Source organism: Loxodonta africana, chromosome 21 (genome assembly GCF_030014295.1).
Source record: "Loxodonta africana isolate mLoxAfr1 chromosome 21, mLoxAfr1.hap2, whole genome shotgun sequence".
In the NCBI taxonomy this organism is placed as follows: Eukaryota; Metazoa; Chordata; class Mammalia; order Proboscidea; family Elephantidae; genus Loxodonta; species Loxodonta africana.
In genome coordinates, this window is record NC_087362.1 from 30183233 (window position 1) to 30323255 (window position 140023).

Genomic DNA, 140023 nt, shown 5'->3' on the forward strand with positions numbered 1-140023 from the left:
ATGGTCCATGAAATCACAGACCAGTTTACCTCCCAGAGCACATGGCCAACCACAGCTTTGTTTCCAGGCAACCATCCTACTTCCACATGTGGCCCAAGTGCTCATGTGCACTTCCTGTTTCACGAACTATTAAAAAAACATGGACTCAACAGTTGAGGCTTCATAAAATTAATAATTTTTACTGCTTCTACAAGGAAATTCTTAATTGAAATTAAGATCACATGTAGACTGGATGATGGTTTTAATGAAATTTGTCGTTGTTCTTATTTATTTGGCTTTTTGCTGCCAGGGCAGTGAGAGACATGTGGGCCACCAGTACCATTTGGGGCCACTGCCTCAATTTGTGCTGAACCGCCAATCTGTAAACCCACTGTGGCCTTTGTGCCGCTAAATATTAACTAAAAATTAATGGCTGTTTTTGCCAGGCAAGGAGCCCTGGTGAGTGCAGTGGTTAAGTGCTTGGCTGCTAAGCGAAAGGACAGTGGTTTGGATTCACCAGCGGCTCCGAGGGAGAAAAACGTGGTAATCCGCTTCTGTTAAGTTTCACAGCCTGGGAAACCCTATGGGGCAGTTCCACTCCATCCTATAGGGTCACTATGAGTCAGAATTGACTCAATGGCAACCAGTTTGGATTTTTTTGGTTCTGCCAGGTGCAAAAATCTTTGTGAGAACAAATAAACCAAAACGGCCAATTATGCCAGGTACAAACTTCTACAGGACTAACTAATAGGGAGTTTTGGTGTGTTCTAAGGGTAGGGACTTTCCTCAAAAGTCAACCTGACATTGAAGGGTATTTCTGACTCTCATAGGAGACGTACCCAGTCCCCACCAGACAAGTAGAATATAGAACCAATGACAGAAAGGCTCTGGCTTTGTAAGTCCCTCCTTCAGTTAAGACACACCTCCGACCCAATCTTTGAAACTTCTCTACTGGAAATCCCCTTGTTGTTGTGGGTGCCATCTAGTTGATTCTGACTCATGGCAACCCTATGTGACAGACTAGAACTGCCCCATAGGATTTTCTAGGCTGGAATCTTTAAACGGGAGCAGGTTGCCAGTTCTTTCTCCCTCGGAGCCAACTGGTGGGTTCAAATCGCTGACCTTTTGATTCTGGTCTTTAAAAACTGAACCCCGGGCCTGAGTGAGCCCTGCCACTTCTAGGTTGGATGCTCCCGGTTTGCAAACAAACCCTGTTGGCTCTAATTGACTTGTTGATCAAATTGTTCCTTTTAGCAGTGCCATTAGTGCAAATATGAACACGGTGTAAAAGACAAGAAGGGTCTTCTGATGATAATCCTGATGAGGAAGGGAATTCCGAGTGTTTTGAGCTTTGAGGTGTGGCTCGGTTAGAATTTGGAGTTGCCTCTGTTTTAAGCAGGGACCCACCCAGGCAGCTGGTCTTTGGCTTGTGCCTACATGATGAACCAAAGCCCGTGCCATCTGCCAGGCTGCGATGGGTGCCCTGGGGCACTGGGCATCTCTCCCTTCCTTGTTGGTCAGTGGTTAGCGCTTTCTCCTGGGTCCTCCTCATCCAGGGCCCAAGTCCCTGTCAATATGGATACTGTCCCAGGTTGATGCTGCAGGCTGCTTCTTCCATGTGCCCCTGCTGGAGCCTACCACCCTGCTGGGCTGGAGCAGCTCTGGTCCTCATCAGCCCCCTGGCTCATCTTCACCACCCCAGGTCGATGGGTGTGGTGGGGGGCACTGATAGAGGGCAGGCGGGCAGTGGTGGCGTGGTAGGCTGGCCTCTATCTGTCCTGCCCTTCCTGCTTCCCTGCATGGAGAGTGGGACACTCTGCGGGCCCTCCCTGCCTCCCAGCTACATGCCACTGTGCCCACTTGGCGGCTCAAATGGGTCGCTGCGCTGCTGCACCCTGGTGCCTGCAGGCATCACCTGTGTGATTCTGAGAGTCCAGCTTGCCCAGGCCTGGGGGCAGCACCTGGAGAGGTGCCTCAGAGTAGACCACGAGGCGGTCGAGGTCAGGGGGTCCTGGGATGGGCACTACACTGCCCAATAGCACCAACCACCAGCCCCTGGGGTTCCCTACCTTCACCCCAGCCTTCCCAGGAGGCCTGAGTTGTCTGCAGCCAGGGCTGGGCAGATGTCCAGACCATGGGTGCTGGGAGAAGTGGGCAGGTGGGCTCAGTGGCTGGTGACCCCAGACCACCTGGCCTATCTGAGCCTGGCTGTCTTCATCCGAGAAGTGGTACAATCAGAGCCTGGTTTCTGGGACAGCTGAGAGGGCTCGTGAAGGGCTGGCAGTGTGCCTGGCAGAGAGGATGTCCATAGCACAGAGACCCTGCATGAGGACCTGCTGCGGCCCACTCAGAGGGTGCCATCTCAGGGAGATGCAACTGGCAGTGCAGTATGGCAGGGCGTGTGGGGAGGGAACAAAGAGGAGACCCCAGGGGAAGATAAGTGAGGCTGGCTGGAGTTTCAAGGTCAGTGCAGCTGAATTTGGGGACCGATGGTAAACTGTGGGGGAGGGGGAAGCTTGGTTGTTCCTTGGTCCATTTGCTCATTACTTCAACAAATGCACCCTCCTCAATGCCCATGATGGGCCGGGGGCCCAGGAGGCAGCAATTGACAGAGAGGCCCTGCCCTCCCGGGGCTCACGGACACATGGGGTGGTGGGGGGGGAATGAGTGACTGGGACGGTGAAACCGGATAAGTCTAGAGAGCGGTCGTCCCTACGAGGGAGATGCCCAGGGTGACATGATGGAGGGTCAGGGACACTCCTGAAGAGGTGGCTTCAAGGCGGCAGTGTGCTGGGTGTGAGCGGCTGAGTGTGGAAGGGTGTTGGGAGAAGGAAGGAGAGAGGGGGTGGTGGCTCGAGGGGAGGTTAGGGGCACCAAGGGTGTCTCTGGAGTGTGGAGGAGACAGATATGGTTGGAGTTGAGTCCTGGGAGGAGGAATGACAGACTCAGGGCCTGAATGGGGGTCCACCCAGGCCAGGGGAGCTGATCGATGGAGCAGGGGTGGCAGGAGGCCCAGCCTAGCGTGGTGGTGATGGGGGGCATGTGACCAAGGACCCAGTGCTTCAGTGGCCCTCCCTCCTGGGGCCTTTGGGGGCCTGTGGGCTGCAGAGCTGGGGACCTCACCAGGGCATGGCTCAGTTGGGCCATCAGGTGGAGGTTCACAGGTTGGGTAGTCTCTGCCTCCTGAGCTGAACTCTCAGGAGCTGCACAGTTGAGTCCATCCCCTCCTTGTTCCTCATTTTACAGATGTGGAAACTGAGGCACATCTGGGAACACGGCAAGTGAGGCCCAGTAGGCCTGTTTTCCAGCCCTTTCCTCTGGGGTCAGCTCACACTCGTGTGTGCCTTACATTTTACACGTGTGACTATGAGTTGGAATCGACTCAATGGCAACGGGTTTGGTTTTCTTTGGTTTATGTATATGTGTGTGGTGGTGGTGGGGATGCCTCGCCGCCTACCTCGTCAAGCCTGAGTGGGATTTTCCCCCTTTCAACATCTGCTGATCACCTGAGACCATATCCCTGATGTTCTCAAGCACCATAAAAAAAATTTATTTTCAATTTACATACAGTAAGCTCATTCCGATTCAGGGTCAAGTTTTTGAAGTGTTTGGAAATCACAGCAATACCTGCAGTCCCTCAGGGGCCCAGATGGGGGCAGGCTTGGGAACCTTCCATGCAAATTCACACAGAACAATGCAAATGAGGGGCACACTGCAGCTGCTTGTTCCAACCCAGGAAGGGCTGAGTGCCCATCACAGGCCTGGACTGCCTCTCCACCCAGCTGGTCTACAGAGAGTGAATGTAAAGCATGGTAGCTGTACAGTTTTCCAGGCCCCTTGGAGGGTGCAGGAGCCCTGAATGCTGAGAACCCAGTCCGGACAAGCTCAGGCCGGGGGTGGAAGTCAGCTGGGCAAGAGCCTGTGGACGACGTGGGTGACTGTTACACATCTCAAGGCACGGGCTCATTAGCCATCACCCTGCATGGCTCCTACACTGCCCTGCCCCAGAAGGTGCCCAAACCCACTTGCTCTCCAAGGGGGGTGTGCACCAACAGATGCAAAACCTGGGTCAGGATTTGGCCCTCCTCCTCATTGTCAGGAAAGCTTTAGGAATCAAGCTCAAACGTGGCCCCTCCCGGTGCATGGGCTCTGCTTTGTCCTACTCTACCCCTGCCTCAGCAACCATGGGGCTCCATCCTCTCTATTCTCTCCAGCTCCTTCCCAGCAGCTCCCATCCCTGGTGGTCAAAGAGTGGACAGGTGCCACCCAGGTCCCTGGGACCAAGTGGATGGGAGGGCTGTGCGCAGCCAGGACTACGCCCTTAGTATGTGGTGACCAGGCCGGCCTTCTTGGTCGGGTCTTGCAGGGAGGTAGCCCCTAGTGGGTCTGGGCAGTGCTGGGAGTGGGCCCAGAACAGCCACACAGCATATCCTGTGGCCCCACACTGACCTGGGGCTCCAGCCATTGCTAGCTGTTCGACTCTGGCAAGAGCCCTGATCATTCCGGACCCACTGGCCCGTGAGCGCTAGGGGTGGTGCTGACCTCAGGCCACCAAAAACGCGGCAGCCGGAGGTGTTTGGGACAGTGCTTGGTGTCCAAGGAACTGGCCAGGAACTGCTATCAGGGCCCCCTTTACTTTCTGCTCAGAGAAGGAGACCTGTCCACCACTGTGCTCACCAAACTTAACGTCTTTATTAAGTGCCAATAGTCCAGCTGGGCGCTGCCACCAGCAGTCCCCGTCTGCCGAGGCCCGTGCTCCGCGCGTGTGGGTGGCGGGAGCAAGCGTCCCCAGAGCCTGGGGGCAGTCCCATCCTTACGGGCCAGCCCCGGCTCCTGGGGTGACAAGGAGCAGAGTGCGGCGGCCAGCTCACTTCACGTGCTCCGCAGCGTGGGAGGAGCAGTAATACTTCTTGTGGGCGATGAAGGTGGACAGGCTGCTGAACTTGATGTTGCACAAACGGCAGTACCTGTGGTTGCCGTTGGGCACCGGCGGCCCCTTGCCGGGGGTCTGCACACCCTTGTCCGAGTGGGCAGGGGTCGTCGGCGGGGGCGGCAACAGAGCGTCAGGCACTGGCGACAGGCTGCCGGCCGGCGTGGAGGCCGGGGACGCGGGCGGGCCGGGCCGGGGGCTGCCGGCGGCCGGCTCCTGACCGTTGAGGCTGTCCCGGGGAGCGCGCGGCGGCGGGGAGGCGGCGGGGGCAGGTGGCGTCCGGGCCTCGGGCGCCCCGGGGCCGGCTGGGGGCCTGCCCACCAGCAGCCCGTGAGCCCGGCGGAGGTGCTCTAGGAGGTCGCCGCGCACCAGGCCGTTCGGGGGGCAGTAGGGGCACACGACGGCGGCGGCGGCGGCGGCGGCGGCGGAGGGGGCGTCGTCGGGAGCGCGCAGGCCGCGGAGCTGCGCGGCGGGGCACGAGAACTTCTTATGCGCCAGATAGGCTTCGAGGCTGTGGAAGCTCACGCGGCACGCTGTGCACTCGTGGTAGTCGGCCAGAGGCAGCGGCCCGGGCGCTGCAGGAACGGGTGGCCCCTCGGTGCCCAGGCGCCGAGGCTTCTTGCTCAAGTCAATGGGGCCGTCGGCGGCATCAGCGCCCGGGGAGAGTGCGCGGCCACTTCCGCTTCCGGGGCGCGGCGACGCGGGCGGCTCGGCCGGCGAAGGATGGGCGTGGCCAGGTGCTGGCGGGGGCGGGGCGCCGGGCGCATGCAGCTCGTAGAGCTTCCGGCGTCTGCGCGTGCGCGCCGGCGGCGGGGCGCCTGCCGCAGGCGTGGAGGTGGTTGGCCGGCGGGGCGGCGGGTCGTGGCGGGAGGCGCAGTAGTAGCGCTTGTGCACCGTGTAGGTCTCGTGGCGGCTGAAGCGGATGTTGCAGGCCTCGCACAGCGTCCTGCTCGGATCGTCCTCCGCGTCGTCCACCGAGCTGCCGGGGCTCTGGCTGCCCTCGCTGCCCCGGCCGACCGCCTCGGCCTCGGGGGTCGCTGCCTGCGCCCCGGGTCCCGCGCCGGCCTCCTCCCGCGCCTCGGGGCTGGGCGGCGAGCGGCCCGCGTCGCACTCCGGGGCCGGGTGCGGAGGCGACCGCAGGTTCCCGGCGGGCGCGGACAGGGGTCCTTTGGGCCTGCGCACGCCGGGCGCGTCCTCGGCCAGGTGGCGGCCGGAACAGTAGAGGCGCTTGTGCACGTAGTAGTTGTTGATATTGTTGAAGGTGATCTCACACTCGAAGCAGGTGGCGCCCTTGGGGGCCGGCGCCCCCGCGAAGAGGCCCGGCGCCCCCTGGCCTTGTTTGAGCCGGCTGTGCACCAGCTCGGACATCTTGGCTAGGATCTCCGAGGCTTGCGGCACCGCGTCCGCGCCGAGCACGAACTGCGGCAAGAAGAGCGGCCCAGCCGGCGTGCCCAGCTCTCCGGGCGCGGGGCTGCAGGCGGGCGAGGGGCTGGAGCGCTCGGCCTTGACCTGCACCACCGGGGGGCTGCGCGGCGACGGCGTGCGTGAGGGGGCCCGGGGCGTGGGGCTCGAAGCCTTCGACACTTCTGGCTCCTCCTCTGCCTCCACCTTGATGTTCCGGGGGATGACGGGAGGTTCACCGCCATTCTGGGGGGCTGCCCAGGCTTCTCCGTTTGTGGCTTCGGCGTGGGGCTTCCTCTCCAGCCCTGGCGATAGGGTGGGCGCCAGGTCCGCGGTGGCCAGGGCGCCATGCAGGACTGCATGATGCGGGAAGTTGGCCAGGCTGTCTGCAAGAGACCCCAAAGCCCCACGTCAGGCCTGGGGGCTATGGTGAGGGGGAAAGCCAGAAGAGAGCTGGCTGGTTCCCAATGGGGATGGAGCTTAGAGCCAAGGCTGATAGTGGCCCTCTCTTCCCCACTCCTCCCCAGGAGGGGTTGCTCACCTGCGGGGGGTTTGGCAGCCGGGAATCCAGCGCCTGGTGAGTAGAGCTCACCCTTGGAGCCGGGCTGGCAGATCATGTGACTGGTCACCAGGTGGCTGTAGAGGATGTCCCTCGTGGTGGAGATGAAGCCGCAGCTGTGACATACACCTGCAAGCGGGTTGTGGGGGTCAGGGACCTGGGCAGTGGGCACGGCCCCACCCCTGGTCTCCCACCCCCTCCCCGCCCACCTACCGCTCAGGGTGTCCGTGTGGACCTTCAGGTGCCGCTCACAGTTGGCTTTAGTGGTAAAGGCTGACAGGCAAATCAGACACACGAAGGGGCGCTCTCCTGGAACACAGGGCATGTGAGAGGGGTTGGCCACGGTCACCGGGAAGGGAGGCTGGGTATGGAGAGCTCTTTCAGCTTCCCAGGACCACTGCAGACCTGCTTTACAGCCCCATGGGAGGACCACCGCCAGGGTACACCTGTGGCTTTGCTTTCATGGAAGTCCCACAGGTTCCTGAATTAGCTTTCTTGGGAGTGTACTGTTCTCCCCAAATCTTAGGTGTGGCGTTTGCCTGGTGGGCAGGCACGGCTGCGCAAAGATACACACGCTATTTTAAAGAGCAGCAGCGTCCGGAAGTGGGCGGGGAGTGTTGCCGTGGGGGGGTAGTGGGTGTGGGTGGTGGGCAGGGTGAAGATTGCCAGGCCTGGGTGGGGTGCTGGAGAACGTGGCATGGTGGTGGGGAGGGAGCGGGGTGCAGTGGGGGTTGCAGGAGGGCGTGTCAGTGGCTCACCGCTGTGGCTGCGCATGTGGATCTCTAGGGAGCTGGCGCTGGGGCAGCTTTTGCGGCACTGGGGGAAGGGGCAGACGCGCTCGTTGGGGTAGGCCTCCTTGGGCTTCTCCTCAGTGGCCGCCACGGCGGGAGAGCCAGCGCCCTGGCGGCTGGCGCAGTAGTAGAGCAGGTGGGCCTGCAGGTTGCGCTCGCTCCGGTACCAAATGCCACAGTCCTTGCAGGGGAAGATGTCTTCTGTGGGTAAGAGGACCGAGCAGCCTGAGGGTGCATCTGGCCTCAGAGGGGCAGCCCACGACCCAAGGCAAGGCCAGGCCGTGGGCCCCTGATAAGTGAGGGCTTTGCCCTGATTGGCCGCAACGGCCCTGTGACCTTGAAGAATATAGGGATGGGGGATTCCTGCGGCCCCTCCTCCTGCCCCCAGCTCTCCCTGAACCTTTCCCTTCCTGTAACTATGACCCCCTCTCTTTGTCCCTTAACCCCAGCCTCCTTTTCCACAGGTTTCTGGGATCCCTGAGTAATCCCAGGATGCACAGCCCACAGCCCACATGCCTGCCATCCAGAGATCTCGTCCAGCAACAAGCCCCATAGGAGCCATTCTGGTCTCAAGGGGTGCTGAGGGGAGGGGCATGTGGGAGTGAGATGCATGTTGGAGTGAGGCTGGACGCCCAGAAGAGGTGCTATTGGACATGTCTGTGGCCTGGGCGGCCACGTACAGGCGATGTGTGTGCACAGACTGAGGGCCTGCGTAGGCCTGGTGCTCACAGAAGAGATGGTGTGTGTGTGGTGTGCGCCTGTGTGTGAACAGGCATGTGAAAGTGAACTGGTGCATAGGGACCCCGTGAGTGTGAGTCACCAGGCCCAGGTGGAGAGTTGGTACACAACTCTGGGCACACTTCAGGGTGGGGTGAGCAGAGGCGCTGTGACCAAAGCAGGAGAAGGAAGAGGGCCCTCCTGTCCCCGACCTCACTGGCCACCTACAGGCCCCCGTGCCAACAACTGACCAGGTGATCCCCAAATGCACCAAACAGAATACATTGAACTTAAGTGTGTAGGCATTTTAGCAGCCTGGGGTTTTACCCACGTGTGAGGATTTCCCTGGTATGTGCTTGGTCAGGGCTCAGGTTTTTAGCTTGTTTTTGGAGCAAGTTTCTAAGGAAGGTTCCATCTGTCTCTGCCTCCATCCCTGCTGTTGTCTGCCCCAACCTCTTGTTTGGATCCCCACCAGGCCCTCAGTGGAGACAGGGAGGTGAAGCCTTTGCTCTGTCCTTGGCCTTGAACCAAGGGTTCTGGGGTTCTTTATCTGGCTTTGGGGTCTGCTGTACTCAGGGACTAGTATACTACCTGTTGCATCTCACCCTGGCATCCCTGGTGTTTACCCTGAGAATCCACAGTTGTCTCTCCTCCTCAGGAGGCTGCTTTGGGTCTCTCTTTTGGAATTTCTGTACCTACATGGGTGAGGTAGCCTCTTCGTCCCCTCATGCCTGGGTACGTGCCATTTTTCTTGTGACATTTCTGGGTTAAATCTCTTTGCTAATGTCTTTATTTCTACTGTTTTTATATTCTCTTATGTAGGGGCCTGCAGGCAGCTGTGTTCTTAACTGGGCAAGACCTTGGGCTGGGATCCTGGGTCTGAGAGGCCGTGGGGGGCAGGGAGAATATTTAGAATCTGCAAGGTCATTGCTGGGAACAGTGCTTCTGGCTGGGATGCAGGGAGGGGCCCCTTCGAGCAGGCTGCAGCCTCTAGACTTAGCGAGGGTGGTCGTGGGCCCTGAGGGCCAACCATGGGCTGGGCCCCGGCCATGGTGGCTCAGGTAGCCTGCGCAAAATATGCCTGCCCCTGGCCTCAGCCTGTATCGAGCTCGCCCTGCCCATAGGCTCCGGCCACTATGCCATCTCCCTGGCCTAGGTGGCACCCAGCTCCTCGCCCACTGCTCCTTTTTGGCACCCGGGACTTTGGAACAGCTATCTTTCCCGGGCGGCTTCCTGAGTGCCCCAAGTGAAGCAGCCTTGTCTTATCACCTCATCCTGTTTGATTTCCTCCATGGGGCGTGTCAACATCTGGGTCCTTCCTCCTCCTACTAGCTTAGAGCCACCATCTGCCTCTCCCTCGAGTGCTAGGTCCCTGCGCAGGCCACTGCCACCCTTGGTGACCCCAGGCCTGGGGCACTGCGTGGCTCACAGTGGATGCTAATAACTATTTGTGGACTAAGTGCATTCTATTAAGTTCTCATAACCTACTAAGGCTCTAAAAGTATCTTTGTGAGAAATGACAAACCCAGCCTATCTACTCCACGGCTCTCAGCTAGGGCCAGTTCTGCCCCCAGGAGACATTTGGTGACGTCTGGAGGCATTTCTGATTGTCACAACTGGGTGGAGGGGAGGTGCCACTGGCATCTAGTGGGTGCTAAACATCCTACAGTGCACAGGATGGCCCCAGTGTCAGTACTGCTGTGGTGGGAAAGCCCTGCTCTGCTCCAAAGCCAGGCGGATTCTGCCCTTGCTTCTGCTTGCCAGCTGGGGAGGCACAGGACCAGGTTTGAGCCTCAAGCTGATTGATGGCCTCTTTGCCGGTGTTTATCCCCTTGTTTGATGACTTCGGCTACACTGCTGACCCCCTGTCCTCTCTCTCTGCTGTAGCCCTGTGCCTGCTCAGGGGTCCCCCAGTGGTATACTCAGGGACCAGCCCCATTGACCCTCTTCCATGCCTCTCACGTGCCATCTGCAGTGGGGGCACTCTCTCCCATCCTTCCCTCATGGGGTTTTGCTTCCAGGCCCCTGTGTGGCTTGCTCCTGCCCTTGGTCAGCCCCTCCTTGGCATTCTCCGGCACCTGGCCCCTGACCCTGCAAGCGTTGGCTTGTGGCCCCTTCTTCCTTGGCTCAGATGAGGACCAGCCTGGCTGTCGCTGTGCTGTGGAGCTCTGACCAGGTGGGGTGGGAACAGGATGAGGTGTACTCACTGTTGATGACCGCTGTGGCCAGGATGGACGCCATGCCGGCCTGCTGGGGCAGAAGCTGAATGTCCGTGTGCACGGGAGCCTGGCCCTCGGCCTCCCCTGGCTCCCTCTTCCTGGGCGGGCTGGGGGCACTGTGGGACTCAGCCACGAGGCGCATGCTCAGCAGCCCGCCCGCTGGCACCGGCTTGGTGGTCCTGCACCAGAGCGCCTCGTCTGTGGGGAGAGGGGATCATGTGACAAGGGGACCCACAGTACCAGGCCAGCTATTGCTGGCTTGGTACAGACCCTGCCTGTGCCCCTCATCCTCAGAAGCTCCTCTGCTCCGTCCCGTTTTACAGATGAGTGCGTCAAAGCTAGGGGGAGAGAATTGAGTCCATGGGCAGTTTCTGGGTGTGGGGGTGCTAATGAACCCTCCAGCAGAGGGCACTCCCTGGCCCTGCACCCACCTCAGCGGCACAGTGGGAGGGTCCTGAGGTCAGCCTTCCCAGCTGCCCTATTTTTAGGAAAGACTATGGGCAGCTGCTTGAGCCCCTGGCAAAGTGGCCAGAGGGTGGCAGAAATGTGTGCTGCTGGAATGACCACCTGCTCAGGTGGTCCTGCCAGGTGCTGCTGTTCCCATGGTTGCCTGTAGGGGGCAGCCTTGGCCAACAGAACTCCAGAGCGGGCAGGCTGTGTTCTGGCTGGAGAGGCAAGACCAGCTTGGTGCCTCTTGTGTTCAGCAGCCACTGTTGGCTGTGCTGAGGGCCCCAAGTGGCACCCCTCTGTGAGCAGGATGGGCCTGGGAGAACCCTGGCCTCAGGTCACCCTGTGCCCAGGCCAGAGAGGAGAGCTTCTTTGGCAGGTGGGTGTCCCATCCAAGCTCAGAGGGCCTGATGGAGCATCAAGTCTAGCATCTGGTGGCTGCTGGGACAAGTGCATCCTCGTTAGCATCGGCACAGTCAGGACCCTGTCCTTCTGGGCATCACATGCGGCTGGAGCCCTGCTTACCAGGGGCAGGCCACTTGGAGCCCATACCAGCTGCTAGCTCCCAGCCTTTTGTTCCTGAGTTGCCTCTCCCCTGTGCTCTGGCATCCTACAGGTAGGGTGAAGTGCTGGTCCCACGGAAGCCCAGTGTGGTCCTAGATCCTGAGCCCATACCCACTGCACACCCTGCACACCCTTGGAGGCTCTGTAGGCAGGGCAGGGGCTCGAGGCAGGAGCTGCTTACAAGGGCTGGCCTCTCAGGAGCTGGGCTGGGTGTGCGCCAGACAGCAACTGGGCTTGCATTCACCCACCCCAGCTAGTGGCCTTGGACTCCGTTCGAAGTGAAGGCTGGGCCCCTGTGGGGTCACCCTAGGCCGTGGGGGTCCCCCCCATCAGCCTCTCAGAGGTCCCTGGTGGTGCCTGAGAGCACACATTGACCAGAGGGGAAGCAGGTGTCCTGGCTTCCTGAGATCCTATATCCCACAGAGAGAGCCTCCCTCCCCCATACCACTACCTTTATCAGCAGTTCAATTTGGTCTTTGTCTGAGGGGCCTGTCGGCCTTGATCACAGCCCCTGGGGGCTGGAATGGGACAGCTCCCTGGCCCACCACTGATGGGTGCCGTCAGGGTGTGGGATGCAGTGGGACAGCGGTGAGGGCCGGGCCCCCTTTGGGCAACAGGCTGCTTTCCCTTTAAGGGCCAGCCCAGGAGAGCAGAATGTCCCCAGCCTTCCAGAAGGCCAAGGGGCTGAGGGAAGTGCCACGTGATACCAACCCTTCCTGTAGATCAGTGAGTTGGCTTCAGCCTCCGACTCAGCCTGGGGCAGTGTCCTCAGCCAGCAGACTTCATCCTCCAGCTGCAGGGTCAGGGGAGGGCTCTGCGGGGGAGGGACACATTGGTCACCCTCCTGACTCTGACATGGTCAGCACAGGGAGAGCTCCCCTCCCCCCACCCCCCGCCATGGGCACTCTCATTTTCACTTCTTGGTGTGGATAATCACTGTACCCAGCTGCCAGTCAGCTGGTTCAAGCTAACTGGGGCCACAAGGAGGTGCCTGTGTTATACCACCCCACTGGGACTAGTGGGGACCTACCCTTTCTCTGGGTGAGCTCTGGGCTGTCTTGGACATGGAGGTCCAGAGAGGCTAAGTGGCCAGCCCAACGTCACATAGCCAATGAGCGGCTGAGTTAGGATTTGCACCCAGATCTGCGTTCTCTCCAACACCTCCCCTTCCTTGGGCTCCAAGAGTGCTGAAGGCGATGGCGCAGCCTTCGGGGTAATGCGTGGGGCTGGGCCCTTTGCCTTCTCCTGCAAGGCCCCCCAGACCTCTGAAATGAGCTCTGTGGGCTGAAGTCCACATCAACACAAAGGGGACAGAGAAGGACTTTAATGTGCCCCCAGGCCGCCTCCTCACTGCCTGCTCCCCAGCCTCTTTCGGTGGCTTCCCAGAGCCCAGTGCCCCCTGGACTGCTAGCGTAGCTGTGGGGGACTGATCACTTCCCCTCTCCCACTGGAGGGCACAGGCAGGGATTGCTTTTGTCCCATTGGATCCCGGGCCAGCACCTGGCAGACATCCCCAAGCACCACAAACCATCTGAGGTCCCAGGGCAGTAGGATATCTTCGCCCTGAGGCCATAGAGTGCAGCAACTTTGTGTGGGGCAGCCAGTGAGGTGGTGGTAGTGGTGGGGCGGTGAGGAAATGAAGGCTGGTGGGCACGGCTGGCCCTGTGTACACTGGAGTGGTGACCACCCTGCCCCTCTTGGGCCTCAGTCTCCCTCCTGCACAGCACGGGGGGTGCAGGGTGGGGGGGTGAGGAGGAAGGGCCATCTCGAGTGTCTGGGCTCCCAGAGCCCCCACCCCAGTTCTGCGCTTGTTCTTCTGTGGGGAGTGGGGTGAGGTGGGGGGTCTCCGACCCCACCAAGTGATACCATCTTGAAAGGTGTTGTGCATGCCTTGTGTTGGAGTATTTTTCTTGAAGTCAACTTGATTTTTGTCTTATGCATATAAATGTATTTTCATAAGCGACTTTCTGCATCACCCCCTTTAATTGTCACTGGGGGTGGCCAGGAGCATGTGGTCACCAGGACAGGGCAGTTCTGAGCCCTGGGCACCTGCCACCTTCACTGAGCCCTGGCTCCTCATCTGCAGGTGGGTGATCCATCTGCTCCCCTCTGGGGAGATGCCAGGAGGATGATGGGGCTGTCCAAGCCATGTGCTTGCTCTGGGCCCTCCTCATCACGGGGGACTGCCTGGAGCCCAGCGCGGGTCCTGCCAGCTGGTTGCTGGGAGCCATGGGCAGGTCACCATCTCCCTGTGACTCAGTTCCCCCTGGATGTTAGGGTGTAGTTGATCCGTGCACAGTGCTGGCATGCACCCACACACACATCAGTCCCTGCCCTGGCTTCCATTCCCTGTGGCCCTCAGGTCACCCTGCTCAGTGGACACACCTGGCTGGCTGGGCTTTTGGGACCCAGGAGACATGTCCACCAGCAGGCGCTGGTCCAGCTCCACAGATGCCAAATGCCAACCCCGTTGTGAAAAGCCTGCTGGGACAGGCTAGTGTCTGGTGGACCCCCTACAGGGATCTGAGTGCTGCAGGGCAGGGCTGGATGCCATACAGGGTCCCTGTGGCTTGGAGGTTTCTGCTGAGGTACTGTCATGGGGTCAGTCGGGGATGGGTCAGGACCAATCTCTTCCCTGGCCACCATGGTTGGTACCATGGCCCCCGAGAGTGGGCCCAGCGACAGTGCCGAGGACCCCACAGCTCCCAGCGCAGCAGCGGGGCCTGGCCTTCCCGCCTCTGCCTCCGTGAGGTCTAATGAATAATAATGAATGGAGGAGGGTGAAAAAATTAATCTGCCTGATCCCTGGATGGCTGCTGTGGTGACGATATGAAATCTAATTATTCGTCCCAATATTTCTAAACCCTCAAACTGAGACTGACAGCCTGCCGGTCGGTTTAACGCTTATCACTCTGGGGAGCAGAGTGTTCACAGCATGATAAAAACACGCGCGCAACTCTGCTGACGCTGCAGAACGCCCAGTATCAGTGGGAGGAGGCGCTGCCCGCTACGTTCCCAGCCCTCTGCAGCCTGGCTCTGGCCACAGGCCAGGAGGAGTCCCCCACTGTCCCCCAACAAGTAGGGGGTGTTTGTGTGGTGCCAACCAGGGAGGGAGTGGGCACACATTCTGCTGTCTGTGTCGGGCAGTGGGAAGTGAGGGAGGAGACCACGGGAGGAGCAAGCCTGACTCCCAGGAGGGAAATAGGCCAAGACACCCACGTGGGCCTCCTATCCATACTCTCCTGGGCTAAAGTTCTCTGAGAAGGAGCCTACATATACCCCCACTTATAGAGGAGGGGCAGGCTGGAGAGGGGTGGAGAACCTTCCTCTTGGGCCACCCTGCAGGCCCTTGGCCTTTGGGTGTGGGACTACCACCCTCACTTCTGGGAGAAACCAGCACGGCTCTGCCTAGGCTCTCCCTGCTGCCTTGAGATGGCGGGGTCCACCAGCCAGCCCTGGGCCAGCTCCTTGCCCTACACCAGGCAGCATACCCCAGAAGTCCACCTGAGGAGCCTGCTTCGGCCCACCCATCTAGGTTCCTGCCCGGGGACACCGCTGTGGCACTGGGCAGGAAGCCGCTACAGCCTCTGCCATCCCTGTGGACACTGCATCACTCAGGACCCGCTAACTTTCTTTACCCCATTTCAGAACCACCTGTAGTAGAAGCCCTTTTCTATGGTGGCAAAGGCACCTTGGCCATGCAGGGTGCAGGGGCTGGCAAAGGGGAGCTATTTTTAACTTCCCAGCCCAGCCCTTCTGCCAGGATAGAGAGGGTGCGCTGCCTGTCTCTGTACCGGGAGTCCTGGTTCACCCCCACCTCCAGCATTCCAAAGTTCAGGGCCCTTTGGGGCCCAGCTCACCCAGCCACCCTACAGCGCCCTCACCATGACTGCTCCCTACCACCAGGGTAACGGCGGCCACTTTAAATTCTCCGTGGGTCTGAGAACCCTCCTTGTTTCCCCAACAAAGAGGTCAGTGTCTGTGTCTGCGCTGGGCACGATAACCATCAGAAACCCTATCTCCACCGCATCCGCTGTTACAACTTTATCGGGGGAGGCTGTTCTCAAACGTGCATCCCTTCGAGGGGAGGGGGCTGGTGGGTGGGCTCCCTGTCCTGCGTGAGGTGGCTGTCCTGGCAGTCCAACTGCCCTTCGAGAGCTCAGGAGGGCAGTGTGGGGTTACTTTGGGGACCTGAGAGGCCACAGCAGTTTCGTGGGAGAGTCGGGGCAGAGGCCGAGGTAGGTGCTGATGGTGGTCCCCACTCGCCTCTGCCCTCAACTGTACCGAGAAGTACCCGCCCATGTCTGGTAGCAAAGGACCTTCTGACCTGGACTCCTTCATCCACCTCAGACTCTGTAAGGTCTCCCGTCCCACGGCCAGGAGACAGGCCCACAGAGGTGGAAGTGGCTGCACAGGACCAGAGCCCAGGCCTGCATGATCCTCCACATCTTCCGTCCATCCATCAGTCCATCCACCTACCCACTCATTCATCCACCCATCCTTCTGTCCATCCGTCCATCCATCCACCCACCTACTCACCCATGTGTCCTTCTGTCTGTCCACTCATCCACCTACCCATCTACCTGTCCATCCACCCATCCACCCATCCATCCCTCTGCCTATCCATCCATCCACCCATCCCTTTGTCCATCTGTCCACCCATCCACCTACCCTTCTACTCATCCATCTGCCTATCCATCCCTGTTTGTGGATCCATCCATCCACTCGCTTATCCATTCACCCACCCATTCATCCATCATACACACCTATCCACCCATCCATCCCTCTGTGGCCATCTGTCCATCCATCCATCCACCCACCCACACATTCATCATCCATCCATCCATCATCCATCATGAGTGTCTCTTCCGTATCATATTTGTGTACTAGACCATCTACTCCAGCCCTTGGTTCTGCAGAGGTGGAAGCTGCAACCTGGGTCAGGGTGGTGACCTACCCAAGGTCACACAGCAGACAAGTGAGTGCTAGAACATTCTTGACTTCTGGCCAGGGCTTTGTGCACTCAGTGTCCTTCCAGGGGTGCTCACCCCAACATCCGGTGTGGGGGGCTGTATCAGGAGCCATCCTGCCCGCCCCCAGCCTACGAGTGGCCCCCAGCCCTAAGAGGTGGGGAGGACTGAGTGGGGAAGGATGGCCACATCCGATCCACACCCCCTTCCCTCCTTCCAGCTCTGAACAGCGGAGACAGATGGGCCAGAGGCTGATAGGACGTATCTGGGGTAGGCCGGGAGGGAGGGGAGCGGAGAGAACTGGGACTCATCAGCCCAGCTCGATAAGGGGCCCGCTGAAATGTTAGCAAAAATATTTAGACAATAAATGAAGTATCAGGACGGGCGTGCGTATCTCTGAGAAATCAATCATCTTGTACCGTGTGTCTGGACACTCGGCGCCACGGCAGAGATAGCGGCCACGCTGGGGAGATAAGGGTTAATCAAGGATTTAATTCTGCGGGAGATAAAGCCGTAGGGAGAGAGGGAAGCAGGCGGCTTCCTCCTCGGCTCCTCTCCTCTGCAGGGCCCTCAAAACGCCGGCCCCTTGCCGCCCTGGGAAGTTTCTAACGTCTTACCAAGTCTCCCCAGTAACCCACACCCCAGGCCCAAGAAGGACAGGAGACCCTAAAAAGGCAGGGGCAGGAGGCAGAGGGGGATGAGGCGGCTGAGGCTGGGCGGGGACACAGCCAGAGGAGGACCTGCTCCCAGAATAGGCAGACGTGGCCGGCCTCTTAGTCCTGTGGGGTTGAGCAGATACGGCTTTCAGTCCTGCCTCTGCTGTTTGATGCTGAGTGCTTTGGGCAAGTCCCTTAATCTTTTGAAGCCTCATTTTTCTCATCTATAAGATGGGGGCAGGGATACCTGCCTCATGGAGCTGGGGGAGGAGGAAATGAGGGAAGTGTACGCACACCAGGGGTGTGACAGTGTGTCTGGGACACACACCTATCCATCTTGGGTGGGGCTGGATTGCTAAAAGTGGGGGCCTCAGAATGAGTGAGGGAGTTACAGGCCCCACTCAGAACATGCCAAGGCCCTCAGTCTCACTGCTCAGGTGCCCCTGCCTTTATCTAGTCACTGAAGAAGGATCTGAACGCTGGGAGAGTTCAGACAAGAGCCGGGAGCTCCCAGCCCACTCACTTCTCCCTCCAGCCCTTCAAAGTGTCACCTACTGTTTGCACACCTCTAGTAACAAGGAGCTCACTGCCTGCAGAGCCAGCTCTAAAAATCACAGGCTCTTCCCTGTGGCAAGCTGGTCAGGCTCCTTCCATGAAGCCGAAATTCATGGCTCTGAAGCTCCCACCGGATGCTCAGGACCAGGGAGTCATCATCCACTGGTCTATAAATTGATTTCTTTCCCAACCTCAGTGTACTGAAAAGGAACCTTTGCTCCCCTACAAGAGGGAACAGACCCACTTGCCACACACACAAGGGGCCTCAAAAGTGGACCCAAAGTGCCACCTCCTGAAGGCTCTGCCTGGCTGGGATGTTGGCAGTCCCTGGCACAGTGAAGGCCTAGTGGCACCAGGGGAGCCCCTCACCCTTGTCAATTTGGTTCCTGAGGGTGGAGGCAGAGCAGTTCTCTCACCTCTATGCCAGCCATGCTGAGAGCCCTGAACCCACCCTGACCCCAGGTGGACCCCGCACCAGTCAAGTTTAGCCATTGGGAGGAGTGGGGCAGTCCTGGCCTTTGAAGCCAGCCCCTAGAACCTCCCCAGGCACATACCTCCCCTCCCCTCTCCACCATGCAAGACCCAGCTCTGTGGATTCATGACTTGTGACTGCCTCCCCTCAAATGCCCTTCCCCTTCTTAGCCTTGGCAAGCTTGACTTGTTTGTGAAGGGGCCACTTAAAGACTGCCTTTTCCGGTAAGTCTCCCATATGTCCCCCAACCTGAGGTCCTAAAGGCCCGTATCACCTCCTCTGGGAAGCCCTCTGCAGCCCCAGGCCCCAATCCATCAGGCCTGCATCTCCCCACAGGCTTCCCTTGCTGTTTCCCAAGAACTGGCTGGAGCTCCTGGGTTGGGCCTGACTCTGGCCGGAGGGGCCTGGGGCTGGGTGGGAAGCTGCCCTGGTGGCCATCTTGTACCTGGGTGGGTGGCCGAGTTGGGGCTCCTTACCGGTTGTGCCTGCCTGGGGGACAAGGCTCTGCTCTGGATGCTGCCACGGAATGGGCCCCAGGTAAAGCCCTCGGCCAGGCCTCGCCGGGCTCGCACGCACCACTGCCTGTCATCCTGCAGCACCGGTTCCAGCTCGTCTGCAGAGAGACAGCAGGCGTGAGAGGTGGGTGGTGACCACCAGCCCCCTCTTAGGGGCAGGCAGGGGCAAAGGGCAGAACAGGAAGGCAATGGGGTGTGCCTCACTGCCAGGGCTAGAGCCATGGGGATGCCGGCTGGGGATAGGCCTGGGCCAGGAGCCCTGTGGCAAGGCCTCTTCTGGGCAGTGGGCTGCAAGGCCATCAATGAGGAGACCTGGGGCTGGGACCTCTCAGCAGGCAGGCAGCTCAAGCACACGACTGCCATGTGTCAGACGCTTAAGGTCTTGTGCAGCCTTGGTGGTATTGACAAGCCTGCCTGTGCCAGATGCACACATGGAGCCAGGCCGCTGCCCAGCGGTCGGGGCACTGCTGCAACAGGTGGGCACAAAGGATGATGCGTGACCCCTCCGTGAACATGGAGCAGAGATTGGAGTGATGCAGCACAAGCCAAGGCACACCAGGGCCACCAGAAGCTGGAAGAGCAAGGAAGGATCTTCTTCTAGAGCCTTCAGAGGAAGTGTGGCCCTGCTGACACTCTGAATTCAGACTCCCGGCCTCCAGAATGTGAGACTAGAGGTCTGCTGTTTTAAGCTCCGGCCCCGCTCCACAGAGCCCCAGCGTGGGCAGCTTGAGACCCTCCGGGCCTTGGTTTCCTCAACCGTACAGGGGAACTCACACTCCCTGCCTCTTTGGGTTGGCCTGAGAGCTGAATGAGCCCACGAACTTGACAGGCTCAGTGAAGGCCAGGCCAATAGGTGTGGAAACTGAGGCACAGGGATAGACACTCGCCCCAAGGCCAGTCAGGACAGGGAAAGCCGAGGCAAGAGGCAAAGGTAGAACTGGCATCTAGGTTACTCCAGTGCCAGGCTTTTTGCTCTCTGCAGACTGGTAGGGGTGGGCAGGGACCCCAGAATGCCCCCATCTTCCCGGGACCTCCTCTTGCTCTCTGGAAAGTTCTGGCTCCTGATTCTGACGAGGCCTGGGACAGTAGGTGCCTCTGCAGCCTGTCTCCTTAAAGGGGGCCATGTTCAGGGGCTGGGCTGACCCAGCCTGGGATCTGGAGGCAGCTCACTTGGGGCAGCAGCACCGCTGCAGGGCCCTCAGGACCCCGCTGTGTTCACAGATCGGCTGGCCACGAGCCGCTGCTACGATGCTCTCCCAGGTGGTGTGGTCCAAGGAGGCTACAGTCAGACTGCAGGTCTGGCCACCTGCACATGACTGGGTGATCTGGGGATACCTGTCCTCCCTGAGCCTCGGCGCCCCTCCGAGTTGCTTCTTGTGGGCCACATACCGTCCATCCACCCCTGGCCACCTCCTGCCTCCCCATTGGTGCTGCCTGGACCACAGAGGCCTCATGCGGCCTGGCCTGGTCTCTGGCCGGAGCGCTGGGTGGTGGCCTCACTTCCTGGAGCCCCGTTCTGCAGGCTATGGCCTTAATGGGCCCGATGATCAGATAAAGCACCCGCCTAATGGCAGCGATAGCATGTAAATACGCCGGGAGGCCCTGCTAAAACGCTTTAACTGAGTCTTTGTCTTCCCCGGGGCAGATAAGATGGCAGCAAACCAAAACCCAGAAAGGAGAGGAGATTCGAGGCAGGCTCTGTGCCCCTTCATCAGCCCAGCAGACGGCCAACTCGGGGAAAAGCAGGGAGCTCCAGTCGCAAAGGGAGGCTGTGCTGTCCTGGCCCATCCAGGACGCTCCCCACCTCCCTGGCCTCGTGGGGTTTGGCACAAAGGGGGCCATGCCTGTTAGCAAGGATGTGGCCTGGCCAGCACACACTACTCTGCAGGGACACGAAGTCACCCTCTGAGTTGGCCCTCTCCTTATCCCCTTTTACAGACAATGAGGCCCAGGAAGTCTCACAGTTGGATAGTGTGCCAGGATTTGAATCAAAGTCCCATCACTCTGCCTCCTGCTCATGACCCAGCTGGCCCCCCACCCCCTGCAGGCCAGCCCTCAGGACATTCTGCTGCTCTAAGGGAGACAAATGGAAATAGCTCATCTCAGAGCTGCTGGGTGTTTCTCTGTCTGTCCAGCGGTCCCACTGGTCTTGAGCTCTGCTTCTGAGGCTGGCATGGAACCCACTGGGGGCTGTCATGAACGAGCCCTTCCTGCCGCTCAGGGCTGAGTGAGGGTCCAGGGGAAGCATCCAGAACCCAGTCCTGTACCCTTCCCCATCCGATGTTCAGAAACATGCTTGTTACCAAGGGCCTAGCTCCTGATGGTGGTGGGCCTCCCGTAAGGCCGCTCATGCCTTTCCCTTCACATGTGTCTGTTCACACCTCCCCTGTTTATGTCTCTGTTCACGCCTTTCCTGTTCATACACCTCCATGCATACATCTCTGTTCACACCTCTCCCATTCATGTGTTCCCTTTAACCCCTCTCTGTTCATACCTCTCCTATTCACACGTCACCTGGGCTGGCACCCTTGTGAAGGTACAACCTACCCAACTGTCCTTGGTGGCCCTGCTGGTGCTTGATGCCATTTACTCAGATGGCCAATTTCCAGCCCCCGGTTACTGTCCCAACTCTGCTCATGGCCAGAACCAGGTCAAGCTGAGTTAAAGTTCAGTTACAGTTCACTAAGACCCTCTCCCAATCAGAAGTAAAAGGATATCTGAAAAGGGGGGAAGGGATGCTGACCCCTGTAGACTGCCTGGTGCCCAGTGGGGGCTCAGGTCAAGCCATGAATGAACAGAAGTGTGAAATGAGAGGTGGCGGGGTCGGGGCGATGCTGAGCAGGGGATGAAGCCAGTGGGGACAAGGACAGACAGGAGGACCCAGACAGTGGTGGCCACGGAGACTGTCGGCCTCAAACCACATGAGAGGAAGCCTGGGTGGGAATCCCAGTCTCTGGACTCTCGGTGCAATGCTCACTCAGTCTCCTGGGGCAGGGCTGAGCCCTCGGGAGCTCCCAGAAAACAGGGGTGGAGCCAGACAGCCCTGTAAGCTCCAAAGGCAGGCAAGTCAGGTGGGTTTCCTGGTGGCAGCACCCCCCACCTCGGCAACCTCATTTTCTGACTCTGTGTCTCCTCCCAGTTCCAGAGCAGTTGGGACAAGCACGCACAGTGAAGCCAGTTTCCAGCCCCGTGACCCTGGCCGCTTGCTCTCCTGTGGCCTCAGCCCCTCAGCTGGAGGAAGAAGCGATGCTGTCTGCCCTGAGACCTCAGGATCCCAACACATCGCCTGACCTCTACTAGTAGAGCCTGAACCAAGAGCCCAGTGCAGTTCTCAGGGCTTCCTCTGGCCTCACTCCGAAGTTACTGCCCCAATGGACAGAGGGGGAGACTGAGGCCCAGAGAGGTTAAGCTACTGGTCCAAGGGTGCACAAGTGGCAGAGCTGGGATTTGAACCAGTGCCCCTTGAGTACTCCTTGAGGTGAGGCGAAGGGCTTTCTGGCCTTGGTTTCCCCTTGAAGGTGGTCTCCTCCAAGGGAGAGGCAGGCCCCATGCTGCCTGGGTGGCCCGCACCCCAAGGGGGCCAGGGGCCATCACCATGGACCAGTACTGGGACAAAGGAGAATTTATTCAGGCAAACAGCTGCATGCTTCATTTTCAGAAGAAACACAGGGCGCTGGGATTCAGTTTTTCCCCCAAGAACCTGTGAGGATCCAAATGAGAAATTTCAGCCTTTGCATGTTTAGATGATTTAAGTATCTATTCAGGTCTCAAGGCCTCTGATGATGCCCTCAAAGAAGACTATAGGGCGGGGGCAGGGAGACATCAGGGCCTGGCTTAGGACCCTCCAGGGCACTGAGGCCACCCCTGCTGCGAGTGTGTTTAGTCAAGGCCAAGGCCTTCTAGGGATGCCTTGTGGCAGCTGTGCATACATGCTCTCTGAGCCTCAGTTTAGCCATCCGTACAAGGGGATGCCAAAATGGCTGCATGGTCTAACAGGTTTGTGGCTGTGAGGTGAAGGAAAGTGTGTTTGTCTGTCTGTGTGGTCAGTACTGCTATCTCTCCTGCCAACTGCCTGGATGCAGCTGAGAAGCTGCACCAAGCCACTGATCCCCGACACATGCCCTCGGCCACCCTGGACCCCCTGCTCCTGCCCTCACCCACATGGGGCCTCTAAGATGAACTGCCAGCTTTGCCAGAGTTCTTCCTCTCTACCTGTTTGAGCCTCAGGCTCCTTGTATGTGAAATAAGGCAATAATACTAATACTTGCTGCTGTCATTTGAATGTGGTGGGCCCAAGGCTTGAGTCCTGCCCTCCAGGAACCCAGAAGTGTCCCCCACCTGGCGCCCCTGTCCCTGGGCCTGAGGAAGCTGATTCAGGGACCAGCCCAGCAGCTTAGCCTAGAGGGGTGCTGGGGTCCCCCTTCCAGCAGGGCCCTTCACCAGGAGGGTCCTCAACTCCACTCTTAGGCTGTGGCAGCCCAAGACTGGGCTCGGTGTTTGGATCTAGCCTGTGTCTCAGGTGCTACGCCCAGCTCCCTGGGGGCCGTGCTGGCCCCCACCAACAGCCATATCAGCAAAACCTGCCAACACCAGCCATGGCGTGTTCCTGAGCCCCATACTGTTCCCTGCTCTCACGTGGGCATTGTGCAAGTCTGTGGGAGCTCGATGCTTACTGCCCCCACTCTGAAGGTAAGGGACGAGGCCCAGAGAGCTCAACCAGCGTGTTCAAGGCGCACAGCAGTGAGTGCGGCCACCCGAAGCCTTGTCTGTGTTCCTCTAAGCCCCTGGAGGGGGAGAAGGCCTATTCCAACAAGGCAGTCTGTTCCAGGCCTGTGGCGCCCAGGGCCTTGGCCTCCCCACCTGCTCAAGGCCCCCACCTGCCAGCCGGCCTCTCCTAAAAGGGCCAGCTTCGCTGTGCTAATGGCTCGGTGGCCTCCTGAGCTCAAAGTCCAGGCGCTGGCCGCCCCTCCCTGACAGTGGCTCTGTAGTTGGTGTGCCAGAGCCCACCCGGGTCCCCACTGTGCCCACATATCTAATCAGCCATCGCTCTGCCTGGCCCGCCCTGGGCTCCGAGGGCCAGCTGGCCCCAGCCTTATCAGAGCCACCCTATCTTGGGATCACACTGTTTGCCTTTGATAAAAGTCACAAAAAGGGAAAGAAAAGAGAGGGAGAGGAGGGAAACCCCAGGATCTGAGTAGGTTCCACCCTGGTGGGGTTCTAGAAGCCTCCATGGGCAAGGGCAAAGTCAGAAGTGAAGGCTGGTGAGTCAGGCTGCATGGGCGTCAGAGAGCATTGGCTACAAACATGTCTTGGTACAAACTTGGAAACTCTCCCCAGGCACTGTTTCCTGTCACTAGTCCACCCCTCATGAAGCTTAGGCAGCCTCATGGGGGCTGGTCACCATGCTGTGCAAAGCAGTTTCTGGGTGCTGACAGCAGGGGGCACTGCAAGGTGGCACTGGCAGGTAGCAGGACTCCAGCAGTTGCCAGCTATGGACCTGATGCAGGGCTGAGGTGAGGAGGATGGGCCGAGGGCCTGGGGCTCTGCCTGGCTGCTCCAGGAGGGCATCTACCCTGGAACCTCTGGGGAGCCTCAGCCCAACCCAGAGACACAGACAGGCCATGCCTGGGAGCCACGGGTGCCCCTGACCACTTTGGGCCTGAGTCTCCCCATCTGTACAGTGGGGCCAACACCACCCACCCTAACACTCTTCCACATTTCCTCATGCTTCCTTGTTCTCAGGTGCTCCCACCTTCTAGCACACCCTAGAGTTGACCTCTTTATTTAGTGAGCTGTATCCCCACTGGAACGTCCACCTGAGGCCACATCGCTGGTGGCTGGGTCTCAAGGATGTGGAGCATGGCAGACGCTGGCCAGTGAAGTGGCGAGTGTGTTGAAAAACAGTGGCCTGTGTCACCAAAGCTCAAGATGAGCCCGTTTGGGGACCAGGGCAGGGGGGCATGATGCGCAGGAGCTGGGCAGGTCATCCAGCTGACCCGCCCACAACCTGGGAGATGTGGCAGCTGGTGCCACAGCATGGAGCGCCATGCTGGCCCGGCGCCCACTCCTCTCTGCTTCTCTTCTCACCTCTGGGAGGGAGGCGACCTCCCCTGACCCAGGGCTCCAGCTGCCACCTTGGCTGAGCCACCCCCAAGCTGCATGACCTGGGGAGGGTGGGGCCCATCACGTACAAAGAGGCTGAACTGGGTGGACGGTCCAGGTGGGAGGTGGCCTGGCCCACGCACCCAGAGCCCACTGCCCGGGCTGGAGCCCACCAGGACGAGGCCACTGGCAGCAGAGGGGTGAGGGCGACAGCAGGGAGGGCCGCCTCCCCCTCCCCTGTCCTCCTGTCCCCTGGCCCCCTGTCCTCACCCCACCCGCCCCCGCCAGCTGGTGGCTGTGAACTTGTCTCCCTATCTCTCGGGAACATCGCTGGGATTATTGATTTTTTGACACAGAACAACAGCCCATCTTTATCAGGCTGAACCCTGGCCCCGGCTAATGGTGGAGTGGGACTGCCTCAGAATAGCAAGCAGCTCAGGGTGGGGCCTGGCTCCCCACCCTGGGGCCCTCAGCTCTACGGCCCAGTAGCCTGTCCTGGAGTGCAGGGGTGCTCTAAGTGAAGTGGTGTGGAGGTCTGGCAGGAAGGCAGGGCCTCTGCCAGTCTGATTAGAGTCTGATGGGGTGGGAGGTCCACAGTGGGCCCTGCTCAGGCCCAGAGCTGCACTTTCCTCAGCCCAGCTAGAGCTCATGACCAGGTCCCAGGGGTCTGTGGGGACACCTGCCTTGATCCTGAACACTCCCTATTTGAACCCCAACATGGGATCCTTGGTGGGGGGGCTGTCTTAGACACTTCTGCCCCTCCTGAGCACAGCCGAGAGTGGCTTGGACAGTGAGAGGAGCTGCGTCCCTCCATATCCCCTTAGGGGTTGTGGTTCCCCAGAGGCCCCCGTGCCGAAGTTTCCAAGGGGCTGCCCCTGCCCTCACGCTGGATGGATCTCCCTTGGCCCAGCAGGCCTGAGAATTAGAGCCTTCCTACCGCCCCAGAGCTTGAAACCCATGGTCTCCCCAGGCTCCTTAGAAAGCCCTGGCACTTGGGTCTCTGTCTTCCCACCTGCGAAGTGGAGAGAGGGAACCCTGTCAGTTCCAGGCCCCGGTACTTTTGTGTTGGGGGATCCTGGAGCCTGAGAGCTAGGGGGTCCCTGGCTCTCAACGTCTGCCTTGTCCCTGTGGGTGGCTGGAACCAGGATGTGTGATAAGCTGTTTGCACAGGAGGTATTTTCTGCACCTTATCTGGGCCCTATTGCCTGGGCACCTCGGCCCCTGCCTGTTTTTCCGGGCCAGCCTCCAGCTCACCTCCTTGGAGCCTGGCCTGGCCGCCCACCCTGCTCCCTGCTCTGGGTGGGGGTATGGGGAGCAGGGGTGCAAGCCCTGCTTGTCCAACTCAGAGGTATGTGTCCACATGCCCTCTCGGGGCCTCAGTTTCTATGGGGGTGGGCTGAGGCACTTGAGGGTCTGGGCAGAAGCCCGTGGTTGGCAAGGAAGGAAGGAGGGCTTCCCCACCGCTGCCACCACCACTGCCAGAGGCCCTGGTCCTGCCCCAGCCTGGTGGAAGGGAGCAGTAGCGGATTCTGGGCAGGGGCTGGGTGAGGGTGTTAGCCACCACCACAGAGAACAGAAAGACAGCATGCCGCCCAGCCATGTCAGGCCCTTTATGGATGACAAAGATCCTTCCAGAAAAGCTGACACCTCTGAGCACCCACTTCAAGCAGTACTTTAAACTCAGTGTCTGATTGACTCCACCCAGCAGAGTCATGAGGGAAGAGCTTTACTGGTAGGGAGATGACAGCCCAGAGAGGGCTACCCACAGCTCTACTTAGGGTGATGGTCTATGTCCTGGAGCTCTGAGGGACACACCAGCATGTAGTGAGTCCCCAGGAGGGAGGGGTGCTCCAGGGAATTTTAGTGTCCCCTCTTATAAAAGCTACATGTGCTCAATAAAGTGTCTGGAGCCCAGAGATGGTGACAGTGATAGCCACACATGCTTTCACGGCACTGATGGGCTGGGATCAACTTAATACTCAAACCATTTCATGCCATATTATCCCACTTTATAGGTGAGGAGACCAAGGGTCAGAGAGGACCTGGCCACACAGTGAGCAGGTGACCGGGAGTTCAAACCCTGGTTTCCTGAACCCTGTCCAAGCTCTGTCCTGCCTCATATTCCTAGAGGGAGAAGCAGAAAAGAATAGTTTGGGGAAGGGCAGGGGCCTGAGGAGAAGGTAGAGAAGAGGGGTGGGAAGGCCCAGAGAAAAGAAGGTCCTGCCTCCTCTTACCAGACATGGCTCTCTCCTGCTGTGCCTTTGCTCAGGAACTTGGGGCTCCCTGTTGCTCTTGTATCCAGCACTGTGCCACTCCGCTTGCCCAGCTGGAACCCACACCAGGCCAAACCGGGGACCCCTGCTTAGGAACATGGTCCCACCTCCACGCCTTTGCCCCACTGAGCACCCTTGCCTCTCACCTGCCTAAGCGGCCCAGCAAGGTCCCTGGGCCTTCAGGGGCAGGGTGCAGCTGACCCTCCTGCCCAGGCCTGGGGGCCAGACAGAGGCTCAGTGATGCAGGAGGGTGGGGCTGTCTCTGCCCAAGCCTGTGTGGGAGCAGGAGCCACACATGGGCTGGCACATCAGGCAGCGAGTGGTGCTTCCCTGCTTCCCTTCCTTATAGGAATTCTGCAGGCCTGTGTGTACCTGCAGCTGCCCGCCAGAGGACTCTCCTCCCCACTTCCCCATGAACATGAGGGTGTCTTCCAGGATCAATTCCTAGAAGCAGACCACTGAGGCCAAGTGGGAACACCACTGTGTGGCTGCACTTGGTAGGAGGCCACTAGTCCCTCTGCACCACGGCTCCCATAGGGAGGAGGAGTGGCTGCACGTGACGGATAGGGAAACTGAGGCTGGGAGGGCGGAGGGACAAGCCCAAGGCCCCTGATGATGATGAGATACCACAGGGCACATTAGGCTGATGGTGTGGAAAGGGTGAAGGTGGGGCTGCCGGTCTGGAAAGGGGCACTGGGGGCTGGGCAGGGCTGGGGAAGGGGTGAGGGGCTGAGGGGGCACCCCCTCCCTCCCGAGACACAATAAGCGCCTGGAGATAGCATCGCTCCTCATTTCAGGCCAGCTCAGCCCTCCCGGGCAGGATATGACCAGCCCTCGAGCTGAAGGCAGCCCCTTTGTCCCATCTCCGAGGACGGATCTTATCAGCTCCATCCACCACCACAGTAATGGAAAAACACATTGAGGAAATCAAAAGTTACGAAAAGAGATAAATGATTAATAAATAAATAAATAAAGAACCCCAGCAGCCGTGTGGCAGTGACGGGGGTAGGGGACTCTCAGGGAGTAAAGGGTTAAATCACATGGGGCCGGAGTGAGCATGAGTGGCCAAAGGACATGGCTGAGTATCCCCTCTGAAGTGGGTGTGAGTAGGGGCTGGGGGATCAGAGGCCAGTGGGGGCCTGGGCTCCCAACCTGGGTCTTCCTGGAGTCAGCTGTGTGACCTTGGGAGTCACTTCAGCTCACTGAGCCTCAGTTTCCCCACGTGTCAGGTGGGGGTGATTGAGGTACCTACTCCCTGGGGCTAGGGGGTTCTCCTGGGACACATGGCACCAGGCATATTACTGTCACCATGGGCAGCGTCGCCTCGGTCTCCCTTCCCAGGGTGGGGGGCAGTGGAGCCACCGGCTGACGAGAGAGGGAACCAGGGGGCTGACACCATGCCCTGGAGACTGGGCATAGCTCCAGGGTGGCCAGGACCAGGAGGATGACAGCGACACACGTTACCCACCTTTGCCCTTCTGTGCTGAGCTCCCTGTGCCCCTGGGCAACCCGGGCACATGAAGAGCCCAAGCTCAAGGGGAAGCTACGGACCAGGGTCCCCAGTGAAAGAGGGGATTGCTGGAAGCCAGGTCTACCTTATGCCACAGTGGGAACTCTGCTGCCGGGGCAGTGGTGACAGTGAGGGTGACAGCCACAGTGCTGGTGCTTGTGACAGCAATAGTGCTAGTGCTAGTAACAGTATTAGTGCTAATACTAGTGACAGTAATCATACCAGTACTAGTAACAATAATAGTGCTAGTGCTAGTAACAGCAACATTAATAGTAGTAGGAACAGTAACAGTCACAGTGCTAGTAACAGTAACTGCAATACTACTAGTACTAGTAACAGTTACAGTGATAGTGCCAGGAACAGCCATAGTGATGGTAATAGTAACGATAATAGTGCCAGGAATAGCGAGAGCGTCAGCAACAGTAACAGTCATGGTGATAGTAACAATAATGGTGCCAGTAACATTCAGAGCAATGGTGCTGGTAACAGTGTTAGCACTCGTCCCAGTAACCGTCATAGCGATGCTACCAGCAACAATGCCAGGGCTAGTGCTAATTTATTTATTTATTTTTAGTGCTAGTATCAACTCAACGGCAGCGGGTTTTTAGCGGGAGTGCTAGTAGCAGTGACAGCTATGGTGCTAGTGACAATGATAGTGGGAGGACTGGAGGCAGCCCCAACACTGGCGGCAGTAACTGTTCCACACGTACTTGTCTCCGTCACCCCTCAAGCCTCCCAGGCCAGCCTTTGTGGCCATTTTGCAGAGGAGGCAGCAGGCTCAGAGAGGTGAGGAGATGCCTGGGGGCCATGTGGCTGTCAAAGAAGAGCAGGGGAGGGAGACTCCTGGGAAGGAGCAGCCAGGGCCCCAGGGCTCTGCTATGTGGGGGCTGGAGGTCTGTGCCCTATTCGTTCATAGACCGGGTGGGGCAGGGGCAGCCACACACACACACACACACACACACACACAAACACACATACACTCACACGTCTAGACCCTGGCAGGGGGAGTGGTGAGAATGCGCTGCCTGAGGCAGGAAGCCGGGTGGGAGGGCGGAGAAGGAAGCCAGGCTCGATTAGTGCTTGTGGCTGAGATAGACTGCCCCGGCCACCGATAGCTGCTCCTGGAAGGCAGGGTGAGGGCAGCAGGCAGCCTGGGGCAGGCAGCCAGGCCTGGCCCCTACCCGCCTGTGGTGGCTAGGGGCCCTGGGCTCCAGTGCACTCCTGACCAGTGCCCTGCTGCAGCTGCAGGGTCCACACCAAGAGGAGAGGCCCAGGGAATGCTGGGGACTGTGGGGCTGGGGCAGGAGAGGAGGGAGGGGATTCAGCATCCAGACATGGGTGGGCAAGGAGGACCACTCCGCAGGAGGCAGGACTGAGGTGGGGCTGGGGCTGCTGCCAAACTTCTCTGGGCTTCAATTTCCTCATCTGTAAAATGGTAGCAGCATGGCGCCTGCCTGGGGGCTGCCCAGACATCAATAGCTCTCCCCGAGTCTGGGTCACAGCCTTTTCATGGGGTTCCTCACTTCCGTCCTTGGCCCCTACAATCCACTCCCCACACGGCAGCTGAAGAGATCCTGTTAAACTTAGCACAGGTCTCGATTCTCCTTGGGTAAACCTGCCCCCAGCTGCCTACCTTAAAGTGGGAGCCTTCGTGCTTGCTGGCCCTCCCCAGGCCTCATATCCCTCTCTCACTGCACCACAGCCCCCCTGGTCAGCAGACAGTTGACAGCGGGGCCCTTGCTCCACTGTGCTCTGTGGGGCGGTTTTCCTAGTGTCTGCTGCTCACTCTCTCAGTGCACATCAGCTTCTCAAGGACCCTCCCCGGCCCCTGCCAGCACCCGCCACGCTGCTCCCTTGCACTGGCACCTTCCATGGTTAGGGTCCAGCCTTCCTGTTGATTGCTCCCCCCACCCCTGGCTTCTGCTCCTGGAAGGCAGCAACTGTCTGTCCTGCTCACTGCTGTGCTCCCTCAGTGCCTGGAACAGAGGCTGCACACAGTAGGTGCTCAATAAGTGAAGGGGCAAGTGTGTGAACAAAGGGGAATGAGCTCTGTCTGTGGGGAGGAGGGCAGTTTGATGGGACAATGGCGACTGTCATTGATCTACTGGCTCCACCCGGCTTCTCATTCCCAGAAGCCCTGTGGGGTAACTCTGAGACTCTGTGGGTGACCATGAGGCCCAGGCACCCTTGTTGGGGATCGAGGTCCCAGTCAGAACCAGGCCAAGGGGGCGGCTCCTTGGGGTGAAATGGCCATTGACCATGCGGGAGGGTAGCCTGGGGTCAAGCAGCCAGCCACTGGGGAAGCCATGCCCCAGCACTGTGCCTCAGTTTCCCTGCCAGCTAGAGGAGGGGAGAGGTTTGACTGCTGAAGCCCCTCTGCATGGGGCTTGGCTTCTGGACACTCATGCCCTGGGCAGCCCCAGGTGGCAGCCTCTGTGTGGGCCAGGCCAAGTCTGGGGGAGGTGGAGGCCATGGCCAGGCCAGCCATGGTGGAGAGGCCACAGCAGCCAGAGGGCCTGTGTGGTGCCCATATGCCTCCCTGTGACCTGTCTGGGGAGGGGACAGGGATGAGATGAGGAGGAGAATGGTGGCCCTGTGCCAGGCTCTGTTCGGAGGAACTGGTGGCCCAGAACTTAGGTGGTAGATGCAGGCTGGGGTTCAGGACCCTCCATCTGGGCCTAGGGAACACTGCTGGTGATGGAGGGCATCAAAGAAAGAGCCGGGGACAACCACGCACCCACCGTGCATCCTGGCAAAAGGCTATGCTCTCCAAACTCCAGTTCTAAAATACCCCGTCAGCTGCCACAGTCTAACCTGGATGGCTGGCTGCTCGAAACACCTCCTCGCATTGCCCGTGCCCTCACCAGGCTCACCTGCCACGCGCCTGGCAAGGGCAGCCCACGGCTCATACAGCCCTGTTCCCTGCTCAAATGGTGGTGCAGCAGGCCCCTGCCCCCTATTTAGAAGTGCACCCACTCCTCCCTTGCTTTATTTTACTCTGATCCTCCTCTCCCCGGACCTGGGGGTCTTTTCCTTCACTGTTGTCTGGTGTCTATTTCCCTCAACAGAACGTCAGTCCTGGCGTTGGACTTGCTGGCACACTGCAGGAGCTAATATCCGAGCATTTGTTGAATGAATACAAGACCTCCATTTCACATCCGGTCCCCAGGTTCCTGTTGATTCAACTGCCTGAGTTGCCTCTGCCTATGGCTTGCGGGGTGGGCAGGACCACCCATGTCTTCTCCAGCTCTCAGGGCCTGGCCCCTGCAGGGGCTCTGTAAGCACCAGGGTGAGGGAAGGACTGCAGGATCTCCACGTGATCCATCTCCTGAGTCTCTCAGCACAGCCTTGTGGGGTGGAGTGGGGTGTCAGGACAGGGAAAAGGGCCCGAGTGCTGCACCAGGCTCATGGGGGGGGGGGCGTGTCTCAGAGGGACATGACCCCCAGGAGGGGCTCGTGGTGGGCTGGAGAGAACCGATGTAGACCCCCTTTTCCTGGGACACCCAGAAAAGGCGGCTCCTGATGCTGCCTCTGGGCCTGGTCCTGAGCTGACCCCAGGCTGACCCCTGCCACTGTCCTCGCCCCCCTATGCCCCTCCCCCCACCCGTTAATCTAAGACAAATAGGCCTATCGGGCCCGCAGCGCCAGGCTGGGTGATAACGCAAAATAGCTGAAATGATTTTTCCCACCCACACATGCCGGGCTGGCCGGGGGTGGGGGGGGCGGCATAGCCACCATATCGGCCCATCTCCCCGCTGTCCATCAGGACGGGCTGCCCTGCCTCGGCCACCCGCCCGCCCGCAGCCCGATAACAAACCTTGAGGTTTGCATGGAGACTCCGGGCCGGGGAGATTAGTCAGCCGGGGCCCAGCCCAGATAACCAGCCCACTCCGCTCTCACTCTGGCTGAGGACTCCCAGCTGCCAGCGGTGCTGGACCCCGGGCAGGGGGCTGGGCTCCCGACGCTCTCCCTGGCCCCTCACAACCACTTCCTCCTCCCTGTGCACCCTGGGGGTGGATGCTGCCCCTTGGCCTCATTCTCCGCATGGCAGACAGAGGTATCACCCCCAAGTGCAAAGTGACCAAAGGCCCCGCCTAAAACCCTTCAGTATCTCCATTTTAAAGCTGAGAAAATGGAGGCAACTCCATGGTATTGAGCAGGTGCCCAAAGCCCTGCCTGTCTGCGCCTGCCTGTCCCTCGCCACCCTTGATGCTCTGTGCCTCAGGGCCATTGGACCTGCTGACCCCTTACCTGAACATCCTGCTCCACGCCCATTGGCCCTTTAGGCCTCAGAGTGGGGATAGGAGCCCCTGCTGCTGCCCCTTCCATCTCTCAGGCCTGGCCCTCACTGCTCAACTGACCCCTCTCCTGACCTGCTGTGGACAGAAAAGCATACCCAATGTTTGGCTAATTGGATTTCACTTTATAAAGCGTGGCCACCAGGAAAGAGTTCCAGGCCCCGAGACACTTATGGGTGAAAAAATAAAAAAATTATGAAGGGGACCCTATTCCTGGAGCCCTGAGGATCAAAGAGCCAGGCCAGGAATGAGGCGTGTGGCTCCTGGGAGTGAGGGGTAAGGGCGTGGATTAGATTCCCCTACCCTAAACAGACAGTCCCACTCAAGTCCCAGCTCCCTGTCCAGAGTAGGCTGTGTGGCCTTAGCCAAACCACTCCACTTTGCTGAGCTTCAGTTTCCCTAACTGTAAAATGGAGCTTAATTAGTATACTACCTTCCTCACAGGGCCGTTGCAGGATTATGAGAGGTACTATGATTGAATGGTTGAGTGCAGTTCAAGAAGCGTGTAACTACTCAATAAAAGCAACTTCCATCCATCCCTGAGCATGCAAGCTGGCTGATCTTGAGCCTGGGTCCTGCCTCCCCCCAGGCAGCCAGGGGCTTTGTGTCTCGGGCTGGTGCTGGACCGCCTCTGCAGGGGCTGCAGGGTTGGGGAGTCCTTGTCTCTGTCTCAGCTCTAGGGAACTTCAGCCCTGCCCCCACCACAAGCCCTGGCTTCCGGGAAGCAGCCCCCACTTAGCCCCTGGAGTGGGGGTGTACAGTTTCTGGCCCCAAATGTGGATGGCCACTCAGGCCTGGGACTGGGCTCAGGGTCAGCACAGGACCCTCAGGGCTCAGCACCGCATCCCTAGCCCAGCCTTCCATGTCCTAGTGGGGACCACTGGGCTGCCCCACTTTCTCCCTCTCTGGAACTCAGAGCCTGCACCCTCCAAGAGCTGAGATGCCACTGAGCTGGGGATTATAGATTATAGCTATCAGCCATTTGCATATCAGAATTTTAAACAGGCAGCCCCTCCAGAACAAGGTCATTTCAAAGATAAAAATACTGTCTTTCCCTCCTGCTGCCCACCCTCCTCTACCTTCAAACCCAGGCGGGCGGATCAAGGGCAGGGGACGGAGGGGCTGCCATGGGGCATTGGTGGCCTTGGTGGTCTCGGGGTGGGGGTGTGGCAGGTGGGTTCTGAGACCCCATGTTCTCCTCCCCTGCCCCAGGGCCCTGGCCCTGGGTCTGCGGCTCTCCCAGGCGCTCCCTGCCAGGGGCTGTGACAGCCCTCCCCTTCCCATGGACAGGCCAAAGGAAAGGGGACCCTGTTCTGTGCTGGGCTTTCTCTTCACACACTCTGCACCCCTAGATTTCCATTCTTACAGCAGCCTCACGAGGCAGCTGCCCTCCTTATCCTCGTTTACAGATTGGGAACTGAGGCTCAGAGAGGCAGGTGGCCTGTCCGCCGTCTCCCAGTGATTGGGCCTCAGGGTCTGCACTCCTCCCTCTAGGAACGGCTGGGGGCATTCGTGTTTGAAGCAGTGACACTTGAGAGTTAAGGTGCCCAAAGCTGACAATCTCGTAATTTTCAAAAATGAAAACAGACACCCATCAAGCATCCCCCATCTGTTGTCGGAGCTCTGGAGTCACCAGGGGTAGAGCAGGGGCGGGGAACTGGGATGGGGGCAGTACGGGGTTAGGAACTGATGGGAGATAGTGGAGATGGCCAACTGCATGCCGGGGGGCCAGCACACTAGGGTTTACAAAGCCCTGGAACAACCAGAAACTTGCTTGTCTTTGAAGCCACCCTTTTTCTGCCTGGTAGGGCTCCACAGAGGTCTCCTCGGGTCCCTGACCCTTTGGAGGCAGGCAGCCTGGCTGCGCTCACCAGGCGGATATAGAGAGAGCCTCTGAAGCCAGACAACCCACCAGGCCCAGGTCTTAGCTGTGCTCCATAGTGGGGAGAACCTGGAGATGGGCCTGACCAGAGGGTTCCCATGAGACCCTAGAGCCGGGTCCCAGCAGCAGATGGTGGCTAGCATGGGCCGAGCACTGCTGTGCCCTGGGCTCCATCTCCAGCTCTGTGCTGGGGCCCTGCCCCGCCCTCACACACCAGGAGGGAGTTCTCTTCCCATCAGAAACCACATCTGGGGCCCTGCACCCCAGAGAAAAGGGAGAATGGTACCCACAGGTTGTCCCCATGAGCTGGGCCCTCAGGTGGGGAGAGGCAGGGGTGGAGAGTGCAGGGTGTCTGTGCACCAGAGAGCAAGGGAGATACAGAGAGAGACACATGGAGAGACAGGAAGAGAGAGTAAGGGAGAGAGGCCAGTTCTGGGGAGAGAGGGTGGGCCAGAACAGCATCTGAAACCTTTGAGGTGAAGGAGACCAAGCCCTTACTGGACCCCTCGTCACCAGTCATTGCCCTTGGGGCCACTGACCTTGCCAGGCCCCTGGAGCCCTGATGCCCCCACTGGCTTGGGCAGCCCTTAGAGATAAGTGCCCATGGCCCCAGCCACTGATAAGGGGGACTGTGGGGGCCTGATAGGCAGTGTGGCGGTTGGCGGGCAGCTGCTATCAGCCCATCGTGTCCATGGCACAGAAATCCCTATCTGCGGGTGCTAGGGGAGCCAAGGGGACCTCTTAGCCCAGGACACAAATAGCGCAGGAAGCTCCGGGGTGCACCCCAGCCCCAAACCACGGCCCAGCGCCTGCCCCAGGGCCGGGTCTTTCCGTGGCCAGGGCAGGGCCTGCCCAGGGTGGTCATTGGCTGGGTCAGGCTCCAGTCCCCCAGGAGCTGCATTTCCCCATCTGTAACATGGGGTGAGCACCTGGAACAATAATTACACTCACCACTACCTGCTATGGTGAATGGTGGCACTCACTGCCAGGATCAACCCTTGCAGGGCTCTGCAGCAGATGGCCATTCAGAACATGGATGGCTGAAGACGTGTCCTTCCCTGCTCGCTGCCTCAGCCCCTCCTTGGCGCAGTGGGGTCCCCACAGTGTGAGGACAATGGGCATACTTTCCCCCACAGCTGCTCCGTTCAGTGGCCAGCCCCACAGTCCATCCAGGCTGGAGGGGAAAGGAGTGGACTTGGTTTCTCCACATGTGGGGATTACCATCCTGGCCCTGACTACTTAGGTCAGGCCCTCCTCTCTGGGCCTTGGACGCCCATCGATCAAGGGAGCGGGCTGTGCTAAGTCAGCAGGGAACCACACGGCGCGTGTGCCACCACGTCTACCTTGGATGTCTGCAGCAGACAACACCAATCAATCTGGCACTCTTAGAGCCCAGCCAAGCAGTCAGTCACTGGAACAGGAGCTGGCAGGAGCCTAACTCTGACAGCCTTCCCATATTGGCCCCTTGGGGCCTCCATAGTAGGAATGGGGGTCCCTTCCTCTTTGCCCTGGAGAAGGCTGCCCTGGTCCCCAGCAGGTGAGGCCCTTGCCACATGTTTTCTCTCCACCATGTTTTTTTCCACCCATCACAAACCTCATTTGTTATTATAGAACACACACACTCCCTGAGGGCTGTATGTCTGGTACACAGCAAACACCCTATAAGTGCATGGTGTGTCCACCATGTGCCTGCCCAGTGCCCAGCCTCTGTCTACCCTTCATCCAAGGGCTACTGTGGCTCACCTGGCCTGCCCAGATGGGCCCTTCCTCAGCAAGACCCTCATGCCTGCCACAGGCTCTTGAGAACCGACCTGGATAGGGTCACCCTGGAAAACTGTACCAAATGCTACCCCACGTTCAGTGAGTGAGTTATTAATTATGGATGATGAAACAACGGGAGGTCTGGCTTTCCCTGAGCTTATCGGTGGGTGGAATGAGGCAGATCCTGAAGGGGTGGCCAAGGATGGAAGGGGACTTGAGGTCCAGAGCTTAGCTGCCACTAGAGGCAATGAGCAGCGACAGAACCATGTCAAAGACTCCCCTTTGGCCAGAACTGGCTGTTTGGACCTAACTCCCTGCAAGAATGGCTGAAGCCCCCTGGGCAGAGCTTCCTCTCCTACCCGGTAGGGGCCTGGCACTTGCCCGAGGTCTCCACCATGTGTCTCTGAGTGCCTACCACGGGCGACTGGGAGAGCCCAGCGCTGGGTGGTGCCGGCACGCCTGCACAACCCCCACTGCCGCCTTTGTTCTGGCTGCTCCGCCTGCTGCAGAGCCTTCCTGCCACTGCCACCTGCCCCTTTCCCACCCAGACCTTTGTATGTCCTGTCTGGATGATGTGGCCCATGGCTGAGCACAGGTGCCTCCTCAGGCCAGCTGCAGCGACACGGGCCCACTGGACTTCAGGTCAGGGACAGGCCTGGGCCCAGTGAGTGTCCACCAGCATTCCTGGCTGAGCAGGGCCACTCCACCCTGAGGCTCCAGGTAGCCCAGCTCCAGGACCCCCAGGACACCAGACCCGAGCGTGATCTGGAGAGATACTGCTGCCACCCTGCCTGTGTGGTTACCTGGTCCACTCCAGGTGCTGCCTGACTCCTCCTCTGGCCGTGTCTCTGGCTTCTGCCCTTCTATCTCCTCAGGACCTCCTGGGGGTGTGGGGGGTGGCTGCGGTGGTGGGGATATGGGTGGCTCTGTGTCTGCAGAAAGAAAACATCATCATGTTGCTGCCCCCCTTGGCAGTAAGCTGCCTCGCCCACCCCACCTGGGAGGGATACTAAGGCCTGGCATGGTGGCCGTAGGCCCCAGGTCCTCCCACCTCCCAGCTCTTGGCCCCAGCTCATTCTAATTGGGGGGGGGGGTCAGACATTCCACTGTTTCTCTTAGCTTTTAGCACCCCCATTCCTCATTAATTGTTGCAATAATAATTGTTATTCCAGTTGCTGTTAATAATTAGAGGCCACGGATGGCCTATGGGCACACCCAGGCTGCAGCCACACGAATGCCTCGGCTCCTGGGTTTTCTCCATCCTCTCACCGGCCCCGCACCCAATTCCAGCCCAAAGGGCATATTTGCCTTCCCAGCCAGGCCTGATAACCACTGCAGCCCCCAATCGATGCGTTCCCATAAAGCCCCCCCTTGGTGACGTTGTGCACCCAGCAGATTATTAATACTAGTGATAAGGGCTGTGATTAACATCAAATAAATCAATCACGCAGTATAAAAGTCCTATTATTTTTGGCTATAAATCAAAGTGGCTGGCACTCGAGCCCCAGCCACCACGAGGGAGCTGAGCCGGGTCCACCCGAGCAGCAGATACTGCTCCTGCGTCACCTTATCGCGCCCATCGCCACGTTATCACCACCGGCCAGTGCCAGGTACAGCCCCGGCTGCTTTTTCCAGCTCCCTCCCGGCCTCGCCCCACCCCCGTGGAGCTCTGCTCCCAAATCAGATAAGAGGACTGGGCTCTGGGTCAAAGTCGACCAGCCAGGAGCTGTTGCCCTTTGGCAGATCTCAGCCCCCCACCTCAGCCCTTCCGCCAGTGCTCCCTCAGGGCAGCTCCTAATAGTAATGATGATGGCAGGATGATAAGGGGCCACTACCTGGGAGCATTCCCTTTGTTCGTGGCCATGCAGATGGGGAAACTGAGGCTCAGCAGGGTGGCGCATGGGCTCTGGGGTCTGAGTTCTGGCCCAGCACGCAGCAATATGGGTCGCTGAAGAAGTGATGACAAAGGGAATAATAATAACAGTTGACAATTTCTGGAGCCTGGGGCAGTGGCCAGAGGCCAGACCCATGATACTATCCTGGGTGGGAGGGTGCCCCAGGGAGGTGAGAGCCTTGGCCCTGGGTTCCAGTCCTGCTGGCCCTGCCTCACTCTCAATATGGCCTTGGTGACCTGGCTGCTAGACAAGGCCACAGGGTCCAGTTGGCTGGATGTACAAGGTCTGAGGGAAGAGGCCTTTTGGGCTCCTAGGCCTGGGGGCCGTCCCAGTGGGGAATCCTGAAGTTCTGAGACTAGGCATGCTGGGGTTTTGTGGTAGGGGGGTCCAGCATGAAAAGGACCCCTCGCTGCCGGGGGTCTGGGATTGCCTGCCTCCTTAGCACCCAGCCCTCAGCTTCCTTTGCCCACGCTAAGACTGCTTCTGCTACCTACCTAATCCATTCCAGGGCCTTTGCACGTGCTAGGGCCTCTGCCCCACCTGCCCTTTCTATGTGTGTGGCACAGTGGCCCTGCATGGCCTTCCATCTCTATGGAGAGGAGAGGTCTTCCTGAGAACCCTGTCTCCCCTTAACTTTCGGTTGCACCACCCACTTAACACCTGCCCAAATGGCCATCTGTGGCTATGTCTCCCCCATCAGACTGTAGTGTGGGGTAATTCAGATTCTGCGTGCAAAGGGTATGGAACGGATGTAAGGTTGAAGCAGGCCAACTGGGCAGAGAGCCCCTGCCTCTCCTGGACTCAGTGTCCTGATCAGGAAAACAGGGTGCTGACCTCCACAGTGCCCCATCTCAGCGAGGCTCTACCCCGGGGTCTCAGGCACAGTTGACCTGAGATGTTGGCTCCAGCAGTGAGGCCTCGAGGTTAATTCACTCTTGGAGGAAAGGCCCTCCTTCTAAGGCCTTGTCTTGGCTTGGGAAATGCCCCCTGGGAAGCTGCCAGCAGGAGGGCCCAAGGAGAGTTTTGAGGTACCCCAGGGTAGGGCAAGGAGTAGGTGGAGGGGAGGGAGACCAGCCTGAATCCAGGTTGACCTGGATGGGCTCACGTGCAGATCTAGGCTCCAGTCAGGTCCTTGCAGGCTTTATGACCCTGGGCAAGTCACTTGACCTCTCTGAGTCTTATTTCCACACCTTAACAGGAGGAACTGGTAGGTACAGCACCCGCCAGGCACTGAGGCTGCACAGAGCCCAAAGCAGGCACCAAGGCCCCCAACGATGGCCTCACTATTCCATTCCATTGAGAGTAAACTGAAGCTTTCACATGGCCCATGTGACTACCTGTCTAACCCTGAGCTAGACCGTTCCCCATGGGCCTCAATTTCCCCATCTGTACCACAGAGCTGGATTTCCAAGACCCACCTGCTGAACAGGTGTGTCCCTCCTCTCCCTGGCTACTCCTGGGACCCCTTCAGGTGCTCCAGGGTACAGGCCCCTGGAGGCGAGATGCCCAGGCCTCTCCTGGCCCCCACCAGGGATGGCAGTCTACAGACACCCATTCCACAGACATAGAAGCTGAGACTCCACAAGAGAAAGGGCTGACAGGAAGTCCCAAGGTGGACAGTGGAGCAAGACCCTGGGTCCCCACGTGCGTCCCCTGACTTACCTCCACTGGAAGGGCTTGGGGGCTCAGGCTCCCCTGCAGGTTCTGGCTCCAGCACTGCTGCCTCCCTCTCTGTGAGGCCCATGTCCACAGCCTGTGCCTCCTCTCTGGCCTCCATATCTCCGAGGGAACCTGTGGACACATCCGAGAGGGGTGTTTGAGAAGCTGTGGGGCCACGCCCACCCAGCTCCAGACCCACCTCCTACCACCCCGACAGGCCGATGTGAGGCAGGGCTCAAGGTGTGGAGGGGGCCATCAGCATCCTCCTTTCTGGTGCCTTTACCCTCCTCCTCTGTCTGGTTTGGCCAGGGATGAAAGAAGAGGGGCTGATGGCTGGTGGGGGAGGTGGGTAGGCCTGCTGTGGGGCCTGTGGATGCCCTTGACTGCCTGCCCAGCAAAGAATGACACATAGCTGGATAGCGCCCACCATCAGCCACAGATGCATAGATGCCAGTGCATGTCCATGGGACAGAAGGGCCCAGGGAACTGTGATGGGTGAGAGAGTCTATGACCCAGTTTCTGGCTGACTTTCAAAATCTAGCGATTCACACAAAGCGGGGAGGTGGGAAATTTGGTTTTTTGTCTGTTTGAATTTCAGCCCACCTCTCTGATCACAGGTGGACATGGGTCAGGCAATGGCTTGGTGGTTGTGTATGCTGACACCTGAGTCCAGGCAGTGTCTAGGACACAGGGAGGCTTCCAGGCCAGGGTGGGGAGATGGTCACAGAAAAGTAAATGGGCCTCACACGAAAAACAACATGTTATAAAGGAGCATGGAGGGAGCAAATGAGAGAGGGAGAGGGAAAAGAGAGACGGAGAGGCTTCTGGGAGATCAGCAGGGATGATGCTTTTGGTATGAGACTGATGGCTGAGAAGAGAGGTCTGGGCAGAGGGACCAGCAAAGGCCTGGAGGTGGGGTGGAGCCCAGTGTGGTGGAGGAAGTGGAAGGCAGTTATCTGGGCGGCTGCTGAGTGAATGGGGTGGTGTGACGGGAGCTGAGGCTGAAGGGAGGAAGGGGCCAGGCCCCACTATCTCAGCACCATAGGGAGAAGTGCGTTGGAATCCAAGGGCCCTGGAGAGCCACGGAGGGTCTCAGGCAAAGGACTCTCTAACTGCAGCCCTCTGCTTCCTAGCTTCCACCACGAGTTCCAGCCTCCCTGGGACACTTCGGAAACCCTGGTGGCCTAGTGGTTAAGTGCTACAGCGGCTAACCAAAAGGTCAGCAGTTCTAATCCACCAGGCGCTCCTTGGAAACTCTATGGGGCAGTTCTACTCTGTCCTATAGGGTTGCTATGAGACGGAATTGACTCGACAGCAGTGGGTTTGGGTTTAGGACACTTCAGAGCTGTAATTACAGGAGGGTGGGTGGCTGGACTCAGACCACACAGGAACCGGCTCCAGGCCAAGCTCATACTGCAGGCTCTGGGGGTGGGCCGGAGACTTCTTGGACCGGTTCGACTTGTGCCCTGGCACAGGCGTGAGGACCCACCTGCCATGACCTCCCCCGGCACGTGCCAGGGCCAGGAAAGCAGGGCTGAGGTGGAGCCCTGGGTTCACCCCCAAGCAGGCCAGCTTCTCCCTTCCAGCCTCAGCAGGCAGTATATGGCCCTGTGGTCAGCCCACCTGCCAGCCCATTTCCAGAAGCCCCTACACCTCTTGTGGCTCTTCTCACTCTGGAAGGGTGGCTGCAGAGCTGTGGAGACTGGGTGGCCCACCTAGCCATTGGGCCTCAGGGCCTCGATTGTCTGCTCTGATAAATGGGTACAAAGCTACCTGCTTCCATGGGGGCGGGGGAGATGCTGGGAACAGTAGCAGACACACTCTGTTCCACACCTGCTGTGGCCCCCAGGAGGGCAACTTGACTTGAGATGCCCACCCAGGTGAGTTGAGCCACCCAGGGAGCCCAGGCCCCGTAGCATGTGCATTTGTGGAACACAAAGGCCCTGGCTCTGCACAAAGCCGTCATGATAAGCGTGGAGAAAGGGGCTGCCAGGCGGTGCGGCAATTTAGTCTAATGCCGCTAATTCCAGCTCCGGCACAATTAAAAAGGCTCTGATAACGTGGGAAACAATTGCCAACTAGCGATCACTACTGCGCCACAAACGAGAGGTGGTGGGGCGAATTTGCCTCCACGCTGCCTCAGCCCGATAATATGTTAACTCATCTCTGCTTGCCCACTGAGTCCACACCGACCCCATCTGGATGCATCTTGGGTCCCATGGGGGGCTTCCTGGGTGGGAATGGGGCACCTGGTTCCCCACTGACCTGGAGCTTACAGAGGAAGGTTTCTCCACTGGCCTAGGACTTCCAATGTGACGCTGTTGCTCCCACGGGGGCCCTGTGCTAGGAGAGACCCCTGCCCGGCCCCTCTGGGGACCCCATCCTGATCTCTGTCTAGGGAACCCGGCAGATGGGCCAGGCCAGCCCATGGCCAGTCAAGTCAACAGATGCTTACAGTGTCTGTGTGACCTCAGGCAAGCCGCCGGACTCTAAGAACCTCGGTTTCCTCGTCTACGAATGGAAATACAAGAGGAGAAAGTGTGTTGTTGGCCCAAATCAGAGGACTGCCCTCAGGGCTTGGCATAGAACATGCTCGATCAACATCAACCACTGCGACCACCCACTGACTAGCATGGCCTGGGAAATGGGGCGGGGCACATGCTTATTAAGCACTGACTGTGTACCAGCCCCTGGGCTCAGCATTTTACAAATGTCGTCCTTAGCTCCTCCCAAAGCCCAGCAAGGTCGTCTTCACATCCCTACTTCAGATGGGGAAACTGAGGCTCAGAAGGTTGGTGGTCCCAGCACAAAGGGGCAGGTGGGAAAGGGTGCGCAGGAAGGGAAACACACTCCTGGGAGCTGGATGGGTTGATGGGAGGAGCCGCGGAAAGGACAATGGGAGGGATATGGGTGGCCAGGGGACCAGGTTCATTGGGGGTAGTGTGGAGGGGGAGGCAGGCCCTGAATGCTACCCTCCAATAGGCATGTCTCCCTCCCCAAGCCTCCCAGTGCCCTCAGAGGTAAGTCTGAGTCACGCCTACTTTTCAGATGAGGAAACTGAGGCCCAGGAAGAGGAGTAGACTTGCTGTCATCTAGGAAGCAGGGCCGGGGCAGCGGGACAGGAAGGCAGGGGACTGACTTCAGACCCCTGCCCCATGCCACCCTTTCTGACACTATACCCTGCCTGTGTTGAGCCAGGCTACACCCATCCCTGAGCCCTTCGGACCCCAGAGAGCAGCGCTGGTCTCCTTCCCCAGTCAGGGGTGTCAGTGAGGGGCAACTGTGGCCACTGGCCCTTCAGGGCAGAGTTGGGCACAGCCCCCAAAACGCCCCAAGCTTCTCGGTTATCATGGCAAGCAGACACCCTCGCACTGATCCGTCTCCTGCTCATTAAGCCGGACGCTGAAATGGAAATGAAAACATAATAGCTATTTGATTGGGGGTGAGATATTTTGCATATTGGCTCAGCGCTGATAGCGGGATTTCATCAACTCCCTTTTTTCATGCTTTAAAACTGAATTACGAGGTGGCTCTGTGTGGTGGGGGACCCCGACTCCCTTCACATGCTCCAGCCTCGCTGGCTTTGAGAGGAGGCAGTGGGAGGGGGGTTCCTCCTTCTCCTTTTAAGCTTAGAGAGTGTGAAAGGCCACTGATGGAGGGGACAGGTGTCTCAGACTTCAAATCTGCAGGCCGGCGTGGATGGGGTGGCTTGGAGCACTGGCCAGGGTGCGTGGAGGCTTGGGTGAGCCCCCTGCCTGGCCCTCCTGGTTGTGTGCATGGGCAAGCTCTCTGCAAACTGCCCCAAAGGGGTGACTGTGCCCGTTCCCCCAGATGGCCAAGGACATGGGACGCGTAAGTCAGCCTGGAGTCCCCGGGAAGCCCTTGGCGGCTTGGGTCCTCTACAGCCTGTGAACCTGTTTCCTGAGCCTGCCCCTGTGCCTGCACAACCAGTACACAATCACCTTGCTCATGCTCCCTTCGGCAGAGCCATCCCACCACCCAGGCCCCATTACTGCAGAGCCTGATGCTGAACACAGGCCCTACTGGCCTGGGAGGACACTGGCCAGCAGGATGACCCTGCCCCCCCAAATTCCAGCCTCCCTGGGGGTGTGGGCATACCTGGAGGGCCTCAGGCTGACCTAGCTTCTTCTAGGGCTCATTTTTAGTTACTGTTCATTCATTCACTTACTCATTCATTCATTCACTGGTCATCCATTCACTAAGCTCCTCATTCATCCATTCACTCACTCATCAAATCCTTCTGGAGCCCTCTCTGTGCCTGGCCCTGCACTGGGCACTGGAGGTCCAGAAGTGACCAAGATACCCCCAAGAAAGTAAAAATACAGGTGCAGCCATTGCCGTGGAGGGAAGGCTTCCTGAAGGAAGTGAAAAGTGAGCAGAGATCAGGGCAGGGACAGCAGAAGACAAAAGCCTTCCAGGTAAAAGGAGCAGCAGGCTGCTGAGCCTCATGGCAGAGGGCAGTCACTTCTGCTCCTGAGCCTGGTCTTCTCACTGGACATAGGTATGTGTGTGACAGTCGCCCCTGTGTCAGCAAGCCGGTGCCATGGGCAGTGCGCACAGTCGGCAGGCTGTTATTATAGCTGTGGTTACTGTCTCCACTCTCCAGAGAGGTGCCACACCTTCCCCAGAGGTGGGGTGGGGATGGACATGGGTGAAGACACAGCACTGGGAGGCCCCCAGGAGCATGGGATAGGGAGGGGGCATAGGGAAGGGGAAGAAAGGTATGGGGCTGGGTGGAGAGGATTGAGGGGCACAGAATGGAGGAGGGAGTGAAGGGTATGGGGGGATGGGGAGGGCCATGGAGGGTTTGCAGGGAGGGAAGACATGGGGTTGGGGGTCAGAGGATACAGACCCAGACTGGCAGAAGACTATCTAATAGTAATACCTTTTCTGGCTGGCCCTGGCAGCAAGTGGGTGGGTGGGGGGACATCCCTGCCAAGAGAGAGACCCTGGCCTCTAGGCGGCACACAGCAGCCAGATAAGGCACTGATAACAGAGAGAAAATAGCAACAGATTCAGACTTTCCCACCAGCCAGGCAACTGGCAGCTTGGGCCACGGCGGGGACAGACAGGCAATGGGGACAGGCTCCCACTCTCCAAGGGGACCGGCTGTGGGAGCCCAGGGTGACCAGGACCCAGATGAGTCTGAGAGCCTTGGTGGGCTAGAGCCCAACCTGTGGGCCAGGGCAGTGTGACACCAGCACTGTGCCTCCCCTGGGCCCCACGAGCAGGGCTGCTGTTCTTCAGAGACCTTCCAGCCAGGAGGGGCTCTAGCCCAGCTGATGTTTGACACGTAAGGAAACTGAGGCAAAGAGAGGAGGCCAGCCAGGTCACACAGCTGAGTCAGGAGCCTGCACCCCCGAGCCCTGCAGCCTCTGACCACAGTCCAAGCCCCCCTGGGCCAAGTGCCTTTCATGCACAGTCCTAACAAGCAGCCCAGCTGATTGCCAGGCCCAAAGTGGATTTGGGAGAGCATGTAAGAAGGAGGAGGATTGAGGAGGGACAGGGAGATGGAGAGGAGGAGACAGAAGGACACACAGTGTCCCCACACCGTGGGGCTCCAGGCCCGAGGGCCTAGCATAATCGCTAGATCCCCAGGGTTGGTGAGGCCACCTGTGCCCATCATTTGGGGGCAGGGGCATGAACAGTAGGGCATCTGATAGGAATGGGTGTAGACCAGAGGCTGGGGAGCCAAGGGGGCCGTGGGTGTACCCATGGGGGTTCCAGGCCCACAAGTGAGAACTACAAAGGCCTGGGGAAAAGGGCTTCGTTTGACTGAGAACTCTTAGAAAAACTTCCCCAACACTTGAGAGCAAAACCACTCTCTGAGAACGGATATGGGCCCTGGACCCACCACCTCCTGGGCTCTCAGCACTGGGAGGGGAGGGGGCGCCACAGGGTGCAGTCCCTGGCGGAGGAAAGAGCCCCACGGGGCCACTCGGTGCGCCCTGCCCTGGGCGCCCCTTGCTGCCTGCTGCCTCCCCGCAGCCTCACACCACATGGCACACACTGGGGCTTAGCAAGGGATGGGGGACTTGGCCTCAAGATAAGCGCTGGAGTAGGAACCTGGGGAGTCCCACTTTTTGCCCGGTGGTGCCCCTGCCACCGTCAAAGGAAGGGCAGTCACCCTACAGAGATGAAGCAGCTGCAAAGCGCTGAAGAAAGGACCAAGAGTGGAGATGAGGATGCTGTTCAGATGCAGGGGAGCCCAGAGGGGTCCCAGGGCACCAGAGAGGCTGGGGCTGCAGACGGGCACTGCAGGCACCGCTATGGCCCACTGGCCTCTCCGATCAGCCCAGGATCAGTCCTACTGACAACAGGGAGACCACAAAAAAGGATACTGGGGGGAGAATATGCTTGTTTGCATGGCCTCCTGTGCCACAGTGGGAGAGACCCAGATCCCACAGAGCCCAAATCCCTTCCCCTCACTGGTTCCCACCTCTCAACTGCACAAGGGGGCCTAAGAGCAGAGGAGATGAAGGCTGATCAACTTGACCCCAAGGGTCAGCCAGAGAGTGCTTGTATACACCCTGTGACGGGGAGCTCACTACTGCTTGTCCAGAGGAGCAAGCATCTGTCTCCTAGAAGCTTCCACCCCTCAGGCCTGATTCTCCTGCCTGTGGGGTTTGGGGCCCCCTCATGTGCCCCACACCCCTGCCTGTTCCCTGTCGTGGGTGTGTATAACTGACTGCTGCCATGTTGTGCACCCCAGAAAGGCTGGGCTCAGGAAGGTCATTCAGACTCACAGCCCAGCATGCATGTGAGCCCAAGCCCAGGGAGGTGCTGGTGACTGCAACTGTACTACGTAAAGCCAGGCTCAAGGGGGGCCACCGACTGCCATCACAACACACCCAGGCCATTCTGAGTGTGACTCAAAGAAGAACTTCAGATGCTCACAGCAGTACCAAGCAGGGGCCCCCAGTACCTCTAAGAACAGGAACCAATATTTTCTAATAAACAAGAGCTTTAAACTTTATGTATTTATTTTTTAACTGAGCTATAATTCACATATCATAAAATCTACGCTTTTAAGTGTCATTTGGCTTTTTTAAAAAATATTTTATTGTGTTTTAGGTGGAAGTTTACAGACTTAGTTTCTCCTTCAACAAACTGTACACGAATTGTTCCATGACATTAGTTGCAATCCCCACACTGTGTCAGCACTCTCCCCATTTCCGCCCTGGGTTCCCCGTTTCCTTTCGTCTGGTTTTCCTACCCCTTCCTGCCTTCTCATCTTTACTGTTGGGCAAATGTTGCCCTTTTAGTGTGGTGTAATTGTTTGTTCTACAGAGCACGTTCTTTTCAGGTGTTATTGTTTATTTTATAGGCCTGTCTATTGCTTGGCTGGAGCCCTGGTGGTGTAATGGTTAAGAGCTCCGCTACTAAACAAAAAGGTTGGCAGTTCGAATCCACCAGCTGCTCCTTGGAAACACTATGGGGCAGTTCCACTCTGTTGTAGAGAGTCATCATGAGTTAGAATCAACAGGTTTGGTTTTGGTTTTTATTGCTTGGCTGGAAGGTGGTTTCCAGGAATGTCTGTAGTCCCAAGTCAGAGGACTGTCTTAGGGCCATTGTCTCAGGAGTTCCTCCAGTCTCTTATCAGGTCAGTAAGTCTGCTTATTGGAAAAATGTGTGCGGGGGAAACATGTAACCCAAATAAAACCCAGGGTCCCATATGGCCTAAACCAAATAAATAAATAAAGCCCTTAATGTTGAGTCGATTCCAATTCATAGCGACCCTTTAGGGCAGAGTAGAGCTGCCCCATAGGGTTTCCAAAGGAGCAGCTGGCGGATTTGAACTGCCGACCTTTGGGTTAGCAGCTGAGCTCTTACCACTGCTCTACCATGACTCCCCATATGGCCTAGTTTCATGCAAAGAAACACACTCCAGCAACTCAAATCCTTACTTGTCTCCCTCTAAAAATATTAAAGGAATCAACTGAAATCTTAGACTCTTGATAATATCAATCACCTTTCCCTGCCAATTCTCCCAGACCCCACGCTGCCCAGAGCCTCCCAATCTGGCCCCTAAACCCAGCACACACCCAGCCCATGGCTTTTTGTCTTATCCCCTACCCTCCCTGCTCTCCTATAAACTCCTTCCTCCACTTAGGTCCATTCTTTCTATCCCGTTTTTCTGACTCTCCCTCACGGAACTTGCGGAAGCTGATAAAGAGCTCACTTTAAGGGGTGTCACGGGGGGAGTATTTGGGTAGCCAAAGACAAAATAAAAAATTCTCTCTAGTAGACGGCATGGTCGGTGTAGAAGGGATAAAGATAAAGAACACCCTCCTGTTACGCTCTTGTCCCCTGCCCCTCTTATACCACAGGTTTCTGTAAAGACTATGCTAGGATGGGCATGGTTTCCTGTCACCAAGAGCTGTCCCAGGCCCCAAATGGGGATCCTGCTACCTGTCTATTTAGTATCTTCTGCATTTGAGTCAGGAGCACCACCTCTCAGGGCTCAAATGTCCCCCTCTCCCCTCATCTGTGACCTCCCATGCCTCCTCCAGGTGTCATCTCAGGCATCACTTCCTCAGGGAAGCCCTCCCTGGCAGTCTGTTCCCCTTGAGTGCTCACATACAGCCACTCTCCCTGCCTGGGGTGCTGTGTAGACTCTGATATGCTTCCCATGCGAGTGATTGTTCATGGCTGTCCCCACAGGACTTGACCCTGACGGCCTGTCCACTGCTGATCCTGTCCCTTCTCTGCTCCAATGCCTTCCATGGCTCCCCATTTCACACAGAACAAAAGGCAAATGCTTACCGTGGGTCACACGGCATGGTCTGAACCCCCATTGTCATCTCCCCTCCCCCTCCACGGGTGTCCTTGCCACACCAGTCCTCTTACTGTTCCACCTTTGTCCTTGCTACTCCCTCTGCCTGCAACACTCTTCCTCTGGTATCCACTTGGCTCCCTCCTTCACCTCCTTCAAATCTCTCAACTGCCTCTCCCTGGCAAGGCTGTCTTGGCCACCCTGTCTAAACTCTTAACCCCACCTGGTAGCACTGACCGTCCTTCCCATCTCTCCAATGACAATTACTCCTTATTACGTTTACTGTCCTTCTCCCCGTGAGGAGGGGCTCCAAGAGGGCAGAGACTGGGACTGCCAACCCATCTGTTCCCTGCTGTATCCCCACGTCTACACAGTAGGATAGTGTCCCCCTGGCGCACAGTGGGTGCTCAATAAATACTGGTGAACACACGAGTGGTGCGGGGATGGGAACAGGCTGCTCATGGAGGGCCTGGCTTGGCTCACAGTGTGGCTGGGGGCTGCCCTGGGGTCCCCAGGTCACAGAGGCGGTGACAGGGATGGGGACATGGGGATTCCGGCTCAGGTCTGAGCTAGGGGAGTGACTGAAGGGCACCCCTCCTCTGACTGCTTGGGGTGCCCATGAAGAGCACCCTCCAACTGCCTTGGATTAGTGTGGCCAGCCCTGCCTTGGGGTCTCTGGGACTGGGGGGCTGTGGGGCTTCAGGTTGGAAGGGACAAGATGTGGGGAGATAGGGCATAGACACCCGGGAGGAGGTCCGGCACCCATATCCTGGTCCCTAGCCACAGCCACTTCCTCCTGTGGCCAACCCAGTAACTGATGGCAGAACTCAGGGGCTCTACCACCCAGCACCACGGCCATGCCCAGCCTCTGGCCTGCACTGGCCCCAGCTGGCACTGTGGTGGAGTGCCTCCCTCCACGCATGGACCCCAAGTGACTTCCTGGGGCAGGAATAAACAGCAACAACAAAAATAATAATAGCAGCAGTGGACACTTCTAGAGTGGTTACACTGAGCAGGCACAGTTCTACAAACTCTGTCAGCACACTGAGTCCTCCTAACAACTCGAGTTAGTACATCCCCATTGCACAGATGGGGAACTGAGGCACCGAGACGTGGAGGTCTCACAGCTGGAGGGCAGCCTGCATCTTCCTCGTCCAGGGTCCACCCTGCTCCTCTGTGTCCTCGAACCCACTGCTCCTGTGCACGAAAGGTCACTCAGGTGGGGTTCAGCCTGGGTCTGTGTGACTGCAAGGCCTGAGGCCTTGCCTCTCCCTTCACTGGGCCTCAGTTTCCCCTCCTGGCTCTATGTCACAGACAGGCCATGGACAGGGAAGCCTTGCCAACCCTTCCACCTTCCTCCCCCATGTCTTGGCGTGTTCCTGTCTACCCCTTGGTCCCTGTGTGACTGTGTCTGTCTCCCCACTGACCACCCGTCCCCTGAGGGCAGGGCCTGGGCTCTGCCAGTGACTTGCTTTGTGGCCCCGGCCAGTGCGTCCCCTCTGAGCCCCTCTCTTTGTCCCTGGCCAAGGCACCCAAGCCCCTTTGCCTGCAGGAGCTGTGGCTCCCTCTGGCCCAGCCCCCAAGGACACATGTGTGCAGCCCTTGACAGTTTATGAAGCTCTGATAGGACCCTCATCAAGCAAGTCTGTGGGGAAACTGACTCCAGTGACAGATGAGGAAACTGAGGTGCAGCGTAGCCTCATCCGTCTGCCCACACACTGTTCAGTACGAGGCTGCACCAAGGCTGGGCCAGACCCTTGGGCAGGCACAGCTGGGCACAAGGGGTGGGCCAGCCAGCCAGCAGCCCTGAACCCTGGGTCCTGGCCACACCTGGGTTTGCTTATCTGGCAAATGGGTATTGGGCACCAAACTTGTGAGGAGTGAATGGGAAAGGGCTCTGCAAGGGCTAAAGAAGTATCGGATGCCAGCTGTTCCCATGAGCATGGGGATTGTTTAATGAGGCTTCCTGAGCCTCCACCATGAGTTGGAGATGTGCGGGCAGGGAGCTAACGCTGTGCAGAGTGGTCCAGACCCAGGGGAGGTATTCTGTGTGTGGAGGGCACAGCCCTCAGACAGCAGGCAGTTCCAGAACAGGTGCAGGAGGGAGAACAGCAGGGGGCACATGTGCTGACTTTTAACCGGGTGGTCAGTGAGGACTGCCTGGAGGAGGTGGCCTCTAAGCTGAGACTGAGTAGAAGCCAAGGGAAGAACATTCCTGCTGAGGGAACCCTGAAGTGGGAACAAGCTTGGTGTGTTCTGGAAACTTGAGAAGGCCACTGCAGCCACTGGAGGGCTGGGGGGTGAATAGGGAGGCCTTGAACCCAGCAACAGGTTCTGAGCAGAGTGTGCAGGGATGGGCCTTTGGTTCGTGAAGCCTGGCTCACTGCCACCACCTCCAGGAAGCCCTCCAGCCCTGGTCCAGCTTGAAGGACCCTCCCCCTGCCTCGAGCCCCCCTCTCCCGGGCCAGGGTCAGCAGCCGGTCTCCCATTCTGTCTGTCCCCAGGGGCTGCCAGGCGGGTGAGGCAGGGAGAAAGGGAGGCGGCGGAGGAGGGAAGAAAGTGGGGCCTGAGAAAGCCCGGCCGGCTGATGGGGCAGATTGGTTTCAGCCGGTGTGGCGGGCCTGCCAAGTCCACATCCCCTCTCAGCCGGGTGACTCCACATTCATTACGCTGCACTCGGAAACTTTATCAACGTGCACGGTTGGCGCCATCTCTGTGCCTGGCCACTCCCGGCCTCCGATGGGCCCGATAGCCGCTGATAGATTACATGAGATTGTTTCACTCCCAGACATGATTGCTGAGACTCCGTGGGGAGGCAGGGGAGGGGTGGAGATGCAGAGCCCAGCTGGAAGGGGGGTGAGGGTGGTGGTCAGGGTCCCTGAATATGGCAGGGGCAGCGAGGCCATGACATGAGGTGGGGGCAGCCGAGGCCACGGTGCTAGGGAGAGTGGTTGAGGTTGTGACATGGGGTGGGGTGGCTGAGGCCATGGCATAGGTGGGGGTGGTGGTCGAGACAGTGGGCAAAGGGCAGCCCACAGCGGGGGATAAGGAAAGCATGCCAGGAAGAGGGGCTGAGAGGGCTGGGAATGACCCTTGTGGATGGGCAATAGGGGCCGACAGATTGAGCCATTACACACTGCATGTCAGAGGCAGGTTGCTTCTCAGAAGGACCGGGGCTCCAGTATGACAGGCCTCTGCCATCTGATTGGTGGGTGGGAGTGAGGGGGGTGGAGGCGGAGGGGGAGAGTGGGCACTTACTCAGGGCCAGTGCTGCGGACACCCTGGCAAGTGGCCACGGGAAGGACAGGCTCACAAGCATTTACACGGCCACCCCAAGATGGGCCCACTTATCCCCCCATGTTCAGAAGAGCTAAGAGGCCCTGAGAGCCCATGCCAAGTGTCCAGGGCTCAGGGGTGGGTAGAACCTGTAGCCCTGGACAACTGGGCTCAGACTGTGGCTCTGCGACTCTGAACTCTGGGAGGCTGGACAGCCCCCTCATCTACCCAGAGCTTGTTCCCCACACTGAAAACTGGAAGTTAGCACACTGGCCTGGCAGGGCCATGAGTACACAGCAAAACCAAACCAAACCTATTGCCATCGAGTCGATTTAGACTCATAGTGACCCTGTATGACAGGGCAGAACCGTCTTATAGGGTTTCCAAGGCTGTGATCTTTACGGAAGCAAACTGCTACACACTGACTCTTTGGTTAGCTGGGTGTTTAACTACTGTGCCTCCAGGGCTCCCTGAGCACACAGCAGGTGCTCCATAAATGCTCCCCTTCCCTTGAGGATTCAGAGAGAGTCTCAGTACTGAAGACCCCAGACATCCAGCCTCCACTCCCCACAGCCCAGCTGGTCCCCTGACGCTCTCCTGGGTCTGACCACCCTGCTGGGAACAACCACACTGAACATCAGTTCCGTGAAGCCCAAGGTGCAGCGCTGCCCACACAGCACTGAATGTGCCCCTCAGAATCTGCCGAGTGGTCCCTGTCCCCATTTCACAGAAGAGGAGACCAAGGCAGGGGTGTTTAATTTACTGGCCCAAGAGGACCCAGCAAAAGAGTGGTGGAGCTGGGATTTGGACCCAGGCCACGTGGCTCCAGAGCCAGCAGCCTGGACCCTCTAGTGTGAGTGAGAGCCATGGCAGTCTTCTCTGGGCCTGGACATTACAGCCTTGAGCCCAGCCTTCTGGTCTTCAGCCTGTGAGAAGGTGGAGGCTGCATGTGGCCAAGGACGAGGGCCGGGTCAAGGCAGATGAGACTGGTGGGGGTCAGGGAACCTTACTTCTGCCTGGATTCCCAGTGCCATCATGATTGGGGCAGAGTAAGTAGAGGAAAAATCTGGCACGCGAATGAGGAGGAGAAGGAGAAGAGCTGTGAAGTTCCGCATGCTCCAAGCGAGCCCTGCAGGGGGAAAGGAAGTCCCTAGCTCACCCTCTGGGCCTGCCCACCCTCTTGCCTGCACCATTGTTCTGTCAGAGGGCAATTCCTGGGCATGCCTGATCGTGGCTTGTAAAAGTACATAGGGAAAGGAATGCCTGCCTCACCCTAGATCACACCAGGGGCCAGGTAGGTTAGGAGGCAGTCCAAAGGTGGTGTTGCCATTTGAACCGGCTTGACTGAGGTATAGGCAACCCCCGTTCAACTGTGTTGGCCAACACAGGTACTGGTATTTCATTTCCCCCACTGACAATCTCATTCCCTGCTCAGAGCTTTTGCTCCTGCTGTTCCCTCAGCCAGTAATGCTGTTCCCTACACCTGCCACCTGCCTGGCATGTCCTCATCCTTCAAGTCGCTGCTTAAATGTCACCTCCTCACCTTCCCTGACTGCCACCCTCCAACAAATAGGTCCCCTCTGGGGTTCTCCATAACAGTACTTAAGACCCTCCGTAATTAGGGATTGTTTTGTTCATTGTGTTCATTCTCTATTTTCCGCGCAGGCTGGGGGCTTCATAGGCCCAGGACCAAGCCACTGTGAAGGCCACCCCTGATCCCTGATCCAGGGCCTGGTGCACAGTAGGTACTCAGCAAAATTTGGAGAATGAAGAAGTGAAAACACAAGGGTGTCCAAAGTCAGTCTGTCCATCTCCCTGTTCCCAGGCAGGCAGGAGTCACAAGACCAAATGGGGGCCCCTGGCAGTAGAGACCCCACAGGACCAATTCCCAGCTCTGCCTGACTCCTGCCATGGTGATTCCCCCACAACTCCACCACTTTAGGAATCTCTGTTCACAGCTCCGCCTATTTGGAGACTCTGCCTTTGTCTCTAGGGTTCCGTTTCCTTTCAGCTCGCTTTATGTCCTGGGACTTGGGCAGGCGTAGGGAGTAGATTTAGAACTCAGTCACTTGAGTATTTATCGAGCGTGCCCAGCACTGTCCTAGTGGAGACAGCGCTGCCCTGGTCAGATGGAGTTACCTCATGAGAGAGACTGGGAGGACCTGGGGGAGGCTGGCCTGGGGCTCAGTTTGTAGGGCTCACTGGGCAGTTCGTCACACACACACTCTCCACTGCACCTTCCACTCTCGTGCGTGGCACCCTCATCTTCACACCCACCCTGGGAGCACCATCTCCCCATTTTATGGGGCAGGGGCAGTGATTTGGCTGCTGTCCTGACGGCCTGTCCTTCCCGTCCACTGCTCCTCCCTGTTTCCTCTCCTTAGATCTCAGCCCAAACTCCCTCCTTGCCCCTCCACTATTTTTCCACTTATGCAAGTTCAAAACACACCCACGCTGGGGGCTGGCTTTCTGGTCACGGTCATAGAGCCCTGCAGTGATGTTGGAGCTGTGAGCCGTCAGCTCTGGGCTGGCTGGGCACTTCTACAGACATACTGTGAGGTGGGAAGTGGCCCCAGAGTACAATTTGAATCCTCCTACAAATTTCTTGAGCACCTCCTATATATGTGTGCTCCTGCCACCTCAAAGAACATGGGAAGTCTGGCAGACCCCCAGGTTTCTATACATGGCACAGTCACAGACAAAGGTGGGGACGCACATGGAAGGGGAAACTGAGGCCCAGGGAGGGGAAGGGGCTTGCTCAAGAGCACACACCACCTGGGAGGCAGTCGGTATACTGTCTTCCCATTTTACTGGCAGGGGAAACTGAGGTTTGGCAGCTGGGTGTGATCGCCAGGCATAAGGAGAGTGCATCTCCCCAGCTTGGGGTGCCAAGCCTGGCAAAAGAGGCCAGGATGAAAGTCTGAGGAAGGTGGGGGGACAGGAGGAGATGGTGAGGGGTGGAGGAACAGCAGAACCAGAGTCTGGGGGATCCAGGCCTCGCGGGTGGGCAGGGCGGGCCTACCCCATCCAGTGGGCCTGCACCGTCTGAACTCGGTGTTCCCATCTGGGGGTCAGCGTGGCTGCGCCAGACCTCGGAATGCACAGGACCTGGCCTCCCATTCAGGCCACGGAGGTTCGGGATCTGAAGGGCAGCAGAAGGCCGTCTAAAGGTCAGTCTGTCCATCCCCTGTCCCAGGCATGTGGGGGCTCTGGCAGCGAGGAGCTAGGGCCTAGAAGCCCCAGACCCACGTCGGTTTTAAGGGCTTTCCACAGAGAGGGCCACGCCCCCCGGGAGGCCCGCCCCATGCACCAATCCCTGCGCCTCATGCCCCCTCATTTGCATGCTCCATTCCCATTGGCTGTCAGCACGAGGGGCAATGAGTCTCTGGCCATGGGGCCTGGGCCTCTGGGAAAGTTGTTGGAGGGTCTGGGGGGCAAGAGGGACTGAAGGCAGGTCTGGGGGGCAGAGGATACTGGAGGGGCCAAGGTCTGGGTCTGGAGCATGGGCGACTCGGGGACCCACTCTGGAGGGTAGAGGAGACTGGGGGCGGATCTGGGGGAGCCTGGTTTAGGGGCCCGACTGATCCCCAGACTGCGGCTGGGCAGAAAGGGGCCCTCCTGGGGAGGTCTTGCCTATAGTGGAGGCACTTCCTTTTTCTCTAAAGCTCCACTGAAGCCTCAGACCCCCCTCCCCCCATGAAGGATAACCTGGAGAGGGAAAGACTCGCCCAGGGTCACACAGAACACAGCAGCCCAGCTGGGGCCTCACCCTCCCTCCACAGCCCGGTCCTTTCCTGCAGAGGAGCTCTTGGGGGCATTCCTTACGTTTTCCTACCATTTCTCGGGGAAGACTCCTGTTTGGCTTCCTTTGTAAAATAATAATAGTGATGATGATAATGGTGACGATGATTTAGGGGACCCAAAATTCCTCCACTTCCCCTTCTGACTAGCGGCTGCGGTGCTCCCGCACTTCGTCGACGACTGGGGCTCAGAGCTCGCGTGCGCTCTGTCCTGGCATTTTGGTGGGCGCGATAAGGGGGACAGCAGAACGCTCCCCAGGAGCGGCAGATAGATGCAGCGATAGTGGCTCCGCCACAGCCCAGCAGCTGCTATCGCGGTTCCTTTTCTTTCTTGTTTTTTTTTTGTGTGTGGGGGGAGGTGCAGGGAGGAACATCACACCCCCCACAGAAACGTACAACCGAGGGGTGAGGCGTATCCCGCCCCCTACCCCCGCCCTCCCTCTCTCAGGCCCCAGGTTAGTTCTGTGGCCAGCGTCCAGCTGCCCAGCTGCCTGGAGCCAAGGGGCAGCTGGAAGGGGTAGGGTCCTGAGGATCACTACTGTGGTCAGGGAACAGGAACAGTAGTGGCATCCTGTCCGTACTTACAAAGCAGGACCCCTGAGTGGGGATGGCGTCCCCTTTAATAGACAGGGTAGGGAGGCCCAGAGAGAAGTAGCTGGCCCTGAGGTTACACAGCAAGGTGGGTAGGGCCCAGCGTGGAGAGGAGGCCAGGGTTGGCTGACTGGGCAGGCGACTTCAGGGCAGATGGCCAGAGCCTGGCAGCTTCCAAGATGCCATCGTCAGCCACTGCTACCCAACTGGCACTCACATCACACCAGGCAGCAAATACTCTCAGCCCAAAGCCTGTGAGGTGGGTCTTAGCGTCCTCAGCCCCGTTTTCCAACGTGGAAGTTGAGGTCAGAACAGGAAGTGCCTGAGAGCCACGGTGATGGAGAAAGGCTGAACTTTTCCCACTGTTCCCTTGGGCAGGCTCCACACTTCACCCTGTTGCCCTGGGACTGGGCAAGACAGTTCCCACCAACCCGAACACCCTGCTGACAAGGGGCAGGGGGTGGGGGGTCATACAGGAAGCAACTCCTGGGACTACAGAACCAAAGATCCAGAACCACCTGGCTGCTATGTGACCAGACAGGGCACAGGCCCTCTGCAAACTGGAGCTCATTTGCTAAAAGTCATCCCAGTACTCACAGAGGGTGTGTAGTGGGCAGGGAGGGTTCAGGAAGGTGGGTCCAGCCCTGGGACTCTTGCCCCACATACGACCTCCATCCCCAGTAACATCCTCAGCTGTTTCTGGGTTCTCCAAGCCACTACATGCAGGGCCCCCATTTCTCTCTGATTTAATCCCTAAAAGGCCAAAGAGGCAGGAATTGGTTTATGCCCATTGCACAGGTAAGGAAGCGGAGGCCCAGGGTGCTAAGTCACTCACCCAACTTGTCCATTAGGGGGCAGGATTCAAACCCTGGCCACCCCCCTTCTCCACTTGCCCCCTCCCCTGCATGTATGTCCCATTTTACTGGAAATAATGACTTCCTTTAGAATACTGAAACAGAATCAAACCCAAACAGCAGGAAGAAATCAACTTTCTCACTAAACATGCCTATTTTCTAAGGCAGGTGAACCGACCCCTGGGGACCATGCCCCAGTCTCTGCTGCTCCTGGGATGGGCCATGTGGCCCAAGCAGTCAGTGCTCTCTCAACGCCAGGGCCTTTCTCCCCGAAACGGGGAGGAGGGGTAGGCCCTTTGCAGGAGGTGGGGGGCCCTCAGAACCTCAGCCCAGGCGGAGACCCAGACAAGGGCCATGGCCTCCAAGCCAGAGTCTCCCCTGCTGCCCTGTGCTGTGTGACCTCAGTGAGGTGCCCTTGGCCCCTCTACTTGACAACACAGGTCACCCCAAGCCCTGGTGGTAAAATGGTTAAGCGTTCCCCTGCTAAATTAAAGGCTGGTGGTTTGAGCCCACCCATAGGCTCTTCGGGAGAAAGGCCTGGCAATCTGCTTGCATAAAAATTACAGCCTAGAAAACCCTATGGGGAGTTCTACTCTGTCACATGGGTCGCTGTGAGTCGGAATTGACTCGGGGGCAAACAACAATATTATCTAACAATGGCCATCATTAGGGTTATTGTAACTGGGGAGGATCCAACAATCTCACTGACCTCCCCTCCCCCCACCCAGGCCCCGCCAGACACCCCACCTCTGGAATCCCTGAGAAGCTTGTATCTCAAGACCTCCTTCAAAAATAAACCCAGAAAAAGGGGGAAAGATGGCCAGCTGCCTGTGCCTGCCAGAAGCCCTGGGCATCTCCTCTAGAGGGCTTTCTGCCAAAAAGAGGGTGAGTCCAGGGTGGCCCCCACCCCAGTGGGGATGTCCTGGCCTTGTGGCCTCGGTTTCCCCTCCTGCCACATGGATGCGCACCTTGGTGGGCGCCAGTGGCCTCCCCCACACTGCTGCACCTGTCCCTCAGCAGGAGGATTAGCCACACGAAGCCCTAATCTCACGCATCGCGCCATCAGCGCTGATCTCCGATCAGCTGAAGAAGGCGGCTTTATCCAGACAGACACGACGGCACCTGAGTCCCATCTGGGTGCCGCCTATCAAGTGTGGCAGCTGGGCCAAAACTCTGAGATGGCATCAGGGCTGGGGAGCCCACCAGGGAGCCCATCAGCTTCTGGACCTGCGGCTTGCACCCCTTGGCTGGTTCCCTCCCTCCTGGAAATGGGGAAGGTACATGGTTGTTCATTCAATACCGATGGAGCAGCTACTCTGCCAAGCACTGTCCCAGAGCAGCAGAGATGCAAACAGATCACTCCCTGCCCTCAGGTGGGCCTGTGTTCCCTGACTGCTCCTGTGCCCATTTGACAGATGAAGAAACAGGCACAGGGCTGGAGCCCAGGTAGCAGGTCCAGGCTCTACTCTGAACCAGCCCCCTCTGTCTACCACCTCTGCCCCAGCCTCCACAGCTCCTGGCAGGTCCCTTCCCCACCTAGGTACGACCCCTGCCGAGGGCTGGGCAGGCCTGGGGCACCTTCCTCCCGTGTCACTGTCACTCTTGGCCTGCACCTCACGCCTGCCTGCCCCGCCCCTTCCTGCTCTGCCCCTGCCTGAAGGCAGCTCTGGCCACTGCCTACCGTCCATCAGATGCCTGGGTGGAGCGGACCAGCCGCTCCATGGTTCATGGCCAGGCCTGGGGCCAAGGGAGGCCAGCGAGGGTGGCGGCAATGGTCAATGGTTCCCCCTGGCCCCCACACCCCCACCCTCTTCCCTACCTTCTTTTTCAAAAACATAATTTATCTGCGTATTATCAAGAAATCCAGACACTTTAATCAGTGAGCTATGAAGTCAGAATTTCCATCCTTATCTTCGGGAGGAGTGGAAACAGAGGAGATAGGCGGCCGGGAGCGGATCGCTGGTGGGGAATGTTAATGGGAGGAGAGGCTGGGCTATTGGCCACTGAGACGCCGGTATCTCCCCCATTATCGAGGCCGTATCTCACCAACCATCGCAGGGAGGTAATGGGGCCAGTTCAACTTTCCGAGTTATCACGGGAGCTGAAATCTGCGCCCGCCAGAGGCCCAGGCAGGAGACAGCACAGGACAGACAGGCCTTGGCTGCTTGGGAAGGAGAAGGGCCGGGCAGCCCAGCTGGGCTGGGAGCCCCCACGGGCCTGGGTGCCTGTTGGCCAGTTGCCATCAGTCTGGGGGCTCTCTCTCCTCTTGGGGAGATGTCTGGTTGTGGTGGGCCTGGGTGTAACAGATTGTGCAGGAGGGGAAACTGAGGCTGGAGGCCTCCTCAGGGTCCCACAGTGGGGCTGGAATGTCTGGGCCAGGCTCACGAGACACAAAGAGGGTGGGAGGCATGGGGGGACAGCAGGTGGGGACTGGGGTGTAAACATCTGCCCTTCTACCTGGGCCTGAAGTGTCCTGTTCCCCAAGGCTGATCTAGGCCCCAACCCCAGGAGTGGGAAACATTAGTAATAAAAACTTCAGAGTGGGGACACCCCTCCTGGGCTCTGCCCCTCAGCAGCCTCGGGATCCAGGGGCAGGCTCAGCGCACCCTTGAAATATTGACAAGCCACTCACCTGCCCCCAGGAACCCCACATGGGACAACCCTGGGATTGGACACTTAGGACCTGTAAATGGGACACCCTTATCCATTTGGACCACCCATCCCAGCCTCCTGTGGATTGAGGGGTCCCACTTAACAGAGGGGCAACTGGGGTATGGAGCAAGGGTCTCACCCAAGGCTGGAGGGTAGGTAGGGCTGAGCCCATGTCTCATCCCCTAGGGATGGTCTTGGAGGAGCTGGCCCAACATGAGCCTGCCTGGGCTTCAGCTCTGGTTTCTCTCCTATAGCTGGAAGGCCGTGGTGGCCATCTCCACCCAAGGACCCTCCCCACGGCCAGTGGGGAGCAGAGCTCACTGTGACCAGAGCTGGACACCACTGGAGAGACGGGAAGGCATCAGCCTCCTAGCCTGGAAATGGGTGTCGCTGGCCAGGTGGAGAACAGAGAAGGCTCTACTCAGAGCAATCCTCGCCACGGCCCTCTCCTGCCTCCACAAAATACATGAAAAGTGGCTCTTCATGCAGGGTTAAGGGCTTGAGCTCTAGTCCTGGGTCTGACCTTTAAACTCTGGAGGTCTCAGTCTCCCCATCTGTGCAGTGGGCTAATACCGAACCTCTCTCAAAGCTTTCTGGGAGAAGCAGGGGAGACCACCTCTGTAATGTCCTGGTACCTGGCACACATCAGAGGCTCAGCAAATGTTTAGGAAAAGCAGCTGTCAGCGCCAGTGACCTGGCAGCCTGGTGGGTAAGCATGGGGTGGAGCCTGAGCCCGGAAGAGAGGAGGAGGGCGGCTGGGGTCGGAAGGTGGAGGCCATAGGAGGCCCTGTGGCTGCCAATGGCTCTGAGCCTGGCTTCCTGTCACACGAGGGTCCGAGCACAGGACACCAAGAGTCCACAGAGCAGTAATGTCATCCCCGAAGGCCACCTGCCCACTTGCGGGGCCCGAGGACCCCCTTGCCAGGGTGGATCCCCCCATCGACCGCAAGGGCGTACTAGAGGAGGACCCTGGGCAGCTCTGCCCATGCGCTCTGTTCCCAACGCCTAAAGGAACTGAGGCTACCACCCTGAGGCCCCTCCTGCTTCCTGGGTCTGACTTGCAGGGTGGGGGGTTTATGGAGAAAAGGGAAATTAAGGCAGGAAGCTGTGACAGGTGCAAGCATCAGCCCATGAGGGCAGATGGGGAAAGCTAGAGGGCTTGAAGTCAGAAATCAGGAATAAATGGCAGGAAGCAGGCCCCAGGGAGACTGGGCAATTGTAGTGACATCTGAGGGCTGTGAGCAGTCTGGGGAGGGGAGAGTGGGACCCTCTGACCTCCTTAGTCTGATTTTTCACACAGCTCACACTCCAGCTCTGGCCCAGGCTGTATCTCCTATGTTGGCAACGATGCTCCATTTTACAGACTTGGGGAGGCTCAGTGACTTGCATGAGGCCCAAGCTCGAGAGCTGGATCCAGGACTTGAGCCCTTGGAGCTCAGAGGGGTGAGGTGACTTGCCCAGAGCTTCAGGGTCAAAGAGCCTGACCTGAGACTCTAGCCTGTCCTTGGCTCAGGGGCCTACAGGGCAGCTCCTGTAGGCACCTGTGTGGAGCCCCATGGTGGCTGTCACCTTGTCCCAGGAAGCAGCCTTCTCTGAAGCAGATGGCCTGCCAGCTGTGCCCTGTAGAGGAATGGGGGAGGGGAGAAACCGGTACTCAGCCCCACCCCCGTGTCCATAGCAAGAACATCCCCCGATTGTGAGGTGGCCTGGCGTGGCCCTGACCTCTCCGAGCCTCCATGTCCTTGGATGCAGGATCAGGAGAACTAGAGGAGGGAGACCACAAAGTACTAGCAGGCACGATGCTCAGCGCCTGAGGGCTGACTCTGCAGGTCGAGCCTCTGTCTCCATTTTGGCCCCAGGGTGGGGGCCAAGGGGACCACAGCCGGGCGCTGGGGCTGAGCTCTGACCGTGCCTACTGCACCCCATCACCCTTTTACAAGTGGGGAAACCAAGGCTCCCAGAAGCCACGGCCAGCCCAGCCTGGGGAGGCGGAGTGAGGGGGAGAAGGGGCCTGCTTATCTGCCTAACCCGGCTCTGGCCCAAGGCCGGCTGCCACATTCCTGCCCCAGTGGGCTGCTGCCTTCTCCCAAACATTGGGCTGCCTAGGAGGAGAAGGAAGTGAGGGGGCCGGGCTGGCAAGAGGCCCTGAGAGGGGGAGACATGGGAGTAGGGACAGGTGGCCTGGGGGCTAAGTAGGCACTGCCCAGGGTCCATCTCTGGGCCTTTGGATCACGCCCCCGTCCCCTGTGCCCTCGAGCACATTGCACAGTCTCCCAGGGCCTGGCTAATAAAGATGAAGTCCCTAAAAGCAAGTAAGGTGCTTGGGCAGGAAAAGAAGGGCTGGCTGGCATGGGCGCCCACCCAAATGTGCCCTCCTCCCTTCAAAAGCTCCCACCGATGGGAGGATGAGGGAACAGACCCCTCAGAGCTTCTGGGAAAACATCAGCAATGCAGCCACACAGCCAGGAGCTCCTGCAGCTGCAGTACCCAACCAGGGCATGACCCCCGGAAAGCATTTTATGGTTTGTATATCTGGAATCTCATGTCCCCCTAGACCGAAAAAAAAAAAAAAGCCCCAGGAGGGAGGTGCTCTTACTAAGTGCCTGTTTTCAAAAGGGGAAGCTGAGGAACGAGAGAAGGCACTTGCCCACAGGGTCACTGCCCAAGGGTCATAGTCCAGCTTGTGTCCAAGGCAGCCTCCACCATGGTGACCTCCTGCTCCAGAGATGGAGGACCTAGCCCAGGCCTGGGTGAGAGTTCCTACTGTGGGGGGTGAGTGGGGATAAGTTCCCCCGGGGCCCCAGAGGGAAGGTTCTGTGCACTTGGCCCATCCAGTGGCCCCATTGTACAGCTGGGACGGGGGGCAATAGGTCACTGGCAATGAGCAACCTGAAGCCCCACGCTGACCCAGAGTTCCAGGTCTGCTCCAAGGGGCTGTGTTCATTAAGCACCCACTGTATACCAGCCCTCCTTGAGAAGATAACACAGCCATGAGGGAAGGGAGGTGCTGCTCCCGTTCTACAGAGGAGAAAATCAAGGCTGGGAACTCCAAAGAGCCCTGCCTGCTGAGGCCACTCAGCCAGGAAGGTGTGGCTGGGCTTGAACCGGTGGCCTCGCTCTGGGATACTGCATCAATCCATGGAGTAAAGATCAAAGGTTGAGATGGGGTTAAAGGTGAGACCCAGGCCCCTCTCAGCCAGACCACCCCGTTCCTCCTTGTCTGGTCTCTTGGAGCCTGCACATCCTTCTTTGAGAAAGAGGGCAGTGAGCAGGGATGTGCCCATCGAGCAGCTAAGGAAACTGAGGCAGAGAGGCAGAGCCACCCTGTGATGCTGCCTGGGCCCAGGGCAAGATGGGACCCTGCCAGGAACATCCCCATGGCAGCCTCCAGCCCTCTGGGACCACTCATCCCCTGGCCGTGCCACCTGCTGGCTAGGGAACCTAGGCAAGCCCCGCTTTCTCCAGATCTCCAGCCCCTCATCTATGAAGTGGGCGCAGGGACCCTGGGTGTCCTCCCACTTGGCTGCCCTGCCCTCATGGTCCCCCAACTCTAGGCTGGCTGGAATGAGACCTTTCCAGAGCTTGGTGGGGAGGTGGGGGGATATTGTCCAGTCCATTCTTCTCTCTACCCCCCAGCTCAGAGAGGGCACACCATGAGCCAAGGCTGTGCAGCCTCAGGGCCCTGACATGTTCTCGTAGAAACAAGCAGGTGGGGACTGCAGCCAGTTAGGGGGCAGTAATGGGCTCGGCTGTGAACACAGGGCTCCCCGGTCCAGAGCAGGGCCTTGGGGGGTCTCTGAGCCGGTGGGCATTCCTGGGAGGGGGCTTGGCAAAGGGGTTTCCATCTTAGAGGAGCTGGAAACTACAGATTCAACTGACCAAGTGGTACAGAGACACCGAGGAGGACGAGGTTGACAGTAGTGGTAGCTGTCTGAGGCAACACGATTCTTGTACTAGTGCTCTGGGCTGATTCTATCACTGTTTCTATTTTACGAATGGGAAACTAAGGCTCACATGGGCAGGCCCGAACAGGGTCCCACCACCACTAAGTGGCACTCAGGCTCTGTGCCCATGTGTTTTACAGCAAGCCCATTAGGTCACTGACTGACCAGAGAGTTGCCGTAGATCCACTACGTGGGAACAGGACAGACTCTGTTCCTGTTCTTGGGGAGCTCTCAGGCCTAAGTAGGAACCAGGTCATGGCACAGATTGGTGAGAGTGCTGCAGGAAGACTGCAAGTAACTAACTTCCTGGGATGGGGAGATGCCCGAGTCCAGATCTGTCTGAGCTGCACAAGAGCAGTGGCCCATGCAAAAGCCCTGGGGCTGGAAGAGACATGGCACATTCACATGACGAAGGGAATCAGAGAGATGTGACCCCAGCCTCAGCTTGAACATGGGCCCTGAGCGTGGCTGTCCCCCATAAGTGCCAGGGTTCCTTCTTCACAGGGCCACACACACTGCCTGCAACTTAAGGTTGACTGTGCTCTCACCCACCGGGTCACCTACCTCCTTAACGCTAAAGACAAGGACATGGGGCTCAGAGCTGGGGCTGAGGAGCTGACCCCTCTGTAAGTGCTGGACCGCCTCAGCCCTGGCCAGTCCTGCCTGAGTGAGAGTGGAGGATGAGGTCTGGAGAGTGGCTTGCAGCTGTGGCCTCAGTGTCCTCCTCTGTGAAATGGGGATGGGCCACTGGGATGCTCCAGAAAGACCCTGGGGTTCAGTGGCCGGTGGGCAAGAGCTCCTGTTGGGTGTCCCAGTGCGGCCCAGCGACCTCTGGGCGGCCCAGCCCGGGTCGAGGGGTTGACGATACCAATTGGCGAGGCCCAGCTGCCTCCAGGAGGAGGCCTGTCGATGGCAGATAGGCCTCCGGGAGTATTATTCATGAGCCCGTCAAGCCCCAGGAACGTCTGGTTGGCATAGAAACAGGAGATAAGGGGTACAATTAATGGCATCGCATTCCCTCCTCCTTTCTTCCCCAACTGACCCATTTAAATCCCCAGTGGTACTCGGTGCCATGCTCGGCTCCCGGTGACCTCTGGGGAGGGGCCAGCTGGGCCAGCAGGGCTGGGCCCAGGGCTCTAGCCCTCAGGGAGGGCCCGGTGGAGCCTCCCGGGGCCGCACCTATGCAGTAATGGCTTGGAAGGGAGACCCCAAGAGAGGCGGAGCAGGCAAGGCTGGGAAAAGACCCCTGAGGGCCTCTGTGCCCAAATGCCTATTTCACAGATGTGAACAACGAGGCCTGGAGAAGCCCACAGGCAGACAGAGGTGGAAGGACTTAGGAGAAGCAGCGTAATGACTGCAGACGTATAGGATAAGAGCATGGAGCCAGGTGCCTGGTTCCAATTCTGACTTTGTCACTTTCTTGGGTAAGCAATGTAACTGCTCTGTGCCTCAGTTTCCCCAAATATACAATGGTAATAAGAATGGGACCTGGTCTAAGTTCACACATGGCCTGGCACACAGCATGTTCTGTAAGCTCCCTAACTGTTGTCATCGTGTGCTGTCGAGAGGATTCTAACTCACAGTGACCTCACATGGCAGCAGAACTGCCCCATAGGGTTTCCTAGGCTGTAATCCTTAGGGAGCAGATTGCCAGGTCTTTCTCCTTCGGAGCTGCTGGCGAATTCAAATGACTGACCTTTCGGTTATAAGTTGAGCCCTTAGCCACTGCGCCACTTAAAAAAAAAAAAACCCTAAAAAACCCAACCTTTGACATCAAGACGATTTCAACTCATATCAACCCTATAGAAATGCGATAGAGTAGAACTGCCCAATAGGGTTTCCAAGGAGTGACTGGTGGATTTGAATTGCCGACCTTTTGGTCAGCAAGAAAGCTCTTAACCACTGCGCCTCCAGGCTCCACTATTCGCTATTAGTAATATGATTACTACGGCCACATAATGAATGAACTGACGGTCTTTGCTGAGGCCCAGGGATGCAGGACAACCAAGAAGAGCTTGGAATCAGGCTGAAGCCACAGGCAGTCGGCAGGAAGGCTTGGTTGGGTTCAGCATCCTTCAGACCTGGGTTCAAGTCCAGACTCAGGACTCTAAGCCCTGACCCTCTGTTCCCATGTTCCCAGGACCCTGAAGACAACTGTGCCTGTGACGGCATCATCCAAATGCCAGGCACACCACAGTGGTGCTCCCCTCGGGGGTGGTAACCAGTGCAGGGACTGGCTGGGTCTGGCTCGGAGGAGGGGTCAAGGCTGGTGAAGGTAGAACTTACATCCCTGGGCGGCAGACACGATCAGACCCATTTTTCAGAAAGGGGAAACTGAGGTTGTGGGAAGCGAAGGAACTCTTCTGGACCCTCTGCCATCATAGTGGGGTTGTGGCCCTGCAGGTGGTCCCTGGGAGTCAGGCACAAACCTGGGCGCCTCCCAGGACCCTTGGAGGGGAGTGTGGATGGCTCCATGCTGAGAGTCCCTCTTACCTCTGTAAAGTCACAAGGAGATCAGCCTCCTCAGAGTTCAAGGGCTCCTGGGGGGCGGGCCCTTCTCCCTTCCAGGCCTAACCTGGGCTCTCCCCAGAACGGGCCCTCACCAGGCGGTGCTGCCAGCCCCACAGTGGGCGTCTGCCTGCCAGGCAGAGCGGGTGGTAACTTTGAAGCTTGGAGGGGATTAGTCATCCTGTGGCCACCGATAATTTGTTTAATAAAACTCCAAGAATGTGTGAAAAACACCTTCCTCAGAGACTGAGCTGATGCTGGGGGCTGGGCCAGGGCGGGGGCCAGGCAAGTCCCTGGCTAGCCTTTGTTTCCCTTTGGCACGTGGGATCCATGGTCTCTGAGGGTCTTTCAACTGTAAGGGGCTCCACGGTCCCCCTGACACACCCAGCCTGGGCCTGTGCTCCCAAGACCTGGAGCTTGTCCTTGTGCCCATTTTTCCGAGAGGGTAACTGAGTCTCCAGTGCTCTCCCACCCTCAACCTTGCCTCTCCACACAGGCTACTTGGTTCCTCAGCTCTGAATGGGAATCACTCCCACAGCCTCCGGGAAGCACCATTCCATTTTTCAGAGTTGGAGACTGAGGCCAGCCTGTTGTCCCTGGAGAAGCCGGCATGGTTGGAAGTCCCCTGCTCCCGGAAGTCTCCTGAGTAACCTGTCTGCTCTCACCCCTCCCTTATTTGCTCTCTTGGTGCCCTCTGTGTCCCCAGGGCTGACAACAGGTCAGCAAACACTAGCAGGTGACCAAGGCTTTTCCACGAGGACATTCGCCCCTGATTTGGGGGACATGTTAAAACAGACTCATCACACCAGATTCCCCTCAAAACAGCCCGGGCGATGCAAACTACTTTAACTCTTTTTTTCTTTCCTTTCCTTTTTTTTTTTTAAAAAGAAAACTCCCAGTAGCCTACACCCAGTACCGCCAATAACCAGCCCCTCCCCCTCAGCAAGACGCATGAGGTTGCAAACACCCTCTCCCTCTGCGGTGATAAAGCCGCTCCGCTATCTCGCACTATCTAATGGCAATCGGTGGCCCCTTTGAGAGATGGGGGGCGGCAGGGTGGGATGGGTCCTCGCTCCCTCCTCACCCTCTTGGCCAGCGCCAAGTCAGTTTCCTTTCATTCTGGCGGACTGTACCACCGGCCCGCCGGCCGGGGGAGGCCCAACTTCTTGGCAACGAAGTATGTTTGGGGGGAAAACTCGCCCAGACCGATCCGCGCGGGAGCCTGTTCCCTGCCCCACCCGGCCGGGGTCCGAGGCCCCCACTAGCCCCGCTGCGACGCCTCCGCGCTGTTGTTGCTGAGCCCAGCCGGGTCTGGTGGCCGCAGATAAGGCCTCTTATCGCTCTTGGCGATCGCCATCGGTGCTGTGGCCCCGGCGCTTATCTGGAGCTCACATCGACCCAGGCTGAGGAAAACCCGGCGGGCCGGGGGCGCCGGGGGTCCGGGCTGCACCCTGCCCGCGCTCTCCACCCGGCCGCGCCGCCGGGCCTATCGTCTGCGCCATCTGGCCGGCCAAGGCCGTGCTCCCGCCTCTCCCTCCCCCGCTCCCACGTTTGAAGTTAATAAATGGAAGCGCCTATCGCTGCCGCCATCGGTTGCGCGCTTATCAGCGCGGCACATCTATCTCGGCGCAGAACAAAAGGCGCACAGAAGCGCGGGCAGCTGCGCCCCGGCTTTGATGGGGGCGTGGAGAGCGGCGGCCCACCGCGCTCGGCCTCTCTCCTCCCTGGTCCTCCCCACTAGCGGGGCCGGCCGCAGGTGAGGTGAGCGCGGCCCGCGCAGCTGCGAGGGCCGCACGCACAGCCGAGGGCGGAGGGCGCGAGGGCGGGCACCGCCGCTTGGTGACAATCAGAGCTCGCATCTTAACTCGCCCGAGATCTGCCAGGAGGAGGAGGCGCCCCGGGCCGCGGCTGCAGGGAGGGTGCCTGGCTCCACCCCCCAGGTCCGGCCCACTCCCCTTCCTGGCCGTGGGGTGCGCTGAGGGTGGGCACTGTGGGCTGGGTGGGCACTGTGGGCTGGCCGCGCACCCCCACGGCCCCGGTGCTCAGTGAGCGCTCGGCCCGCCCAGCTGGGCCCGGGCGCTAGCCCCGCTCTGGCGGCCTTATCGGCGCTGGCGATCGGCTCCCAACCTGCGATCTCCCTCCCGGTGCTATCTGCATTTCTCATCACGCTGAAACACACACACACACACACACACACTCACACACACGCGAGGACAGAACAGAGGGGAGGAGGGGAAAAAGAAACCAAAGAATGAGCGCAGATCGGGACCTGTGGGTGGTTCTAATACTTCAGTTGACATGATAGAAGGCGACTTTCGGAAAACAGGTCCCGTTTGCACACTGGGGGAGTCGGATTACGGGAACCCAGATTCATGTTGAGTTTCCACCTCTTCGGAGACCTTGGAAGTAGACACTCCCAGGCGCACGCACATGGGGGTCCTGGTGGTAGTGCACGTGTGGACAGAGGAGCTGAGCAGCGGGTCTGGCGCCCCTCGTCGCCTCCCAGTCGCCCCTTCCCTCAGGGCCTGCCCGTGTGGCCGGAGTTGGTCCGGGAGTGGCCCAGTAGGAAGCCCCCCGCCCGGCCTTGGCTGCCAAAGCGCGAGGTTATTATTGGCGTGGGGTGGGGAGGGGCGGCTTCCTGTGCACTCGCTTGCTCCGGGCTGAGAGCGCAGGGCCTCTTATCGCTGGGGTATCAGCATATAGGACGCTAGATGGCCGCCCGGACCTGGGGAGCGGCCCATGAGCCAGATAGACGAGAAGCTCAGACGCTTACAAGGGAGACCCTGACCAGGGCCAAGCCTCAAGGGTGCCTCTTCCTGACTCGGAGATGCCTCCCAAAGGCGGGTACCCATAGGCATCTGAGGGCACCGTTTGTTGCCGGGAGGCCTGAGCCCAGCACTATGCCAGCCTTGGCCCGCACACGAGGAGAGGGCCGGGCCTCCCGGAAGGAGTCCGGGGGAGACAGCGCTAGGGTCGAGATCCCGGTGCCAGGCTGCGGGGGTCCAGGTGACTGGAGCCGAGCGCGTGGGCTGCAGCAGCTGCTCTAGCCCTTCAGCCACGCGCCTCTGCGGTCAGTACCCGGCGTGGTGGTGCGAATCGGCCCGCAACTGGGCCGATCGTTCTCCACGCGGCCCGGGTGCCCCTTCTCCCTCCCAGGTCTCTCCTTTTTCCTCCAGATACCGAGCCTGGGAGAGTCAACCCGAGAGATAAGATCACAATTTCAGCCCGTCCCGACAGAGCGATCTTATCAGGATGGGACTTGCAGAATGGAATATTTTAAACTTTATCGGAGCCCAGATCAGGCCGCCCTATCCGTGCACCATCTCGGGAGCGGGGGAGGGGCAGGACCGCGAGGTGGCCGCTCGCCAGGCAGCGCCCGGTCCCCCGCGGCGGGCACCCCGCGGCCGGACCGGTGCCTGTGCCAAGACGCGGGGGCTCTCCGCCCAGAGATTAGATTACTGCGCGCAGGCAAACAGCGCTGGGGCGCGGGTGAAGGTCGTGGCGCTTGCTGGGCGGGGGTCGCGGGACAAAGTTTGACTCACGCTTGATCTGACGAGGAGTGCTCTGCTTCCTCCTGGACATGTCTCCGGCGCCGCGCGCCCTCCCGGCGGCCGCCTCTAGCCCCGGGCGGGCGGCGGCGGGCGGCGGGGGCGCGACGGGGCCGCGGGGCCGCTCATGCCCCCGGCCCCCGGGCTCCGCTGCTGCCCCGGCCCGCGCCCCCAGCCCGCCGCGACCCGGCCCGGAGCCGCCCGCGCCGCCCGCCGAGGCCGGAGGCCCGGGCCCTGCACTCGGGAGGGCGCGCGCACAGCCGGCGGCGGGCGGCGGGCTGGGGCCGCTCCGCTCGGCTCGCGCAGACGCCGCCGCCGCCGCCGCCGCTCCGGCTTCTCTCAATGGGACCCGCGGGCAGCAAGCGGCCACCCGGCGAACGCGGCGAGGGCGCTCCTGGCGGCGGGCAGGCGGGAGGGGCTGCGCGTCACCGCCGGGCCCGCCCCGCCCCTCCCGCCTCCGGCCCCGCCCCTCAGAGGGCTGGCCCCGCCCAGCCCCGGATCCTTCACCGCCGCGGCCCCGCCTCCACCCCAGGCCCCGCCCCCGGCCCTGCAAAGCCTTCTCGCCTCCTCAGCCCCTCCCTCCAATCTTGCGGCTCTGCCTCCAGGCCTGGCTCGCACTCCGAGACTTCGTCAGTCCTGCTGTCCCGCCCCTGGCCTAACCTTGATCTCTCTCCTCCTTGGCCCCGCCTCCCGGCACTGCAGCCCCGCCCCGCCGTGGCCCCGCCCCGAGGCCCCACCTCCGGCCTAATCTGGATCGCTTTTTGCCCGGGCCCCAGCCCCTGTTGCATAGCTATGTCCACAGTGCACGCCCCCAGCCCGGCCCTGAATAGCCCTCTCGCCTCCTCCGCTGCTCCTTTCAGCCCTCCGGCTTGCCGCAGCCTGCCTTGGACTCGTCAGCCCCGTTGCCCGCGGCAGCGCCTCGGGCCCGACTCCAGGCCTCTCTGGCCCCTCCCCCGTGCTAGCCCCGCCCCCAAGCTCGCCTCGCTCTGGTTCCGACCCTGCACTCCGAGGCTCCGCCCCCGCCTTGGCACCTCCCCCATCCGCCTGAGGCCCCACCCCTTTGCTCTGTAACCCCGCCCCTCGGGGCCTTGGACCCGCCTCCGGGGTGCTCAGCTCGTCCGCCCCTCCCCTGCCTCCACGGGTCGGGGTCTGGGGTACGGTGAGGGCCGGTCTGGAAACCTGCGGCCTGAAGCCCCACATTTGTCCTGGATAGACTTGGGGTGTGGAGCGGGCCTGGCGGGAGGAATGGGGGCTCCGTGCGAGGCTGCGGTGGGACCTCCCCCGTCCCGGTCAGCGGTCCTCCGTCCCTGTCCGCAGACTGAGGTGGCGGTACCCCCAAATGGCGGCGGCTTCCGCCTTAGGGACGGCGGGGGGCCTTGGGTCTCCTTGCTTGGGCTCAGTCCTGGCTGGAAATCGGGAAGGGGACGCCTGATCCCAGCGACCCTCGCAGTAGCCTACTGGTTGTTTGTGCCTCTTGGGGTCTCTTCTCACCCGCGGGCAGTGGGGGGTCCACCTACCTCTCCAGGGCGCCCCCTGCTGGAGGCCTGGAAAGGGCCAAGTGATCCTCCGCTCCTCTACACTCCCCATTCCCACTTCCAGTACACGCCAGAATGGAGTTGAGGCTCCCAGAGTCAATATTGCCCGTCCCAGGGCCTGATGATGGAGAACTGGCCCTCTGGGATATGTTCATGGGACCTAGAGGCCACACACCACCTAGAGCACCCCCCATTCCATAGTGAGGGAAACTGAGTCTCTGGCTTGGCTCCAGCACTAGGGGGCTCCCCCACCAGCTGAATTGTATTATTTTGTTTTAATGTCATTGGCCTGCACTTCATGCCCTTGCGGCATACTCAAAGTAGGGGAGTAGGCCCAGGGGTTAACAGGAAGGAAGGCCTTTGCAGAGAAGACCCCAGGGCACCTGTCCAGATGGCCTGAGCCCTTGCCTGATTGACTGCCACAACAGCACTACCTACACCAGGGCTGAGGCTTGCTAGGGACTCTGCTGTGAGACCCCACTCCATTCCAGCATCCTGTCTGGGGGCTTACCACCCTCCGTGGAAAAGGAGAGGGCAGGGGCTGCCAGGGTTAGCTCAGAGCCAGGGCTCTCTCGTCTGCCCCTGCCACCCACCTCGGGACACTGCGGTCTGTGCCCAGACCACCCACCCACCATTGGAAACTGAGGCAAAGGCCAGGGGACCTGCCAGGGACACATGGCTCAGTCAGCTCTCCACACTCCCTGCCAGGGCCAGCTGCCTGGGGACTCATACTTCTCTGGGGAGGGTGGGGCCCATACCTGACTGGTTCACTCAGCCCAGGGCCCCAAGACATTTGTTGACTGGATTAAGAGCTGGCCAGGCTCCCCACTGGGCTTCACCACCTTCCCAAAGAGAGGTTGCTTTACAGGATGGGGACCTGGGGGCTACGAGGGGCCTCTTGGAGGAGGCGACCATGGGTTTGAGTGTTCACACAGAGCAAAGGCACCCAGTCTGGTACCACTGGAATGGCTCTTTAGGGAAGGCAGGTCCTCACAGACCTCATCGGGAGGCACTAAGCTACACTGTCCAGGGCTCCCACTCTAGGGCAATGTCACCAGCAGCATCAGCAGCATTGCCCATCCCTCTTGGGGGATCGCTCTCTCACAACCTATCCTGTCCATTAAGACAGTCAGGGCCAGCCAGGCATAAGGAGGCAGAGTAGGGCTGGGACTACATAAAGGCTGCTTTCAAACACCAAAGGTACTGTCATAGGGTTGGACCCAGAGATCTTTTTCTCCAAGAATGAGTTCAGCTTGAAGAAGTTTTTGGGATCTGAATGGGTGGCCGAGGGGTGAGTAAGCTGCCCATCAGTGGGGGTGAGCAAGCACAGGCTGGGCCACCTTGGAGGGAGATCAGCTTTGGATGGGAATGGAGAGGGGTATGGGATCAAAGGCCTCTTATGGTTCCTTCTGTCCTGACAGTCCCAGCACCTGACCTGATTCTAGCTTCTCTTTGGGGGGCAGGTCTCTTCTGAGTCACCCGCACCCTCACATTTGGGGGCTGTCTTAGTCTTAGTTTCCTTGGGCTACCATAACAGAAATACCACATGTGGGTGGCTTTAAAGAACAAAGATTTATTTTCTCACAGTTCTGGAGGCTAAAAGCCCAAATCAGGCTCTCAGCCTTGTCTATTCCTTCTGGGGTGCTCTCTCCTACTTCCTGGTGTCTGCTGGCAATTCTTCATTGCTTTGCGTGTAGATGATCCTCACGTGGGGCCTGTGTTCCCCTGTGTGTGTGTCCGTGTCTATTCTCTCTCTGTAAGAGGCTTCTCAGAAGGGATTAGGCTTAGACCCACCCTACTTACTCTGGTATGATCTCATAAACCTAACAAAAGAAAAACTCTTATTTCCAAACAGGGTCACATTCAGAGGTACAGGATTAGGATGTCCAAATTCTTCTTGGGGGTTACAATTCAATTCACAACCTCCAAGACAGTCCAAGGGATCTCCCCAACCTCCCTACCCTGCCCTGCCACTCTGTGACCCCCAGGGTCTCTGCAAGCCTGGTTGTACCTGCCCCAGCTTCACTCTCTTTCCTGGATCAAATATAAGCATGCTGATCAGGGTCAGGTACACCTGTACTGGGAGCAGCACCGGCACCCACCCTCAGTGAATGTCTTCAAGCTCTCCCTAGAATCCAGGCCCTGGGCCAGGTCTTACAAGCACAGTCTCATGTAGTCTTCACACAACCCCAGGCTGTGGCCCCTTATTACCCCCAAGTTCCAGAAGAAGAGATTAAGGCTCAGAGTGGGCCAGTTACTTGTTGGGAGTCCCGCAGCTTGGAAGTGGCAAGGCTGGGAGTTGACTCCAGGAAATCCACGTCTGCTCTAGAATGGATACTATGGCAGCAGCGAAGGAGTATAGAGGCCTAGGACCCGCCATGCGACCCCTGCTGGGCCTGAGCCACTGTTGGGCGGCCCTGCCAGAGGCATCCTGACATTCGTCAGCGCCAGCTCTTCGAAGGGTTTAATTAACTTCCTGTTTCAATGGTGGAATAATGAGTTTTAAACACCACATGACTCCAGGAAGGAGGTCATACAGCAGCAAGGATGTCAAAATAAATTAAGTTCGGAATTACGAGGCTGTGGCGGGTGGCTCTGGGGCTCCCAGACCCTGCCTGGCCCCTGGGTGGCAGCTGCCTCTCTACCGGGTGGGCTGGGGCTGGTCTGCTGGCTCTAGGAGAAGGGTCTCAGATGGTCCTCGTCCCCAGCTGGGGACCCGCTTGATCGCCCACTACTCTTCCTCTGATTTCTGAGGGGTGATGGAAAGAGCCCAGTCAGGCCAGGGGGCAGAGTGGGCAGCCCCTTCTTTCTGGGCCTTTTCAGAACCAGCAGCTCTAACAAACCTCACCCTCTGACCTCCCAACACAGAGATCCTGCCTGGAGACTGGTCTGCTGCCAGCCCAGGTCAGCCCTTGCATGCAACTGCCCAAGCGTGTCCCATATATGCGCTTAGCTGCTAACTGAAAGGTTGGAGGTTCGAGTCCACCCAGAGGTGCCTCGAAAGACAGGCCTGTGATTTGCTTCTGAAAAATCAGTCATTGAAATCTCTGTGGAGCACACTTCTACTTTGATACACACGGAGTCACCACGAGTTGGGGTCCACTCAAAGGCAATTCTTTTTTTTTTTAAGTTGGTACTGGGTGCTGCCAGGAAATATTACCTGGATGTTTGCAGGTCTCTGAGAGTCGAGACCATGTGGGCTACATCATTGGGCTTTCCCGTTTTCCTTCCTTCTCTCTTTCACACCCCCACTTCTTTCTTTCCTCCCTTAACTATTCAGTTTTCAGGTGGAACTTAGAGGCCATATGGAGGAGCCAGGATGTGCTGGGCTGGAAAATAAAGCTGTTTCCCATTCCCAGTCTCTAGCCAGAAGAAGATTCTCCAAGGAAGAAATGGCTCAGGGAAAAGAGTAAATCAAGGGTGAGGTTGGGAGACCTTTTGTTAAGATCTGGTAAAAATGTAAGGCCGAGAAGATCCTGTCAACTCCATCTAGACAAAAGGCCTCTAAGAATCATAGGAGCTTTGTTAAGCGGTCGGCTGCGGTTTGAATCCACCAGTCGCTTTGTGTGAGAAAGATGTGATCTGCTTCCATAAAGACTGCAGCCCTGGAAACTCTATGGGGCAGTTCTACTCTGTCCTACAGGGTCACCGTGAGTCAGTATTGACTTGGTGATGGGTTTGGTTTTTAGTTGTCGCCCAGCAGTGTGCAAGGTGGGGAACGACCTGTTCACAGAGCTTTAGAGAACATGGTCTGGCAGGAGTGCCGATGCCTTACAAGGAAGGTGCTGAGGCAGCAGAGAACAAGGCCTGTGGGCCACACCCTGAGCATGCTGCTCCCTCACAAACTCAGTGTTCTTGTGGGCAGGACAGGAGGGCTTAGGATCTGGATCCAAAGACCCGGGGGTCGAAGACTCCCTCTTGGGGCAGCACTGGGCCTGGGTCGAGACGCTGTGGCTTGTGCCTGCCTGGGTTTCTGAACTCTTACCGGCCTTTGGGAGTCCCTGAGTGGCACAGATGGTTAACGCTTGGCTACTAACCAAAAGGTTGGAGGTTCGAGCCAGCTGAGAGGTGCCTCAGAAGAAAAGCCCTGTGGAGACAGGTCTACTCTGACACACATGAGGTTGCCATGAGTTGGGGTTGCCTCCACGGCAACTGTTTTTTTTTTTTTTGGAATAGCCCAGCGGGGGCTGTGTGTCAACCCTCTCCTGACTCCTAGGCAGGGGTATCTGTAGCGTTCACCCTATTCCTGTTCCCTTGTCACAAGTGGGGTGTTGCGGGTAGATATCTCTGGTTCTCAGTTCTTTGGATCGAGAAGAACCACACTCAAGGAATTACACTGGGGCCTCATCCACCCCTGGGCCTCCTTTAGATGACGAGACCTGGGTTTGGAGTGGGACCTGTATGCCGCAGTGGGATGAGACATGTGTGAGAAATGAGAATCGTGGTGGCAGAGGGCAAACTGTGCTGGCTTTAACACACGGCCTCCAATTCTGCAACACTCCTTCATGGAGAGGTAACACCTCTGTCTCTGTTCCTTGAATTCAGGCTCTGCTTAGTCAGCAGAATATGGTGGAAGCCATGCTGGGCCAGCTCCCAGGCTCAGGGAGCTTCCACTTCCTGTCCCTTGAGATAGTCAGTTTCAGAACTCAGCCACCACGTTGTGAGGAAGCCCAAGCATAAGGCCACATGTGGGTATCGAGGCCGACAGCCTGTGAGGTCAATAGCACAAGCCTTGTTCTACAGATGAGGGATGGAGGCTCATGGAGGCGAAGTGAACCCATTTCACAGACAAGGAAACTGAGGCTGGGGAGGAGCGATCCAACCCAGCCCAGCAAGCCACAGTATTTAGCTCAGAATTGAGGCCTTGGGGAGTTGCTGAGTGCCAGATCTGGAGGGTTTTGGTGGTCATTGTGCCCATTTAGAAGGAACCTTGATGGTGCAGTGGTTAAGTACTCAGCTGCAAACCAAAAGGTTGGCGGTTCGAGCCAACCAGTCGCTCACTCTGAGGGAGAAAGATATGGCCTTGGAAACCCTACAGGGTCACTATGAGTCAGAATTGACTCAATGGCAACGGGTTTGGTGCCCACTTCGTGGGTTGACAAATCGAGGCCTGGAGCCCAATGTCACTTAGCAGTTGGAGGCGGAGGCCATGCCCCCAGAGCCAGCCCTTTCTGCCCTTGGCCCACACTCCTCCCACAGCCCCAGAGTTGTCCTAGTCCATCTCAGCTGCCTGGGCCGCAGGTGGTGAGTTCACTCAGCCAAGTGTGGGCCTTGGGATGGGCCCAGCCCATCTCCTCTCCCAGTCCGGGGCTCGGGGGGAGGCTGGTGGCCTTGAGCTGCCACCGTCAAGGCCATGCTGGCCAGTCAGGGAGATAGATGCTGCCCTGTGGGAAGGGGCTGTGGCCTTGGGCACCCCCTTCCAGGGGAGGCTGAGAGGAGACGGCCCTGTGGGGTCTCATTGCAGGGGTTCGGGGCCTCCCTGGCAGTGGAGCTGAGAGCCCGAGGGCAGGTCATGGTGGAAAGCGGCCCTCCTGCTGACCACCTGCTGGACAAATGGAGACTTGGGCCACAGGGGCACAGCTTCAGACCTGGAGCCCTGGAGCCTACATGAGGCATACACATAGACAACACTGCAGGACCTGCACTCCCCATGGGCCTCCTGGCAACACACTGTCTGGGGTCCCCTCCCATCTGAGCTCTGCACACTCTCTGGGGACCAGGGTCTGAACAGGTGCGTGGTCCCCAGGCACTTCGGATCCTGCCTTGAACACCTGTATCCCCCTGGGCAGTGGAAGCCCTGGGTTGGTTCGCAGAAGCCTCTTGGCCTCTGTTTTTCCAGCTGCACCATGTAGGGGCAGGTGCTCCTTCCCGGCCCTGTCCAGCCTGCCTGCCTCTGGGGGCCCAGTTCTGCTGGCTCTCAGGGAGCCTCCATCCCACACCCACTCCGAGGGCTGGGCACACAGACACATCTCCAGGTCTGCAGGAGAACCTGTGCGCCAGCAGCGGCAGTGATGTGTCCCTAGGCTGAGCCGTACACTCTCCTGGGCACCTGTCCTGTATGCCGTTGGATAAGTGTGCTGGCGGGCAGTGAGTGAGTCTCCGCCTGTTGGGGCAGATGGGTCCTGTCTGTGTGTCTGTCCGTGCTATATGCAGTGGCCTGGAGACATGTGCGAGCCGGGTGCCCACTGAAGGCGTGGTCTTCGGGTCCCAGTTGCTGAGAATGGGACCCAGGGCCACCGGCCACAGCTGGAGCCGGGTAGGTGCTGCCACCTGGTGGCCAGGCTGGAGCTGTCTAGGCTGCAGCCCAGTGCAGGTGGGACGCACTGGGGGAGGGTGTGTGGTGGGGCCTCAAGTGGCCCCAGATGGCCCTCACTCCACCAGCATCAGCATCCTCCAGAGTGTCAGGCTCCACAGTGCCCTGTGGTGCTGACACTGCTGTGAGGCCTCTTGGAGACCTGGAATGGACACAGGCAGTGGTGGGGGCAGGTGGGTGGGACTCAGTTCTCATTGCCCAGGGTACTGCAGGGCTGAGCTGAGCTGGGAGAAGGGGCACCCCTGGGGCTGCAGGAGGGCAGGTGGAGGTGGGCCACCAGTATGGCCTGTAGGCGAGAAGCCCTCAGGTGAGGGAAGGGCATCCTAGCCCCTCAGGCCTGCAGCCTTAGCCCCCAGCCCAGCCTGTCTGGGACGGTGACTCAGTCTCCAGCCTGCGCCTGTCCCCCTCCTCCCTTCAGCAGCTACCCTGTGACCACTGTCCGATCTTTCTCCTTCCCTCTATCCCTCCCTCCCTCCCTTCCCTCCTTTTCTCCTCTCTCCTCCCTCTGTCTCTCGCCTTTTCCTTCCTTTCTGCCCCCACACTGGTAAAGGCCAGCATTACTCACCCCCTGAAAGTGTTCCTCTGAAGGGTGGTCCTGGAGGACAGGCCCTTTCTGTTTGCCTACTTTCTGCCCTGGAGTGGTGGAAGGCAGGGTGCCCTCAGCCTCCCTTCTGCCCCCTGCCTGGGCAGGGAGACCCTTGGCAGGAGCAGTGGGGTGAGTCTGCCGCCCTTTGAAGCCCTTCATGCTCCCTGAGGGGTATTCTTAGGGCATCCACGCCTGTGCCCTTCGGGGGTGGGGACCCACTTGGCTGACACATGGAGCCTCTAGGAGGCTGAGCTCTGGGGGTGGGTGAAGAGCAGGCGGAGGCACCAGGGACAGACACCATGAAGACAGGAGGCTTTCTGTGAAAATAGGTGGAATATATTGAAAGAATATTGAAGAATATTGAATACACCATGGACTGCCAGAAGAATGAACAAATCTGTCTTGGAAGAAGTACAGCCAGAATGCTCCTTAGAAGCGAGGATGGCAAGACTTCATCTCACGTACTTTCAACATGTTATCAGGAGGGTCCAGTCCCTGGAGAAGGACATCATGCTTGGTAAAGTTGAGGGTCAGCGAAAAAGAGAAAGGCCCTCAATGAGATGGATTGACACAGTGGCTGCAACAATGGGCTCAAACATAGCAATGATTGTGAGGATGGCGGAGGACCGGGCAGTGTTTTGTTCTGTTGTACACGAGTCGCTATGAGTCGGAACCGACTCGACGGCACCTAACAACAACAACAAACAATATATTTAAAAGGACGAGTTAGCTATGACTTTTACAGTGCGACCTCAGAGTCCCATTCCGTGGTTCACGTAAAGACGTTGAAAAAGCATTCTGAACGGCACGCACCACCTTCTAGAAAGGCAATTTTTGCCCAGTTTGGTCTCTTTCAAGATATCAGAATAAAAACTTTGACATACACATTGCACCAAAGGTAAAAATTAAAAAAGAGAACAGGACCATGTACCTTAGCAATACCTATGAGCAGAATGCGTCCCCCTGTGCCTTTAAGCACACAATTCTGCATGAAGGCCTTGCTCCCACCGTCCCTGGGCTGGTCAGTGCATAACGGCCCTGCACTGTCCACACCTCCTCGCTGGCCCCTGAGTGCTCCTGTTTGGCTGCAGCAGCCCTTGCTGTTTTGCCCACTCAGACCTTGGAGCCTGGGGAGGCCAGTGGGAGATGCCGCACGTTTTCGATACAGGTAACAGTCTTTCTGGAGTGTTCCTGGCCCCTTTTCCCCTTCCTAACCCCCCAGAAAAAAAAGTATCAAGGAGGCCTGTATTCACATTACAACATGAAAATAGCACCAGAAACTTCGAGTAAAATTGCTGATACTTAGAGCTGAGGGCTCCGACAGAGGAAGGCTCTGAAGGGGACTATCGTGGGGGCTGAGGGCCCAGGAGGTGGGATGAGAAGGGAGAGCTGGTGAGCAGTGGTGGACGGGCAGTGTCTCCCTCATTCCATGTGGGAACCTGGTCCCAGGGATCATGGTGCACTGGGGGATGGCATTTCCACGGCAGCATGGGCAGTGGTCAGCATGGTACGGCCAGAGGAAGCCTGTGCACCGAGCTCACTGGAGGAGGCCTGGCAGCTCAGCACAGCCTTCCAAGACCCTCCCCCCCACCCCCCATTTGGTTTCTAAGGTTACTTTGGAATTCCAGCAGCAGCAGCAGCAGCAGCAGCAACAAGACTAAAGGGGAACCTACCACCACCGCCCCCTTGGCCACATTCCCCTAGATAGACACTTGGGGGAAGCCGTGTGCAAAACATCACCCTCAGGGGTTCTACAGCCTCCACGCTTGGCACACCTTGGGGCTGGTGGGCTGCTCTCTCAGGTGCTCAGTGCCAAGGACACAGACATGGCCTCGCAGGGGCTGCAGCTGGCTACCTTCAACTCCAGCCCTCCAGCACAAAGAAGTGGCTCTCAGCCCCACACCCAGCAGGATGCCACCCTGGCACCAGTCTGAGTTCACACCCCAAGTCAGGGGATCAAAGAGAGGAGCGCCATGAGGTGAGCTGATCCAGGACCTGGGTGCTGTGGCATTGGAAGTAGGCCTGGGTTCACAGCTCGCACTTGTGCCCCTGCCCAGGCCTGTGCACCCTCCTTGGTGAGGTCTCTCTCACCCCTGCCCGGGCCATGTGAGCACCATTCAGTGGGGTCTCGTTCCCCAGCTCAGGCCCGGGCCTGTGCACACCACTTGGCGGGGTCTCATCCCCCACCCTGCGCCCAGGCCTGTGCACACTACTCGGCAGGGTTTCTCTTGAGTGGGATCTTGAAGCTGGTCAGTCTCTGCCCGAAGAGCTGGCTGAGGAGGTGGCTCTGGGACTCGGCAGTGCGGAGAGCTCGGGGACAGGCAGGGACAGTTCTGCCTCTCCTGGGAGGCCCGTGTGGGGGCCTTTTCTCAGGGGCAGCCATGCCCAGCCCCTCCCTCCTGCTCCGGAAGCCCCCAAGGCCGAGGCTGGGAGCCCCCCTCCGGCACTCTGAGGGCTGCAGCGTTGGCTTGTCTGTCTGGCTGCTCAGTCGGGGCTTGGTGGGGGGCATGCGGCTTGGGACCGCCTGCTTCCGGGGGCTCCGGGGGGGCTTGTCAGGCACCAAGAGAGCTCTCCCTAGGCCCCCCACACTTCCACTCCTTGTGGGCCCAGGGAAGCGGCCCTTCTTCTTTCTCCCATCACCTCCCATGCTCTCTCTGGGGGCTGGGCTGCCTTGGGGCCCCTGCTCCCTGGCTCCCCTGAGCCCCTGGCTATGACCCTTGGCTGGGGCTTGGGGAGGGGGCTTGGCTGGTGGGGGGCTCTGGCCTGGGCAAGGGGGCTTGGCGGGGGTGGTGGCTGTCTCACTTTGGAGCTGCCCACTGGCCGGCTGGGGCTGGCTGCCACCCCCTGCTGTGGTGCTGTGTCGGGTGTCCCCACTGCCCTGAGAGCTGGGGTCTGGCTTAGCTTTGGGGATGGTGGACCTTGGCCTGTCCTCAGCATCTTGGGCTTGCTCTGTGGGGGCCCGGCTCAGCACAGCCTTCCTCGGTGGCACTGGAACTGCAGGTGGTTTACTTGGGGTAGACACCGCCAGCCTGCCCTCCGATGAAGCCCGTGTACTCCCGGCCTTTGCGGCACCCCCCTTGTGGGAGGCACCCCCCAAGCCCTCCTCAGGCACTATATGACTTCTGGGCATCTGTTTGTCTCTCTGGGCCAGGGAAGGGTCTTCAAGGGAATGGTCAGGGGCACACTCGCTGGGGGAATCTGGGGTCCTGTGCTTCCCCGAGAACAGACAAGAAGCCATCTTTTCCTCTGTGTCTTGGCTTCCAGCCCCGGGTGGGGACAGGGGCAGCTCTGGTGGCACAGTGTACGGTCGGAGGGGCTTAGGGCTGCCAGAAGGGCCTTCATCCTCTTGCCCACCTTGGCCGCCAGCCAGGGGGGCCAAGAAAGGAGACAGGGGTGGGGGTAGAAGTTCCTGGCAGTCAGGCAGTGGGTCGCCTGCCCTCATTGGGTTGCCCTCTGGGTTCAGGGTCATTTCCTGGGTCTGGGACTGTCCCTGGGTGGTGCTGGGAGCTGGCTCTGGGAAGAGCAGGTACATGGCTTGGGGGGGCACGGTGCCTGGGGCAGGGCTGCTGCCCCGGGATTGGGGCCCGTCCATGCCAGGCGCTAGGGTACTGCCAGGCACAGCCACTCGGCGCCTTTTGCTGGGCTGCAAGCCCTCGAGAGCTGGGACCTTCTGTCCTGGGGCCCCTGGCCTCCTCACACCACGGAACGCAAAGGGTTGCTGGCCAGGCCTTCGGTGCTTGTCCATGTGGCGGTCGAACTGCTCCTTCTTGGCGAAGGTGTAGTTGCAGGCGCTACAGACAAAGGAGCGCTTGATGATGCGCATGACGGTGGCGCAGAGCTCGCATGTGTAGAGTGGTGTAGGCAGCTGCTCTGGCTCCTCCTGTGCCCCGTGCTCCTGTCCGCGGTGGGCAAGCAACTGGCGGTGCTCTGCGTAGACACGCGGGCACTGGGGGCACAGGAAGACACGCTGTGGGCTGTGCACCGCCAGGTGGCGCTGTAGCTTGAAGGGCTTGGGGAACTGCTTCCCACAGTGATGGCAGTGGCGGGAGGGGTCCTTGCAGTCTGCATGCACAGGCATGGCTCTGAGGAGGGGTTCACTGAGGGACCGGGGATTGGGGGACAGGCTGGGAGGCCCGTTGGCAGCACTGGATGAAGCAAGGTTGGGTGGGTTGTCATTGGCCAAGACATTGGTGTTGACCAAGCCACTGCCTGGCATCAAGGTGCCATCTTGGCCTGAGGGGTTGGCCCTGGGAGCCTTGGGTTTTGCCTTCGTCCTCCTTGGGGCCTCTCCAGGGCTCCCACTGGCTTTGGGGGTGGCGCATTGGCCTCTGTGGGGCTGGGAGGCCTGCCCCAAGATGTTGAGGAAGTGTGGGATGACACTGCCCTCCTCCAGGCAGCCGGGCAGGTCCCCCAGAGACGTCCTCACCTGGCCCCGGCGGGCAAAGCGCACGGCGTGCTCACGCAGGTGCTCGTTGTACATCCAGACATCGGGCACCTGGCGCAGGCACATGCCACAGGCCCACAGTCCTGCCTTGCACTGCACGTGCTTCTCGCGAAGGTGCTCGCGCAGCAGCTGGCGAGAGCTGAACCTGCGTTCCACGCACATGTAGCAGGTGGGTGGCGGTGAGGGGCTGTGCGCTAGCTTGTGGAGGTCCAACTCACCCAGGCCGCCGAAGCGCCGGAAGCACACCTTGCACTTGTAGGTGCCCCTCTTGGCTTTCACCTGGTGGTCTCGGTCAGGGCTCCTGCCCGCTGCCTCTGGCCTTGTGTCTTGTGACCCCTGAGAGCTCGCCTCGGCCTGGAGGTCCAGAAAGCTCATGCCGGGGAGCCCCCCAGGGCCTTCACAGGGCCCCAAGAGGCACAGGTCTTGCATTTCAAACTTGGTGCGGAGTGCGTTGAAATCCAGGGCTGGGAACTGTGGCAGGCCTGTGTTCCCGGGGGGCCCGACGTTGGAGCCTTCTCTCTCTAGGCTGGGGGGCTCAGGGCTCATTTCCCTCAAAGAGGAAGAGGCCTCATCAGGGGGTGCCTGCTGCTCCAGGCCTCGCCAGGCAGCCGGGACCTTGTGCAGCTCAGGGAGGCCCTCTGACAGGTTGTCCAGGTGGGGGCCAGTGGGCGCCTCCTCAGTGGGGGCAGTGACTGGGGAGGGTCCCTTCTCAGGCTGCTCCAGGGGCCACAGGCTGGGGCTGGGGGCCCAGGGCTCGATCCCAGGCACCTTGCTGCTGAGGAAGCCATCGATGACGAAGGCCTCAGGGAGGCCGGGGGCCTCCTCCGCCCATGGCTCCTCATGGGACAGGCATGGGGAACCTGAGTCACTCAGGTCTGTGGGCAGGCGGATGGAGCATGGCGTGGTGGGCCCCCGCACCTCAATGCTCGGCTCTAGGGGTGGCGGTGGGGGCTTTGGCTTCTTACCGCGTTGCCCATAGACACGGGGATTCTTCTTCCGGGTCAAGCGGTCACCCAGTGGGAAGAGCTGAGAAAACAAGGCCTCGTCGTCAAACAGGCCCAGAGAACCCCCAAAACCTGGGCTGGAGGCTCTGGACACATTGCCCTGGAGCTCCTGAATGCAGTCCTCAGCTTCTGGGTGGTCCAAGAAGCCCTGGGGGCTGCAGCCAACGGGGCTACTCATTTCAGAACTGGAAGCCTTGGGAGCACCTGGGGGCTCCAACGGGGGCTTGGGCAGCCCCATCTCGCCTTCCCCTGCCCTGTTCTCGGCCCCCCTGCTGTCATCTGAAGCCCTGCTCCCGGCTGCCTGTGATGGCTTTGTGCCAGTGCCAAGTGTTCTGGGCTCTCTCAGTCCCCAGAACCCACTTGACCCATCCTGTCCTGCCAGGCGAGGGGTCATCGGGTCTCCGTGTGGGTTCTGGGCCTGCGTCTCCTTGGTGCACAGTGCCCTGGGACCCATGCCCTCTGAATCCCCTATCACCCCCAGCCCCGGCATTGCAAGGCACAGTGGCTGCCCCCCATCTGTCCGCTTCTCACCCTCTGGTGAGAGGCAGCCACTTGGCCGGGCTGGGTAATTGGCAATCGCACTTGATGGATTCGAGCTGGGTCTATCTCGAATCACATCAGGGGCGACTTGAGGACGACTCTCCCCCAAGTCAGAAGCCCTGCTCTTCTTCCGGAACTTTCTCTTGCTTGCTTTCCTCTCTTTCTGATTTGATTTCTCTTCCAAGTCACTGGGGAGGCCCCCCGGCTCTTTGCCTTTCTGGACTCCTCTCAGCTCTGCATGTTTTGGGTGGGGCATGTTCCCCTGCAGCTTGTCAGACTTCCTGGGTCTGGGGGCCCAAGGCATCATGCCTACTCCTTGGCCAAGTGGGTCTGGGCTCCGTGGCTCTGGGTGGGGTGGGGAGTCTGGTGCCCCGAGAACGCTGAGCCCCTGCCTGGCCTCCGAAAGCATCTGCGTTCCCAGCCTGTCCTCAGTGAAGACCTGGCTAGGGGAAGGCAGCCCCTCAGTGAGGCTGGGCCCTGTGAGCCTGCTCCTCGGTTTCTCTTTCCCCAGTGCCTTGCGGCCTTTCTTCCTGGGGGCCCGGGGTGTGCTGGCTGTGGGCCCTGAGGCCCTGTGGGTGGGGAGGCCGGTCTGGTGTTGTGAGGAGGGGCCGCTGCGGTGCTTCCTGGCCTTGTGCCTACTCAGGCCGGGTCCTGAGCGGAAGGAGGCCCGGCAGATCTCGCAGGTGACAAGGGGGGGTACCCCCAGGCCCGGGCCCTCCATCTTCTGACTGTGTTCCAAGGGCCAGGGCTTCTTTTGAAAGCCCCGGGGCTTCTGCTTGGGGTCTTGGAGACACACAGAGTCTCCCCCGTGTGCTTGGCGGGGGGCATGTCTGTGGCTCTGAGGGGAACCGGAGCATCCAGCACCAGGTGTCACAGGGTCCTCCCAGCCTTCGCTGCTGGCCCCTGCCCCGTCCTCCAGGCAGGAGTGGGAATCCACGGAACACGTGTCTGTTGGTTTGGCTGTGACGTGCTGGCCTTCCCCAGGGCCTGGGGGGTCAGTGCTCCTTGGGGGATCTGAGAAGGGACAGCAGGATCCTGGCGACACAGCCCTGGCATTTGGTGTCCGAAGCCCTCCGGCCGCCTCCACAATAGTGGGATGGCCAGGGGCCTTGCCGGTCCCTCGCGGGGAGACGGGTCCTGCTGAAGGAGATGGGGGTGCATGGGTAGAGGATGCCCTCGGCCTCTCTTTTCCAGAATCCTCTAGCATTCTGGAAATGCTGCTGTCAGGACAGTGCCTCCTAGAGGCAGGGGTGAAGTCTGAGCCAGTCTGGTCCCCTGCAAGGGCATCCTCCAGGAGGCTGCTGTCTGCCAGGCCTCCCGCAGGGCCACAGGGGCTTGTCCTCCCAGGTGGGGGCAAGGCTGGGCACTGCTCAGCCCCAGCACTGGTGGGGCTGGAGGTGCAGCTGGCCCTTTGCAGAGGTGCCCAGGTGGGGAAAGGGGCCAGCAGATGCTGTAGGCAAGGGGGGTCCCCGCAGGATGGAGATGCTGAGAGCAGCTCCCCTGGCTTGCCTTGGGTCCCCGTGGAACCTGCAGGTACAGAGGGACAGTTGTCCTGGGACACGTGCTCAGGGTCACAGGGCCCTAGGGGAGCTGCAGAAGCAGGTGAGGGGGTGCAGTGGGCCAGGTCTCTGACGGAGTGCACTGGACTCCCCCCAGCAAACAACAACTGCTTCCTATGGCCTGGGTTTGTCACCTTCTCTGCAGTTCGGTCCTCACATCCCTTTTTGCCATGGGCACCTGTCAGGGCCAGCACCAAGGCCTCTCTGTCAGGGGGGATGGGACTCGGGGGTTCCCCTGCCTCGAACTGAAGGCTCCAGGCTGCCCTGCCTTCCTCAAGCTGTCCTCCAAGCCTGCCCGTTCCCCCAGCATGCCTGGTCGGTGTGGCTCCAGGCTCAGTCTTGTCCATGGCGAGGTCACCTGGATCCCCTGGGGACCCCTGCTCCTGTGGCTGCAGCTGGCAGGCTTGGCCTTGGCCCTTGGGCTCTGGGGCCTGAGACTTGGCCTGGGTGAGTGAGGCCAGGTGTCCATCTGCCACTGGCCCCAGTGGACATCCCGCCACGGCAGGGGCAGCAGTCCCTTGCACATCTCCCTTGGAGCCCTGGGCTTGGCTTCGGGCTACGCTCCCATCATCTACACCGTCCCCTCCTGGACCTGAGGGATTGCTGTGCTGCGGGCACTTGGCTCCATCTTCACTCTCAGCGGCTCTGGCCACCAGGAGCTGGAGCTGACACAAGGGGCTGTCAGCTGGGGTCTGGGGCCCGCTCCCCGGACCAGCATTGGGCACGTGGGCAGGATGCAGCACAGGGCCCAACTGCACCTTCCCTGGCTCAGACCACTCTTTACCCACTGATTGCTCCTGGGGGGCACCATAGTGTCTGGCCCCAGAGGGGGGTATGGCCCCCAGATGGAGACACCCATCACCTTGACCCTCCACACCAGGCGTTGGACGGGTGGTGGGGCTGCTGCCTGTCCCCAACTCGGGAGTATCTTGGCATGGCCCCCCTGCCTTGAGGGGCTCTGGGGACAGGCCCCCTCCTTGTTTTGGGGGACACAGCAGCGGGATCCCCCCACTTGGGTGGATTCTGGTGGTCTCGTTACTTCTAGGAAACCAAGGCTCGCCATCTGGGCTGTGTTCTGTGGAACTCTTGGCATCCAGGGGGTTGGGCAATCCCATGCCCAGCCAGACCCCACCATGCCTCTCTGCCTGGGCAGGCTCTGTCCTCTGGACTTTGGCCATCTGAACAGTATGGGTGGCCCCAGGGGGGCTGACAGGAGCTGCGGACCCCACATCTTCTTGGACACCAGGATGTAGGGCCAATGCCACCAGGGGGCGGGGGGCTGGGCAAGGCCAGCACCCCTGGGGGTTCCCCAGGGCCCCTTCCTCGGATGCCACTGCCGTTTCCCGGCTGTCCTCACGTGGACTTGATCTCCCAAGACCAGCAAAGCCATCTGCCAAGAACATGTCCTGCTGGGGTGTGGTAGCTGGGCTGGCGGGCATTGTGGGGGGCTGGTGTATGCACCTCCCCAGGCTTTTGCTGCCTGTGGGCTCTGTGTCAGGCAGCATGGGGGCCTGGCCCTCGATCGTGCTTGTCTGCAGCTGGCTCTCCAGCTCAGTGACCAGCCGTTTGATCTCTAGTTCCTCCTCTGACAGGCTGCTCCCAAAGGTGGCGCCACACTCACTTCCCTTCCCTGGTGGAGGGGGCTGGCTGGGCGCTGCAGGCCTCTCACCAAGACACTTTTGGCTACAAGACCTTCCCCCTGGGGGGTCAGTGAAGCGGCCCATATGGCTGGGCAGCCCAGGGGACACTTCCTCCGGCAGTGGCCAGTTCTTCTGGGGCGCACATGCTGAGTACGGAGGGTCCAGCAGGGACCTCCTCGAGGGCGGGTCAGCACAGGTAAGCAGCACGTGGTTGTCCTTATTTACCAGCAGGCTGTCATACAGCGGAGGCTCGAACCTGTCCACTGGCAGCCTGCTGAACAGCGAGGTGGGCTCCAAGGTCAGTGGGGACTGCACGTTGCTGGGCTCCATTTCAGCGGGGTAGGATTCGTTCCTGGGAGGCTTTGGCACGAGGCGACTAGTGTCCATACTGTCCGGGCAAAGGCGCAAGCTGTCAACTGGCCCGTTCGGAGCTAAGGGTTTGGAGCACAAGTCTTTGAAGCAGGGTTTAGCCAGCTCTTTGGGCTCAAGGAGTAAGTCACTGGGGGGGCTTCTGCAGGCCTGGGGCCCTTTCTTGGCAATAAGGACCCCCACAGGGTCTCCCTTACAATGAGGTGGGTCCCAGCCAAGACCCTTGCTCTTCAAAAGCAGGGTGGTGGGTATGGGGTGAGCAGCATCTGTGATACCTGCAGTGGGCATGAGCAGTTCTCCTGGTTGGAACTTGGGGGGGCACCCTCTGTCGGGAGATACAAGGGGCCAGCCATCTACACCTGCTGGTGGACTGTGTCCCCTTGGCCCTGTGCTGGTGAGGCTTCCTGCTGGCTGGGGCTGGCTGGTGTCTTCCTGGCCGGGTTGGGGCTGCTCTGTGGCTGGGGGGCTGCTGCCTCCTACCACACCATTTCCCGGAGACAGGCTGGTAACCTCTCTGAGAAGTTTGGCAGTGCCAGTCAGGGCTTCTTGAGCAATCTCAGCATGCTTGGTCTCATGGAAGAAGCCCAGGGGTGGGAAATTTTCCTTAGGGGTCTCTGTGCTGACAGAAGTGTGACTGGCACCCTTGGGGACTCTCTCCCCCTGAGGCTCTCCAAGCCCAAGGCTTTGCAATGGGCCTGGGGCAGCCCCACCTGGAGACTCTGGGGCTGGGGAATCCCTGTCTGCCACAGCTTCCTGCCTCACAACCTCCTTGGGCGTCTGTTGGTCTTGCTCCTCTCGGGGGCCTGGGGTCACTCTGGCCCTCATGTCTTTCCTCTTCTCCCCTCGGTGTCGCCCCTGGCAGTTGAGGCGGGGCCGGCCTTTGGCACGGGACGCCCGCTGAGGAGGGTCAGGTGGAGCCCCCAGGCCCTCGTCCTCCTCAGACTCAGAGGCGTACTCATATTCTCGGAAGCTGTCGTCGGCGAGGCTGGGTGAGGGCCGCGTGGCCACCAGGGAGACATGGCCATCATGACCTCGGCCCTCCCGCTGCCGGTGAAGCTCATTCTTCTGCTGCACAATTCTGTGGATGAGCTCCTTGTTCCAGCGGCCGCCCCGGGCCGCCCTCCTCCGGGCTTCTTTCCTGCGGGGTGGCCGCAGGGGCCGGGAGCTCCGGGTCTGCACAGGCAGAGAGCTGGGGCTCGGGGCCTGGCCACTGGTGTCTGTGTGGCCCCTGGGGGTCTGGGCCCGGAGGTCTCGCACTCGGGGTGGGGGTGCTTCTGCTCTGCCACTTTTCTTCCTGGGCCTCAGGCAGACGGTTCTGGAGCCCCCATCGGGCCCTGGGGCCTTGTCCAGCCCTTCCCGGAGCAACTTGAACCGCTTGCCCCTCTTGGGCTGCCCGGCCAGGCTTGCCTCATCTGTCTCCAGGGGGGCTGGGCCCCGGGAGCGAGTTTCAGGCCTGCTGCATGGTGGGCAGCCTTGAGCCCCAGGGCAGGGGGCTCTGGGCTCTGGTGTGGGTGCCAGGGCTGGGAGCAGGGACTGGGCCCTGGCCTCCGAAGTAGCCCCCACCCTAGTCTTGGGGGGCTGCCCAGTGCTGGGGACTCTAGGGCCCAGAGGGTCTTCATCAGCAAAAACGTCGATGAAGCTGCTGTCGATCTCGGGGGTGCCCGATGGATCCTCCAGGCCACTGAGTGCCTCGGTGATGAGGCTGTCCAGCTTGGCAACGTCCTCCAGGTCCAGGTCCGAGGCTGGGAGTGGCAAGGGGGTGGCAGCTAGGCCATGGAGGACATCCCCGTCCAGCAGGAAGCTGGCCATCTTGGCATGGCCCAGCAAGCTCGGGTGTTGTGTGTCGGCTGGTGCCTTGGGGGTGGTCAGCACTGGGGAAGTGGGTGGCCGTGGGGGGCCCTCGGGGGCCCTGGGCAGCAGCAAGCCACAGAACTGCCGGTGCTGCAGGAAGGAGGCCAGGTTGCTGTAGTTCTGGTCACACTGCCGGCAGGTCAGCAGCACATCCAGCTGGTCCAGGCTGGCGCTGCTCAGGGGGAAGTGGTGGGCCGAGTACGGAGGTGGCTCCCGGGAAAAATTGCCCAGTGCTGCTCTGCTCGACCCTGGGTCTGTGCCAGCTAACGGTGCCTTCTCCAGGCACTCAAAGGCCCTGTCAGCCCCCAGCGCCTCCGAGGGGAATGGAAAGGCCTTGGGTGGCTCAGGGTGGTAGTGAATGGGGATGGTGGGGAGGGGCTTGGGGGGCGGGAAGGCACTACCACCCTCCTGGGGGTGGGTGGGGTGGTGGAAAAAGGCTGAGGGTCCCAGCGGCCCAGGCAGCTGGCCCTCCTCTGAGCTGGGATTGGCTGGGCTGCTGGACAGCGGTGACAAGGATGAGCAGGAGCTGCTGCTGGCCACGGTGGTGGCAGGCGAGGGGAGCGGGGACTCGCTTGGGGAGGCGCCCACTCCTCTGGGTGGGGGCAGGCCAGGGGTCCGGCGGGGTGAAGCCTGGGGTGGGGTCACCCCAAAGAACAGGGGCTGGGAGGCTGTGTCCTGCAGGCCACTGTACGGGAAAAGCCCAGGCGGGCTGCCGCTGGGCGTGCCTGGGCCATTCCTCGGCGCTGCCAGCTTCTCCGCTGGCCCAGGAGTGTGGCCAGAGCCACCCAGGGCTCCTTGGCTGCTGCCTGGCCACTCAGGGGCCCCGGAGGGGTATGGCAGCCGGTTCAGCAACTCCATTGCTGGGGGGCCGGGACCAGTGACTGGGAGCACCGGGGGCCACGGCAGTGGGGGGCTATGCGGAAGGCAGAGCCCCTGGCCTTTGAAGAACGCTCCCCTGGCTGTGGCTGCGGGGGGCGGGGGTGCTGTAGGGTGGTGGGCTGTGGCAGCGTCCATCAGGGGGAGGGCCTTACTGGCCCCCTCCCACAGCTGGGGCCGTGGGGTGGGCGTGCGTCCTGGGGTGGCAAGCTCCTTATCCAGAGGCCCTGGGCTAGTGCCCACGACGCTGGCTGCGGGGCTGCCATAGGCTTTGCCCAGAAAGTGCATTGGGGGCAGAGGGTTTGGGGGCCCCCTTGGACTTGCTGCCTCATCATGGGCTGATGGTGGCCTTTCAGGCAGGGCTGGGGTCAGGCTCTTGTGCAGACTGGCCAGTAAGGGGCTGGGGGCTGGAGCAGCAACACCAGGGGAGGAGAGAGCTCCACTGAGGTCGTGGGGTGTCTTGAGGCTGCCTGCCGGGCCCTGGTAGCAGGGCAGCACTGAGGGCGGCGGCTGGGCGGGCAGTGGGTAGGCCGGGTTAGTGCCCACTGGCTCCTCTGGCCATGCGCCCTGAGTAGCGTGAAAGGCAAAGACCATGGCCCCATTGTCGGCATACTCCTGCCGGGCTGTGTCCAGGGGGCAGGGCTTTGGGCCGGCTCCATGCAGTGCCGGGAAGGGGTACTGAAAGGAGACCACCCCGGGGTTGGGGCTCGGTCCACTGCCTTTGGGAAAGGGCTCAGGCTCTGTGGGAGGGACCCCGAAATTAGCACCTGGGAAGCTGTTCTCAGCGGCAGGAGGCCAGGAGTTGGCCCCACTGGCCGGGAATTCCAAGTAGGGGCTGGGCCTGCTGGGGCTGGGCCCACGGGACTGGGGGGCACTCAAGGTTGGGGGCCCAGGGGTGGGGCTAGGTGAGGTATAGTCGGTGGAGGTAAAGCTGGAGGGGGTCTCTGGGAAGCACCTTTGGAAGCTGAGCTGGTCAGGCGCAGGTGGGGCCTTGGCCCTCGGGAGGCTGGATGTGAGGGGGGCTCCAGTGACTGGGCCTTGGGTGGCCTCATGCGATGGGCCCTCTGGGGTCTTGTCCGGGGCTCGTTTGTCCTTTGCGCCAGCGATGCTCAGTCTGTAGAGCTGCTGAGGGCCGACATTCCCCCTGCCGGGTCGCCGGGCTCGTGTCTGTACGTGGCTTTTCCCGGGGAGCCCTTGGGGGCTGCCCCCCTTTCTGGGCTGCCACAGGCTGCTGCTCAGGGCCTTGGGCTCCATCTCACCAGCATGCTGTGGCTGAGCCTTAGGGAGCTCTGTGGCCTGGGCCCTGCTGCGCACCTCCCTTGTGCCCTTGGCAGTCCTACAGGCCTCGGTGCCATCCTCGCTGGGGGGCCGGGAGGGGCACCCCGAGTTGTGGCAGGCCGGGCGGGGCTGCAGATCTCCGGGCATGGCCAGGGGCAGTGCTCCGAGGGGCTGCTCCCCTGGCATGGCCGCTCAGTCTGGACGCTAGGAGAATGCGCAGGACCGTGGGGGGCAGCGAGGGGTGGGCTGGGTGGCCATCCTCGACCCACACGCGGCCCCGGGGAAGCTGGCTCTCATGGTCCCGAGTGAGGCCTGGAAGAGAAGGACAGTAGTGAGTTGGGTGCAGTGGTGGTTGGGTGCTCCCCAGCAGGGAGCCCAAATGGGCCTGGTGGCTTCCCATGGAGGTGGCAGAGCAACTGTAGCTGGTACAGAAACCCATGCCTTTAGGGGAGGGGTTCTCAGCTTAGATGGCATCTTGGAGAGACAAGAGGGAGGGGGTTACTGCCAGACTCAGCAAGAGATTCCCCAAAGGTGGGAGAGAGAGAGGGTGAGAGAGACAGTGGGAGACAGAGAGAGAGACACACAGAGACAGACAACCCTGGGATTGCAGTGGCCTGGAAACAGAGTGGGTCCAGACATGCCTGCTTGTCCAAATTTTGCCAGCTGATCAGCCCAGCCCCCTGGGCTGCCCCCACTGTTTCTGAATCCTGAGGGGCCCGAGAGAAGTCCCTTCCCATCTCTGGGCCTCAGTCTTCTCTGTAAAATGGGAGGGGTTGAATCTGAGGGGCTCCAAGGAGTCTCGAAGCTGGGAGGCTCTAGGGTTGGGCCCTCCCTTGCAGCCCCCCTGCCCCAGCCTCCCCAGCCTCAGGGTCCAGCTCTCTCGGAGATCCCTCCCTAACACCCAGCAAGGCCCAGCCCCATGGCCTCCTCAGTGTCCTGCTGGAGCCTCGGGCAGCTTGTCTCTGTCATTGCCCAGGATTATCTGTGGCTATGGCACAGCTGGGCTGATACCAGCTCTCAGCCTGAGACCTCACCTGGCCAGCACCCAGTTATTCAGCTGAGTGCTGAGGTGGGCATGTTGACTACCTGCCTTCCTTGGACTGTCCATTGTTTACACAGCTCTGAGCTGTGGAGGGCTCAGAGTGCTAACAAGGGAGGGCTGGGAGGGGAGTGAAAAATGGAGGGCCTGACCTGAGTTCCTCTGCCCCCTCCATCTGGGACTGCCTGAAGCCTCCCACCTGGGCCTGTCCTCTCAGACAGCTTCTCCTGACAGTCTTTCTGCCCCACTGCCAACTTTCTTGGGAAAACTCCCCTCCATTCAGAGAAGCTAATCTGAGTCACCTGGCAGAGGAAACAATCACAGCAAACAAATTCATACTAGAGTGTGAATGGCTGCACCTCATGTCCTCCAGAGAGGCTGCACTTAGGCCTGTAACTGTTGCTGTCAGGAGCCAGAGAGAAGAACTTGGCCAATTTGGAGGAGCATTTCTGTAGGAGTCTTTGCAGGGCTTAAACCTGGCCAGATAGGCTCACCAGCAGGCTCATGTCTGCAGAAGGTGTGGGCTGCTGTTGCATAGAAGGGAGGTGCAACTACAGACCCACAGAGCTGCCAGCAACCACACAGGAAGTGACTGCTGGGGGTTGTAGTCTAGACACTGAGCTTCAGATGTCAGGACCTGGTCTGGGGCAGGAGGGCAGGGCTGCTTACTCCAGGGTTTCTTCCAGTGGGCTTGAACAAAGGGGATTCCAGGCACTGTCAGCACCCCGAGGATGAGGCCTGCGTCTATATTTCTGCCAGTGCCAGGCTCCTGCCTTGGGAGAACTGCTTGGGACCTCCACTAGGGAGGCTAGTTGGGGACTTATAGGTGTTGGGCCTTCCAGGGGCGCAATTCCGGCGTCAGCTAGCAGGGGGCGCCCAGCTCCGGAGGCGTCTACAACGTGCTGTGCTCTGGCACCCTGCTCCCCAGAGGCGGCCATGGGGGCTGCGGCGGCGAGTGGGTAGGTTGCATTATTACTTGATAATCCCTGGTGCTGGCAGGCCAGGCCATCTGGCTGGCCTCACATTAAATGTGGGTGAAGCGATGCTCGATACCTCGAGCAGACACGGGTGGACTCAGGGACACGTCCTGCTGCCTGTGCCAGGTGTGAGTGGGTACCTTGGCCAGCCTACCTTTCGGGACTTGGGACAGCAGCTCTCGTCCCAACACTGTCCACCTCTGGGTCATGGGGATGGGACTGGACCAAGTGAGGCCCTCCAGGCCTGGGAGCACCCTCTCAACACAGCCTTTCTGGACACCTGCCCAGTGCCAGGTGCCCAGAGGAGTAAACAGGATGACAGCCTCAGGGCCCCGAGCCTGCTGCAGTGCACTGGAGGGCCCACAGAGGCTGTGGAGGCAGGGAGCAGAGCTTACGGAGCACTTGCCGCATGCTAGGTCCTGGGGGTGCGGATGAGGGTACAGAGCCTGCAGGAAGCCTCTGCAGTGGAACCCAAGGCAGGAGGAGAAGGGTTCCACAAGGGAGTAGCTGCTCTTGGGCCTGGACGGCAGCAGAGAAGCTTTCTGGAGGAGATGGCATCTGACTGCCCCTGTGGGATGGCAGGCTTGGGATGTGGGGGAGGAGAGGGCACTTGGTGAGGGAAATGTGGGCAGAGATGCGGTGGTAGCGGCAAAGACGCTTGGGGAAACCTGGAAACAGAGTCTGTGCCAGAAAGGGAGGGCCTGGGAGCAGCTTCAGCTCGGGAGGGCAGCCGGTGTGGACTCTGAGCAGGGTAGCCATAAGGGCGGCCCCAGCCTCTCATGTAATTGACCCGGGTGGGGGCATCTCCTGGGGTGCTCCCTGTTGGTTGGCTCCAAGGACCCCCCCCCGACTTAGTTGCCCAACTTCGGGCGCCGGTGAGTCAGGGCAAATCTGGGTCTGGAGATGCCCCACCCAGGGAGAGAAGAGGGCTCTTGTCCTTTGGAAAACCTCCTGGGCTGCCTGGGACTTGGCATGCTGACCTTCGGTCTGAGAGGTCCATGCCCAGACGGCAGGGCCCTCAGGAGTTCAGAAGTCGCAACGCCAGTGGACTCAACCACCCAAGGTAGACAGCTTGACTTCCCTGCAGGCCCGAGGGCTCTGACCTCAGCAGACTACCAGGGACCCTGGGGAAGGAAGACTCCCAGAGCTTGCCCAGGGTGCCAAGTAAGGCTGGAGCAGGTAAGGCCCAGGGCACACAGCACTCTGGGGGAGCTTTGAGCGGGTGGGCAGGGCACAGGCTGAGGAGGCTGGTGGGCCTGGTGGCAAACCCCTTACTCCGTGCAGGCTGTGTGCCCTCACATGTCACCCGGCCCTGCTGGCCTCGGCCTCCCCATCTGTAACCTGGAGTGACACCAGAACCTAGCTCGGGTGATGAGGTCAGGGCACATCCTCCTTACGAAGCGTTTACCAGAGACCACAGCAGGCAATCAGCACAATTCTGTTAATATTGTCCTTATCGAGTCATGTCACGATTTTTTAGCCTGAATTTGATCATTAATACCAGTACCTGTTGCTGTCAAGTTGACCCCGGCTCATGGCAGCCCCATGTGTGTCAGAGTAGAACTGTGCTCCATGGGGTTTTCGATGGCAGATTTTTTGGAAGTAGATTGCCAGGGCTTTTTTCCAAGGCACCTCTGGGTGGACAGAAACCTCCAGGCTTTCGGTGAACAGCTGAGTGTGTGAACTGTTAGCACCATCCTGGGACCCCACTCATGGGTACAGAGGAATGAGACATAAACACCTGGCACAGTACATGGTACTTTATGGGGAGGGGGCTAATGCGGTGGGTAGGTGGGAGTCTGAAAAGAGTAATAAAGCACTCATTAGTAGATCTGAGAAGAGCTGTACACGGGCCTTTATCAAGGAGCAGGACTGAATGAGGCCTTGCTGGCAGCTGCTGTGACAACATCTGGTAACACACTGCCCTCTCTCCCGCCCTCTGGCTTGGATGCTAGCCCTGACAGCTGGGCTCTGGGAGATGGTCCCTTGGGGCGGCAGCTGGCAGCCCCAACTACCATCCTGAGTGGGGAGTCAGAAGCCAGGGTAGTGGCTGGAGGGGAAGCTCAGGGACAGCAATGGGCCACCCGCCAGCCTCGGTGCCAGGCAGCCTCTTTCACATACCTGGGGAGTCAGCCCTCAGCTGGGTTGCCGCACAACTTCCTGAGGCATGAGAGCTCCTTGGCTGCAAAGGAAATGGAAAGCATGTCAGAATCGATGTGGTCCTTGGCGCTTTGCAGCGCATCCTCAGGCTGAGAACCCCTGGAGGGACAGAGCAGAGCAGCTGCCAAGGGGGCGGGGCGGGCGGGCCCCTTGCTGGGCTGCAGGGCACCGGAAGCTGCCAGGGCTGGGGGAGACAGGTGGGCCCTGTGGGGCCACCAGGCCGTATAGACAGACTGAGGCAGCTCTGGTAGGTGTGGAGTCAGCTGGCCGCCCTCTCCACAGACTTATTACTATTTTACATTTCTTATTACTTTATTTTTATGCATAGATTGTACCTTTACGTGGTTCAGAAGCTCAAAGCCGTACTGAAAGGCAAGCTGAGAAGTCTCCCTCCTCCACCTCACCCAGTTGACTCTCCCCCGATCCAGCCAGGGAAGCACTCACAGTTTCTTCCCCAGGTTTTTGATGCAAACACCAGCAAATATGAATAAATATTCCCTCCTTTCCTACACAAGAGATGTCTTCTACATTCACTGTTCTGCACCTGTCTTGGAGAAAATTCTATAGCAGTCCATAAAGAGATTCCTGTCTGTCTGTCCATCTACCCACCCACATACGGCTGCAGATTATTCTACCAGTGGACACTGGGTGTTTCCTATATTCAGCCTCTAAAATAGCACAGCTCTGGATATACACACAGGTGAGACCTACGGGATGAACTCTGAGAAAGAGAGTTGCTGTGTCCAAGGGGAAAGGCATTTGTAATTTGGAGAGAGACTAAAATTCACCCTGTGGTGGTTTTAAAATACGTCCATCAATTCTTCTATACCTTCCCCTAAGAAGCTGGAGCCGAATCTTCCCCTTTCGAATGTGGTCTGGACTTTGTGACATGCTGCTAATGAACAAAATATGGTGGAAGTGAGGGTGTTTGACTTTTGAGACCAGGTCATTAAAGGCACTGCAGCTTCCTTCCAGCTATCTTGGATTGCTTGCTCTGGGGAAAACCAGATGCCATGCTGTGAGGATGCTCAAGCAGCCCCATGGAGAGGATCACATGGCCGGGAGCTGAGGCCTCCAGCCAACAGCCAGGTGAGGAGCCATCTTGGAAGCAGCTCCTCCAGCCCTGTCAAGGCTTCAGATGAGGCTGCAGTTCCTGCAGACATTCAACTGCAACCTAAAAAAGGGACCCTGAGCCAGACCACCCAGCTGAGTCGCTCCCAAATTCCTGACCCTCAGAAATTGTTAGACAGTAAGTGTTTGTTATTTAAGCTGCTATTTGTTACAGAGCAATAGATGACCAGCACAGTCCCCCTTTTGGGTTGTACCAATTTGCAATTCCTACCAAGAATGCAGGAATCCAGAGGTTTTAAAGTGAATGCTAGCTCAGAGCAGGGATGGGCCTTCATCCTGGAGTTGGATAGACTGAGGCCAGGAGAGAAAGTCCGGGAGGCCACCCAGGGACACAGGTACAGAGCTCAACATGGCACCCTTCATCATTCACTCATTCACAAATCTTTGCATCTGCCCTGTCCAGGCACTGGGCACACAGTGGTGAGTAACAGAGTCCTTGCCTCTGCCTCATGAAGCTTCCTGGAAAAGACAGACAGTAAACCAGCAAATGACCAAATGACTAACTACCGACAAGGAAACTGAGGCTCAGAGAGGTGAAGTGACGTGTTTAAGGTCACACAGCCAGCATGTGACCAGGCTGGGATTTGAATGCAGGCTTGCTTGTAACCATGCTCTCTCCATGCCGGATACAGGGGGCTTGGGCCTCGCCCCAGCCCAGCTGGTCCCACATCCCTCTGTCCTCCCATCTCTGTGGCTGGCATGAGGTTGCCTGAGGTGGCCCTGACTGCCCTTCCCAGCCTGTGAACAGGGCTAGGTGCCTTGTGCCTCCCACCACTGTCCATTGGCCCCAGGACAGCAGCTCTGACATTTTGCCTGCAGGGCTGGTGATGGCTCCCCCCAGGAGTGGCCCAGGTCTCGGGTTCTAGCTCCTGCCCAGGGTACCTGTGGTGGTATGGGTCTCATTGGGCTGAAGGCCCCTTTGAAGTCAGGGGAGCCAGTTCCCCAGCCTCTGTCGCCCCAAGGCCCCATCCTCCTGGGAGCCCCAGGGGGTGCAGGCAGCGCCTTCACTTCAGAAACAGTAACTGGCCCAGAGCGAGCCAGCCTCACCAGGTGTGCTGTGTAACTCAAGACCAGGCTCCCTGATGTGAGGAATCCCACTGAGGGCTTTGCCCCTGACCTCCTGGCCCTCCAGCTCCTGGCCTCTGCCCTCGACCTTCATTTTCTTCCACCGAGCTATGTCTGCTGCAGCCCCGCCCTCCTCCCGGAGCCCGGCTTTCCCTTCTCTGCACCCCACACCCTGGTGCGCTGCCGCCACTTCTTCCAACCCCGCTTCTTCCCTCCAATCGTCAGACCCCACCCACTCTTCAGTGAGACGTGCGAAGTGGGTGGTGGGGCTGGGTCTGGACCCTGGCACCGGTGCTTCTTGCTGTGGGCCCAGCGCATTCTCCTTTCTGAGCTCATCTGGGTGACGGAGCTGAGGTGACAAAGTCCTGGCCGAAAAGGGCTGGCTGGGACAGCACATGTGACCCACTCAGCAGGGACCAAGCATGCAGTGAGCACTTGGCAGATGGCTGCTCTAACACGGCTCCTCCTCCATGCAGCCCCCCCGAGCTGCCCCAGCCCTGCTGGGTACTCCTCCAGTGGTATGTGCTGTGTAAGTCAAGACTAGGCAGGTTGGCTCCAGTGCGGAGTGAGGTGCTGGGGACTCCCTGATGAGAAGAATCCCATTGAGGGCCTTGCTCCTGCCTTCCCGGCCCTCCAGCTCCTGGCCTCTGCCCCCGGCCCTCATTCCCTACCCCTTCTTGGTCTCTGCTGAGTGGGTCACATGCGCTGTCCAGCCAGCCCTTCTTTGCACCCCACACCCAGCTGTGCTGTTGCTTCTTCTTCCGACCCCACCTCCTACTGCACCTGACTTCAAAGGGGCCTCCAGCCCAATGAAACCCATACCACCACAGGTACCCTGGGCAGGAGATGGAACCTGAGACCTGGGCGACTCCTGGGGGGAGCCATCAGAGCTGCTGATGGCTGAATGTCAGAGCTGCTGTCCTAGGGCCAATGGACAGTGGTGGGAGGCACGAGGCACCCAGCCCGGCTCACAGGCCAGGCAGGGCAGGCAGAGCCACCCCAGGCAACCTCAGGCCAGCCACAGAGATGGGAGGACAGAGGGATGTGGGACCAGCTGGGCTGGGGTGAGGTCCCTTGTGTTCACGAGGCTTTGCTTCACATGGCAACAAGCAGTAATCTGCAGACTCCTGGGGGACAGCTTGTCCTTCCTCATCTTGGCCTCTGACCTGGCACCCCTGGTCTGGGGCAGCTCCCACATGGGAGAGCTGTCAAGTCAGAGTCCAAGGCCCCAAATTTGATGTGGGGCCTTCGGTCTCCTGACATCAGTTTCCCAATCTGTGCAACAAGGGCTAGGTCTGATACCGCCAAAGGCCTGTCCCAGCTCTGCTCTCTGTGATACCTACAGTGAAGTCAAAGCTCATGGTTCCCACTGTGGCCCAGGAGCGACTTCCTCAGCCTTTGCTGCTGTAGGTCTTTCTAGAGACTAGTGGTGAGCGCAGGGCCAGCCAGGGAAGCAGCAGGCTGGCTTAGGTTTTATCGGTGGGTAGCAGAAGCCACGGGGGCAGTGTGGACATCCATGGGGCCCAGGTCCACTCACAAACCCAGGGGCCTACCCCCGGCCTCCCCTCATGGTTCCACCACCCCTCTCCCTGTCCAGGACACCAAAGACAAACAGGAGGAGAGAAGTACGTGCTGTTGGGCAGAGCCAGGTGGGAAGAGCAGACTGGCCCGGTGCAGACAATGAAAAACGAGTTAGAGAAGAGCAGGGGTTTGTCTGAGTTGCCACTGTGAGCCTAGAACCTGGTCCGCCTCGAAGGCTGCTCCCCCCAGGCCTCTGGGAGCACAGGCATGAGCCCCCCATTCCGCCTTCCAGATCTTTGCACTCCGCCTGTGGACTGACTCTCTGCCTCTGCCCTCCAGCTGCCCGCCCCACCTACACTGGCTTCCCTGGGCACTGCCCTCTGCTACCCCAGCCCCCTTAGCCCTGCATATTGGGTCTGGCCTTCTGCAGTTTGGCAGGGCCCTGTCCAGCCATTGGGCACGCTCCCCGACAGGTGTGGTGGGCAAGGCCAGACACCCTCTGTGCCAGTCCTGCTGGGCAGGGCCTTCAATTCTTGTCACCCGAGACGTACTCCTGGAAGAAAGGAAGGCAGCAGCAGCACCCACAGTTCCGTGCCAACCCCCACTGCCGCACCCAGCTGCCCCCTCCCAGTTTGGGCTGGGCAGACCAACCTGCTCCAGTTCCTTGGAGGGCGGGGCAGATGGGGAGAAAAACACATGGGGCTTCCCGGCCATCGCCAAGCCATAAAGGGCTACTACAATCGCTGTGCATTTGACATTTATTTTACAAATCTTCCCCTTTCCTTTTGCTTCAAAAGCCACCACTCACTTAAAAACTATCTGTTACCCGATCGCTCAGATAAACCTTTGCAGGTAAAATTATATCTGAGCTATGGCCCAGAGGGTGTGTTTAAGAATTATCAGCCGCATTTATCTTAATTACTTTGGGGGAGAGTGAAGCTGGCGTTGGAGGGGCTGGGAAATGGGGTTGGTCCTGCTTTATCGGGGGTGCATATTTGAGATCCTTCCACAGGAGATAAGGAAGCACGTGGGGAGAAGATGATGTCTTTGAGAATGACAGGGAGATGCTGGGGGGTGGCGGACTTCGTGCTAACAGATGGGGCCCAATGCCCACCGAAACTGCCTCGGGAGCTAGACCAGCAGGCAAAGGCCAAAGCCACGCCCTTGCACCTCTGTCTGCAGAGGTCAACATCCAGGCCTGCAGTGGTCCTCACTCCCCTGGACTTCTTGTGTCAGCCACTGAGAGGTGCTCTGGAGCCTCGGTCAGTGCCTCATGCCCAGAGCTGCAACCACAGGACTACTCCTGAATGACTCCACGACCTCCCCAAGATGGACCCACATGTCCTGGGTGCAGCTGCAGGGTGTGAGCTTCATTCAGGTGATGGAGCACTGGAATCCCAAGCAGGGCTGAGGGTGCAGAATGGGACTAGGGTGGGGGTGGACACGGAGGAGCTCGAGGAGGTCAGCATTGGACGCCTACATCCTCTCTGCTGGGAGGACACCTTTCAGTTACAGTTTGTGCAGAGGCTGAGCCCTGACTGAGGGTCTGGGGGGCAGTGACCACGTCTGGGTTGTCCTTGATGCTGACCACAGCAAGCATGTACATGCGTGTATATACACACACATTCACACATACATGCACTCAATATACCACACACACACACCCCAACATATACATGCACACACATGCATGCGCTCAAAGCACGTCCCATATGCACACATATGCACACCAACATACATATGCATGCATGCACACACACGCACACGTGCACTCAACACAGCACACATGTACACACACACTCCCCTGGCCAAGGCTGTGGCAGAGGTTGCGCTCTCATCCTGAAGGGCAGAAGCAGCCTCCCTGGAGGAGGTGGACGTGAGGGTGCAGGGCAGAATGGGTCTCTCCATCCCTCTACTGCAGCACCTGAGGCATCTGGTGGGCAGGCTGGCATTCACTTTGGGGAGCACGTTGTACACCCTAAATACTAACATTGTAAAGCACCCATCCTCAGCACACCCCTGTGTCCATGTGCCGATGCCTTCGAATGTCTGTCAGCTCTGCAAAAGGATGTAGGACGAGGTAGAATGGGTGGCTAGGACAACTACTTGCGGTCCTCCCTGCCTGGGAGTCTGGCCTACAGGGATCAGACTGGGACTCAGGGGGCTCAAGGCAGCTCCAAGCCAAGCTCAGGGCTGAGTGAAGACAGAGGAAGGCCATGAGTCAAGGAACGCAGGCACCTCTGGAAGCTAGGACACAAGGAACCATTCTTCCCAGGGCCCTGGAAAGAAGCACCCCTGCCGACACCTTGACTTTGGCCCTGTGAGACCTGTGGCAGACCCTGACCCTTAGAATGGTGAGAGAATAAATGTGTGTTGTCTTCAGTCACAGGTTTTGGTCACTGTTACAGCTGTTACAGGACCCTCCACCAAGGCTCCCAGGCCCATCTTAAGTCATCTGGGTACCTTGGTAGTGGGGACACAAAAGCCATATAGATGTCCCACCAATGGTGGCCACTTCTCACCCATGACCTCACCTGCCCTCCAGCCCCCCAATAGTAGCACTGTGTGCCCAGACTTGTGGGGCCTCTGCCAGCTGTAGCTGTGCAGGGTGGGTTTGGAGCTTGGTGGATGTGGGGTCGACGTGGGAATGGACACGGGAGCATGAGGAGGCTGGCACTGGCGGGGGGGGAGGGGAATCGTTGGGGGGTGTGAAGCTCAGTGCATTCTGGAAACACTGAAGGGAGAGCGAGGCCTCTGGGGCCCAGACCCCCACAGTCACGTTGGGAGTCACAGGCAGGAAGCATGTCGGGTGACTTTGTAGGGAGAGGTCTTACCGACCCCACAAACAATCAGTCACCACTTGTCCTCTTGTTCATGACAGAAATCATTGGTTATTTTACTGTTACATGAACTTTTTAATACAAAGCTTAAGCGTACCTCCTATGATAATGCCCGTCCCACGTAAGTGGGTCTGCAAGTGGCCTTTGCCTGGGACCACCTGTCCTCAGGTGAGTGTTCCTTTGAGCCCCAGTGGTAGCAGTGGCAACACCTGGGGGTTTGGCGGAGAAGCAGGACCTTGGCCCCACCCAGACCCACAGGTGATCACTAGGCGGTCATCGTTGGGAATCTGCACGATGTCGCCAAAGAGATGCCTTTAGGGGCCTCTTTGTGAACACACCCTGACTGCAACGTGACATAAAGCAAGGAGCGCTGATCCCCACTGGAAGGGCAACTGGGCAAGAGGTCAGAGGCCCTTGAAGACTTCAGAGGCTACCCTCCCCACGTGCCCTCCTCAAGCCCCTGTGTGTCCTCCCCCTGTGCTCTCCTAGTGTGCCTCCCCACGTGCCCTCCCCGAGCCCCCATGTGCCCTCCCCACTTGCCTCGCCAAGCCCTTGTGCCCTCCCCATGTGCCCTCCCCAGGCCTCCTTGTGCCCTCCCCACGTGCCCATCTCAGGTCCCCGCGTGCCCTCCCCATGTGCCCTCCCCACTTGCCCTCCCTGAGCCCCCGTGTGCTCTCCCCACGTTCCCTCCCCACATACCCTCCCTGAGCCCCCGTGTCCTCCCCACGTGCTCTCCCAGTGTACTCTCCCCCCGTGCCTTCCTGGCGCACCTGTGTGCCCTCCCCGTATGCCCCTCCTGTGCCCCTTCGTACCCTCCTCTGTGCCCTCCCCATGTGACCTCCCCTCGTGCCCCTTGGCCTTCCTCCGTGGCTGGGGGCCAGGTTTGAGTCCAGCTGTTGAGGGTCTTGGGGCAGGTCTCCTTAGGCCCCTTTTCTCATTCTTCCGGCTAGCCTGGGGAGATACCACTGAGCCCATTTTACAGATGGGAGGCTGAGGCAGCAGAAGGAGTTGCCCTATAGAGTTTTGGGACCCGAGCCCACATCTGGCCAGGCAAGGCCTTGCAGCAGACTCACTTGAGGGTCACATGCCTGCTCTTGCTGGTGGCTGCCTCTTCCCCATGTTGGCTATGATGGTGGGTTTAATGAGCTGTCTTCTGAGTGACAAGATTAATGAGCTCCCCTCTGAGGCTGGGTGGCCGCGTTAATTACTCTCCGGCCGCCATCGGGCTCAGAAAAATATCAGCCTCCTTTTTCAACTAAAAGTGATGATAATTCCGCCTCCTAAAGAGAAGAGGATTAGCAGAGCGTTCTGGTGTGGGGTGCTGGGTGGGGAGGGGCCGTCAATGCTCACGGCCCTGGTGAGTTGGGAAACTGAGCCATGGAACAAAGGGTGCCTGTGTCCCTGTGGGTGTGCGGGGAGGGCCGCAGAAGAGACACACACTTACTGAGTGCAGACTGTGTGCCAGGCAAGTGTGTATTGAGCGCCAGCTGCATGCCAGGCACAGGCCCACACCCCTGACACTGTTGGCCTGCCTTACAGATGGGGAAACTGAGTCGTAGAGGATTTTGGTGATGGGCTCAAGGTCGCCCCGCTCGTATGTGGGGGCTAGGCCTTGAACCCAGCTCTGGACAGTTACAAGCTCCATTTACTTTTCCTGTTGTCCCCTCCTGGGCCCAGCTGGGTTTGTGTCTTGGGTCCCCAGGAAGGCGGTCCCAGGTGGCTGGCGAGAATACTGGCTGCAACACTGGGAACATCCTGCAGAGGGAGCCCGAGTGGCTGGAATCCCCACAGGGGCCAAGCTTTGGGAGAGAAGGGGTTGCTTAGGGCTCCACACCTGCCCAGCCTTGGGAAGACTCTTAGGAGCAGAGCTGCAATCCTGGGTGGAAAACCTTTCATGGCAGCGGCTCCCAGGTTGGGCCCTCACTGGCTGCATGACACCACGGAGCCATGTCAGGTATCGGAGTCCCTGGGAGGTGCAAACGGTAAACTTGATTGGCTGCTAACCAAAAGGCTGGAGGTTCGAGTCTACCCAGAGGTATCCTGGAAGAAAGGCCTGGTGAGATACTTCTAAAAAATTAGCTGTTGAAAACTCTGTGGAGCATAGTTCTACTCTGACACACGTGGGGTCACCACGACTTGGAATTGATGGCAACTGGTCTGTCAGGTATCAGGCAGAGGGGGCCTGCAGACAGAACTGGCATTCACCTTAGGGGCCAGCTCTCCTCCCTCAACCCGATCAGTCTGACACAGCCTGACACAGCCCAGCTTCTCTCTCTTTTTAACAAATCAGAAAACAGGTCCATGCCGGAAACAGAAGGGCGGCCAGATTTCACAGCCTGTAGCAACAGCATTTCCTGAAGGCGCTCCTGTCTGGCCCTATAATTTACTGTCTACTGACTTGATGTATTCGTTCCCTAACGATGTTAGTTATTAAGCTGAAGGAGAGACCGCTCACTCTGTTCCTCGCGTGCGTGCGTGGAAACAGGCTCCTGCCTGGCCTTCACCCAGGGCCAGCAGACACTGCCAAAGCCACAGCTGAGTTCTGGGGGGTGTAGGGAGGGGGGAAGGTGAGGCAGACCTGCATCCTTGTGGGGACACAGCTCTGCTCTGCCCCTCCCTGGGTGACCCAAGCTCAGCCTCCCACTCCTTCCATCTTTTCTCAATTTCCATGTGAGGGTCTCATAAGCATCAGGGTGAGCCCCTCCCTGCAGGAGGGCAGGGCAGGCTGACTGCTGGACTGACCCAAGACCCTGGATGGCCCATGGCCCTGGCTGGCTGTATGGCAGGAAGGGAAACCTCAGGTGGGGTCTTTGCATCCACTTTACAGATGAACAGATAGAGCTCAGGGAAGCCATGACACTTGGCCTGTCACATAGCCGCAGGCATGAGCTATCCCTCTGGTGGGCACGTGTGTGTGTGTTGGGTGAGGGCACACGAGGCCCTAGCCCACCTGCCCTTCACCTGTCTGGCCACCAGCATCTCCCACCTAGATGACGGCGATGCCCTCTCCTGCTTCCTCTGTGGTCCCCTGTACCCTGTTCTTCCGTGATGGCCAGAGGGGTCTCTCCAAACATAATGGGCCATGTCACCCCTGTGTAAACTGCCCAGTGGCCTCCACAGCCTTGGAATTGGGCCCCTGCTTGCCCGCCTGCCTGCCCATGAGGCCTGCACCACTGAGCCCTGCTCCTTGCTGACCTTGCCATCCTAGTCCCCAGTCTTCGAGGAAACCCCAAGCTGATGAGTGCCCCAGGGCCTTTGCATGTGCTGCCTGTCTGGCTGGATGACCCTCTCAGGCCCCCCCCATCTGGCTGTCTTGTCACCTTCTTGTAGAGTCCTCCCACAGAGCCCCCCATTCTTCATCTCTGTCTGTTTTTGTGGGATCCCCCCTTTAATGTACCTTGGTGCAGAGGGCAGGAAATTGGGATGTACCTGCCTTCTCAGCCAATGCCCCTGGAGCCCAGCCAAGCACTTGAGGCTGTACTGGGTGCTGGCCAGGTGGGGACCTCAGGTTGGACTGGGGGAAGGGTCTGATCTTGAGGGAGTCTGAGCTGTGGCTACATCCCAGAGGGCTATACAGATCTGTACCTTCTCCACCTCCAGGGGGACGAGCCACAGGCCTCCCTGATGCCATTGCCCAGACAGCTCACCTGTGCTGCCTCGTCACCCCAAGGACCCTATCTCTCAGGCCCCCCCAAGCGCCCACCACTTTGCCCTGACTCTCCCCCAAGTGCTTCGGGTGGGACCACAGCATCCTCTGGGCCCAGCCTCTCCCTTCTGATCTCTCCAGCAGCTTCCGTCGGGTCTCCTTGCTTCCGGCCCCTCTGGTCCTCCCATCCCCATATGCGAGGGTCCACAGGTATCCTTCCAGGTGGCATGGAGAGCTTGTCCCCCACTTCTGCTGCCTCTAGAACCCCACTGGGCCCTTCACTGGGCCCCAGAGCTCCCAGGACACTGAGGCCTCTGGGGAGGCAGGAAGGTGGGCACACAACACTAACCGAGTTTCAAAGGGCGTCTTGGGATTAGTGCTTAAGGGCAAAGTCTTGACCCCTCCCGAGTAATCAGCTTCTCGTGAGGGGTCCCCTCTTTTCCAATTAGCTCAGCTAAAATTCTCATAGCCCCTGCCTCTCTCCTCTCCCGCTGCAGCTGTGTGTCAGCATTTCTTGCCACCCTCCCACCTGCTCCATAGCCACCCTCCCATTTGCCCCATAGCCACCCTGGCCAGAGCCCCCAACTCCCACCTGGACCACTGCCAGCCTCTCCTCATGACGTTCCCCATACCCTGGACCACCAGCTACCTGTAGCCAGAGCCAGCCTCGGGGCACAGGCACCCACCCCTCCCCTGGAGCCTTCTACCCAGAGTCCTCACCCACACTCACCTGTGCACCCCCACGGCATTCTGTGCACCCAACTCCATCCTGGAGCCCCTGAAGCATGCCTCCCCAGGGCCTCTGCCCAGAATAATCCCCTTGCCAGACAGCCATGGGGTCGCCCTCCACTTCACATAGGGCCCACTGTCACTGAACCCCCCCATGAGGATGGGGATCATGTCCAAAATGGCCTTGGCCCCCAATTTCTATCATTTTCCTGCTTTATTTAGCTTCAGTCTAAATTTTCCTTATGACATATTTCATACATAGACAAGCACTTACTTTACAGTATATTCATATAGCACGTGTGTGTGTGTAGAAATACAGCTCATACCTGTTATTCACAATAATCACGCCCGAGGAGCAACACAAGGGTAGGTTCCTGCCAGCCTCTGGTCACAGCATTCCATTAACCATCAATATCTAACCTTGGGTTATGGGTGCTTCTGTTTAAAGACACCTTATTCAATACACATTGTTGATTCACTCACAACTCATGTAACTGGTGCTGGAATGAAGTTTATCTAATACGAGTGTCTTCTCCATAAGGCACATCACAGCCTTCTTGCACTTAGGAACGCCAGACAGCATTTCAGCACGACACTTGGGGGGCACTGTCAATAGTAAAATCACCAAGAAAAAACACAAAAATGAGAAAAAGGTGGCATTGACTAGGCCATTTATAGTATGAGTGCTGAAACAGAAGGCAGTGCGTCACCTTCTTCAGCCTCAGCTGGGGACGCGTGCATCAGGCAGCTTGAATTTTTCATGGCTTTAGTTTTTTTCTACCAAACCAAACCCAACCCACTGCCGTTGAGTCGATTCCGGACTCATAGCGACACTATAGGACAGAGTAGAACTGCCCAGTAGAGTTTCCAAGGAGTGCCTGACAGATTCGAACTGCTGACCTTTTGGTTAGCAGCCGTAGCACTTAACCACTATGCCACCAGGGTTTCCCATGGCTCTGTATGAGTCTGCAAATGCCCAAGGAAGTGCCATGAGTATTGATTTTGGGGTCAAAAATAACTGTTAGCGAGGAGATGAATTCACGCATATGAAACCTGTGAATGAGGAACAACGGTACGTATTCACTCACACACACACACACAGAGGGTGTATGAGCGAGACCATCACCTGTCCTTTGAAAACCCCTGCACCCTCCCCCAGGCAGCCGTGCCCTGTATTTTGAGGATCTCTTCCTCCGCATCCCACGGCAGGTTCCCACTTATGCAGGTCGCACGGCAGTCCCTGGCTGTGGCTCTGCCCACTGTAAGCTCCTCATCAGTGGACTCAGACTCTGGGTCTCATGAGCCTCCCCCTCTCATCACCTCCAGCTTGCATGGGTCAGCACAGAGCTGCACCACCTACCCTCATGGCTCCATTACCATCCTTGCTTTGTCCTAGTGAAACTGAGTAAAGCGAGGTTGGGGAATTCATCTCTCTAGCATGTTGGCCTGCGGCTGGGGTACCTGGGGGGCCTTCCAACCCAGAGGAAACCCCCATGGGTAGGTTCCAGGTCCCCCAACTGTGGGTCACACTCACAGGGGCTTCTGGGAGCTGACTGTGCTGCATGGGTGGTGGTGCCATGGTCTTGGAAAGGCAGCCTGGTGGGGTTAGGGACAGAGTGAAGCTTCCCTACTGGGCCTAGCACAGCCCTGTCCCCCCAGCAGCCTGGTGCTGAGGGGCCAGCATGAGGGCCGGCAGGGAGCGGGCGCCCTGTCCCACCCATGGGGCGCAGGCTGCATAACGGCCGATATTCATCCCAGACAAGCCCCAGCTCTGTCGGCTTCCAAGGGCGGTGCAGGGCTAAGACGCCGGAGCAAGCCCCCCTCCCTCGGGTGTTTTTCTTTCATTCGTTGGAGAAAAAATAGGGAAGGAAGGAAGAAAGTGCGACATTTTGCCAGGGACTGAAAAAGGCATTGCGACAATGTTTTCCTTTGATGGTGCATTGGGTGGGAGCAGACCCAGGGAGCCCTCACGCCCTTTTACCTCTTGGGCTTGATGCAAAGAAAGTGGGCTTGAGCCAGGAAGAGTCTGTGGTGATGGGGCCCAGAGCGAGAGGGCCAGGGCCAGGCCAAGGAGCCCCGTGAGCCAATTGCTGGAGGCCAGAAGTGGGCCTGAGAGCGAGAGAGATGCTGGAGGAAAGAGAAGACTTTGCAAGGGCAAGTGAAGAAGACAATGATCCGGTGCTGTGCCTACCAGCTGGCGCTCAACAAACACCTGCTGGGTGGATGTACAGTTGCCCCTGTACTTCTTATTAGGGCCAGCCCCTCACACTGGCCCCACAGTGACGTTGTCTCCTCCCTCTCATTCTTCAGTCTGTCATTTCCCTCCTTCCAACTTTGTTTCTTCAAAACATGCACTCCATTTGCTCCAAGAAGGACTAAAGGGAGTTTAGAGGAAATGATGCACACACCACTAGGTGGTTAAGACAGAAACTGAAAGCCAAAACCTCAGGGGAGGTCCAAATTGAGTTCCGAGCTTCCTAGCCATCAAAGCAAAAAGGGAACAAGGCACAATGGGGTTGTCTCTTCTGTTATCTGACCAGAAGGGTGTATGCATGGGTCAGACAGAGTTTTCCCGGAACTTCGCAGGGTTGTCATGAGGTTAACAGAGGTTCCAGACGTCACCTGCCTAGCACATGATGAGCATTAAGTGACTTGGATTTTGCTCCCCGGTGTTAATGGGTGAAGAAAAGGAGGCTCAGAGGGTGAGGCTCACCTAAGGTTGTTGCCCGATGAGTGGAGGCACCCTGCCCAGTGAGGAGCCTGGAGGCCAGGGCTTCTCCCCATCTGGAGGAAAGAAACTTGTGGGCCTGGAGGGGAGCTCCTGAGAAACTGCCAGCAGCCTGAACCCCACCTCATGCAGATGGTGCAGACAAGGGAGCTAGGCGTGATAAGGCCCTGAGTTGGCCCACTCAGAGTCCCTCCCCAAACCAAGTGGCCTGGCTCGGGGGGCCGTGAGCCCAGGGCCTGATGAGGCCCTGCCAGGTCAGACTGTGAGGTCACTCCAGACGCAGACAGTTCAGGAGCCCTTGACTGGGGAGAGCGCTGCGGAGGGAAGAACAGTGCGGCGCACACCTGCCCACTGGCAGTATCCCTCTACACTCAGCTCCAGCCCAGACAGCAATCCGCCCTGTGGCCCCATGCTGCACCCCACCCTCTCTCACTGTGGTTCTTGGGACCAACTCTATCACGGACCAGGGCCCTAAGGCCTGAGAGGTCCAGTGCCTCCTTCATCCCACGCATGGCCTGCTGTCTGGAGGAGGAGTGCAGCCTGCTCCGTGGGAAGAGGCGTTCCCTGTCCCCACCAGCACCTCTTTGAAAGTCCCCAAGGTGCTCCCTCCCCATGGCCCTCCTCAGCCTCTGTGGAGTTCCAGTTCTCAGACAGGAAGACTGAGGCCCAGGGGCTCTGTACACCTCCTGGTGTGCAGCCCTGGAAGTTCACCTAATGGCCCTGACCCCACCTTAGCTGTGGCCAGTAAGGGAAGGGTGGGGTGAGAGCAGAGGAGTCTGGCTCCCCATTGGGAGCAGGGGCCAGAGGCAATCAGTCCCCTGTCCCAGTGGAGGGGGATCCGAGCAACTATGGTGCTGCCCTGCTCCTGCTGTGATCTCAGCGTGCCAGGCAGAGGTCCTGAGGCAGAGCAGACAGCAGCAGGGGCTCTGGCAGGAGGGAGCCCCCACGCCTACCCACAAGACCTCAAAGTTTTAGTGTCTGGGATGTCACCGCTCCCCGGGTGATTTTACATTTGGGGTGCAGGATGGGCCTCCGTGGCCCTGGGGACCTTCTGAAATGTAGGTCAAATTTTTGGTGCGTTTGGAATCCAGGCTATACCACACACCAGCCATGTGCCTCAGTCTTCCCATCCATAAAATGGGGACAAGGATGGCACTCCCTGCATGGGGATGATAGGAAGATTAACTAAGATAATGGATGTAAATCCTCCATAGAAATCAGTATCAATAATAGTGCAAAACCAGAAACCCTGGTGGTGTAGTGGCTAAGTGCTACGGCTGCTAACCAAGAGATTGGCAGTTCAAATCCACCAGGCGCTCCTTGGAAACTCTATGGGGCAGTTCTACTCCATCCTATAGGGTCACTGTGAGTTGGAATCGACTCAACAGCAGTGGGTGGGTGGTGAATAATAGAAAAGTCAACATGATAATGTATTATCAGCAAGCTATGGGTATTAATGGAGTCCCTGGTTGGTGCAAATGGTTGACGCACTCAACTGCTAACTGAAAGGTTGGAGGTTAGAGTCCACGCAGAGGCGCCTTAAAAGAAAGACCTGGAAGTCCACCTCCAAAAAATCGGCCATTGAAAGCCCTATGGAGCACAGTTCTACTCTGACACACATGGGGGCGCCAGTCAGAGCTGACTCAACCACAACTGTGAGTAACCCCTGCACACGAGACACACACACAGAGACAGACAGACAGACACAAACACATGGAGACACAGAGACAGATAGACACAGACTCACATGGAGAGACATACACAGATACATACACAAAAACACACATGCACACTCACAAAGACACAGAGACACACATGCACACGTATTCACACACATGCACACGCACACACTCACACACAGACATACAGGTACACAGATACACACATGCACACACAGACACACATTCACACACACATGCGTACACACTCACACACATACACAAACACTCATATCACACACACAGGCACAAACCTACACATAGACACACACACACACTCACACACACACACACACATACACACTCTCTCACACGCTGACTCGGCCCCCCTCCCCTGTCTCCCTTACTCAGCTCTGGTCTCCACAGAGGGCGGGTTCCTGGGCGGGCCTGCTGGACGGGAGGCTCAGAGCTGCGTGAGCAGCCAGGCTGCTCACTCCAGCCCTGTGGAAAGTTGTCCCTGGGCTCCCCGCCACTTTCCAGCTTCTAACATCTCAGCTGGTTTTAATTCGTTTTCTTCAAAGTCCACCAAAGCAATTCAGCCACGTTAGCGCTCACCGGCTGCCAAGATGCTCTGGGGTGTGTGTGTGCTTTGGGGGTGGGGGTCGGGGATGCAGAAAACATCTTGAGTTGCTAAATTGCAGGGGCTTCCTGCTTCTGGAGCCCAGAACTGCAGGGCTGGGGGGGTGCGTTTCTGGCCTGGGCCAGGGCAGGCTGGGCTGAGCGGGAGGGTGACCGGGACAACACTGTGGCACCAGCACAGTGCTTCAGAAGGGCTGGCCTTGAGGGCCTGGGAGACTCAAGAGCCTGCAGGGCCCAGGGTGTCTCCGCTCCCACTTAGGATTGGCCAGCCTCGCTGGGGACATGTATCCACCCCTCCCAACCTCCCCTGCCATAGTCCCCTTCAGCCCCCAGGTGCAGAAGCAAATGGTCAAAGGGGCTTGGTGGGTTCACAGTGAGGTGGTGGGCTGGGTGTGAACAACAGGGAGGGGTAAGGAGTGCGGCAGTCAGGGGAAGCATGCCCACTTAAAGGGGGCAGTAGCTGCTGTCCCAGCCAACTGATGCTAGGAGCCTCTCTCAGGCCCCATGTGCCTGCTCCTCTTGGGCTGTCAACAGAAGCTTGGGCATGTGTGTGAACCCGTATGGCTTTAAAATCAGCCCATGGCGAAACCAAACACATATGCTGGGTGGATTTGGCCTGGGGTCTGCCAGTCCACAGCTCCTATCCTCATGAGGCTGTACCAGGTCTGGCCTTGGATCGTCTTGCTCTACTCTGTTTTTACCCTGGACCATCCCTGGCTGCATGCTCCCTCTGGGTGCACATTTGCTTCTTGCCTGCCCACCGCCTATTCCCCAGTCCTGATTTCACCTGGGGAACCACCCTAATCCCACTCCCCTGCTCCTTCCATGTGGGTTCTAGTGGGGCTGGCCCTTTCTTCCCTGTTAGACAATCCTGACGCCATCACCAGAGCACCTGGATCCAGCTATACCTGAAGCTGTTGACCCTGGCACTGCCCCAGTACAGGCCAATAGAGCCTTCTTCCAGCCTCACCTTTTTTGCATTGCACTGCACTCCCCTGTGACCAGTTCAACCTCCATGTGGGGGCTCAGAGGATCCTGTGAGACCCCTACTTTGTCCTGGGTGCACCTCACTTCTGCCCCTGGCTGTCCCAAAGGCCTGACTCAACGCTCTGACCTGCTTGTTCCCCTTCTCCTCTCTCCCCAGTGGTCCCCTCTCCCCAGTGGTCCATGCACTCCTTTCTGCAGCCACCTTCTCCCTGCCCTGCCAGCTCTGAGAGGACAAACCACGCACATGCACAACTGCACACAAGCCTTGACACTTTCTCCCATGCACTCGGCTCATTGCCCTTCATGCCCTAGATTTCCAAGCTGCTCCCGGCGGCAGGCCGAGCCCTTCCCAGGGTGACACGGGCACTGATGATGCCCACACTGCTGGGTGTTTACTGGCAAAAGGACCCAGCATCTGTGATTTGCTTTAAAAAAAACTCAGGAAAAATGAGCGTGGGGTGGAGATGGATGAGGCAAGACTGGCTGAGTGCCAGACTGCCTGTAGCTGGGTGATGGGGTGGGGGGAGGCTGGTTATGCCTTTCTAGAGACCTTTGCGTGTGTTTAGAAATTTCCATAATAAAAAGGTAAAAACAATTATCCTGTAAAACAACCACTATGACCACCTATCTGTCAGTTTGTCACACTGGGGTAGTTTCCATGTTGCTGTGATGCCAGAAGCTATGCCACCAGTATTTCCAATTCCAGCAGGGTGGCCTGTGGTGAACAGGTTTCAGCAGAGCTTCCAGGCTATGACAGATTAGGAAGAAAGGCCTCGCAATCTACTTCTGAAAGTTAGCCAATGAATCCCTATGGATGACAACAGAATATTATCTGATACAGCACTGGAAGATGACACCCCTAGGTTGGTAGGCACTCAAAACACACAGTGGCTGCAACAACGGACTCCAGCGTGCCTACAAACGTGAAGATGGAGCAGAACCAGGCAACTGGGGTCTGACAACAACAGGTAACTGATGAAACAACCACGCACACACACAAATTTCAACAGTTTTTCCAAGGATCCCCAGAACAACAAGGGGCTGGTGGGTCGGGTAGGCTCTGGGCCGTAGGAGGCCCATACAGGCGCTGTCTGCATTGCCCACTGGCGGAGGAAGGGCTCCTGGAGGGAGGCTCTGCAGCGCTGGCCCCGAGCTCAGAGCCGAGTGGTGTGGGCAGGGGGTTGTCAGCTCTTCCCACCGCACCCCCAGAGTAACTGTTTGAGTCCGCCAACTGATGAGGGCTGAGGGGCATCCAGGGCACAGGAGGAGGGTGGGAACTGAGCCAGGTAGGTACCCAGTATGGCAAACTCCTACCTTCAGGCTCACCACACAGGGTAGTGTCCAACTGGGACACTTCTCTTTTTGGTTAAAAAAAAAAAATGTGTGTGTGTGTGGAGATTATGTATATATACACACACACATATATATAGAGTACAAAACATCTACCATTTCAGCATTTTTTACATGTACAATTCAGTGACATTTATCACGCTTATCATGTTGCCCAAACATCACCACCACCTGTTTTAAAGTGGGAAGTTTCTGAGAGTAAAAAAGAAGACAAAATGGCGAGTTGATAATAATTGCACACGAAAAGGTTCCTCAGTCAGTACGATCCACACAGAGGTGGAGGTTCACACGTAAGGCCCAGAGCCTACCCGACCCACCAGCTCCTTGTCACTCTGGGGATACTTAGTTGGATTTTTTTTGGAGGGGGCAGGCAGAGGCAAGAGGCTGCTCCCACGGGGCTCCTCCACCCCCCTCCAGCTCCCACCCACTGTCCCAGCATGGCTCTGGCATGGCTGGTGTCTCCCACCCCCTACGCTCACCCCGCCACACCTCTTCTCAGGGTTTCCCCCGTGCCTGGAGGAGCTCACTGTCCCCGGGCAAGGCCCAGTGTCCTTGGTTGGGCTGGTGGGTACCCGGCCTGTCCCCCCAGCAGGAAGCTTTGGTTAGATGGTGCCTGGGAGGGTCAGGGAGAGAGGGGGCTAGCAAGTTTGGCTCCTCTGCCAAACTCCCTGACACACCCCACCACAGGCCTGGGCCTTCTGTCTGGGAGTCCTGGCCTCAGAGATTCTTCTGAGATTCCTTGGTCCCTCCCTCCCCCTCCCCGCAAGCTCCTAGGCCTGGTAAAAGTCCGAGTGCCTTGATCTACCCGTATCTCTGCATATCTGAGCTCTGGTATGTGTGGCTGAGTGCTGGCATTCAGTATTTTTATGGGCATTCCTGGTTCCCTCGGGCTCAGTAACTGAGAGTTAGCAGGGGCAGGGGTGCTGAGCTGGTCTGGTCTGGCTGCCCTGCCCAGCATGTTTCCCACCTGTACAATGAACTGGCTGGGGGGTCCACTGGGAGATGGGACAGTCAGACAAAGAGGCCACAGCGGCAGGAGGAATGAGGGAGCCATGGGTTCCAGCTCCTTTCCAATACCTAGCTCTGGCGGAAGGCTCAGAGGAAGGGAGACACAAGCCCAAGGGCACAGGCACGACCAGCTCACCTGCAGATCAAGTGCGCTGAGCTGCCAGAGCCATCTTCCCAGAGCAGGAGCGAGGCTCTGCGGGGGGGATGCCTCTGTCTCCATCAGGCCTCTCCCACTGTGTCCCAGACCCTTCTGGCCACCCTCCCTCCCCGACACCCTGCATGTCTGTCATGGCCCCCTGTCCATGCCCCGGGCACCCTCACTGTGGAGTTGGGATCAAGTCCTTGATCTGCTCACTGACCTGGCTTAATCTTCCTTCAGCATTCAACTGTGGCTGGAGGACAGAGCCTGGCTGGACAGGCCTGCCATGTGCTCAGGTGCTGGCACCCTGCCTGGGATGTGGTAGTCATTCACTCAGTCACTCACTCATTCACCCATTCATTCATTCATTCATGCCAGGACTAGAATGCAGGTCTCAGCACTGTGCCTGCCAAATGGTGGTCATTCATTCACCCACTTACTCATTCACTTATTCACCCCTCACTGGGACTAGCACACAGGCCCTATGCTGAGTCCTGAGCTCCAGCCCCTCACAATGGGGCTGAGGGGCTCCAAGTCCTGGACCAAGCAACCACCTCGCTGTGTGTGCCTATCCACCGGGCCCTGAGGGGACCTGACATGTCTGCAGTGGTTACTGACTGCATTGTTCCAAGGCTGGGAGAAGGGCACGTCCCTCCCTGCCTCCTCACCTCCCCTCACTCCTGGTCAGCTCTGTGGGCCTGGGCCTCCCTGTCTACATATGACCGTGGCGGGGTCCTGGGGCCTTGGGCTAAGCCTGCGCGGGATGAGGGCTGTCCTCTCCCCTTGGGTGGATGCTGCTCTACCCATCCCCGCCCAGAGGGTAGGGCTGCCTGCTTTATCAGGCTGGGTTCTGGCCCTTCCCACCCAGCTTGCTGCCTTCCCTGTGGCTCACTGCTCTATCCTGGTGGCTGTTCCCACCAGGCTGGGGGCACTGAGGTCTCTCCCCCGTGCCCCCAAGAGCAGGACAGATTACACAGTTTCACCAAGGAGGGGCGGCTGGGACACGGCCCATGGTCACAATCTCTGACTGCTTGTGCTCTGCCACCAGCTGACCTGCATGGCTGCAGGGCTGAGCCAGTGGCATCCCCTGTTGCTGCTGTTTCTTTCTCAGCTGAGAGGAGGGGGTGACGGGAGACACCTCCCTCTCTGTGCCTGGCCTCAGGGAGGCCGTCAGGCTCAGCGGATAGCAGGTACCAGAAAGTGGGGTGACCAAGCTGCTTCCAGGACCCACAGCGGCCTGGGACCAAGTTCTCTCCCTGGCCCAGCCAGCGGTCCTTATGCCAAGCCAGGTGGAAGTGCTCCAGGGCCGCAGAATGGTCTCAGAAGGTCCGAGTGTGGGCCTGGCTTCTCTGCCAACTGGCCAGGCCTCAGTTTCCCTATCTGGCAAGTGGAGCCGTCATCCCTGCCAGCTTATTCTGCAGCAGAGGTTTTGAGCTGCCAGACAGGGTGGCCCCTGGCCTGACCCTGGGGAGGGGACAGGTACTGGAGGAATTCTAGGCTGGAATACTCTTGAAACACCCAAACTGGCCCTGTTCACAGTGCTGCTCCTAGCCTAGGCGGTGGACCCTGCTTCCTGACATGATGGTGGAAAACACGGGGAGGAGGCAGTGAGCAGAGGAGCTACACAGGAGTGGGTGTTGTGCTGCCTGCCCAGAGGTGGGGAGCTTAGCGTCAAACCCGGTGGCCCAGGCCTACCTGGCCCCCACCAAGGGCGTTCTACTGTTAAAGTCATTTGTCTTTAAATTAAGTTAGCTGCCAGCACTTAGCAATCAGGCGGTCGCACACACAGACTTGTGGTTTCTCAGATGCCTGGGCCCTCTTTGCTCAGCCCGGCCCCACCCCCACCTCACGCCCACACCTGATCTGCCCCCCTCGCTCAACCGGCCTGCCGGCCCCACAGCTGCTCGGGGTTGTGACCCTGGGGCTGGTCCAAATCCCTGCTCAGCCCTACTGTATGGGTTGGGCAGAGTAGGTCAGGGGGTAGAGGAACTCGGCCATGCGTTTCTGTAGCTCCTCCAGTGAAGAGGGCGTCTCTGCTTGCCCTGAACCTGAGCTGGCCTCTGATCCGCCCTGGCCAGTAGAAGGAGGTGGAGGTGACGTCATGGGAGTGTGAAGCTCGTGTCCACGAGTTTCCACCACCAGTAAGAAGGCAGGTCTGGCTGGTGAAGGTTAAGAGACCCGTGAACTGAGCCACCTGACCAAAGCCCTGGACTGTCTGGGACCAGCCTGCTGCTCGTTGACCCTGAGCAGCCCAGGTGAGACCAGCAGGGCTCTGCTTGCAGCTGGCAGACCTGTGAACAATAAGATGGGGTTGTTGTTGGAAGCCTCTTGGTCTGGGGCTGTGTTACAACTAAAAAGTTTAGCATCTCTGAACCTTAGACTTCCTGTCTGTTAATCGAGGAGTCAATAGAAGCCACCCCATTGGGGGTGTTGTGGGGAGGATGCAAGGCACACTCCTGGCACAGAAAGCACGTGATCCACATCTGCTGTGGCTGTAAATGTCTCATCATCTGCTCTGGGCTGGACCTGCTACAATAACTACTCGGGTCTGGATCTACTCTGGCAGCGGGGCACAAATCCCATCCCAAACGCTTTGGATGCTGAAAATTCCCCAAATCTGTCCACCAAACTCCTCAGGGCTCATCACTCTGTCCTCCTCCTAACACATGGGTGGGGTGAGGATCTAGGGGGTGAGAACCAGCGTCCTCAGCACCCCCTCCCGCCAGTCGCTCTCCAGAGCAGACACCACAGGGGAGCTTCCAGGCCACACGCTGGAGATAGGATCAAAGGCCCATCCAGGAAGGAGAGGAAGTACTTCCTCCACATTTGTTTATTTACAGACAGAAAACCCTTTCTGAGGTTCGGGCTCTTTGCTCTGACCCAGCTTTCTCCACTGGCCGACTGAGGTCCCGCCCAGCCAGGCTGACAGGGATGGTGCCAGCTCCTTTGGGTCTACCTCCGGATGGGGCATGGCCACCAGCAGACCCTGCCCGGACCCTTGGCCTGGGCCCCAGATAGGAGGCCAGAAATCAAGTGCCAGGTTCTGCTTTCGATCCCGACTGTCCATCCAGACTCATGTTGCCTCCACATCTGGGACAGGAGTTGAGTGAACTAGCCTGTTAAGCTCATACTCTTTTAGCCTCTGAAACCTTTGTTCAAATGCCCAGAAGAAATTTTACATAGGAGACTCCATTATCCATCCAAAGAAATTTTACACAGGAGACTCCATCATCCATCCGTCCGTCCGTCCGTCCGTCCATCTATCCATCCATCCATCCATTTCCACCTGTCAATTTGTTGTACTATGGTTGCTAGGTACTTGCAAATTGTGTGTTCTTATGATGCTGGAAGCTGTGCCACCAGTATTTCAAATACCACCAGGGTCAACCATGGTGGGTAGGTTTAGTGGAGCTTCCAGACTAAGACAGACTAGGAAAAAAGGTCTGGTGATCTACTTCTGGAAAGTAGCCCATGAAAAACCTATGAACCACTACAGGATACTATCTGATACATTGCTGGAAGATGAGCCCCCTAGCTTGGAAGGCACTCAAAATACACAATAGCAACAATGGACTCAAGCATACCAAAGACTGTGAATATGGCATAAGACTGGGCAAAGTTTCATTCTGTTGTACATGAGGTCACCATGAGTTGGAGCCAACTTGACAGAAGCAGCTGACAACATCTATCTGTCTATCTACCTCACATATACATACATACATACATGCTATTGTTTGCTGTTGAGTCAATTCTGACTCATGGTGACCCCATGTGTGAACTACTCCATAGGATTTTCAGTACTGTGGCCTTTTGGAAGCAGATCTCAATGACTGTCTTCCAAGGTACCTCTGGTGGATTTGAACCGTGAGTGCTCCGCCATCTGAACCACCCAGAGACTCCTTCAGATTCATATTTGTATGATACAGTAGAGGTGGCCATGGTGGGCAGCACAGCCACAGAACCTTGACCTCAGTTAGCCTCATTTTCCAGACCTGCTAGCTCTGACTCTGCACTCTACAGAGGGGGAATATCAGACCAGAAGTATCTAAGTGGCACAATGGATGAGCAGCGACTTCCTCTTCAACTGCCCCCAGTACCCTTGCCCTGCGCACCTGTCTCCAGGGATCTCCCTGCCCATCACAGGGGAGAACAAGCTCCTTCCTCCCTGCTCTGCGGTCCTAGTGGGCATCATGCTGCCTCTCGGTCCAGGGGTGGGCAGGACAGGGCAGACAATGAGGCAGGGGAGGGATGGAGTCACGCCCACCCGTGGAAAGAGGAGAAGGTGGTGGGATTGGACAGATGGCAGCAGGCTCAAGGCTGGACCCCCAGAGGGCTCTGGCTGCCACCCAGTCCTGTCCCTTTGTGTGCCTCCTGTCCAGCCGCTTCCCCAAGCCACACATCAGGCATCCTCACCTGACACCCCCAGGTACCCCTACACCGCTGTGTCTGCCAACCAGCGGCCCCATGGGAGGCCTGGAGCTTTCTGTGGTGGCCTTCCCCCTGCCCAGTACATTGGGCTTCAGCACTGCTCACAGAATGTAACCTTTTTACTCCTCCTATGCGCCTGCTCTCTCCTGCAGCCTTTATTTATGCTCTTGTTCTCTCCTGCAGCACCATCACCCTGGGAGAAGTTTCTGAGAGGCTCCAAGAGGCAGTCTGCAGCTCACCCAGCCTGGCAGCTGGTTGCACCCAGTTTCTGGCCCAGAGCCGAGGTTACTAGGCCACACTGGCTGCTCAGATTTCTCTCCTGTGGTTTCTGAGACCACACCCAGGTCCAGCAAGACACGTCTGCTTGCCCAAATAGAAGCCCCTCCACCCACCAGGCCAGGCCACCCAGGGGCCTGGCTGTTCTGTAAGTGGTGTCCCCCCCAAGGACATCAGTGTGGCCACCTGGCTACTCTCTGTCCACCCTGCAGACCCCTGTAAGAGGCATCTTGACCACTGCAATTGACAACGCCCTTGTCCCTGTGGGAACACCAGAGCTTGGTTGTGATGCACCATCATGCGGCGATGGGTCTGTCCCACATTTCACCTCGGGTGGCTGCTCTGAAATGCCCACTGGGTGCAGGCCTGGCCATCCCAAGGCCTATACTCTGCCCACTGGGCACTTACAGCCGTAGGTGGGGGAGACGACACCCTATGGACTCCACCAACTCACACAAGCATAAGTGCTTAGATACCGACGCCACATGACCCGAGTATGAGGGAGACCATGGAGGCCTGCACAGAGGAGGTGACGGCTTGGCCAGTCTGCTGGTGGAGGAGGGCAGGGCCTTTGAGGTGGAGGGAGCAGACAAAGAAATATGTCTGAACAAATCAAGCGCTTTGGTTTGGTCCCAGCTGGAGTACAGGATTGATGTGTCTATGCCAACAGTCCCTGGGCTGTAGGACGATTACACGTGATGCTAAGGAAATAGACTTTAGAATGTACCCATCTGGTCTCCAACCCTGGTCTTTCCACTTACTAGTAGTGTACCCTTGGACACGTTACTGCAGCCCTTTGAGCCTCAGACAGGGATCATAGTATCTACCCAGAGGTTACTGCGAGGATGACACCAGACAATCCAGGATGTGGTAGGCACTCTCAATAATATAACATTCACCCACCTACCTACAGAACTTCCTAAATGGCTGTCTACTGCCATAAAAGGAACTTCCTTCTGGTACCACTTCCTGAGGCTCTGCCTACAGAGTCCACCTCCAGGTGGAAGGGTCCAGGAGCTGATTAATTTCTGGGGGTGTCACTTGAGCCAATTAGAGGCCGGATGGGCCAAGATGTGGCAGCAAAGCCCAGGTCCCAGGGTGGAGAGGCAAATTCAGGCAAAGCTGTCATAGAGGACAAGGCATAGTAAAGTTGTCCAGGGCGGCAGGGAGGAAGGGTGGGGTGGGAGGGGGAGCAGATCCAAATGAGGTTCAGGTGTCCCAGGGTGGGCGCAGGCTTTTGCAGGGACCATGAGGAGAGAGATACCACAGGAGCCACAGAGATGAGAATCAGATGTGTCTGTGGGGACTTGGTTGCATGCCAGGCTCCGGGAGCCCCTCAGCACAGTGCTCCTGGGCTTCAAGCTCCCAAGGCAACTTTTCTCTTGGGCACCCGTTTTTCATTCCTTTACTAACTGAAGACCACTGGGGCATCCTCTGGTTTCCAGGGACACAAAACAGCAAGACAAATCTGCATCTAAAGAGCTCACCAAGCAGGACACACGGGAGCTGCTTGTGGGAAGTGAGCACCAACATGCGTCTGCCACCATGCAAAAGCGCCTCTGCCGCCACCTTGCACACTGCTCCCACAGGTCCATCTGTTCACTCTGCCCCGCCTGTCACCCAGACCACACGTGGCTCTTGAGTGCTTGAAAGCTGAGATGTCCTGCTTGTGTAGACATACACCAGACTTAGAAGATTTGGTCCAAAAATAAGGATGCAAAACATCTCATTGATAATTTTTAAGCACGTTGATAACAGGTCAAAATGAAATGATTTTGGATACGCTGGGCTAAATAGAATGTATCATTAAAATTAAGTGCACCTGTTTCCTTTCCTCTTTTTTAAAAATTTGAGATTACACACGTGGCTCATGCCCTATTTCCCTTGGGTGGTGCTGGTGTTGACAAGGAACCCCCTATTTCTGAGGGCTCCTCACTGCTCTATGCTTCAGGGCTTCTGATCATCTTTGCTGAAGGTGGATTCCTCGGGGGGTGGTACAAATGGTCAACATGCTTGGCTGCTAACCAAGTGGTTGGATGTTCGAGTCCACCCAGCAGTGCCTTGGAAGAAAGGCCCAGCAATCGGCTTCAGAAAAATCAGCCACTGAGAGCCCTATGGACACGTGTGGGGTCGACTCAATGGGAACTAGTTACCTAGTGTCCTGAAAGCACATGCTAGAGATATGGGACACAGGCCTGGCCCGGGTACTCTGCAAAGTAATCCAGCTCGATGGCCGCACAGCTCCCCTCTCTGTCCGAGGAGGCAGGACATATGATGTTCATAGTACAGCTGGGGAAATCGAGGCTTAAGGAGGTGGAACCCTGGACAGTCCCACAGCCCAGTGGCTGACCTCACCCCATTCCTGCCACATCCCCAACATGACTGGGCCTCTGACCCCAGTAGCCTCAGCTCAGAGCTGCCACTGGGGTGAAGTCCATGTTTGCCCTCACTCAACAGGCTCCTGGCTCTGCCCACCCGGCGATCCCCCAGCTCAGACCCAGGCACCACTGTCACACGGAGGCAGCTCCTCCCGGAGCCCTCCCCAAGCAGCAGCCCGGCATAAACACAGCCTGGCAGTCCAAGAAAAGCAAGCTGCCAGCCGGTGCAGGACCCGGCCCGGAGCTAAATGTGGCTGGGGCGCAGGGCAGGCAGAGTGCTCAGATAACCACTGGATTGCGGGCACCCCGAGCTGACCTCTCGGGCGGGCACGCTCCCACTCCCCGTGAGTGAGCGCCCGCGGCCGGCCAGAGGGCCGCCGGCTGCCGTCCTTCCGCTGGGAGGGTAGGGCAACCAGCAGGAATGCACGTGGGCTGGCCGCCTAGCATGTATTTATAGCTGGGCACGGCTGCCAGCCTCGGACCCGCAAGGTCAGCTTTCTGCCAGGCCCTGCAGCCAGATGTTTACTGAGATTGCAGAGGGCCTGGCCACCCCCGCAGCCTGGAGCAGCCACATCCACACTGGGCCCTGTACTGGCCTGGGTCGCCCCTTCAGACCCCGCACCCTGGGGGCTTCAGGCGTGAAACTGGGATCAACAGGGAGCCAGGGGCATCTGAGGGGAGGGACAGTGCCACCTCCAGGGAAGCGCTCTGAACACTGGGCTACTGACTCATTTCTGGTACACCTGAGAGCATAAAGCAAAACTCGGCAAAAGCCAGTCTTGTTAAGTATCCCTGAAACGCCCCAGTCTCTATTGGGAGGATATTTCAGTGGCCTTAACAAATTAATTTGATTAACCCTAAATTTTCTCACCACCACCCATCTATCAGTTTGTTGTACGGTGGAGGTTTAAGTGTTGCTGTGATGCCGGAAGCTATGCCACTGGTATTTCAAATACCAGCAGGGTCACCTATGGTGGAGAGCCTTCAGCAGAGCTTCCAGAATAAGGTGGAGTATGAAGAAAGGCCTGGCAACCTAGTCCTGAAAATTAGCCAGTGAAATCCTTATGGATCACAGCAGAACACTGTCCAATTTGCTTGCTGTGGACACCTCATTAAAAGGGATCAATTGCTGGAGAAGGACATCATGTTTGGTGAAGTAGAGGGCCAGCGAGGGCAAGGGAGACCCTTGGTGAGACAGATAGGCACAGTAGCCACAATGATAGACTGGAATATGCTGGCTATTGTGAGAGGATGACACAGTACCAGGCAATGTTTTGTTCCATTGCACATAAGGTCACCACGAGTCGGAGCCAATTTGATGGCGGCTGTTTACCTATATGTATATCATGTGGTTTTATGAACATATGTAAGTATCCAAATCCACTAAAAAAGGCTGGAATAATAGGGATGAGCGAATGAGCTCTACTGGGGGTAAGACAGGTAAAGTTTAATTTTTCATAAGGAATATGTTCCTTTATTTGACTTAAAAATTAAAAAAAAATTTAACATAATGTATTACCCGTGTAAATCAAAATGAACAGAGTTAGCAAATCTTTGCAAGCATGTATTCATGTAGTTCTTGCATTGTTGTTGCTGTCGTGTGCTGCTGAGTTGATTTTCAACTCATAGCGACCCTACATGACAGAGTAGAACTGCCCCATAGGGTTTCCCAGGCTGTAGCCCTTATGGAAGCAGATCACCAGGTCTTTTCTCCCAGAGCCACTGGGTGGATTCAAAGCCCTGAATTTTCAGTTAGCAGCTGAGCACTTAACCACTGTGCCACCAGGGCTCCTTAGTACTTGTATAAAAACAGAAACCAAACCCTTTGCTGCTGAGTCGATTCTGACTCGTAGTGACCCTATAGGACAGAGCAGAATTGCCCCATAGGATTTTCAAGAAGCGGCTAGTGGATTTGAACAGCCGACCTTTTGGTTAGTGGCCAAGCTCTTAATCACTGCACCACCAGGGCTCTTAGTACTTTTATAGTGAGCACAAATTATTTGAAAATTGTTTTTCATGACACTGTAGAGCTAGTTTGAATACATTTTACTTTTTTTTAAATAAGAAAGGGACACGCATGGGTGCAAAGCCAGGGGCTCTGCATCCAGCTCTCCGGGAAAGGGCAAAGCCTGGTGTTCCCTGGCCTGGCCCTGCTGGCTGCTGACCAGACCCCTCTGGGTGGCAATCCACACCCATGGCCAGGGCCTTGCACGCCGAGCCAGCGGCCTGGCTCAAGTTGGTTCTCAGTGTTGACGCCTGTGCAGCAGAGTTTACGTGGTGGCTGCTAAGGAACTCGTGGCTGTAGGTGCTGAAGTCACAGCCCCACGGGGCATGGCACAAATACCAAGGTGGTGTTTTCCAGACTCCAGCAGGAGGCACCTTTGGCAAAGGTGTGTGATGCCAGGTGGAAGTATGGCACAAGGGAAGGAACAGGATTGGAACCTGACTGTGAGAAGCCTACATGATCCCTTGAGCTATGGTTTTCTCATTTGTAAAATGGGGACAAAAATACCTGTCTCATAGATTGTCCCAAGGATTAAATGAGGCCTAAGGCACCATGACCAGTGTAAGGCCCCTAGAATTGAAGGAATGGAACTTGGCTTCCCTGCTCTTAGAGAAGAATTTTAGAACTAAAATCTTGAAATTGCTCCTGTTTCAAGATGGTCAGTTGAAACCACATTACACCTCCTCTTTTAACATTCAAGTCCAAAATAAGAGAAAAATATATACATACATCCACAACCATACTCAAAACTAAGAAGAGATCTTTTTCCCTGGAATCTGAAAACAGAGGCTAGAGTAGATGGAAGAAGGAAACCACAGCCCAAAATGCTCCCAGGGGAGGACTGCCACCAAGGGTAGGAACACCGCCAAAGTACCCAGAGATGGTGGGCATGGGGTAGCAGGGACTAAGGCTCAACAAGAGAGTGATTGGCTGGGGCAAAGGAGCACGAGGGTCAGCTGGCTGGCCCTTCCACAGAGCCCCTCCCTGGTCCAGGTCCAAGTAACAGTGAAAGGGTGGGAGGCTTCCAGTCAGGAAGAGCAGCCGGGGTGGGAGCTGAGGAGAGGTGGCAGGATCTGGAAGAATGGCATTGATGTCTCCCACATTTCCTCATGTCATATTCCACTGCCATAAGAACAGGCCAGAGCCCAGGCTGTGGCAGTATCGCTTACCTCTCCCCACCCCACCATTACCACCACAAACCAATATGGCAGACACCCTAAGAGAAAACTGCAACCAAAGAGATGAAAACTCAGTCAAGAGTGCATGGAATATTTAACGAACAGCAAGTTCAACAGATAGAAGAATTTACACCTAAGGAAACAGAGCTATTAAGCCAATCAGAATGACTCTTAAAACATTACCATAATTATTCACCTCAGGAAGATAAGGGATGACATCATAGCCATGAAACAAAATAGGTATTTATGAAAACAAACCAGACAGAGGTTTTGAAACTGAAAAGTGTTAATTGTTGAAACAAAAAACTCAGGAGATGGGCTGAAGAGCAAAATGAACATTGCAGAATGTAAACTATGACCTGGAAGACTTGACAAAGAAATCCTCCCACAGTGGAGCCCAAAGAAACATGGAGGTGGTAAGTGTAACAGAATAGATAAAAACAGATTGAATATTCGATCACCCATCTGACAGGGGTTGCTGAAAGATGATGGACGGAAGGCGGTATTTAAAGAATAATGCTTGAGAATCCCCCAAGGCTGAAGAAAGGTAAGAGCTGTCAGCAAGAAAGGGCCCACTGGCCCACTGAGTTCTGAGCGATACAATACAAAACAAAACAAAAGTACACCTCACATGGAGAAACTTCCAGAACAGCAGGAATAAAGAGAAACAAAAACTGATAAAAGAGAATGAGAAATTGATGCCAGTCTTCTCGCTGGAAGCAGGGAATACAAAAAGATGGTGAAGCACATCCTTGAAGTTCTGAGGGAACGTTGTTTGAACCTAGCATCCTCTGTCTCTCCAAAGTATGATTCAGGTAGAGAATGAAGACATACACACAGATGCATGTACATACACACTCACACACATGCACACTCCATGCATAGGGGGTGGCTGAGGAATAGCAGACCTGCCCAAGAGGTAAGACGAGAAGGTAGCACTGCTTCCTATCCAGGGGCATCTCAGGAGGGATCCAGGGGTTCCCAGGAGCCCAGGGCAGAGCGGCCACCCCACCCCGCTTGAGTGGGAAGAGACACATGGCACTTGCTGGCCATGATCCAAGTTCCTCAGACACCTTCTAATCCTGCCCTGTGGTACAGGCTTTGGGATAGGGCTGCAGGAATCCCACCAGCTGCTGAGTATCTCTCTTTCAACAGGGCATTCCAGAACTGGGGAAATGGCTATAGGATGGGCCTGGGCACCCACGGGACCCCCAATGAGATGAACCTGAGCTGAGATGCTACGGTCTCCTGGCCTCAGTAGCCTGGCTCTGACTGGTGAACAGCAGTGGCACTGGGTCTTCTGGGATTAGTGTCCATTCAGGGCCAGTGTCCAGGAATCCCCCAAAGTCTGATTATTCATTCCCTTTTCCCTGATGCACAGCTGCCTGGTAAAAGGCCATGGTCCTTTTGGAGGAGGCTGGGAGAAGGAGTAGCAGTATGGAATTTTGACAGCGTTATGGGTCTTTTCTTAAGGGGACGCAGTCTCCCCTTCACTCACTGGGTTCATTTAATGGATGCTGCGATGGCAACCGGTAATTCACGTAGATAGCAGAGCACGAGCAAGGTACACGGTAAGTGCTCAATAAGTGGCAGCTATTTTTTTTTTTTTATCAGTATTGTTAGGAGAAGTGAGGGGCAGGGGCAGGGGTCACTGGACAGAGACTCCTGAGGGGGGTGCTGTCCCTCAGAGATGCAGACTTGGGATCATGGCCTCTACCCGCTTTGCCTCGGTTTCCCCATCTGTGTGCTCAGAGCTCTGGCTTCCCCCATCCCGCTTCCCGACTGTGTGGCCCTGGGCCGGTGTCTTGGCCTCCCTGTGCCTTGGCCTCCTCGTCCATGGACTGGGTAAAGGTTCCTGCCCCCCATACAGTGCTGGTGGGAACAGGAGATGGTGCAGCCACTACAGAAAATAGCCGGGCAGTGCCTCACGATGTAGTTACCACACGACCAGTAATTTCCCCAGGTATCTATCCAAGAGAAATGAAAACACGTGTTCACACACACATGTTCACTGTAGCACTATTCACAACAGCCAAAAGGAGAAAATGACCCAAGTGTCCACCAACTAATGAATGGGTACACACAATTCATCCATACAATGGAATATTACTCAGCCACACATAGGACTGAAGTGCTGATACATGCTACAACAGGAAAACATCATGCTAAGTGAAAGAACCCAGTCACAAAAGACCACATGTTGTATGATTCCACAGATATGAAATGTCAACAATAGGCAAACCCATAGAGACAGAAAGTGGACTATGGTTGCCAGGGGCAGGGGGAGAAGGAATGGGGAGTGAGAGGTAATGGATACGGGGTCTCACTTTGGGGTGACGAGAACGTTCTGGAACGAGATAGAGGTGATGGTTGCACAGCCTTGTGAATGTACTAAAAAGCACTTAACAGGGGAGCATTATGGTATGTGAGCTACATCTCAAAAAAAGGTCTCTGTGTGTAAGGCTGATGTGGACGGGTGCGGAGGACATGGTCCTCGGCCTCTAGGATTCAGCCGCTTCCTGTGCTCTCAGGTCTGGTGTCCTGGCTGCCCTCTGCCCCCGGCCCCTATGGGGGCACAGAGAAGCCCAATTCTGAACGCCCCAGCAGGCAGACCCAGCTGCCTACCTCCGTGCCCAGAGGAGAGCCTGTTTACCCGGGCCCTTGGCCAGCAGCCCCGGAGGAATGCAGAAAATGCCACATGGGGACGCTCCCAACGGTCACATTCTGCAGGAGCCGCTGCTGCGCCAAGCCCGGCCAGAGAGCCTCCATGGCTGCTCATGAATGTGGACTCTGTCTGGCCCCTGGCTGGGGCGGCAGCAGGAGCCGCCAGAGACAGGACAGAGCTGTTAGCGGGCAGCAGGGCATGGAATGTCCCCCGTCCTGCTCGGGCTCCAGCTGTCCGCCAGGAGGGCTGAGGATGGGGCAGGGAGGCCCAGCTCCCCTGCTTGGATTCCCACTCCCCTCCATTCATAGACTGGCTCCTTCTCCTCCTCTCATCCACTCACCTGTCCATTCACTCACTCACTCATTCATTCATTCACACTCTCTCAGTCTCTGTCCTTCTCTGGGTGCTTTCCCTGGCCTCCATCCCTGGGTGGCAAGGGGGGGTGGTGCAGAGAGAGATCCAGGTGGGGGATGCCTCCCTACAGGTGGGCAGGTGGGGCAGGCAGCTACTCCATGCACTTCGAAGGGGGCCTCACGGGCCATCTGCACGTGTAAACACATGTGGGCCATAGCAATGGGATGAGCTGTGAGGGCTCTGAGGCCCTCCTATCCCATGCTCCTTCCACTCAAGGGTCTCCCCCATCTGGAGCTGGAAGCAGCTGGGAGTGTGGGAACTTGAGAATGGGCGATGCTGCCCCCTTGCTTCAAGTGCTGGGTGATGGGTTAGAGGGATGGGGGGCTGGGACCCCTGTGCCAGGGTGTCCCAGGTGAGCCCCAGCCCCCTCCGTAAGCCCAGCCTCTCACCTGCCTTCAGGTCCCCCCCCAGGTGGTTCCACTGGGAGCTTATATTTGGACTCCTTCCTCCGCAAGCCAGCTCTATTTAAGCAACAGTGTAATTCTCCAAGACCACTTCAGTCCCAGTGAGTTTGGATGAGTAATGAGTGTGAAGCCTATAGTTTGACGCCGGGTCACGCCCCGAGCTCCTGCCAGCGTCTTCTTCGCTGATCTCACTTTCTGGTTGTCAGGGCTCCATATGAGCAACCGCAGGCCAGCCAGCGAGGGCGGGGCGGGCTTCGGAGAACATCTGGAGGCAGGAGCTCACAGTGCCCCCAGCCCCTTCTGAGGCTGGCCCCTACCCTCCCCAGCACTGGCTGGTCACCCCCAGCACCAGGGGAGGCTATGAGAGTGACGTCACTCCAGAAGAATGCAGGGGGTGGGGCTGGAGGGTTGACAGCACCTGAGGGAGGAGGGAATCCCAAGTTGAAAATGGATGCTTCTCCTCACTCCCTGGGCCTCTGAGGGGCAGCTTTCAGGCTGTACCGGGGTTAGTTGTGCTCGACCTCGGAAGCAAAGACAGCGGCCCCGCTCGCGCACGTGTCTAAAGCAGGGTCGGCTTGGGGCAGCATTGGGTGTTCAGAACAAGGGGCTCCCCTGGGGAACACAGCCATGGGTGGGCGGAGCCTGGTGAGCTAAGCATACTTGTGCAGCAACCAGCAAAACCTTATGGACCAGCCATGGTCAGAGCTCAGCTTCCCCCCACCGAGAGAAATGGCGAGTCCTTAGCTGAGTCAATGGTGGGACCTAAGGACGAGACTTCGGTCAGTTCCAGATGATAGCATCTGCCACCCCTGCTATGGCTGCCATGGCCAATGACAAGGGTAAGCTCAGAAGGGAGAGGCCAAAGAAACAGGCCCCCAGCCACTTCCAGGGGCTGCTGGGCCAGTCCCCATCCTCTAGCACCTCCTCTTGCTCAGGTCAGCCCCCCACCTCCACAGGAAATGGGTCAGGCCCATTAGAGAAGGGGACTGGCCTATCCTGGGGCTGGTCATGGGGACAGAGAACAGAGCTATGGGCGATGGGATCACCCATGGAGCTGTGGTCTGTCTCAGGGTGAGACAAGCCCAAGTCTAGGTAGCCAGTCCTAAGGGGCAGAGACTGGGGGAGGTGGCATAACCTCTAAGCCTGCTCTGCTCTGTGTGCCAAGGGTCCTTTGGGCCAGGCACTATGGGGATGGGGCTTGGAACAGGGCCTGCTCTTCAAGAGGTGGCTGTCTAGCGGGGAGATGGAGACATACATAAATACCTAGGGTTGATGAGTCGAAATTAACTCGACAGCAATGGGTTTGGTTTGGGCAGGATGTGGGGGCCGGAGGAGGACTGAGATGGGAGAGCAAGGGTCCCTAGACCGGACCTACCAGGACTGCCTTGGAGTGGCGCACACAGGGCAATGGCCTGGGCTTCATCTGTGGTGAGCAGGAAGCAGGCTGTTACCCCGCTTCACAATCTTCTTCCCCACCCAATCACGCAGTGAGAACCAGAACTGAGGGCAGGCAGCTGGGGAGACCCGAGGAGGCTGCATCCCAAAAAGCCTGGTGGGCAGCGTCCCAGTCCAGTGCATCCCCTTCCCTGCAATGTCCCACCCTGGGCACCCAGCTGGCACCTTGCCCCTTCCCGGTGTCTGCATCTTCAGAGTCCTTTTGCAGACCCCATGGCCTCTCCCCGAAACCCGTCAGGTGTTGACCACCACAGCCAGCCTCTGCCGAGCACTTGAAGTGGGACTGTGCTGTGGGCACCTCCACCTCAGCCCATCCACGAATTCTGTGAGTATTCCCATTTTCCTAATGGGAAAACCAAGCCTTAGAAAGGTGAGGTGACTTGCCCCAGGCCACAAAGCCCCAAGTAGCTGTTTGCGGAACCCATTCTCTTACCTACTACACTTCCCCACCATTCTGAGTCCTAGGTTTTGAACGAGGAAGCAAACAGGTAACGGAACTATTAAGACAATCAAGACCAGCATGGAGGTGGCTTAGCAGTCTTATAGGGCTCCCCATGAGTCTACAGTGTGAACTGGTGGAAGATTCCGGAAGACAGGAGGTGAGAGTGGTCTCTCCTCTAGGCTGCCCTGGTGCCCTGGGTTTAATTCTGGCCAGCAAATGTGAGAAGGGGGCAGAGACCAACTAAATTTCTCCCTGAGGAGGTGGCCAGGATGGTGCCTCAGCTGAAAAGTCATGTCAGAAAGGGTTCAGGGCTAGAGAGGATTAGGCTTACAGGAGCCATAATCTCTTAGTGAAAATTCTTCAGAGGCAGCCGTGGGAACTGCTGCAATAGAGAGTGAGTTCCCCATTGTTGGAGGTATTCAAGTAGAGTTAGTAAGCTGGAGGGAGGGGATCTGATAGAAACTGAAACACTGATAATGGTTTGGCATTCGCAACCTCTGAATATTCTTTGCTCTGAAATCCTGCGCTGCTACATTGGCTGCCACACTGTCTGGGCTGCGGCCAGCCTGGGGTCCAGTCACACTGCTGAGACTCTGAAGGGGCCACGTTTCCCCTCAAGACCTCCGGCTCTCCTGTTAGCCTCAAACACCTTCCTTGGTCTTCCCATTTACAGGTGAGGCCGGTGGGGTTGTGGCACTCTCCGCCCTGTGGCTGGAGACCTGCCAGTCTAGGCACACCACAAGCAAAAGCACTTCCTTCCGAGGCACGTTCTCATCCATGCTGCCCCCGCCCTTCCTAAAATTGTAACCAGCAGCAGCTTCCGATCCTTTCCTGCTCAGCACTCAGTATCAAAAACTGCCCCAGCATTTTACCTGCTCATCTGGGTTATAGCCTGCCTTCTCCTCCAGAACAGAGCCCCACAAAGGGAGGGGCCCAGAGGGGGCTTGATGGCCTTTGTCCAATGAACAGACCAAGCCAGATGAGCGCCTATCTTGGCAGAAGGAAAGAGACTCTCAGAGACTCTGCCACTTACTACCTGTGTGGCCTTGGCCGTTACCTAATCTCTCTGAACCTTGGTGTCTTCACCTATGACATAGGATTCTCTCTATCTCAGAAGTGAAGATTAAATGCCATAACACGTGGCACACTCCCTGCATGGGGCGACCAGTCTGAAAGGCGTGAAGGGCCTCAGCCCAGACAGGGCCCCAAGAGCCCACTTGACAACCCACTTGGCAGCCTCTGGGCCTGGTCCCTCCAGCCGCCGGCTGCACCACCAGTCCGGGTGCAGGGACAAGGGCCTGGGTGGCCGCGGGAAGTTCCAGAGTCGGGCTGGCCATCCCTTCCGGCCTCCGCCGCGCGGGGCGCCTCATCCCCGTGCGTCCCTCTAGCTCGGCTCCCTCGGCGCCAGGAGCTGGTCAGGGGCGCACGGGCGGCACAGGAGTGCGGCGTGACCTCCGGGGCGGCATCCACAGCACCCACGCCCAGCGGTGTCAAGCCTTTGGGCCGATTCGAAAGACTGCTACCCAGGCCGGGCGCTTCCGCGGTTGCTGCCCGCGAGCCCTCAGGGCAGCACGCCCGTGGGCAGCACGCCCGTGGGCAGCACGGAGGAGGCGGCGGCTGGCGTCTCCATCACGCCGGTCCCGGGACCAACTGCTCGGATGAGCAATGAATGAGCCCGCGCAGCAACCGCGCTCCCTGGGCCCGGTTCCCCACAGCCCCGGCGGTGCGCCCCCGGCGGGCACGTGACTCCGGGGACTTGGGTTGTACTTTGCAAACTGGCCCGAGTTGTTGGCCCGCAGCTTGGCCAATACAGCAGGGCAGGGTCGGGCCCTCCGCCGCCCGGCGTGTGCACCGCCGCGCGTCCCGGCCGGCCGGCGAGCGGGCCCCGGCAAGGTCGAGGGAGCCGGGCCGGGCGCTGCCGGGCACTGCGAGGGCTTCGAGGGCCCGGCCTGGGCGCGCCACCGAGGGCGCCAGGGACCGGCGGCTGGGCCAGGGACTCAGGCGCGGTGTGGTGCAGCTAGGTGGCCCCCTCCACAGGGCGCCTCTGGCCCTCCGCTCAGAGCCCCAACTTGCTCCCGAGCCGCGGAGCCGGCGCAGGGCGCGCGCTCCGGGAGAGGCGCGTCCACACTCACCCCCTCCGAGGGCCCGGCTCCGCTCGCCGCGCTGGCGGCTCCAGAGAAGCTTCCGGAATCGGCGCGTCGGCCGCCGGCGACCGGTGGAGGAACGCGGCAGTCCTCATCGCTGACCGCAGGCCCGCCCGCTCGCCGGGCACCGAGGCGCCGCCGCCGCGCGCAGCTCTGTGCCCTCCGGGCGGGGTGGAGAAGCCCTCACCCGTCTCAGGGCGGCCGCGCCGGGCAGGGAAGGCGCGGCTCCGGCCGAGTCCGCTCCCACAGCCTCGCAGCGGCCGCTGGGAGGTCAGTGAGGCGGGTGCCCGCCCCGGCCGCCCGCGGGGTCTGCCCCCGGAGCCACAGGGCCGCTTGGGTTACAGACTTGCTGCCCCCGCCCCCCCCACCAGCTAGTTTTAGCACCGGTTTTCATAGGTGTTTTTTTTTTTTTCGCGGATTTTACCCTAGTGATTGGGGCACCCTGATGGGGAAGATGTTTAGACCTAGTCCCCTCCCCACGCCCCTGCCCCCACCCGGATGGAAACGCCAGATTTCACACAACTTCTCGAAGGGCACCTTTGGCTCTACCCAGGCGGTCTCCATGTGTTCCCCTATCTCGGGGTGTCCCCCGCCTCCTTCCTCCTCTCCAACTCTGTTTAGGTACCAACACATTATTTTCCCCTTTGCTTCCGGTGGGGAGGGCAAGAGGGGGATATCATAACCGTGGCTGGGCATCTGCTTGGGGAACTTCAGTTTGAGACCCAGCAGGTTGGCACCCCGAAGGCACCTTGGGAGGAGATGCCTGGCAGGTGGGAGCTGGCACTCCCTGAACCTGAGCACCTGTGCCCTGGGCTCCTCATCCAGGGGTGGGATGGGATGGTGGGGTGGGGGAGCCTTGCCCTGAGGAGACTGGCCTGACGAATTCGGGAGGGAACTTTTCTGGGTACATAGACTGGGGAGCTGGAATCTTCACACCCGTAGAGCAGGATCAGCCATCTGTCCAATGGCTTCATGTCATAGATGAGGAAACCCAGGCCTAGAGAAGACAGGGACCCACCCAAAGCCACACAGCTGGAAATGACTTTGCAGAGACCAGGCATCCAGCCTTCTAACCAAGGAGAGCCCAGGTGGGACACAAAGGTCAGGAGTGCAGCCCCCATGGGTGGCGTTCACAGACAGGTGCACTCCCTCCCTGCTTTAGACAAACCTAAGGGTGAACTTAGCCCTGGTGGCGCAGTGGTTAAGCATTAGGCTGCTAACAAAAGGATGGCAGTTCAGATTCACCAGGCACTCCTTGGAAACCCTATGGGGCAGTTCCACTCTGTCTATAGGGTCACTATGAGTCGGAATTGACTTGACAACAATGGTTTTTTTTTTTTTTTTAATGGGTTTAAGGGTGAACTTAGTGCTCCTGTAAGAATTAGTATTGTGGGGGTGATTCTTCACTTTACAGAAAGGAACCTTTCAGAACTCCGCCTTCCAACCAGCTCCCCCAGGGCCTTCCAAGCTTTAACTTACTGAAGTTCAAATTTCAGCCCCTTTCAGTAGCACTTTTCTTATGCAAAGTGAGGTATAGCTTAACCTCCAGCCTTGGGAACCTGTGAATGGCCAGGCCCTGCCTCCCGGTCTTGGGTCTGCAGCACCAGGCTGCCAACGCGCCAATCTTCATGCCCAGTTTGCAGCAAGCTAAACTGCAAATCACCTTCCATTTTCCTGTGGCTGTTCATCGTAGCGTCTGAAGGAGGCTCCAGAATTCCCAAGAGGCGACTTAAGAACTTTAATGGAGGAAGGGGTTGTGGTGCCCCAGGACCCCACCACCCCAGGTCCCAGAGGCATGCGGGAGGGCCCCGCGGTCCTGGGGATTCCTTCTCCGTCAGTCAACACGCAGGACTAGAACTTTGCAGGTTAATCAGGATTTTAATCAAATAGGTTTCCTAGAGTTTCTTGTGCCAAGGGGTCCGCCACTGCAGACGAAGTTCCCAGAACGTGTTTCCTTTCTTGTCCTTTCTACTGGGTCTTTTTTTTTTTTTTCTCAGAAAGGCCAGTTTTAAAATTCACCCCTGTATGCGCACGTGCCTCTGTGTATATGTGTGTGTGTGCACAGCCTTTGGTGGACCTGAACGCCCTCTATCAGTGGGCATTTTCAGCACATTTTATGAGTGTGGCAGAAGTGACAGCTCCCACACTTAGCGCCACCATCCCCCGACTGTAGTCATAATGACAGCTGACAAGGACACCCTGTGGCCAGGCTTTGTGCGAACTCCAACAACTGACGATGCGGGACCCTGACTCTCCCAGGACACAGGAAGGAGCAGTGACATACCCACAGTCACTCTGCCCAGGACCACCTCCCAAGCTCAGACTGTGCCCTGCTCTCACCCTCCCAGGGTGGCTTTCCCCGATCGGGGGTATCTGGCAACATCTGGATAGGAAGTTGTTGTTCTGGCTGATATTCCCGGCATCTGACGGATGGAGACAGGGGTGCTGCGCACGCTCTCCAGTGCACAGGGTGGTCCCCATGACACAGAAGGATCCGGCCCCAAATGTCAGCAGAACCGAGGGTGGGAACCTCGTAAGGGTGGTCTGTGGTCCAGGATGCTCCACATCCCAACCCCTCCCTGGCCTGGGTTAGGTGGCACCTCCTCCTCCTCCTCACAGTCCCCAAACTGTCCCAAGCTAGGGGTGGAGCCTGAGCCTCCTGGGAGGAGTGCAGACTTGGGACATCTGCAGGGGGCGCTATGAAGGCCATGGGCCTAGGGCAGGGTCTCCCACCCAGCTGCTCTGAGAAGACACAGGAAGGTGTCCAATGCACCCCAAAGCTGCGCTGCACACAGGAAACAGGCCCAGAGAGGGGCACAGCTGCCTTCCCCACAGCTGTGCTGCTCAGCTCTGCCTCTCGCCACGCCCACCCGCCCGGCTCCTGCTGGTCCCCCTTGAGTCATCCTGCTGACCTTTGCAGGATGCAAAAATGAAACCGCTTACCGAACTTCAGAGGAGGGGAGGGAGGAGTGGGAAATGTTCTGGCAAATTCCAGGGGCATATTGTCACATGGTCGCTCACGCCTGACACTGACTGAGTGTCCGTGTGTGAACACACAGCGTTTGTGCAGGCAGCTGTGCCTCTTGCAAGCAACACCCACCCCTAGCCTTTGTGTAGGTCCACACCAAGCCCAGCCAGGCCCCCTAGGTACCAAAGACCCTGACGCCTGAGAGATGAAGCCCCCGACCACAGACCTGTGACCACAGACAGCCCAGTCCCGTGGCTGTGGCTTGTTGCCCCCAATGGCTCAACACTTCCTAGAGTTTCCAAAGCAGATTTCACATCTGTGAACTCAGGGGCTCCGTACAGCTCCTTAACCCCACATTCCAGATGGGAAAACCAAGGCTGGAGAAGGCAGAGGGCCCGTCCCCAGGGCTGACCTCCACGCTACTCTCTGGTCACCAGCATTCTGGCTGAGCCCAGGGTGAGGGTGAGGGAGAGAACGGGGTGAGAAGATGCCTCTACGTGGTCCTCGCCTCCTCCCCTGGGGCCTGGCTGGCCGGTGGGGGTGTGAGGTGCAGGAATGCCCTGGTCATGACTGCCCTTTAGTTTCTACACGTCTTTGAGCTTCGAGGCTCATGTACCCTCCATGCACACATGTGTGGCCATGGTGGAAATTCACAGGACCTGAGAGCCTCCACCTGGGTGGATCCCAGGCTGCTAGTAAATGACTCCGGAAATGCATGCTGGGAGCATGGTGCACGTCTACAGGACTTGTCATTGGTGAACTGAGGTCTGGGTGCTCAGAGAGGGGGCAAAGGCCGGGGTGCAAGCTGCCTGACACCAGTCCCCTGGGCCACTTGCCCACCCTGTATCCCTGGGCATGTTGACAAACTGACTGTCCACATGCTCATCCGGGAAGGGGTTCTGGGATCCCCCGGGAAGGGGTTCTGGGATCCCCAGCCCCATGACATGGACCATCTCTTGGGGTCTCGGGGCAGTCAGACGTGATTGTGATGTCCAAGGAGGAAGAGCAAGTGGTTTCAGGGACATGAGAGGCCTTCGGCCCACCAGCGTTTGTCCCCATGGCAGCATCTCAGCCTCAGAGATCCCTGGGTGGGCTCACCCCAATGCACCTCAGGCACCTGAGTTCAGGGGCCAGGACTGATGAGGCTTTCTGTCCTGATATCAAGGGAAAAATATGGGCACTAGGATGGAAAAGGGAAGCTACAACAGGATAATGAATAAGCCTTTATTAAAGTCTCAGCACAGCATAGCTTTTGCTTTACTGCTTAGCTATACCTTAAGTAATTACATGTAGAACCTATTTTTGACTTGGGGTGGGGAGTGGGTGCTCCTTAATGTGTCTGCGTGACATGGGGTGGGGGAAGGAGGGAGGGAGCCAGAAAAGAGGAGGGAGGGATGGGAGAGGGAGGGAAGGATGGAGGGGAGGGAGGAAAGAAAGGAAGGGGAGAGAGAGGGGGAGTGAGGGAGGGGGTGATGGGAGGGAGGGGAAAAAGGAGGGAGGGAGGAAAAAGGGAGTAAAAAGAAGGGAGGAAAGAGGAAGGGGGGAGGAGGGGTGCTTGAATGAATGAATGACCTTGGGGGGCCTGGAGGAAGTTCCTGGAGCCTGAGGGGAGCACCAGCAGAGTGACTGTCCAGGGAGACATTCCAGAGGAATGGTGGCACATGACTCAGACACCCCCACAGGCTTGTCTCTGCCCCTCTCCACAAATGGCGCCATTCGTGAGCAACAGAAGGGAAAGGAAAGGGGTGTCCTTGTGTCCCTTGTGCATGCACACAGGAACACACACATGCACACAGACACATGCACACACAGACATACACGCACATAGGCACACATATGCACACAGACACGCATGCACAACACATGTGCAATGCACAACACGTGTGCACACAGACACATACACATGCACACACATGCACACACATAGACACAGGCACGCACACTTACATGCATGCACACACAAATTTGTGCTGCCTGCCCTGCCTGGGCCGCCAGCTCACAGCCTGCATAAGGTCTGGGCACCGTGTCCCCAGGCAGACCCTTCCAGAGACAGTCACGGCTCCACCCTCATGCAGTATTTCCTCCTCCAGGCAGCCCTCCTGCCCTGCACACTCCCCAGCTCCTCTTCGTCTTTGCTCCAGAAGTCAAGGCTTTCTTCTGGCTGGGGCCTTGGCTGCCCACCCTCACTAGGGGCATTCTCTGTGGGCACAGGTACAGAGATGGGGAGCAGGTCCTGGATTTGAGCCCCAGCTCTACCCCTTGCTCTCTGGTGTTGCTTCTCAAGAAGGGCCAGAAACCTGCACTACCGAGGGAGGGATTGCATGGCTCCCAGCCCTCACTGGGGCCCTCAGCTGGGCATGGCCTGCTTACACATCTATGAAGGAGGTGCCTGGAGCACCCCCCCGCCCCTCCCATCTGAGCACATGCTGTCTTCCCTCATGGCGCAGGGCCTTGCCCATCTGAGCTCCTTCTGGTAGCTCTGGGAGGCCCTCTGTATGTCAGCTAGCCACAAGGCTTGGGTGAGCCTCAGTTTCCCCTTCTGCCAGGGGTCAGCCGGCCTCTCAGACATGCTGATGGACGTGCCTGGCCAGGGCAGCTGTCCACCCTGCAGACCCTTGGGGCCAAGCATCCCTGACTCAGCCCCTGCAGGGCTCTGAACGGGAGTCCTTTAATGAAAGGAAAACAGGACTAGGGAGCGGGGCCCAGTGCAGGGGCCAGCCTGGCATGAATGAGCCCTTTCACAGGCAGCTGCCGAGCAAGGCCGGGTGGAGGCAGCCGATCTGGCTGTGGAGGCACTGCCTGGCAAGCACTGGGCAGGAGGGGACAGGGACAGCCACCTCAGCTCTGGCCTCCGGGCCTCCTCTCTTCCCTCCTGCCTCCCCAGCCCCGCCCAGCTGCATGAAAGGAATCAGGATTCCTGTCCGTATTGCCGCTGTCCTGGTTTTCCTTCCCATAATTCTGTCTCTGAGGGATAACTCCAGATTTACATCTTGCTAAGCGTAGTCCTTCATGCAGCGCTTGGGAAGGCGGCGCAGCAAAGGGCGCATTGATGCCGCTTTGGGTTGCTGGGGTGACCAGTGAAGGCGTTGAGACAACCGGCCCTTTGAGCCGTCCTCTCAGGAACAAGAGGTGTCCTTCTCTCCCACCTGGGCACACACTCTGCTCCACCAGCATGAATGCCCGCAGTGTGCAGAGTTCTCCCGTCTCCATACCTGGCCACCAAAACCCCCAACATTCTTCTAGAAAAAATGTGGCCTGCTTCCCCGGGCTCATTTTTCTCTCTGAAGGCTTGTCCATCCCAGCCTGGCCCCAAAGTAAGTCAGCACTTCTTCCATTCACAGCATTAAAGAGGAGTCATGCTTCTGTCCTTGCCACCTGCTGCTGCAACCCAAACAACGTTCCTTCGACTCTGCGGGGCCCAGGCTCAGCCATCAGATGTTGCCTTCTTTGAGGCTTTGAAGCAGGAGCCTGCAACCTGCACAGGGGCACTGTCTAGGGGAGTGGGAGGTCTGGGATTGGAACCAGCCCA

General features: G+C 58.4%; 2 protein-coding genes across 3 annotated transcripts; both read right to left on the bottom strand.

The window, feature by feature from the left end:
- Positions 1 to 2965: 2965 nt before the first annotated feature.
- Positions 2966 to 70208, bottom strand: ZFPM1 (zinc finger protein, FOG family member 1). 2 transcript variants are annotated; one of them, XM_064273672.1, is made up of 10 exons: positions 70120 to 70208; positions 40159 to 40287; positions 37405 to 37533; positions 18737 to 18873; positions 12319 to 12421; positions 10585 to 10794; positions 7628 to 7861; positions 7083 to 7178; positions 6852 to 6998; positions 2966 to 6696 (listed from the first exon to the last, which is right to left on the bottom strand). In XM_064273672.1, the coding sequence occupies exons 1-10, from the start codon at positions 70157 to 70159 to the stop codon at positions 4847 to 4849; spliced, it is 3075 nt and encodes a 1024-aa protein (XP_064129742.1). In that variant the 5' UTR covers positions 70160 to 70208; the 3' UTR covers positions 2966 to 4846. The 2 variants fall into 2 exon arrangements, with proteins under 2 accessions (XP_064129742.1, XP_064129743.1); XM_064273673.1 differs by lacking the exon at positions 70120 to 70208 and adding an exon at positions 42611 to 44469.
- A 9958-nt stretch (positions 70209 to 80166) lies between these two features.
- On the bottom strand, positions 80167 to 92430 carry ZNF469 (zinc finger protein 469). Its single transcript, XM_064273674.1, has one exon. The coding sequence runs from the start codon at positions 92304 to 92306 to the stop codon at positions 80769 to 80771; it is 11538 nt and encodes a 3845-aa protein (XP_064129744.1). The 5' UTR covers positions 92307 to 92430; the 3' UTR covers positions 80167 to 80768.
- Positions 92431 to 140023: the final 47593 nt, after the last annotated feature.

Excerpts from the sequence above, each read along its gene's own strand:
- ZFPM1 (XM_064273672.1), bottom strand. The coding sequence starts at position 70,159 with ATGTCCAGGAGGAAGCAGAGCACTCCTCGTCAGATCAAGC. Across the intron at positions 18,874-37,404 it reads CAGCACCTGGAGTGGACCAG|ACGAGCTGGAACCGGTGCTG; the intron begins GTAACCACACAG and ends GTCTCTCTGCAG. Across the intron at positions 6,999-7,082 it reads CCACACGGACACCCTGAGCG|GTGTATGTCACAGCTGCGGC; the intron begins GTAGGTGGGCGG and ends ACCCGCTTGCAG.
- ZNF469 (XM_064273674.1), bottom strand. The coding sequence starts at position 92,306 with ATGCCAGGGGAGCAGCCCCTCGGAGCACTGCCCCTGGCCATGCCCGGA.